The sequence below is a fragment of the Lolium rigidum genome, chromosome 1, assembly GCF_022539505.1.
Source record: "Lolium rigidum isolate FL_2022 chromosome 1, APGP_CSIRO_Lrig_0.1, whole genome shotgun sequence".
In the NCBI taxonomy this organism is placed as follows: domain Eukaryota; kingdom Viridiplantae; phylum Streptophyta; class Magnoliopsida; order Poales; family Poaceae; genus Lolium; species Lolium rigidum.
The window spans coordinates 11,976,959-12,121,137 of NC_061508.1; the positions used below are offsets into that span (position 1 = coordinate 11,976,959).

The following is a 144,179-nucleotide window of genomic DNA, read 5'->3' on the forward strand; positions in this document are numbered from 1 at the left end:
GCAAGGCCCACCAAATAAGCCATGATCGGTTCTTGTAATGTGTGGTGTAAAAACTTTTACACATCATGCTCATAAATTATATCATGCATTTGAAACCATGTCAATGCCCAAAATAACAAATAATACATGAGATATTATATTAGCAGAGATAAGGATCTCATTGAACTCCACAACCCAGATGTCCAAATGTTTTTTTATTCAGATGTATCCAGATGAGGAAAGGGGGAGAACTAACCGGTTCTGTCTCATTAGGTAAGCTGAGACGGGACTGAGCATTGGCTAAGGTAAGTGTAACATTTTCACGCTGGTTCCGAACATTATCATCCTGAAACATGAATAAAAATTCAGCCGCATTAGATACGCAATGCAGGCAGAATAATAATAATAATGAAACTAAGGGTACTTGCACCTCCTCACACATTATTTAGAATACGAAGAGATACACTGGTTTATCGAACCAGTCAGATAAACCAGCAAGATATAATCCACCCCCACAGGGGTCGAACCACGTCGGCAAGGGGACGTCATTGCACTAACGTTGATGCTCAGTTCCACGGTGCACATAGAATAACATAAAGGAATCATGAACAAGATGAGAAGCAACTGGAGCAGCAGTAAAGAGAAGAAGGAACAACTTGCCACAGTGTTGCTTGATAGGTAACTAAATCGAATAGCATAAGAATCTCAAGCTGAGCACACCCAGAAAAAACTATGCACATAGAGTATCTATTTTTTCACTCTCTGAAGGTCTTCACAACAAAGATTATAATGATCTTGATCCTAATAGACGGATCCTAATGATCATTCGGATCATGATCCCCACCAGGATGCAAAGACCTCTTCTGAACATGGGAGTAGGAATCAAAGATGCATGCACAAATAAGAGTAGGGCATACAACATAAGAAATCCAACTGTGGCGTCTCAACATCAGCTGATTGACAGCTAAAAACATGCAGCACGGCACTAGCTGGAGCAGCAAAGTATTAACATATTATACAAATGTAAAACTAAGCATGAGATATTGAGACAGACTGCACTGATTTATCTTCCTTTGTACTTAGTCTGCTAGGAGGATTGTAAAACTCTCTATCTTTTCAATGATGAAATGAAACGCAAGTCTTTTGCGTTTTCTCGAAAGAAAGATATTGAGACAGACACAGGTCTGACATGCACAAGCTTGACTGCCGGCTGCTTCTCAAAATGGTCCTTAGATGAATCGATCAACCAAAATGTAAGAACATATGTGTAATATCGAACTATAGAGAACAGAGTGATTCAGACTGTCTCAGGGCAATTCACTCGCAAGATACCCTATTAAATGATTCAAAACACTTAACAGGGGGTCCAGTTTAAAATGAATGAAACAAAGAAGAATATGGAAGGTCGAAAATATAACCTGGAAACCAAATACATACTGAAGAAGGTCAAAAATGTCCTTCTGCCTCAGCTGTGGTGTATCATAAGGAAACCGTGGCAGATCCTCACAGTTTTGAATTGCAGCAACTGCAGCCCTGACCTAATAGAGTTGCAAGAGGCAGTGAAGACAATTATGAGGAAAGAATATTTGGCAAGGCATGAGAAGATAAAACCATAACAAGAATAAACACCATACCTCAGGGAAGAACCCAACAACATTTCCCACGGACGCTGAATCAAGTGGTATAATGTTGTAAGGCATCAGTTCACCTCTCAGGGCTGCATCTGATCTTTTTATTTTCTTTATCTGAAAAGGTCCAATGAGAAAAAATAACAGTTCACTGAAGCATAATTTTCAAGCAACCAGCATGAGTAATCCAGGCTGTCAAAGCTATGTTAGTGTATATGGCATCAACCAAATATAGAACAGATAACTGCAAAAGGTCGTGGCAGGATCAGTTACATCATGTTCAAGCAATTACCTCCTCTAGAATTTGTTTACCAAGCCTATCAGTTGGTGCTTGTCCAACAAGAATTTCCAAAACATCAAGCAAAGCCCTCAAAGTAGCATAAATCTTTTTCATCTCCACAGCCCTCGCTCCCATCCTGATCATAGGTAAGAAATGGGATATTCATGAGAAATGTTATAATGTACAGAAGATGATTTGGCATGCATTAAATCGTACAAAGGCAGTGCGAGAAGAATATGAATAGTAGTACTTCAGCAAATAACTGTGCTCAGAAACCTTAAGAAAGAAGGGCAACCTAGCACTCGGTGTACATCATATATAGGTGGATTATTCCTTAAACAGAGATGGATGAAAGGGTGCGAGAAGTTTCCAGGCAAAAAAATTTAGTCACATATAAAATGCTACGGCACTAGTGTTTATGTAAACAAATAAGACCACAACATATACGATAACAAGAAAGGCACATACTCTGTGCTAAAATTTCCAGATTCCCGCATTCTCTCCTGCTCTCGCTGCATATCATCAACACGACGCCTGCTCTTGTACTCCAAATAGAAGTTCCATAGCACCTCGATGTCATTCTGCCGGTCAATGGAGGCGCCGTCCTTCTTAGCTAGCTTTTGCTGCAGAGTAGAATTACATACATATTAGACAGTTAGACACCAAAGTGGAACCCTCAATTGGAAGAGAGATTGAACAGGAAGGAAAAAACTGGGAGCTGTGCAGACCTTGATCACAGATGCTAATCCGGTTTTGAACTGCAGAACGCCTCTCCCATCACTGCTTGGATCCAGATTTTGAGCCATGGTGTATGCTTGTTCACAGACTGTAGGGCGACAATGAACCGCCGCTCAGAAAATCACAATCACATATAAACTAGGCAAGGGTACATATGTAAGCACAATGTCAGCAATGTTCTTCTCCGTGAAATCATCCGAATCGGCAAGGACTTACAAACAGGGAGTAGCTACAGTACATATCGAAAGCGGCATTTCCTCTACCGAATATCAGCATTGTCGAGCATAGGTACAGTACAATGGAAAGATACTGATCTGGAAAGCATTTGCAAGGCAGAGGTATGTTTATCCAGGTCAGCAACAAGGTTTGCAATGTTAGTACGAGTTGTGGACCTAATCCCAGGTGAGGCCTTAGCACACAATTCTTCGTTTAGAACTTGAAATAAAGGCAGAGCAGGAGCCTGCCCTTGTGTATTTGTTTTTCTCAAAAGTAAATTCCAAGCATGTGAGACTGAGAGCGCACAAAACCCTAAAACCCACTGCATGGACTGAATTGTACCAGTCACAAGTCTAGGCAGGTTCGACTGCAGGTCATCACCCCATCGCATTCGGAGTAAAATCAAGCTATGTCAGGGTCGTTTAGAAAGGCATCTACAAGGGGAACTCTGGCCTAGCTGGTCTCGCGCTCCTATCTGTTGGAGTGGCCCCGCAAAGGCCCGTGGCAAACCACAGAATCAGCAGGCAACGAATGCTAGTACTAGAAGCTCTGAGCCCAATCCAAGTTCGCAAAGCATTCGAGCACGGTAAAATAAACTGAAACCCGCTGCGTGGGCACGGAATTGGCCACCCCGGAGGCATTTCCCCGCACCCTTAGGCCGAGGCGGCACGGCGAGCGGCCGGGAAGCGGTAGCAACAAGCAAGCAAGCAAGCGAGCAGCGAAGCGAAGGGGGAGAGGCGCGTACGGATCCGCGCGACGTTGGGGTCGTCGTCCTCGATGTCGTCGGCGGCCTGCAGGATGTGCTCGATGTTGGTGGTCCTGCCGAGCGAGGGCGGCACGGCGGAGGCGAGGCCGACGCCTCCCGCGCCCGCGCCGTGCGCGGCGGCGGAGGAGCCGGCGCCCGCGCGGTCCCGCTTCAGCGCCGCCCGCACCAGCCGCTCCCAGTTCTCCGCCACCCGCTCCGGGCCCCCGCCGCGGCTCGGCCGCCGCCTCGCGGACGACGCCATCCCGCCGCCCTAGGCTGCAGCGATCTGAGCTGCTGGTGTGGTGGTTTTGGGGGAGTTGGACGAGGCGAGACGAGGCGGATTCAAAGTGGAGGTGGTGGTAGATCGGGGGAGATGGGTTTGGGGCTGCTTTCCGCTTTGGTAGTCGGGGACGCGGTAACGTCCTCTTCCGGCCGGCGTGCGACGCGGTGGCGACCGACCCAAGTGGTGCGATCGGTCTGGCTGGCTTCGGAGCCAAGGAAGACGAGACTCTCTCACGTGTGGCGTCCATCGTGTTGTCTGGGCAGACTAAAATGGGCGACGCGGTGGATCTGGGGATTATTCGTACCAACAATGTTGCACACTCAAACTGTTCGGACTAGTAGATAGTAGCTATAAAAACATGTCTAGATTTACGGAACCTGCGACAAACATTTATATGATAAGAAAAGGCATTATTATTTGTTTTTCTCAATAGATTAGAGCATCTCCACCCGGCGCGCTCATAGCGGCTCCGATAGCGTTTTGGTCCGTCGTGGTTTTTTAGCTCGCACCGGTACATCCCAAAAGGCGCCGGCTAGTTTTCGAGCCCCCAATATAATCGTCGGCATCCCCGTGCCGGCCCCTTCGCGTAGGGCGTGAATCGCCTCGCTGGCGCCTCGGAAAACAAGCATGGGCTCCACCTGGCAACCAGGCGGCCGCTTTCCCCACCTCCTACCCACGCCCGAGCCGACTCCCTCCCCCTCTAGATCGCCACCGTCGACGTCGCCGCGGCGCCCCCCCTCCTTGCAATGGATACCGCCGCATTTCCAAGATCCGACGTCCATCGACACGGTCGCCACCCCCTCGACCGGCGGCCGTTGTTTCGCCCGAAACAGAGCTCACCGCCACCGCAGCACAACCGCCCCGCCCGCCAGGTGTTCGTCTGATTGCCGCGATGGACAGCGACGACGAGGTGATGGTGCAGCTGTTCACGGAGGAGCATAACGCTGAGGCTGTCCGGCGGTAACAACATCAGCTGATTCTGATGAGCATGATGCGCGTTCGTCGGCTTTTCTTCGTCGTGCCTCGACGCATCGGTTCAAAGACAGACAAGAGGAGGAACAAGGAGCTGTTCTTGAAGATTGTCTACGACGTCAGGGAGTACGACGACTACTTCATGGCCAAGCAAGATTGCACAGGTTTTTGAGGCTTCACCTTAATTAAGAAGTGCACTACTATAATGCATTGTCTTGCATACAGAGCTCCTCCATATACAGTCAATGATTACCTACGAATGGCGGAGTCGACATGTACAGAGACTCTCTACAAGTTTTGCCGAACCGTCATAGCGGTGTTTGCTAAAGACTATTTGAGAGCACCAAGGACAGATGATACAGCTCGGTTCCTACAAAAAAAAATGCAGCAAAAGAGTTTTCTAGGATGTTCGGAAGCATTAACTGTATGCACTGGGCTGGAAGAATTGCCCTTTTGCTTGGCAGGGGATCTACAAGGGGCATACTGATGAGTGCACTGTCTTGAGGCGGTGGCAGACCATAACCTTTGAATTGCGCATGCATTTTTTTGGCATGGCAGGAACAAACAATGATATCAACGTGTTGCAACGCTCTCCGGTGTTTGCCAAGCTAGCTGAGGGACGAGCTCATGCCGTGAACTTTGAGGTAAACAGCCACGCATACAACAAGAGGTACTATTTAGCTGATGGTATCTACCCGGCGTATGCTAAATTTGTGAAGACAATTCCGTCTCCAGCAAATGAGATGGACGCTTATTTTGCAACATGCCATGAAGCAGCACGCAAGGATGTTGAGCGTGATTTTGGGGTGCTCCCGTTATTACCCTGCTCTCACTTGGTCCGAGTCTTAGATGTGAGAGGTGATGAACGCCCGTGGATCATGCACAACATGATCATTGAGAGCAAGCGCGATGAACCTGTGCAGGATGATCAACCATTTGATTATCAAGGGCTACTTGTTGAGGTAGAGCATGTACCCCAAGAATTTGCCGCTTTTCTTCATAGCACAATGAAATTCGAGATGCAGGTGTCCATGCACAACTTCAGGCGGATCTAGCTGCGCATTTATGGGTGAGGAGAGGCGCCGCTAACAATGCATAATTTTATTTCTATTTGTTTGAATCATTTAATTTCCATTTAGTATGAATAATTTAAGTAGTACTATTTGTTTGATTGTATGAATAATTTAAGTACTATTTGTGTCATTGTATGAATTATTCAATAGTATGAATAAAATGTGATTGGTATGTTTTTTCAAATATTGTAAAAAGAAAAAAAATGGGGACCGCCATATGGGAGGCGCCGGTGTGAGAACAGCGTCCCCAAATAGAGGATGCGATGTCGGTACCCTCATACAGCAGTATCGGCGACCCTACTAGCGACTATTTGGGGCTCCGGTAGAGATGCTCGTATTACTAATATTAGTTAAATGCACGTGCGTTGCTACGGATTTTTAAAAAAAAATCCACACCGCGCTTGTGCAAATATAATGACCATAAATTTTAAGTGATATGTGAAGGAAGAGACCATATTAATCATCATTTCAAATTTCAACAACACTTTTGCTGAGGGTAAGAGCAATTTCAACACCACATTTCAAACATAGTGCCCCAAAGCCATGACAAGTATGCATCTGGCATCCTTCTCCTTTCCCGCTAGCCACTTAGCTTCACCTATTGTGTCACCACTGTGTTTCGTAGTCACCCCAGTCACTCGTTGCTACCCGCCGGTAGTTTCTCCAAGTCCAAACATAGTGCCCCAAAGGCATGATAAGTATGCATCTCGCATCATTCCCCTCTCCCCCTAGCCACTTAGCTTCACCTCTTTTGCTGTTTGGCCGAGCTGCCACTGTGCATTGCACGCATCCCTCCTCCAATAGTGTCGCCATTGTGTTTTGTAGCCACCCCAGTCACTCATTGCTGCCCGCCGGTAGTTTCTCCAAGTTCGGAAAATCGACGTTGTCATTCATTTCCATAGCCCATGAATTTGGAGAGATTGCACTCCTGCCTCAAAGTTATGAAAAAAATATAACAAGTTCCACAATAACACAAGGTTCGGAAGTCCCAAAGGAGGCTCGGTTTCCACCATTATTAAGGACATGTAGATAAATATAAAAAACTGATAATGATGCTATATTAGTTCAGTAAAATGCTTGTGTAATCTTACACATTTGTTGATAATGATCCTATATTAGTTCAGCAAATGGACCGAGGACAAACAACAAAAGAACCGGTGGCAGAATTCATAATACTATACATGTATTATCAAGAAGGGTTGTAGCTTTAAGTAAAAAATGTGCATCAGTGGTTATTTCGTCAAGAGGCTAAAAATATTCCTAGTGCGAAGCTAGATACTCCCAGCTAAAGTCAATCTGCAAATCCTTCATACAAACAGATTTTCTACTATAGTATATGAATGCTCTTTCCAACAAATTGTTTTGATGCTATTAAAAATAGCTAAACCAAGTGAGATCTATCCACAAAAGATCAAGATTCTCATCCAAAAAATATGAATGTCAATGCTACATCTACAAACTTCTAACAACATCAGTATGCAGTGCACACGTGATTACATCTTGTAATAATAACAGAAATTTGCAAAGTGATTCTCTGCCATCTATTCATTAGTTCTGAACTGCATTGTGCTATAATGGTACTCAGCAAAACATCATGGACTTGACAGGTAACAAATACGAAAGTCAATTGCTTTTGTGATGCATCTACATTGTTTTGATTCATGTTAATAAATTACAACATCTATGATCCGTCTCCCAACACCTCCGCTACAGCCAGGTATTCGGGCCAACCCTCCTCATACATACCTCACTATTAGCATACCCGGACATGTTGGCCCTTGCTAGCAACATATTTAGCGGAATCATGTGCATATATATTCTTTTATACCCAGTCATATTCGAGGACCCTCACAAGACCTTGGGGGTGGTATAAAAGACAGATCCCCACCTTCTTATCGTTGGACTCGATTGAGACGTCGGTTTCCACATCATCCCAAAATAGTTTTACTCTGATCTAATGTATATAAAGAGCACTAAGTCTTCGCTTCATGCTTGCGGTCCTGATATGCTAAAACCATCGACACGCTAATTAGAAGTGCATTTATGATACTAAAGTGTGTTCATATTCAGAAATACAGAAACTCAATAATAAGGAACAAAGATTTGTCATGAAGTACATAGCACTATAGTTCAAAAATGTGCATCATTGGTTATTTCATCATGGGTAGAAAGAAAATTGAAAACATATATGTCTGCAATTCACCTATCTCCTGCATTACATATATAGCACATATTCAGACTTTGTATATTAAACAAACAAAAAATCCAAAGATTATATCCCAGACAGAACCTTTCACACCAAATTCTATTTTTTTATAAGAAAAGAAAGAACAAAGGAATTCAGCAATGTAAACAATATCTGCAAATAAATTCAGCGTGCAATAGGCACAATGGTGTTTTATTGACCGGTCTAGAAAAGGCTAGTGCCCCTGAATTTAATCTTACAACAACAGCAAGCCATCCTCGTTTGTCTGTACTAGATGGGCCCTACGCGCGTTGCCGTGCCGCCCTACGCTATGTGCATGTAGCTTGAGAAGTGTGTTTCTTTTCGACAGTGTAGATATGTGTGTTTTGCTCTGTGTGTGGTTGAATAAGTTAGGCTAGCCATAGTGCTAGTATCATAGCTAGTATCATGCATATTGATCCCACAAAAATATTGATGTGGCAGCTAATTAAAGAGAAGAGAGGTGATTAGAGTAACATAGGTGGATACTATATCATAGCGCATGTCACGAGAAAAATTAATGTCAAACAAATCTTGTGCACAAATTTGTATTGAGATTCTAAAAAAATTTAGCAAAACTATGATACTACTTCATGATACTAACCACTAAAGAGATAATACCATACACAAGTAACATGTGCATGATACTAATACATGATACTTACCACTGTGGTCAGCCTTAGGCATAAACATTTGGAGGCTGGTCTTGGGCGAGCGCGGGTGATGAGAGAAAAGGCCGGTGTCATGGTGCGTTCAGTGAAGGCCGTGAATATGAGTAGGCTAGTTGTGCTCTACAGAGTGACGTGTCTTGGGTTGTGTACACGTATACTCGTATAGGAAGCACGGTGTATTTCTTACAACGATATGTGTGTGGTATCTCGATCGTTCGTGAGCGTTGCATCCTAGATGCAGACGATATGTGGAATACTGAAGTAGAGTATGAGGAGCGGCGCCTTGACGTCATGCCATCACATCGTCTTCCTCCAGCTGTTGTTCTGCAGTGCTCTATTCTTTTATTGTTGCTTTTATTTCGTCGTCGCTTATTTTCTCTATGGTTATGTGTTTTGTAGATATGTACATCTTTTTATATTACTTTCTTTCTACCAAAGCAATTAGAGACTCCTAATTCCCTTTTGATTTTCCATAACTCACTTTAACGCACTGATCTATATGTGTTTGACTTATGTTTCCTTCTACTACTGTTTTCATTGCATCAAAATATGCTCCTGAATGTGAATGATCATGATTTGTAAAAAAGAGAGCATGTGCTAGTGCTACCAGAATAAGATTTACACAGGTATCCACAACCACAGTTAAGAAAGCGTAAAAAATATTAACAGTATAACACCTGAACGCAAAGGGTATTCCCAACAAACGAATAAAACAAAGGTTATCTCTGTGTCATAAATATACAGCTGAGCATACTTAAGGACTCAATTACCGTCTGGCGAAAGTAAAGAGAAAATTTCATGAACCACCACTCCACATATCTTCAGAACATACGTGCCATTTCCAATTGATACTTTTCTGGACATGGACACTGTGAGATTTATAAGCGAGCATCGAATTGTATTTACAGATTAGATGCATACAATAATACTGGACTCACCACCACTATCAAAATGAATTACCTCGCCAGTCTAGATGAATAGGAAGGGACACCCCTCAACCACAGCAAAATTTGGTGTAAGCAAACTCGATATTTCCTGCTCAAAACGTTTAGAGGGCTCATGATACCAAGTAGACGCGACAGAGTGGTTGCATGCTAAGTTTTGTCATTCTGAGATTAGTAAATAGACAAGACATCAAAATTGTCACACAATTACCAAAATAACACTACAATGGAACACATGAAAAGCTCACATTGAAAATCTCTAGGTTCGCTCAATCAGAGTACTTCATGTGGATTTCATCGGTATCCTCATGTGCATCATCAACGTTGTAAACCTGAATGGTGAAGAATCTTTGCATCAGGTCCATCATCTGCACACAAGCAGTAGATAAAAATCACACGGAACAACTGCATAACGCAAGGAAAAGGTACAGAGAGTCAACGATAACCACCGGAAGAGGCGACAACCAGCTAGCACAAGCCCAACAACTTCAACAGAGCTCGGAACCCTGAATGTTCTATAAACGCTGATAAAATCAAGGTTTTGGGTCATCTCAAACATTTGAAGATGCAACAACCAGCTAGCACAAGCCCAACGTGAATGTTCTGTAAACGCTGATAAAAGCAAAGTTTTAGGTCACCTGAAACATTTGAAGTGGCTCTTCAGATTCAGTAAAGATCTTTAATTTCCCCATTTGAGACTGGATATAACCAAGATGGAATCAGAAATCAAGAACAGCAAATGGCGCTCTCTGGAAGTCCGGCGTGCTTTGGTTGTAGCTCAATTTTTTTGTTCATAAAGAAAGCTAGAACAAGTGAATTGGGAAAATTGCTTTAAGACCATAAAGGATTTAGCTACATTCAAGATGATGCGTCCAACTACTGCAAACATACTGATGCAACAGGAGTGTGAGAAAATGACACTCTGCAGATAACATGAGGAGCAAAATTAGTTAAACTGCACGAATACACCGCTGCCTGAACCCACATATGAACACAAAACGATGGAAGAAAACAAAATACAAACTATATGGAGCCATTGTTAATACTATATGTAGACTAACTGCTTTGGGAAAGTAGAGTAAAGAACGTCTTAGGAAGGGGAGTTATTTACCTCGGTTTGAAGACTACTCAGGCATCAATATCAACCCCTCTCTACAGAGATCATATACTAAAAAATAGGCCACACACCACAGCAAGCGCTTCGCAGCGACCCGAACGCGAACCGGCATGTCATCAACTCCCTGCAGACCTGTGTGTCAAAGATAAAGAGGCGGAGTACAAAGTGATCGAGTGGTTCCACCAGAGCACACAAACTACATGGGCGCCGACACTGCTGAAACTATGAGTCAGACATGCATATTTGAGTTATGCAAGACATCGAAAAGGGACCCAACAGTACATGGGTAGTGCAGTTGTAGGCAGAGTGAAACAAAACAGAGAAGAATAATATCTACATGCACCGATGAGAGAGAGGTTGGTCTAAGTTTCATGCTGACGCTCTTTGCTGTTGAAAGCTATTTGGCAACACAATTTTAAGGTTATAAACAGTGGTAAGAAAACTCAATGTAAATGAGTACCAAGTTTACTTTGAAGTAGCAATCATTGTATAGAAATCTGAACCTTATTTCGGATTTCACAGTGAGAACCTAATCTATGAGTCTATGCAGAGATGAGAGAGAGATGGGCCTAAGTTCCCGGCTGATGCTCTTGCTATTGATAGGTAAATAGGCAATGCAATTGTAAGGTTGTAAACACTGCTAAGAAAACACAATGTAAATGACTACCAAGTTAGCAATCATTGAAAATCTGAACCTTATTTGAATCTCACAGTGAGAAGTTAATCTATCATAAATGCATTGAACGTCATATTATCAAACAAAGCCACATAAGAAACCATAGATTTCTCAAGCGACCAGGCATAGCTGATTTCTTCATAAAACATATCATTACACTGTACAGTACTGAAACAACAGCGCACAGACATCATATATAGATAGTAACCCAATGAACCATATAGTATTATAGATGTATAATAATTATTCAACTCCATGGCTGCAAATAAAACAGTAGATAACTATAAATGCTAAGTTGGAACATGCAATAAACAATTAATGTGAATAAGCTGAAGCCTAACCTGTCACATATACAAAATAGTAATGCAGTTGGTGGTAAGGATCAACAATGTCATCATTTTTAAAATCAAACGTACAAAAAACTAAATACCCCAAAATCAAGCTGATTATCTGAAAATAACAGAAAAAATAGTTGCATCATCTACTTCCATGAAGATAACCGTAACATACCACTATTTATAATCAATCAGCTAACAATAAATTCTCTATGGTTCTCTATGGCATCTCTAATTTTCCTTAATGTCTAACCGTTAGCTTTAAGACTTTGGAGAATCCTGCCAGGAGGAGAGAGAAAGCAACATGAAATTTATGAAATTTTCTTTTCCATGAACTTCCAGATTGTACCAAAAGAGAAAACACGGAGAAATGCTATGGCATATGACATAATAAGTTCTTAAAAATCTTGGCACTCAAATCGTATAATAAATGGATAAAATGTGATAATCGTTTGCCTATTTCTCCAGGACTCTATTATGTCATTTGCAGGAAATTACTGGATGCAAATATCTGAAACATCAACCCAAGAATAAACACGTGTTCATGGATTCTGGCCATTGATGTGTTGTATAGCACTTTTTAGTTCAAATGAAATATTTATCAAGCTGGATTTTTGAGGAGTGCTAAAATATGTCTGATCTTAACATCTTTTCAGGTAAAATATAACTGCATTCAAATCGAATATCAATATGTCCTGAAGAAGTTTGTATCAATAAGGTCAGACAGTGAGGAAATCTTGCTTATAGGCACAACTTCAAAATCATTGCATTAAAGGTAAAATGTTGTGTTTTGACGAAATAAAATGCAGCTCATCGATCCGTGTTTTGAGACCAAGAGGCGGACTGAAACGTACATAATTTCCATGTACTGGAATCTGAATATCTCAATGCTTAAGTTCATATGAATACTCATGTGACAACTTCATCTTTCATGGTTTGCTATCTTGCTAACAAAAATGTTTATTCTTTTAATATCATACATAGTTAGATTAATTGGCAATTCATGGGGGAAAGGTCTCGAGTACAGGATCTACAAGAGATCAACAATGGGAAGACCTTGGAAGCTGCAGACTAGGACCAAGATGTAAAATACAACTTGGTTACTCACTTAATCACTTGCTCAGCTGGTTAAGTTAACTGAATGCTTTGTTCCTTTAAAAAGAACACCCATAGAAGCGAAACAAACAACATAGAAATATCCAACAGAGAACACATGGGCTTCCTCATGACCAGCAAAAGCCAGAAAAAGGTGGTCTTGTGGGCTATGTAGGATCAAGACAAAAATCTAGTGATTCTAAGCCCTGATCAATGGATCATTTCAGTCATACAGCTGATGTAAAGAAAACAAAAACTAAGCACCTAACCATTAGTGGTTGTGGCCTTGTGGGCTGTGTAGGATCAAGACAAAAATCTAGTGATTCTAAGCCTTGACCAATGGATCGGTTCAGTCATACAGCTGATGTAAAGAAAACCAAAACTAAGCACCTGTTCCACAAACCAGAAAATCGAAATCCTGCTAACAACTCTTCTAGCGCACCAAACAAGATCTTGAGAAACAGTGAAGCTGCATAGGATTTTATCGGAGAAACGACACATACCACGATCTGACAGCATAGCACCCAAATCATAAGAGCAGGGGGTGGATCTGGCCCCGGACAAATCACACCAAGGGTGTAAAGGAAGAACACGAGCCGGACCAAGAGATTCTCGCCTTTGGGGACGGAAGACAGTGACTGCATCCCGGACTGCAACTCAACATCGGAGCCGCCAATCTTCATTCCAAAACCCTCGAAACAGGCACACAAGACACACACGAAAACACATCTACATGGGAGGGAGGGGAGACGTCCATCTCTGGCCGTACAAGCACGCGGAGACGAAGGGGGAGATGGGGCGTCGGTGCTGCAGTTGGAGGAAAAATTCAGGAGAATGAACGAAGAGAGGACAAAGAGAAAGAAGAAGAGAGTCACCGAGTCGGTTCACATTGAGTCGGTTCCCACGCGAGAGCCCACACGGCGAAAGTATAAGACAATATTACGCTGGCAAGTAGGACCAACACCAGTGATCACAATAGGGCCCTCGACAGCGATCCCTCGAACGCTCCCAGGCGATCAGGACCCTGGGAGCTTAGAGCTCTTAGATACGCTGGCAAGTAGGACCAACACCAGTGATCACAATAGGGCCCTCGACAGCGATCCCTCGAACGCTCCCAGGCGCTCAGGACCCTGGGAGCTTAGAGCTCTTAGAAGATTGGCACAAAACACACAAATACTAAAGTAGTCCCAGCAACTATAATTCTGTCTCTGGACAGCTCACAACTAATATTTCTGTCAGGTACAAAGTAATTTTCCCAAAAAAATGGGTGTAGAATGGATACAGTTCAAAAGGAACGAAGCAGTTCAGCCGTAACTACATTTTCACTTCCATGTTTGCTTGCATATTCTCCTGTTTATTTACCACGTAAGAATACTATCTGAAACTGAGCTAACACAAACATTTTAAGCTCCATTTATATTTCTGCCTGATACACAAGCATGAAAATTCAACAGATGGCGAATTTGGCCACACAGGTTTTTTTCGGGAAGTAAGAGATATATCCATATACTAATTGACTATGACTATAAAAGTATTGTCACTTAAATCTTCCTAACTGAAAACTGAAACTATCAGATTCGCCACAAAATTTTGTCCCAGCATTTGATGAGGACATCCCTACTACACCACTACCTCTATCATTGCTAAATGAAGATGAACCTGCTGTGAAGCTCAAGTCCAATGAAGTTCGGATTGGACCAATTACAAGGGCTCGTGCGAAGCTACTTAAACAACAGGTGAACTTGTTTCTAAACGGTACTTCGATTGATGAGAACTTTATATTGCCTAAGTCCTATTACTTATGTATCATCAGGTATCAAGAGGAGACGAGCATCGCACGAGGAGTAGAGGAGCAGCTGGACATGAACACGGACGTCAAGATGGACGTGAAGCTGGACATGGAGCTGGACATGAAGATAACTCATGGACGCACGAGGGAGGAGCGGGAGGCATGCGCGAGAGGAGAAGTCGACGTCCAGGCCGGTCCAGCACCCGGTTAGACCGGCCTCCAGACCGGCCAGCCCGGTCCCTGGCCCGGTTGACCGGGCGCCAACCGGATGGGATGCATCGTACCGGGCCAAAACCGGAAAGTTGTGAAGTTTCCGGTTGCCGCCCGGTTGACCGGACGCCAGACCGGCCGATCCGGTCCCTGGCCCACTTGACCGGATTCCAGACCGGATTCGTCCGAGTCTGTCTCGACCAGATCTATTCTGGGTCGGTTATTTTTGTATCTTTTTTACCAGAACTCGTCCCGGACGCCTATATAAGTGCTCAGGACCCCTAGCTGCTTTAGACCACGTTTAAGATAAACCCTAGTTCTTAGTTGTTTGCTCTAGCAAAACTATTGAATCCCTACACCATATTGCTTGATATTGTGTAGATCCTGAAAAAATCTTGTGTGATCTCGCTGTTCCATTGGGAATTAGACGGTTGCAACTTACCGCTTCGTGGTCGGCGGCTACGTGCGCAAGTGTGTGGAGTTGCGAATATCTTGCAGGGTTGAGAGTTGTTGCATTGGCGACAGGGACCAATCGAGAGATCTCGTCGCGTCATACAAGTTATCCTCCACTTCATCGTCATGTTTCTCCGCTGCCATCACCCCGTGATCATCATCACCAACGTTGCTTACTGAGAAGATCGGGCCACCTCATATCATCTTGGTATCAGATTTCCAGTTTTCCTCGGTAAGCCATCCACAATCCACCCCATAGTGGAGTTGTGAGTGTTTTCCTATCCAGAAAAAGCCATAAAAAGTTAGGGTTAGGGTTTGCCATAGCCTTAGATTGCACTAATTTCAAGTTTTAGTTGCTTTTCGTAGTTGTTTTTGCGTATCTTTTCTTTCCATCTAGTATTTTAGGGTTTGAGTTTACTCTATCATCTTGTGTTACTTTATCGTCTAGTGTCAGTTTTTGTTACTCCGAGTCCACATAGCATACTGTGTGCTTGTTCCAAACCATAGACACAGCCTTTCGATATAAAGTGACTAGGAACTTCCCCAGAAGAGACTAGTTTTACCGCTCGACAGGCTGCTCGTTAGGTTATCAGTGCTTTGCATATTTCAGTTGGCCGTGTTATCAAGGAGTTGTGTCAGAACATCAAAAAAAACGAGAAAATTGAAAAGAAGCAAAAAGAGCTACATAGCTGCGTGTGTTATACAAAAAGAAAAATCCAAAAAGAAAAGTGTAGTGCTAGTTGAATCAAGTGAAGGCCTAAGTTTACTTTACTGCACTTGTAGTTGAGCAATCTTGTGTCTGTCTCGTTGAGCTTTGCTAGCGTCTCTCTTGTGCATTGCAACCTTTCCCACATATAGTTGCATTGCCCCATTATATCGCCTTGTGTGAGTATCATTGGTTGTCTACGGTCAGTGCTAGAGCTTGTTATTGGTGCAAATAGGTAGCCTACCTACAGCCCCACAAATACCCTGCTTTGTCGTGTGATTTGTTCTTATACCCTTGATATTCGCTTCGCTACATCCGTGCACTAGTTGTTACTACAAGTGGTACGCAACACTAATTTACTTTGGAATGGTAAGATCTCCTTTTCTTATCAGTTTTGAGTGAGTTGTGAGAGTACCACCATATATTTTTGATTTAGTGCACTAACCTACTAACGATGTCTGCTAGTGATCATAAAATTTTTAACCAGGAAAACAAGAGTGCTGCAGATATCATCACATGGAGGGAGTATGAGGCTCTTCGTAATGAGATGCGACGTGAATTTCTCCCTCAGGACGATGTGCTTAATGGGAAGATTGACGAGATCTCCCAAAAGCTGGATGCTACTCATGTGACCGTCACTACAATGCAAGATCAAATGACGGATGTACAACGCAATCTTGCTGATTTGCGCTTGGCTGTTGAGAATTTGACCGCGCAACAACAACAAGAAGATGACGATGATCCTGAGCTTCAAGATGACGCACACAATGCTCGTGATGCGCCACGTGGTAATCGTCCTCGCGGTTGTGTTCCACTTGGCCGCAATGGTCGTGGACAAGATGAGGAAGATGGTTTGGGTAAGCCCAAGTTTGAAGGAGGAGCTGATGTTGAAGAATACCTCACTTGGGAGCTCAAGATTGAGAAGTTGTGGAGCTTACATCCACATTATACTGAAGATCAGAAGATCAAGCTTGCTTCTTCCGAATTTGATGGCTATGCTTTGCGTTGGTGGGATGCTTTTGTTCGTAACAGCGAAGAGGATCGTGAGCAGCCTATACGCACATGGCGTGCCATGAAGGAGGCAATGACTTCTCGCTTTGTGCCTACAAATTACTTGCGGAATATATATGATAAGCTAACTCTATTGAGACAAGGTGTGAAGACTGTGGATGAATACTACATGGAGATGGAGATGCTTATGCAGCGTGGCCGTGTCCGTGAGTCGCTAGAGACGACAATGCAGCGTTTCCTCAACGGATTGAAGTATGATATCAAAGGCATTGTTCGTCACTACAGCTACACCAATATGAATCAATTGTTACATCATGCAAGAGAAGCTGAATCACAGTTGGCTGACGAAGCAAAGATCAAAGATCGAGCTACAGGAGCTGGGCGTTTCACACCCCGCGCGGCCCCATCTACGGCGCCGGCGCCTTCGACGCGCTCCGCACCTTACTCTACTCCGCCTAGTAATCCGGTCTCCAATGTGTCTAACACAAAGAAGTCCGAATCTGCTGCAAGTACGAGTGGCTCTAATGTGTCTACTGCGCGTAACCGTGATATGCTTTGTCATACATGTGGTGGCAAGGGTCACTTCAAGAGAGATTGCCCTAACCGCAAAGTCATGGTTATCAATGAGGACAATGAGTACGAGACTGGAGATGATGTTGATCCTACTGCTCCAGAAGATGATGACTATGACACTGATGGTGAAGATGCATATCCGTTTGATGCTCGCACCATTGTTGTGTCGCAGCGTGCTCTTAATGTGTTGCCTAGTGTATCTACTCAGCGCTGCAATTTGTTCTAAACAAAGGCTTTAGTTGGTCCTGACAAGGCTTGCAAGGTCATTATTGATGGCGGAAGTTGATGCAATTTAGCAAGCAAGGAGTTGTGTACCAAGCTGAAGTTGAAGTATCTACCGCACCCGCATCCATACTATATTCAGTGGTTGAGCGACAATGGTGAGATGAAGGTAAACCACATGGTGCGTGTTGAGTTTGCTATTGGACCGTATAAGGATTGCATTGATTTTGATGTTGTTCCTATGACGGTGTGTCACCTACTATTGGGTTGGCCTTGGCTCTATGACCGTTCTGTGCAACACAATAGGCGTGCCAATACATATCACTTGGAGTTCAAGGGCAAGAAAATTAATTTACAGCCTATGACACCACAGCAAATTGTCAATGAGTCTCGTCAGAAAGTTGAAGTCAACTTGGAGGATGCTTCTTTAGATAGGCGAGAGAATTGTAATGTTGTGAGTGATATAACGAAAAGTGAGAGAGTGAATTCCTTAGTCTCATTAGCCACCAAAGAAGACATGAGAGAATTTAGTGAGGATCCGACAGCCATGCCTCTTGTGCTCTTGTACAGGGGTACGGTTTTGGTTTCTAATGACATGACCCCTATTCCTCTTGGTGTTTCTAATGTTTTGCATGAATTTGGCGACGTGTTTCCGGATGAGGTACCCGCAGGACTTCCACCATTGCGAGGTATTGAGCATCAAATCGACTTGATTCTCGGAGCTTCGCTACCCAATCGGGCACCATATAGAACGAACCCCGAAGAGATGAAGGAGATACAGAAGCAAGTACAAGCGCTACTCGACAAAGGTTATATCCGCATAAGCCTTAGTCCTTGTGTTGTTCCTGTTATTCTTGTTCCTAAGAAAGATGGTACATGGCGTATGTGCGTAGATTGTAGAGCGATAAATAACATTACTATTCGATATCGTCATCCTATTCCCCGTTTAGAGGATATGCTAGATGAATTGAGTGGTGCTGCTATTTTCACTAAAATTGATTTGCGTAGTGGTTATCATCAAATTAGGATGAAAGAAGGGGATGAGTGGAAAACCGCCTTTAAAACAAAATTTGGTTTATATGAGTGGTTAGTAATGCCTTTTGGTTTGACAAATGCACCTAGCACTTTCATGAGACTGATGAACCATGTTTTGCGTGATTTTATTGGCAAATTTGTGGTTGTGTATTTTCATGACATATTAATTTACAGCCGCAATGAATCTGATCATATTATACATATTCGACATGTTTTGCAAGTGTTGTGTGATAGTAAACTCTATGGTAATCTTGAGAAGTGCACATTTTGCAAAGATAAGGTCATATTTCTGGGTTATGTTGTCTCTAAGCATGGAGTAGAAATAGACGTGTCTAAAATTGAAGCTATTCAAAATTGGCCTACTCCCATGAATGTGAGTCAAGTTAGAAGCTTTCATGGTCTAGCTGGGTTTTATCGCCGTTTTGTGCCCAATTTTCCTACTATTGCTGCACCTTTGAATGAATTGACTAAAAAGGGTGTTGCATTTGAGTGGGGCATTGCCCAAGATCATGCTTTTGATGAACTGAAACGATTGTTAACTTCTGCACCGTTGCTTGCACTTCCTGATTTCAATAAGCAATTTGAGATTGAATGTAATGCTACTGGTATTGGAATTGGTGGTGTGTTGATGCAAGAGGGTCGCTCAATTGCATATTTTTCTGAGAAACTTTCTGGTGCTAAGTTGAACTATCCTATCTATGATAAAGAATTGTATGCTTTAATTAGAGTTCTTGAGGTTTGGCAACATTATTTGTGGCCAAAAGAATTTATCATACATTCTGATCATGAAGCTTTGAAATATCTGAAAGCCCAATATACTTTGCATAGGCGTCTTGCTAAGTGGGTTGAGTTCATTGAGTCTTTTTCATACATTATTAAGCATAAGAAGGGAAAAGATAATATTGTTGCTGATGCTCTATCTAGGAAGAATATGCTATTAACTCAACTTGATGTTAAAATTCATGGATTAGAAGTGCTATGTGATTTGTATGCTACGGATCATGATTTTGCTGAACCATATCGCTTATGTGCTCTTGGTAAAGCATGGGAAAAATATCACATACATGATGGGTTCTTGTTTCGAGCTAACAAACTATGTGTTCCAGAATCGTCTGTGCGTTTGCTCTTATTGCAGGAATCACATGCTGGAGGTTTGATGGGTCACTTTGGGCGTGAGAAAACGCTACTCATGCTCACAGACCATTTTTATTGGCCAAAGATGAGGCGGGATGTGGACAGGTATGTGAAGAGATGCATTACTTGCAACAAGTCCAAGTCCAAGCTGAAGCCTCACGGTTTGTATACTCCATTACCGGCACCTACTACACCTTGGGAAGATATTAGTATGGATTTTGTGTTGGGTTTGCCGCGTACTAAAAGAGGCCATGATTCTATATTTGTGGTAGTGGACAGATTTTCGAAAATGTCACACTTTATTTCCTGCCACAAAAGCGACGATGTATCGCATATTGCTAACCTGTTTTTCAGGGAGATTGTTCAACTACATGGAGTCCCAAAGACTATTGTTTCTGATCGTGATGTGAAGTTCATGAGCTACTTCTGGAAGACACTTTGGGGAAAGCTAGGGACAAAGCTACTTGTTCGGTACTACTTGTCATCCCCAAGCCGATGGTCAAGCCGAGGTGGTGAATCGAACCTTGTCACAAGCTGTTGAGATCCATGATCAAGAAGAACCTGAAGGAGTGGGAAGAGTGTTTGCCGCATGTAGAGTTTGCTTACAACAGGGCGGTACATTCTACCACGGAGCTATGTCCTTTTGAGGTGGTGTATGGTTTCAAACCCATTACTCCACTTGACTTGTTGCCTTTGCCCATACATGAGAGAGTTAATATGGAGGCATCCAAGAGGGCAGATTTTGTGCGAAAAATCCATGTAAAGACTAAAGAGTTGATAGAGAAGAAAGGCAAAAGCAATGCTGCAAAGATGAATAAGAAGCGCAAAAAGATGTTGTTCAGGCCCGGTGATATGGTCTGGGTACATTTTCGCAAGGATAGGTTCCCGAAGCTACGGAAGTCTAAGTTGAAGCCTCGTGGTGCTGGTCCTTACAAAGTGCTTGCCAAGATCAATGATAATGCATACTCGATAGATCTTCCAGTTGATGAGTTTGGTGTCGAGTAATTCTTTCAATGTTGCTGATTTGACACCATATAACGGAGAAGACCTTGGAGCGTCGAGGTCGACGCCTTTTGAAGGGGGAGATGATGAGGACATCCCTACTACACCACTACCTCCGTCATTGATAAATGAAGATGAACCTGCTTGTGAAGCTCAAGTCCAATGAAGTTCGGATTGGACCAATTACAAGGGCTCGTGCGAAGCTACTTAAACAACAGGTGAACTTGTTTCTAAACGGTACTTTGATTGATGAGAACTTTATACTTGCCTAAGTCCTATTACTTATGTATCATCGGGTATCAAGAGGAGACGAGCATCGCACGAGGAGTAGAGGAGCAGGCTGGACATGAACACGGACGTCAAGATGGACGTGAAGCTGGACATGGAGCTTGACATGAAGATATCTCATGGACGCGCGAGGAGGAGCGGGAGGCATGCGCGAGAGGAGAAGTCGACGTCCGGGCCGGTCCCAGCACCCGGTTAGACCGGCCTCCAGACCGGCCAGCCCGGTCCCTGGCCCGGTTAACCGGGCGCCAACCGGATGGGATGCATCGTACCGGGCCAAAACCGGAAAGTTGCGAAGTTTCCGGTTGCCGCCCGGTTGACCGGACGCCAGACCGGCCGATCGGGTCCCTGGCCCGGTTGACCGGATTCCAGACCGGATTCGTCCGAGTCTGTCTCGACCAGATCTATTCTGGGTCGGTTATTTTTGTATCTTTTCGACCAGAACTCATCCCGGATGCCTATATAAGTGCCCAGGACGCCCCCTAGCTGCTTTAGACCACGTTTAAGATAAACCCTAGTTCTTAGTTGTTTGCTCTAGCAAAACTATTGAATCCCTACACCATATTGCTTGATATTGTGTAGATCCTGAAAAAGTCTTGTGTGATCTGTTGTTCCATGGAGAATTAGACGGTTGCAACTTACCGCTTCGTGGTCGACGGCTACGTGCGCAAGTGTGTGGAGTTGCGAATATCTTGCAGGGTTGAGAGTTGTTGCATTGGCGACAGGGACCAATCGAGAGATCTCGTTACGTCATACAAGTTATCATCCACTTCATCGTCGTGTTTCTCCACTGTCATCACCCCGTGATCATCATCACCATGGTTGCTTACTGAGAAGATCGGGTCACCCCATATCAGGATTAGTGTCTGTCCATTGAGTCACAAAATTCAGTCCAGATAGGATATATAAACACTCTGCACTTGAGTAGTGATTCTACCATGCAATTGCAATTCTACTACATCACAATGCTAGAGGCCCGGTCCGGGCCGTCCCTGTTATTGGACCACTGCACTTTGTAAGCACTTCTAAGGTTAAAGATCCGGCCCGCATCATTTCTACTAGGGCAACGGGCAACACTGGGTTCGGCCCTGTTATGCAGCAGCAGCTGATTTTTTTTTGTTGGTTTGGTGCAGCAGCTGCTGATTTGATTGCGTCGTTTTGAGTTGTTCGGTTGTGCTAAGAGATTTGATCGCTTCGTGCTAGAGTTGTTCACTCGATTTCCTATCTCCACAAGACTAGGCGAGCTATAATGAACTGCAAAACTAAATCCATAACTGTAGAATCTAAATTTGTTGGCCATAAGAACTCGCCTGAATGCCAAAGAGAAATACGTCAGCGTCCCATACTTACAAGCAAATCATCCATTTGTTACAATTCTTCCAAGGCAAAGATTTCACTTAAAATATTCAATATCATAATTTGTACATAAGTACCAAAAACTGAATTTACAATACAAACTAAAACACCAATCTCAGCACGAAGAGAAACATAAAAAACACTCTCCATCTACTCTGACAAGGCCGGTGATCGATGGAGAAGCCATGCGCCTCTCGTGCCTTTGCTACTATAGAGAGCTATTTTGTTGATTAAGATTGCGAGATGTCGCCAGGTTGCTACAGTAACCAACGACGAATAATAGTTTTGTTTTTACTAGAAATCTACCGATACAAATATTTTAACTCCAACAATAATTCAACGCACAAGCATTCAATTAACGTTCAGTCGGTAATTACCCAGCAATACTTCTATGACCGCTCTAACTTTTTGACTGTAATTTTCCGATGCAAAATTTTAGCCTCAACAATAATTTCCTTCCGACCTTACTCCTCCGGCTGTAATTTCTAAGCAACAGACGTGCACCTCACGAGAAACAATAATTCGTGTATGTATTTCTTCCCACTATATTTTCGGACGAAAACCTTTAACCCCCGCAATTATCCTGATGGTAATTATGCAGTAGTAACTCAACAATGGCACATAATTTTCCAGCGGTATTTTCTAGCAGTGCTCGACACTACGGGAGAAACAGGCTTTGCCGTGCGAGCCATTGGACGGCAAAGAGGCCTATACGCACGGCAAAGGCTTTGCCGTGCGTGCACGCACGGCATAGTTTGCACGGCAAAGTCTTCGACGGCAAAGCTGCCTTTGCCGTGCGCATGGACGGATTGCACGGCAACGCCCTTTGCCGTGCGTCGCCATCTCTGCCGTGCGCTGCGGACGCTGCCGTGCGAGGGATCTTTGCCGTGCGTCGCCATCGCTGCCGTGCGCCGTTGCTTTGCCGTGCGCCCTACTTCTTTGCCGTGCGCCCTGCGTTGCCGTGCGCAACAATGTTTGCCGTGCGACGCTTTGCCGTGCGGCCTTGCTCTGCCACGCACGGCAAAGAACCATGCGGGCACGCCCCCCAGGAGCTCCCAGGAGCACAGTTGGGCGACACGTGGCCCCTTTGCCGTGCGTGTGCACACGGCAAAGAGACCAAATGTCCTTTGCCGTGTGCACACACACGGCAAAGGGGCCTGGTTTTTTCATTTTTTTGCTATTTTTCAATTATCCCTGCATTTCAAATATTGCATTTCACAAATATAGCATATATAACATATATATCAACATAAGATCACCAAACACATCAACAACACCACAAATACATCGAGCACACATAGTTCATGCATACAATCCGTTACATAGAGTCCACATCGAGCACACATAGTTCATGCATAGCAATGTCCATATTACAATCCATAACAAGTGCGAACAATCCATTGCAACGACCACGAGTGCACGAAGACCATGCCATCAACCTTGTCCTCCTCCGCTTCCGCCGGCCTCATTGTCATTGCCTTGTGACATAAAATCTATAAGCAGGTTGATGGAATGAACATTTGCATTTGCATATTGAACACTTGAACAAGTACAAGTAGCGGGTTGGGCACAAGAGGACTCACCGAGGTTCATGCTCCGGATGATGTTCATGTTGTTGACGGTGATAGGTGTCCCCGGGGTCTGAGTGGGCGGTGGCGGCATCCACATGGAGTAAGGTGGAGGAGGAAGACTCCCCGGTGGAGAAGACAGAGCCGTCTGGCTCATGAGCCAGCTCATCTGTGCCTGCTGCTGCTGCATCATCTGCTGCTGCTGTTGCATCTGCTGCATCATCTGTGTCTGCTGCTGCTGGTACTGCAGAATCTGCTGCTCCATCTGCGCCCTTTGCTCCTGGGCCGCCTGCTCCTTCGCTGCCATCTCCTCCTACGTTGTGTTGCCGCGATGTCATTAACATTTCAATGGAAAGCATGTAAAGGAAATGTAGAGACCCGAGGAAGAACATACCCGTAACCGCTCGACGGCTAGATCCGAAGCCCGTGGCCGGGGCTCTACCTCGGGCTGGCCGCTCTTACGACCACGACGGATCCGGCGGAGAGAGGGAACCCTCGGCTGGGTCGACGCACCCGTCACCAAACCATAGGCGGCCATGCTTCAAGCCTTCTCCCGCAAGCACCGCGACCTCGAGGTCAAAGTCCTCGGCCTCTGGATTGGCGTCCTCGCCGTGCTTCGCTTGAACTTGGAGACATACGCCGTGCACCTGGGTCTCGGATTGCGGGTTAACCCACAAGGACCCCGTCTCGGGATCGGGCGTCTTCCTTTGCTTCATCTTCTTTAGCACGGCAAAGACGTTAGGCTTCGCTCCTGTCTCGACTTCCTGCAAAAGAGAACATGTAATTGAGTGAAGTGACACACCCTTGCGGAGTTAACAAATATATAACATGAATTCAAAGAATGAAGGAACCATTAATTTGCTCACCTCCTTCGCGGGTGAAGAGAGATGGGGATGCTTGCCTTGGATATGCGATCCACCTCGCATCTCTGCCCGCTTCGCCTTGCCCTCCTCGTGCTTCTTGAGGTGCTGGGGGCATGTCCACCACATGACCATCGCACGAAAGCACCTATCGTCGTTGCCGACGTGCCGAGAGGGTTCTACATGCACAAGATAAACCCATTATGGTAAAATAAACTACATGGCGATAAAGAAATCAATAACACATAAATGCAAATACACCGCAAGTACTGCCACGGCTGCATGAGCGTGTCGCGAGCGTCCTCCTTACTCATGTGGACGAAGCGGTCGGCGTGCCGGTCGCGGACGCATTGAATACGTGCCTCGTAGTGCATGCCGGTCACCCTCTTCCTTGCAAGCTGGTGTAGGACATCATCGCACGCATTCTCCTTGCCCTCGGCCCTCTTGAAGTATTTACGCAACCATGCACATAGGTAAAACAAGGGGCATTAGTGCAATTATTGTGAACCAAGGAGAGTGTATGAATGGTAAGAAGTCAAAAGTCACGTACCCGGAATTTGGCAACAACCATATCCGCCGCGGTGCCGCGGCCAAGAGGATCTTCCGCGAGGCCGTAGTGCGCCCACCTCCAAGCTACGTCGCAGCCACCGGTAGGGAAGTTGACTATCCCGAGGAAATACCACCTAAGTAGGCCCCCAAGGATGTTCGAGTACCCACGTGGCGGTCTCGCGTCGGGTCTTCAAAGCTGGAACGAGCTGCACCATGAAACGACAACATCAATATGTATGTGATAATAATTTTGATAATGACAAAATTGCGATAACGAAATGCCAAAAAATAACATGTACCTCCTTCCATAGGGCACAAGAACAACGTGCCTGTAGCGCCGGCTTCTCGGCGAGGGAGCTGTGTTATCCCACGCCGATATGGCTTCCTATCACGTGGCCTCGGCCTCTCCAAAGCTGGAACGTACTTGGTAATCCTCCGGCTCACACCACTCTAGGCTTGGATCGGGATCGAACACTAAGTTCCCCAACCCCTCATCCTCCGAGAGGTCCTCCTCGTCCCCCTCCTCCTCCTGGTCCTCCCCACCCCCCTCCTCCTCCTGGTCCTCCCCACCCACCTCCTCCTCCTGGTCCTCCCCACCCACCTCCTCCTCCTCGTCATCATCATCGGCTGCGGGAGGGGGGCTAGGACTAGGAGTGAGTACCCGCGTCGCATTCTTCCTACGAGGCCGCCCTGTGGGAGCGACAGGAGGGGGGCTAGGAGGGGGGCTAGGTGGGGGGCCCCGCCTCGAAGTCCCTACACCTACCAAGTCCTTGAGCTTCTTTTTAAGACCGCCACCCCTTTTTTTGGCGGCATGCTTCAATCACCTGCAAACACAAATGAAGAGAGTGGTTTATTAGTACGCAATATTGTAAAGAGATAAATATTAGTGAAAGCAACAGAAATATAAGTAGATGAACATTAATGAAAGCAACAAATAATGCAAAAGGATGAACATTAATTAATTAGTGGAAGCAACAAATAGCTACCATAGAGTTCTCTCAAACATAGCACGGAGTTCTTACAAATAACCTAGCTAGACAATCTCTATTACACGGAGTTATTACAAATAGGCTAGCCTCACAATTACTACTACATAGATCGGTAGCTCTGTGTCGCCATCCGTGATTGGACCGCGTGTCTCCTCATCGTCATCGGGCTCGGCGAACCAATAATCATCAATGAAACCCGGAGGTGGTCCATCCGCATCGAGGTCAATCCTCGCTTTGAACGCCTCGAGCAAACTCGGGTCTTCCGGGGCACGGACATCCTCGGCTTCATCTTCTGCATTGTCTCCATCCATGCCCGCGTCTTCTTGTTCATCGTCTACGACCATGTCATCGATAGTCGGCAAGCCGATTGTGAAATGGCCGGGAGCCCTTCTTCCTGATAAAACTCGACACTCCTTGTTGTGGGGTCTACGCGGCGGTAATCGTCCTTGTTTGGCGGGGGCGGCCTATTGCGTGAAGGCACCGTCATCACAACATCCCATCCATGTAGACGTTTTGTCGGGTTTCTGCACGCGTACGGGAGATAGAATACTTGAAAGGCCTGGGTTGCCAAGATGTACACATCCTCTCCCTTATAAATGGAGTTCCTTTCAACTTCGACCAACCCAATTTCGGGATCCCGTCTCACCCGACGTGGGTCAAACCAATGGCATTTGAAGACGACGGGATTTAGCCCTTTGTGAAACCCGTAATTCAGCTCGTATATACCCTCGACTCTTCCATAGTAATGGAGCCCATCATCACCTTGACATACCACCCCACTATTTATTGTCTTCGCGTTGGGCCGGCTTGTTGTGTATTGATGGGTCCGGAAGCGATACCCGTTCACGTCATAGGAGTTGAACGCTTCTACGGAATGGTCAAAGCCCCTAGCAATTTTTCTTAGCTCGACTTCATCTCTTTGTCGGTTCTTGCCTACAAGTTTAGCACAAGAAGTTTAGAACGAGAAATGACCGATAAATGTAGGAAGTGCTAGCTAATTTGGATAGAATAGTACCAAATTACAAAACCAGCTACTGAAACCGAAACCGCCTCCCTTATCGAAAATTTGCTTGGATTCTTCCGGGGTAGGCTCCCGTGGGTATTCTTCCAATGTATAGCCTTGAATTTCCTATACCGATGAAAAGAGGAAGAGTTAGCCACGAACATACGAGTGAACGTTTGCGAATAATTAAATGGTTCGCACTTACTCGATGTACGGCTTCACTTCGACCATGGTGTTTAAGACATACGAGTGGATCAAGGTCCGCTCGGGTAGGTCCGTTCTGTACGGCTTCGAGCCACTTGACTTGCCACCAAGCCCCACGAAGATGCTAAGCTTGGGTACTTCTTCATTGTTGGCGGCATTTAAACGGAGGACCGGGTTGTGCTTTGTGGGAATGTTGGGATCATAGTGCTTAGTGGTGAAGTTTGCCACCTCCACGTTCGGGACTGCCTCGGCTATGGATGCTTCGATCTTGCATTTATTGCCGGTCATTTGACGAAGCTTTTGTGTTTCTCTCTCGGGACCAAGCGCCAACGGCCCCAATTCGGGCCCCCTTTAAGCACTCCTCCGCGAGGTGCAGGATCATGTGTTGCATCGGATTAAAAAACCCTGGAGGAAAGATCTTCTCCAGATCGCAAAGCAACACGGGTGCCTCTTCATCCAGCTTCTCAATCACTTTAGTGTCTAACTCCCTAGCACAAATCTAGCGGAAGAAAAAACTCAACCTCGCTAGCACTCGCCAAGTCTTCTCAGGGACATAGCCTCGAATCATCACCGGCATTATCCGCTCAAGCCATATGTGGTAGTCATGACTCTTCGGTCCTTGTACTCGCGAGCGTTTCAATGTTCGGGCCCCTCATCCAGGTTGGCTGCGAACCCATCGGGGAAAAACAAGGAGTCCTTCATCCATTGGAAGACCTCCCTTTTTTGGGCCTTTGTGAGGCGGAACGGAGCGTGTGGCTTAGTCCAAGTTTTTTGGCACCATTAGGTGGCTGCATGTTCAACTCCGGCCTATCACACCACCTTTCTTGATCAATTCGAGCCTTTATGTTATCCTTCGTCTTCTCGGTGTCCACAATCGTGCTCCAAATGGCTTCACCGATATTCTTCTCGGTGTGCATTACATCAATGTTATGCGGGAGCTCGAGAAACTCAAAGTAAGGGAGCTTCCATAAGCACGGCTTGTGAGTCCATTGGTGTGTCTCCCCATATCCTAAGAAACCATTCCCATCAGGGCTAGGCTGAAGAGCATCTAACTCGGCCTTGATTTCCGTTCCGGTCTTCGGAATTGGCTTCGGGCCACGGACAACACGGCCTTTCTTGAAACTCTTTACATCACTCCTGTATGCATGCCTCCGCTCAAGGAACTGTCGAGCTTCATCAAAGCATGAATACTTGCCTCCCTTGTTTAGCCAGAAGAAAGTCACGGCCTGTCCGCACCGTGGGCAAGGCCACTTCCCATGTGTACACCACCCGCGAGAACAAAGCACGTGCTTTGGCGGGTCATGCGGGGACGTGTGGTACCACACATACATATCGAAGTACTCCTTCTTTGATGCGTCATATGTTCGGATCCCGCGACCTTCCCGGCCACGAACCAAGTCATCCACCGGCGGTTCCAGGTACACATTCATGTTCTTGCCCGGGTATTTGGGCCCTGGGATTACCATCGACACAAACATGTTCTCTGATCTCATGCAGACGCCAGGGGGGAGGTTCATGGGAATAACAAACACTGGCCAACAACTGTATACTGCAGCCGACATACCATATGGATTGAACCCATCGGTTGATATCGCAATCGCTACGCTCCTCGGGTCACACTGCTTTCAATGGAAATTTCTTCACAAAGTTCTTCCATGCGGTACCATCCGACGGATGTATCATCTTGTCGGTGTATCTGTTTCCTTCCACGGCCCACCTCATCTGCCGGGCGGTATCCTCGGTCATGAAGAGCCGCTGGATCCTCGGTAGAACTGGAAGATAGCGGAGGATATTCTTGGCAACCGTGGTCCGCCTCTTCGACCATCACCATTGCGGTCCACCTCAAAGTACCTAGAGGAATTGCATTTGATGCAATAATTTGTGTCGGCGTGCTCCTCTCCGAATAGCATGCATCCCTTTGGACAAGCGTGTATCTGCTGAGATGACATCTTAAGGTCACCGAGCAATTTGGTCGAATAGTAGAAGTTTTGCGGCAAGAGGTGCCCTTTCGGCGGAAGGCTGCCTACGATGACCAGAAGTTCATCGAACCCATCTCTGCACAAGTTCCTATGGCACTTCAAGGCCATAAGGCGAGCGATGGCATCTAGTTGGGTAACCTCTGTATTTTCATGTAGGGGTTTCGCGAAGCAAACGGAGCCTCATAGTACTCCTTTGTGTTTTCCTCCGGGTCCTCACTTGTCTCCGCATCTCGAGGTGTCTCCACCTCTACATGAGAGCTTTCGGGCACATTACCATTAGCCAAGTTTTCTAAGCACCTATCAAAACCGGTGTCATATTCCCCCTAGGTTGAATCTGCCGCACCTCCTTCCTAGCACGTTTCTTTGCCTTTTCTCCATGGTAAGTCCAAATCCTGTAGGACGGTGTGAACCCAAACTTGATCGGGTGCATACTCATAGTTTCCTTGTCCTGTGCCTTTCGGTTAGCGCACTTACTACAAGGGCACCAAACACTTATAGGTCCGCTAGGGATGGCAAACGCCCTATCCACAAACTGCTCGGTCTTTTCTCCCCATTCATCGAGTATAGTTCCACGCGACCGATTCTGCCATCGTACATCCAGCCACGATTATCCATCCTCTAATCAGCAACAAAACAGACGAACATAGCATTTATATATCAAATACGAAATAAATGCATCATATATTTATTTATTTTACGCGTGCATCAACCTGAAACTCTACTAGGTGGGCTCCTAGCAGCCGCCGGATCCGTAGATTGAGTACGTTCTCCCAGCTCTACCCCGATCCGAGACAGAATTTCGGCAGCACCTCCCCGCTGCTCTCCCGATACACGTCTCGGCAAAAAGCCGAGAGGGGTGTGCATCCGGAGAACAACGGGGAGGCGCTACCGAAATCCTGTCTCGGATCGGGGTAGAGCACGGAGAACGTACCCAACTACGCATCCGCCGGCTGTCCCGATAAATGCCGTAAGAGTTACGGTTCATAATATGCGAGACCACTAATGCATATTTATCCGCGTAACCCTTACGGTCGGGAAGAGACGCCTAGGTATCGCGACGGACTTGGTGATCTAGAAACAAAAAAAAAACCTAGGTACAAGAGAGGCAAACGGATTCTCACCCTCGAAGCGTGATCGACAGCCGGCGAAGAAGAACAACGACCCTCCGAGAGAATCGCCGAAGAAGATCCGGAACGCCCCGTCAAACACCCCCGCGACGCCGCCCCTCGTGTCCACCTCGAAGCATCGCCGCATAACGAGAAAAATAGTCATGCAAGTGAACAAGAATTTTTTACAATAGTGGTATAACAATATTACTTCACCATAAAGAATTTCCTTCCGGCACATTATCTTATTTTTGCCATATGGGGCTAGTTTTAACATATCCGTATCATAAACACCTTTTTCAAAGCTAAATTCCTATTTCTAATTTATACTAAACACTAAAATATTATACTAAACTAAAATCCTATATCTAATTCATACTAAACTAAAATCCCGGTTGGAAGTTTAGAACCGGATTATACTATCATCTCCTCCATGCCCATGAACAGCCATGAGAAGACAATGCCAAGGTAAAATAGCCTTCACTCGCACACACAAAATTCTCACCGCGGGCGGCGGCGGGCTCCCAAGTTGGAATTGGAAGCTTTCCATACGCAGTCATATGCCCAACTCAAGGACACCCTGCTAGATCCTCCCCGGCGGCTAAAACCACCGATCACGGCAAAATCTAAAGAATAATCCTCGAGGGCACGCCCGGCGGCGCAGATTGCGCCCGTTACCCCCACGAAAATAGCAGCCCCTACCGAACCGGGCCGACGGAACCCCAACCCCAATCACCCCGACCACGTGACAGCAACGTCGCGGCTGCGGTGTCCACTCCACTCCACTACGAGCTAGCAACGGCGACGAGGAGCCGGAATTCCCGCCGAAATGCGGTCCCTCGAGCTGGATTTGCTCCCCCTTCTCGGCGGCGGCAATTTGCGCGGGTCAGATACCGAGGGAGGGTAAACCAGAGCCTACGGCAACGCACCCTAACAAACCCTAACCGTGGCAGAAAAAAAAACCCGGACGGTGCGTTACCTTGAAGCACGGGAGGAGGCCGGCGGCGGCTGCGTGGGAGGAGGAGGCCGGCGGCGGCTGCGTGGGAGGAGGAGGAGGAGGGCGGCGGCGGCTGCGTGGGAGGAGGAGGCCGGCGGCGGCTGCGTGGGAGGAGGAGGCCGGCGGCGGCTGCGTGGGAGGAGGAGGAGGAGGCCGGCGGCGGCTGCGTGGGAGGAGGCCGGCGGCGGCTGCGGGGGCGGGGGGGGCCGGCGGCGGCGGCGGCGTGGGCGGTGGGGGCTGGCGACGGCGGCTGGCCGGAGGGGCGGAGGAGAGCGAGGAGGTGGGCGGCGGCGCTTGGCGCGTGGGAGGAGGCAGGGGTGCGGGCGCGTGCTCGATTGGCCGGAAACACACCTGGTCGGATCGACGTTTAGGGTTAAGTGAAAGTGGCTTTGCCGTGCGCGAGCCTTTGCCGTGCGGCGGGGCGCTTTGCCGTGCGGCGAGTTCTTGGCCGTGGGCTTACGCACGGCAAAGGGAGAAGCGCACGGCAAGGGGAGAAGCGCACGGCAAAGGACCCTTTGCCGTGCGGCAGAGTTCTTTGCCGTGGGCTTACGCACGGCAAAGGATTTTTTATTTTTACCATTTTAATTATCGATAACATTAAGTTTTATTTAAAATTTATATTAAACTTGTTTTTTCAAAATGTGTATTATGTAATAATATATGTCCCATGCTTTTCAATAAATATGTGATTCAATCCGGTTCACCTCACGCGGAAAAATCAAGGGGGTAGACGCAACTTCAATTGCTAACGCGGGAGTTGCGGATCAACCCGAAATCCCTAACCATAACCCTTAACCCTAAACCTTACCCTAACCCTAAATCATAACCAAAAGAATTAAAAAGTTACATTGGTGCACCCTCGCGCGGAGAAATCTAGGGGGTAGACCCAGCTGGGGCACACGTTCCGCTGTTTTGGGGGAGGAGGGGGATAACGACCGCCGAGCACCGGAACCCCACCAAACCTTGCATGTGGACCTATTCTATGTGTCAAAGTGTGATGCAAGGTGTGATTCACAAAATGGTGCATGGCATGGATCCCCGGTCGACATTCCTCACCTTCGGGCGATAACACTTAACGGATTCTCGGACGTGTACCGCTGAAGTGTCCCGCCGCGGGTATATCGGGGGCTAGACTGTGCCAAAGGGTGCCACACATGGTTTTCCATATGTCCATGGACTAAACAAACCTAAACCTATGAAAAGTTACATTGGTGCACCCTCGCGCGGAGAAATCTAGGGGGGTAGACCCGCCGGGGCACACGTTCCGCTGTTTTGGGGGAGGAGGGGGATAACGACCGCCGGAGCACCGGAACCCCACCAAACCTTGCATGTGGACCTATGATATGTGTCAAAGTGTGGTGCAAGGTCTAATGGTGCAAAAGTAGCTCCCCTAAACCCTAAACCCTAAGCCGGGGAGGCTTCGAGCCCTAAACCCCTCTAAATCCCTAAACCACGACGCCGGAGCTGCGAGAACCATGCATCATAAACCATAACCCTAACCCTAAACCCTAAACCTAAACCTAACCATAAATACTTACCCTTTAACCTAAACCCTAGCCCTAGCCCCTAAACCCTAGCCCTAACCCTACACCTAACCCTAACCGATAGACTAGGCACACCGTCGATCGTGTGATAATGGCTCTAGGCTCGCTGGTATATGTGCCAAAGGGTCCCAATCTTTGGTTCTCCATGTGTATATGTACTAAACAAACATAAAGGAATGAAAAGTTACATTGGTGCACCCTCGCGCGGAGAAATCTAGGGGGTAGACCCGGCGGGGCACACGTTCCGCTTGTTTTGGGGGAGGAGGGGGATAACGACCGCCGGAGCACCGGAACCCCACCAAACCTTGCATGTGGACCTATTCTATGTGTCAAAGTGTGATGCAAGGTGTGATTCACAAAATGGTGCATGGCATGGATCCCCGGTCCGACATTCCTCACCTTCGGGCGATAACACTTAACGGATTCCCGGACGTGTACGGTCGAAGTGTCCCGCCGCGGGTATATCGGGGGCTAGACTGTGCCAAAGGGTGCCACACATGGTTTTCCATATGTCCATGGACTAAACAAACCTAAACCTATGAAAAGTTACATTGGTGCACCCTCGCGCGGAGAAATCTAGGGGGTAGACCCGCGGGGCACACGTTCCGTTGTTTTGGGGGAGGAGGGGGATAACGACCGCCGGAGCACCGGAACCCCACCAAACCTTGCATGTGGACCTATGATATGTGTCAAAGTGTGGTGCAAGGTCTAATGGTGCAAAAGTAGCTCCCTAAACCCTAAACCCTAAACTGGGGAGGCTTCGAGCCCTAAACCCCTCTAAATCCCTAAACCACGACGCCGGAGCTGCAGAAGCATGCATCATAAACCCTAACCCTAACCCTAAACCCTAAACCTATACCTAACCATAAACACTTAGCCTTTAACCTAAACCCTAGCCCTAGCCCCTAAACCCTAGCCCTAACCCTACACCTAACCCTAACCAGTAGACCAGGCACACCGTCGATCGTGTGATAATGGCTCTAGTTGCTGGTATATGTGCCAAAGGGTCCCAATCTTTGGTTCTCCATGTGTATATGTACTAAACAAACATAAAGGAATGAAAAGTTACATTGGTGCACCCTCGCGCGGAGAAATCTAGGGGGGTAGACCCGGCTGGGGCACACGTTCGCTGTTTTGGGGGAGGAGGGGATAACGACCGCCGGAGCACCGGAACCCCACCAAACCTTGCATGTGGACCTATTCTATGTGTCAAAGTGTGATGCAAGGTGTGATTCACAAAATGGTGCATGGCATGGATCCCCGGTCCGACATTCCTCACCTTCGGGCGATAACACTTAACGGATTCACGGACGTGTACGCCGAAGTGTCCCGCCGCGGGTATATCGGGGGCTAGACTGTGCCAAAGGGTGCCACACATGGTTTTCCATATGTCCATGGACTAAACAAACCTAAACCTATGAAAAGTTACATTGGTGCACCCTCGCACGGAGAAATCTAGGGGGGTAGACCCGCCGGGGCACACGTTCCGTCGTTTTGGGGGAGGAGGGGGATAACGACCGCCGGAGCACCGGAACCCCACCAAACCTTGCATGTGGACCTATGATATGTGTCAAAGTGTGGTGCAAGGTCTAATGGTGCAAAAGTAGCTCCCCTAAACCCTAAACCCTAAGCTGGGGAGGCTTCGAGCCCTAAACCCCTCTAAATCCCTAAACCACGACGCCGGAGCTGCAGAAGCATGCATCATAAACCCTAACCCTAACCCTAAACCCTAAACCTAAACCTAACCATAAATACTTACCCTTTAACCTAAACCCTAGCCCTAGCCCCTAAACCCTAGCCCTAACCCTACACCTAACCCTAACCAGTAGATCGGGCACACCGTCGATCGTGTGATAATGGCTCTAGGCTACTGGTATATGTGCCAAAGGGTCCCAATCTTTGGTTCTCCATGTGTATATGTACTAAACAAACCTAAAATAATGAAAAGTTACATTGGTGCACCCTCGCGCGGAGAAATCTAGGGGGTAGACCCGCCGGGGCACGCGTTCCGCTGTTTTGGGGGGAGGAGGGGATAACGACCGCCGGAGCACCGGAACCCCACCAAACCTTGCATGTGGACCTATGATATGTGTCAAAGTGTGATGCAAGGTGTAATTCACCAAATGGTGCATGGCATGGATCCCCGGTCTGACATCCCTCACCTTCGGGCGATAACACTTACCGGATTCTCGGACGTGTACGGTGAAGTGTCCCGCCGCGGGTATATCGGGGGCTAGGCTGTGCCAAAGGGTGCCACACATGGTTTTCCATATGTCCATGGACTAAACAAACCTAAACCTATGAAAAGGTATATTGGTGGAACCTCGCGCGGAGAAATCTAGGGGTAGACCCGCGGGGCACACGTTCCGCTTGTTTTGGGGGAGGAGGGGATAACGACCGCCGGAGCACCGTAACCCCACCAAACCTTGCATGTGGACCTATGATATGTGTCAAAGTGTGGTGCAAGGTCTAATGGTGCAAAAGTAGCTCCCCTAAACCCTAAACCCTAAGCCGGGAGGCTTCGAGCCCTAAACCCCTCTAAATCCCTAAACCACGACGCCGGAGCTGCGAAGCATGCATCATAAACCCTAACCCTAACCCTAAACCCTAAACCTAAACCTAACCATAAATACTTACCCTTTAACCTAAACCCTAGCCCTAGCCCCTAAACCCTAGCCCTAACCCTACACCCTAACCCTAACCGAGTAGATCGAGCACACCGTCGATCGTGTGATAATGGCTCTAGCTGCTCGGTATATGTGCCAAAGGGTCCCAATCTTTGGTTCTCCATGTGTATATGTACTAAACAAACCTAAAATAATGAAAAGTTACATTGGTGCACCCTCGCGCGGAGAAATCTAGGGGGTAGACCCGCGGGAGCACGCGTTCCGCTGTTTTGGGGGAGGAGGGGATAACGACCGCCGGAGCACCGGAACCCCACCAAACCTTGCATGTGGACCTATGATATGTGTCAAAGTGTGATGCTAGGTGTAATTCACCAAATGGTGCATGGCATGGATCCCCGGTCTGACATCCCTCACCTTCGGGCGATAACACTTACCGATTCTCGGACGTGTACGGTGAAGTGTCCCGCCGCGGGTATATCGGGGGCTAGACTGTGCCAAGGGTGCCACACATGGTTTTCCATATGTCCATGGACTAAACAAACCTAAACCTATGAAAAGGTATATTGGTGGAACCTCGCGCGGAGAAATCTAGGGGGTAGACCCGCTGGGGCACACGTTCCGTTGTTTTGGGGGAGGAGGGGGATAACGACCGCCGGAGCACCGTAACCCCACCAAACCTTGCATGTGGACCTATGATATGTGTCAAAGTGTGGTGCAAGGTCTAATGGTGCAAAAGTAGCTCCCCTAAACCCTAAACCCTAAGCCGGGAGGCTTCGAGCCCTAAACCCCTCTAAATCCCTAAACCACGACGCGGAGGCTGCGAGAAGCATGCATCATAAACCCTAACCCTAACCCTAAACCCTAAACCTAAACCTAACCATAAATACTTACCCTTTAACCTAAACCCTAGCCCTAGCCCCTAAACCCTAGCCCTAACCCTACACCCTAACCCTAACCGATAGATCGAGCACACCGTCGATCGTGTGATAATGGCTCTAGGCTGCCGGTATATGTGCCAAAGGGTCCCAATCTTTGGTTCTCCATGTGTATATGTACTAAACAAACCTAAAATAATGAAAAGTTACATTGGTGCACCCTCGCGCGGAGAAATCTAGGGGGTAGACCCGCGGGGCACGCGTTCCAGCTGTTTTGGGGGAGGAGGGGATAACGACCGCCGGAGCACCGGAACCCCACCAAACCTTGCATGTGGACCTATGATATGTGTCAAAGTGTGATGCTAGGTGTAATTCACCAAATGGTGCATGGCATGGATCCCCGGTCTGACATCCCTCACCTTCGGGCGATAACACTTAACGGATTCCCGGACGTGTACGGTGAAGTGTCCCGCCGCGGGTATATCGGGGCTAGACTGTGCCAAAGGGTGCCACACATGGTTTTCCATATGTCCATGGACTAAACAAACCTAAACCTATGAAAAGGTATATTGGTGGAACCTCGCGCGGAGAAATCTAGGGGGTAGACCCGCGGGGCACACGTTCCATTGTTTTGGGGGAGGAGGGGGATAACGACCGCCGGAGCACCGTAACCCCACCAAACCTTGCATGTGGACCTATGATATGTGTCAAAGTGTGGTGCAAGGTCTAATGGTGCAAAAGTAGCTCCCCTAAACCCTAAACCCTAAACTGGGGAGGCTTCGAGCCCTAAACCCCTCTAAATCCCTAAACCACGACGCGGAGTCGCCAGAAGCATGCATCATAAACCCTAACCCTAACCCTAAACCCTAAACCTAAACCTAACCATAAATACTTACCCTTTAACCTAAACCCTAGCCCTAGCCCCTAAACCCTAGCCCTAACCCTACACCCTAACCCTAACCAGTAGATCAGGCACACCGTCGATCGTGTGATAATGGCTCTAGCCTGCCTGGTATATGTGCCAAAGGGTCCCAATCTTTGGTTCTCCATGTGTATATGTACTAAACAAACCTAAAATAATGAAAAGTTACATTGGTGCACCCTCGCGCGGAGAAATCTAGGGGGTAGACCCGCCGGGGCACGCGTTCCGCTTGTTTTGGGGGGAGGAGGGGATAACGACCGCGGAGCACCGGAACCCCACCAAACCTTGCATGTGGACCTATGATATGTGTCAAAGTGTGATGCTAGGTGTAATTCACCAAATGGTGCATGGCATGGATCCCGGTCCGACATCCCTCACCTTCGGGCGATAACACTTAACAGATTCTTGGACGTGTACGGTGAAGTGTCCCGCCGCGGGTATATCGGGGGCTAGACTGTGCCAAAGGGTGCCACACATGGTTTTCCATATGTCCATGGACTAAACAAACCTAAACCTATGAAAAGGTATATTGGTGGAACCTCGCGCGGAGAAATCTAGGGGGTAGACCATCCGGGGCCCACAGACGGCCGTTTTTAGGGGGAATGACCCCCGGAGCACCGAAATGCAACCAAAACTTGCAAGCTGGACCTAAAACCTACCCTAACAAACCTAAGAGAATGAAAAAGTACATTGTGCACCCTCGCGCGGAGAAATCAACGGGGGTAGACCCGCCGTCCCGCTGTTTTGGGGGAAGGAGGGGGACGGCGCCGGAGCACCGGAACCCTCATATTTGTGGGGGATGAGCATGGAGATTAATTTTGTATTGCACATTGTCTTAAGTAACACTAATAAATAGTCATCAAAAAGTAAAACTAATAAAAAAATAAATATAAGTATTAGATGAAATAAAATAGAAAGAAAAACAAATAAAATGAAGTATGGCGCACGGCAAAGAAGGAGTGCACGGCAAAGGCGTCTTTGCCGTGCATTTTATCTGGCCGCACGGCAAAGGGAGGCCCACGGCAATGTCCCGATCCTTTGCCGAGCACGGTTTCTTTGCCGTGCGGCCTCTGTTGGCTTTGCCGTCATGTTTTCTTTGCCGTGCGCGTTTGAGGAACTTTGCCGTGCGAGGGAACGTTGCCGTGCGGCATGGGTGAGGTTGCCGTGCTCTTTATCTTTGCCGTGCGCCGCCCTTTAACTTTGCCGTGCACATATTCTTTGCCGTGCGTGCCTCTTGCGGCGCACGGCAAAGAATTCTTTGCCGTGCGGTGCCTCACGGCAATGATATGCTGCACGGCAGCGCCTGATTTTCCTGTAGTGCGACAAGCTTGGACAACAATCCTTCAACGCACCTTCGGCCTCAACAATAATTTTCCGCCGGAAATCATTCACTCGTAATTTTTCAAAGATATGTAATTCTTCGGTGGTGATTTCCCAGCAGCTGACGAGTAATTCCCCGTTGCAAATCTTTAACTTCAAAGGGCGCGGCATGACGCCACATCAAGTTATATATACAAGAAGAAAGTCCACTCCTGAAACTCTCGAACAAGTTCACATTTCGTCCTAAAAAATATTTTTAGTTTAAAATAGACCTTGAACTTTCAAAATAATTCAGTTATCATCCCTCTTCACTTATAAGTTGATAAAATCGGTAACGTGGAAAGAAAAAACAATCAACCATGCGAATTGGTTTTTGAACCAAACCAAGCCCAAGATGTCGAACCCAACTACAAGTATTGAAGCAGTTTATACACAAATTAAACTTTGTCGACCTGTTATTAACTATAGCAACAACCAACTTGAAGTCAACACAAACACGTACTGAAGCAAGTAAGAAAAAGGAAAATTACAAGAGGTCACACACGACATGTACACGCCCATGTCCGCGGGCATGCGCTGTATTATCAGTGGCCACCGCCGTGCTTGGTGTCCTTCTTGTGGCCGTGGCCGTGCTTGTGGAGGCGGTGCTCCATGGCCTCCTCCCGGTGCACCACCTTGGCCTGGTGCAGCTCCGCCTCGGCGGCGGCGACCTTGGCCTTGCCGCCCTCGTGCGCCAGCTCCCGCTCGTCGTGTGACCTCGCGGTCGCCGCCTGCGCCTTCTCCGACACCTTGGCCTGCGTGATCGTCGCCTTCGCCTTCATGGCGCTCGCGCCGTCCTTCATCTTCTCCTTGGCGTGCTGCATCTTGCTATGTCTTGCTTCGGCTAGCTGCTGGTTTCTGTCTATGATTCTATCTCGCTTGTTGCTTGCCTTTCCTTCTCCGGTTGCTCGAGTGCGGTTTATATAGGCGGACTGGCGCTCCAGGTGGACGAACCCTCTTCCGACACATGGACGGCTAGCTGCGGATGGAGGCAGTTGACGCGGCCTGAGAGCTACGTGGTGTCGGTCGAGTGGGTCGACATGGATAGGTATAGAAAAGAAAACGAAAGGACCAAGTGCACACAAGTGCCCAAGATGTCGAGTGGGTCGACATGGATAGTAAGATAATCACGGGGCAACGTCGTAATCAGATGCAGTTGCGCCACCTGCTGCGTCGTGGATTCGACGCGGAAGTCGGCCACATGAGAGGTCGTTATCTGAAGTCGGCCACCAGCAGCTGCAACTGGGAAAGAAGTATAAACTCAGTTTCTTACTGTGTTGTTATATGCAGTCACTCTATGCGGGTACCTCTATTCGTTTTTAATCGACGTGGAGTGTGTTCAGCGCGTGCATACAGGCAGTGTGATGGCCGCGTCGATTAAAACCAACAGAGCAGTACATTTTCCAATAAAAATATAACTACGCGTCTCAACGATGAATACCAAGTATCACCGATCTTGGGACAGACAAACATTGCTGAATTGATGGTGGGGTCGATGACAACAAGTGCATGAAGAGAAACTGTAGACTGTTGGGAAATCAGCCATGGCGATTACGGTACTATCTGCTAACTATTGCGCTGCTAGTTTAGCGGAAGAAAATCCTAAGCCACCCCCGGACCATGTCAAACTCAATACTGATGATTGGTTCAACGACGATCAGCTTCGGGGTACTATGGGGCCGGTGACCCAAGATAGTTTTGGTCCAAAATGTGCTCTCGGCAGAAGCCCAAGCTCTAAAAGCAAGGACTCGTGCTAGCTCAAACTGTGGGTTGCAATCGTGTGATTGTTAACTTCGATTGTTCAAAAGTGGTGAACACAATTTTAACTTAATTGCATGACATTGCAGCGACAATCTTCCATGATTGCATATCACACTTACGAAAGAGTTCGTGAAAAGTCAGTTTAAATATAGTCCCAGCTAATTGAATTTTTCTCCACTACGTAAACACAGTTTACACTAGTAGAAAAATGCTCTTCTGTGTTGCACCATTTTGGAATTCTGTGGCGCACGGAGGATGCGCCACAGAATTCACGTCACAAAAAATTGAATTCAGTGGCACACGGATCCATGCGTTACAGAAATGTCCCTTTTCTGTGGCGCATGGGTCCGTGCGCTTTTCTATGGCGCACCAGGTAGGCATGCGTCACAGAAAACTTTCTGTGATGCACCCAGCGTGCGCCACAATTTTTTTTGAATTATTTAAAAAATAGCGGCCGGATCTAGATCTAGGGCCACAGAAATTTCGCCGGTTTGTTATTTGAAATTTTACCGAGGTCGTCGGAGGTGGGTGGAGGAGGAGGAGGAAGCCGGCCGAAGGTTGTTGGTGGGTGGGTGGTGGAGGAGGAGGCTGGCCGGAGGTTGGGGGATGCCAGGATGGGGTCGCGGAGAAGGAGGAGGAGGTGGTGGTGGTGATCGCCGGAGGAGGATGAGGTGGTCATCGGGCGAATTCGGATGTAGACTTTTCTCCTGATCATTTTGATATGTTGTGTATTTTTTTCGAGTTCGTATGCAACCAGAAATTCAGTTTTACCGATACACAACGTAACTTTGCAAAAAAATAAAATTTATGTTTGTTAATTTATATTAAAACTAGATGACAGAATATATGGGGACTTCGAATGATTTTATCCTTTAGAATTTCTATCTATTTCTTTTATATTTTACAAAGTTAAAAAGAGGATCACCTTACCAAAAGTGCAAGGTAAAACAAACTTATCCACATTCTTTGCTTTAACCATACCTTCTACAAATTACGAAGCCTCGAAATCGAGCTCAACTACGTTACAGTGTGCAAGGTAAAATATTTTACTTAGTTATCTCACCTGTGCAAGGTAAAATATCTTCCTTAGTTATCTCACCTTCATCATTTGCAACTTTATAGTAGGTTCCTCATTATTAAACTTTAATCTGGTGCTTTTAGCTCTTCTTCTTTTTAAATATTAACATCTAAAATTTTAAATACACATAATATAAAATATATTTTATGATAGTTTTAAAAATATTAATTTGAGTTTAGAAATGTTGATAGTTTTTTCTATATAGTTCGTCGAACTTTAATTTTTTTTAACCTTTATCCAAATATCATAGACACCCAATTTTAGAATAGAGGGATTAGTAGTTTAGTACTCACTCCCTCCCTGTCCAATAAAAAACGTCTCAACTTTACCAAATTTTGAGCGAGTACTGTCTCTTCGTCGGTCTGACTCGGTCACACCAACCAACACATCATATGTAGATTTATCCTTTTGAAAACAAACACACTACAGTACAGACGTTCAGCTGGTGTCATCTCCAGATTGGTGGCCACGGCCACATCAACAAGAACACGCACGAACGACGAACACTTCCGTTCTACACTACACACGGCGGGTAGCTAGTAACTAAAGACGAACTTAAAACGCATAGCTATTAGCGAGTCACACACGCGCGCATCGTGCTTAGTAGTGGCCAGTGCCGGCGGCAGGAGGATAGTACGCTCCGGCACCCGGCACCGGCGCCGTTGCCGGCGCGGCGGCCACTCCATGCTTGTTGTGGTGTCCGTAGCCGCCGGCGAGCCCGTGCCCGTGCTTGTGAAGGCGGTGCTCGATGGCCTCCTCGCGGTGGAGCGCCTTGTCCTGGTGCAGCTCCATCTTGGCGGCGGCGACCTTGGCCTTGCCGCGCTCGTGCGCCAGCTCCCGCTCGGCGTGCGACCTCGCCGTCGCCGTCTCCGCCTTCTCCTCCGCCTTGGCCTGCGCCACCTTGGTCTTGGCCTTGGCCGCGCTCGCGCCGTCCTTCACCTTCTCCTTCGCGTGCTGCATCTTCTCTTGCTTAATTAGCTCTTTCCCTTCTCCGGCCGGTCTCTTGATTCCTCACTGCGTGAGACGATCTGCTTGGTTTGTTTGGATGTGCCGGGCTGCTCGGTCGACCGAGTGAACTTTTATAAAGGGGCGGACCTCTCCGCGTGGACGAACCAGCGAGCGACTCGTGGTGGGTACGTGGGTTGCATGCATGTTACTGGATGGAACGGCTCTTCGTGCTGGAGGTCCAGAAGACGGCTAGCTAGGTGGGCGGTCGGACAGGTGCGTCCAGAGAAGGAACAAAGCAAGAACACGTACGTGAAGGAATAAATGAACGAGCATGGTCGCTTGGAGGAGGTAATCAAGTCGTATCTTGGTCACACAGACATCAAACTTGGTTTTGATCCCTTTAGGTGCCGGTACGAACACTCTCCTACAGGACACAAAAAAAGAAAGGAACACATGTAAAGGTTAAGAAACATGAAGAGAAATGCGACCCCACAAACAACGAAATATAGAATTTTTTATGATAAATTGCTAAATATTTATATTTAATTATGCACAAAAGTCACAGGTAACAAACAATTTGGACGATCATAGTTATCCGATAGATTACTAACAATTCTCCAATTTAGGGAAAACTCAAACAACGGAATTTCTGAAAAAAATACTTGAACACGGTTTCAATATTTTATTCACACATCTCGTGTTTATACCCTTTTCTTGTAAATCCTCACTAGATGTTTTTTTTGACACCAATACACTAGATGTTCTCTTACTTCTGTTAATAATGTTTAGTCTCATATTTTTTGTATATATCTTTCCTCTATATTTTTCTAATTGTGTAGCTGCGCCTCGCCCATGCCGTGCCAACCCATCTCGTAGACGCTAGAAGCCTGCCTTGGAAGCCAAGTCGAGCATCTCCCATTGACCGGGGCCATGCAAGCCGGCCGCCTATATGCGCTGCATGTAGCTGAACTGCACCATCGGACATCGTCGTTTTCTCTGCGTGCGCTAATCCCCCCTCTGGCCAGCCATGGTGAACCATGATCCTTCCACGTGATGGCGCGGCTAGTGCTATGTGGGCTGTAGGGAAGGATCTCCTTGAGACTTACGACGTGAGTGTCTCTATGTATGAAAGAGAGGGCTGGCGCGGCGGCAACTCGACCAGTTTGGCCATGACAATTTAGAGCGTTCATTGTGCAAACCAGACATTGCATTTCTGAATCTGTTAGGGCTGAGACATTGAATGATTTCTCAAAGGATGTAGACCATTCATAGGTTAGTACATAATTTATGCGTTAACAAGTCCCCTGAATTGATGTGTTAACATGTACCCTGACTTAGTTCTGATTGTATGTTTCATTAAGCTGACCACATACCAATGGTTTCTAGCTACAACTGGAGGGATGGGAACAACAATATATTTCCCATTGCATTTGGTATTGTTGACAATGCAAGCAGGAGTTGGTTTCTGACACAATTGAAGTATGGTATAAGTGAAAAGTCTGGCCAATTTGGTAATTCTACCATCATTTTAGACAGGCGGAGCGTAAATACATAGAAATGCTTGTAATATTATTCCTATAATTTTGGTACCTTGCAAAAATACATAAAAATGCTTGTAGTATTTTTCCTATAATTTTAGTACGTTGTATAAATATGTAAAAATGCTTACTTACATAGTCACTCTATCAAATATGAAGCATATTTAGGCTGACTTCTTTTCGGCTTAAGCTTATGGAGAAGCCGGCTTCTAGGAATCGGTGGGGAGAAACGGTAGTGGGGAGAAGCTCCTAGAAGCCCCACTGGACACTTCTTGTGGGCTTCTACAATTTTGGAAGTAATATAGGATGTGCAACAGAGAACATCAGATCTTGGAAGTAATATAGGATGTGCAACAGAGGACAAAATGGAAAGAAATCAGTGAGTACCGTCGGCTGGGACGTCGACATCAAGCGTCGGAGGCGAAGCTAGGCGCGGCGGAGGCGGAGGTACGAGCGGCGGAGGCGGACGGAAGAAGCGGACCTCCAGGGGGGACTTCAGACGCCGAGCGGGATGGAGATGAGGCGGAGAAGCGGGGGGAGGCCCCGGCGGCGGGGGAGCAGCGCCAGCAGCGGGGGTGGGAGGTCAAGAAACCCTATCGCCCCTGTCGCCTGGGAACGATGCGGGGTGGTGCCACCGGGCGTACCGATTCGTTTTGCCTTTTTTTCATTTTCTTTTCTTTCCATCCCTGGTGGTACTCTGGGCGGTGGCACGAGCTGTAATTTGAAGAGAAAAAGATGGGCAATTTCATATACCGCTTCGGGTTGTAAACGTAGAAGCTCGGGAAACTCTGGAGAAACACCTCCGACCTAGATTCTCAAAATACACATGAAGGCAGCTTAACGGTGGAAATAAGCTCGGTTTAAGCCGGAGACTTCTTTCGGGCTTTGGCTGTTCCCGACCTCGAAGCCGGACTAGAAGCCGAAAAGAAGTGTGCCTTAGTAGCTAGTCAGTTTCTGAGTTCGTTATTTAAACAATAGCTTACTTACATAGCCACTCTATCGAATATAAAGTCCAATCTTATTGGGATATTGGGCATTGAACATGTGTCGGTGTTATCCCACCCCTTATGTTTACTTTATTGTATCCATATGAACGAAATACTTTGTTCACTTGGTTATGTTATATTTATCAATTCTATAATGTTGCGTATTTATTTTATAAGTGTTTTGCTAAACTTATTCTATCAATTATTTTTGGTTGTATGGCTAGAACCCTTAAGCTAGCACTGCCCTAACCATCAACGCCTCAAATGTCCCATTATAATCCGATGGTTGCAACAATTCTACACTTTTCAAACTACAGTCAAAATTAACTCACTGGTGGCTGTTAAAAAACTACTCGAGGCAAATAGGCTACCAGCCTACCACTGCGTACGTGCAACCAGTTTAGATAATTACTCCGTATATTTAAGAATCCATCACTCTTAGGCAGCCGGCCGGCCGGCCGGCGTCACCGTTGTCTACAAAGCGCCGTGCGCGCTAGCTTCCAGAAATGCAGTCCTACACCACACTAGGCAGCCAGGCAAGAGCCAACCTCGTAACGTAGGCATGGACGTAGAAGCGCCCAAGGACACGAACCCCTCGCCGGCGCCGCGCGGCAAGGGGATGCACTGGCTCCTGGTGGCGATCAACTGCGGGATGCTCTCGCTGGGCACCACGGGCGGGCCGCTCCTGAGCCGCCTCTACTACAGCAAGGGCGGGCACCGGCAGTGGCTGTCCGCGTGGCTGGAGACCGGCGGCTGGCCGCTGCTGCTGATCCCCGTGGCGGCGTCCTACCTCAGCCGGCGCGCGCGCGACCCTCGCGCGCCGCTGGTACTCACGCGGCCGCGCATCCTTCTCGCGGCGGCGGCGCTCGGGGTGGCCACGGGCGCGGACGACTTCCTGTACGCGTACGGCCTGTCCTTCCTGCCAGTGTCCACCTCCGCCATCCTCATCTCCACGCAGCTGGCCTTCACCGTCTTCTTCGCGTTCCTCGTCGTGCGGCAGCGGCTGACGGCCCCGTCGCTGAACGCGGTGGCGCTGCTGACGATGGGCGCCGTGGTGCTGGGCCTGCACGCCTCGTCGGACCGCCCCGCGGGGGTGAGCCGGGGCCAGTACTGGCTGGGCTTCGTCCTCAGCCTCGGCGCCGCGGCGCTGTACGGGCTCGTGCTGCCGCTGGTGGAGCTGACGTACAAGCGCGCCGCCGCGGGTGGTGGTGGCCGCGTGCTGACGTACGCGCTGGTGATGGAGATGCAGCTGGTCATGGGCTTCTTCGCCACCGCCTTCTGCACCGTCGGCATGATCGTCAACAACGATTTCCAGGTCACGCGCGCGTCCCTCTTTCTCTCCAGGCCGGCTGGCGTCGTTTCCCGTCCACTCTTTTCTCCTGGATGACATCGTCGCAGCTTCAACACAAAAAAGGACATTTGGCGATTTGCCTTTGGATCAAGTGGAGATGCGCGATTTTCAGGGAAGAAAACGTACCAAGGAATCAGGCCGTCTAGGCCCCACCCAGAAAGAAACGTTGTTTGGTTTCTGAATGTAGGAGTATTGTCACGCTAGGGATTGCGTACTCCTATCATGACAATACCACAGTGTGGGGACAGTGGCCAGATGGAGTCACGGCGCGAGGGGGAGAACGTCACTGATGGGCTAGCATGTGCTTCCATATCGATCCTTGGCCCTGGCCCGCGCCGCTTCATCCCTATCGGCCCTCGCTATGACTAGGGTTGCTAGTGTCGGCAACCGCAGTGGGGACTCGGAGTGAGAAGTGGTGATAGGGTTGCTCGTGGGCACGAAGAGGTAGGCACGGTTCCATTTATTAGATCATGAGGGATCGTTGTGCCACCGATACGATCTTAGAGAGGTGGACATGTGCACACTAGGGAGGACATGTCGTGTATCTGTATCCTGTCCTCGAGGATGCAAACGAGGCCCACATTTGGACTAGGATTGGGTCCTTGCAGACAGGCAGACGGATATGTGGCCAAATGTGTTGGCGGCGTTGGGCCACGGTTTCTAACCGCGAGAACTTAGTCGAACGTGCACGGACCAAATGTGTTGCTGCGTAAGAGATGCCCTAAGAGCATGTGCAGTCGCGTCCTCCAAATGGCGCCCCGAAGGCCTATTGGGCGCGATGGATAGAAAACCATTCCCAGCCACGTGTTCCAAAGTCCGTTTTGGTCTGGTGCAGCCCAATAGTATGTTCGGTGCGACTAATCCATCTCCGCCCCCCACAGGGCTCCTTGTGGGGGCACCGGACTCAACGAAGTGGCGACTTGGAGAGTGGAGGGCTAGCCTAGTCATGGACACAACCACATGCGTGCAGCTTTTCATAATGGTTGCAATGTTTCCCGAGGAGGAGGTAGGTAGTGCCAACGTACATCTCATCGTCGCCGGCGTTAATACACATTACTCCTTCCCGCCCTTTCCCTCCACAACATCACCACGTACTTGATGTTGGGCTGCAACGGTTGCACGCTGCCGGCTGAACCGCTACCACCGCCTACCAAGCCCTTCCCTTTGGACGATGACTATGATTTTTTTTAGATAAAGGAGCAATCGCCCCAGCCTCTGCATCAATTGATGCACACGGCCTTTTTATTAAAAATCACGAAGTCTGAAGTACAAGTATGAGAATCACATGAAGTACAGTCATAAACCCGATATGGTTGCAACATGAATCAACCAATGGAACAAAAGACACCTAAATAGGCTAGCCATACTCTATCCTATTACTGTGTCGCCACCCAGTAGCCCGGTAGTAGAAATCCTGAGTAACCACCAGCAGCTTGTGGCAGCCAGTATCCATATCCTTGCGCTGATCCTCCGGTAACAGGAAAGCCCATAGCTGTATCCAATGCACAGCTCGATGAATAACCTGCAAAAAGTTAGTACCCTTTTGATTATTAAAAATCATATCATTTCTGGTATTCCATATTGTCCAGCATATAGCAGATATACCAATCCTAATTCCACTTTTATATTTTTTCGTAACTCCATACAACCAGTTCCCAAACATATTGTTAACACTCGTGGGAGGCGGAATATTATAGGCAAAGTAAATCATCCTCCAAATAATAGTAGCAAAAGGGCATGTAAGGAACAAATGATCCACAGTTTCATTTGTATCACAGAAACAACACTTTTGAGATCATGTCCACCTACGTTTGGCCAAATTGTCCTTAGTAAGTAAAACCTTATTGTTAAGAAACCACATAAAAAAATTATCTTTAAAGGAATTTTAAGTTTTCATAAATATTTGCGCAGAAATCTTGTATGACCATTCATATAGTCAAGATACATAGACTTAACTGTGAACAAACCCGAATCTGTAAGCTTCCATACAAACTTATCAGGTTCGTCAGTAAGATTGATATTAATGAGGCGTTGACACAAATGTAACCATTCATTATATTTTTGATCATTTAGGCCTCTCCTGAATGTAATATTCTACGGAGTATGAGACAAAACAGTGGACACTAGAACATCTCTATGGACGATGACTATGATGAGTTTGTTGAGCCCAAAGAGGCGTTCCTAACGGACGCGGAGTGCGAGATGGTGGAAGAGGCGTTGTGCGACAACGATCGGAGTCAGCGACCCAGAGAAGGCGGCTATACTCGCGTCATTCCAGTCGGTAAGGCAGCGTAGGGACGTCTCCCGTAACCGAGAGGAGGTCAACGAGGCCATCATGTAGCGCATCACCGAGAACTTCATCGAGCATCCACCTATAGAGGAGGCTAATCACCTCTTCATGGCCGCCGAGCGGTAGAGGATTCTCGAGCTCAATGCTTAGACCCACGCTGAGGACGCCACCCGCGAACCAGCGCGAGTCGCCCAGAACGAGGTGTACCGCCTGAGGAGGGCGGAGCTGAAGGGCCAACATCCATGGAAGCTCCAGCGGTACCGACGGTGGCGCAACACCGCAAGATGCACGAAGCAATGGCGCGTGCGTCTACCAACAAGGCGGAGAGGTGGGCTCACCATTCCAAGGTGAAGAATGACGGCGAGGCTGGCCCATCATGAGCCCCAATCGACGGCTAGTAGGTTAGGTTTTATTTAAAATACAACCCCTTTTCATTCAGCTTTGTAATGTATAACCAAATTTGAAAGAAAAAAATAAATTCTGTTGAATTTAAGTGTTTAGTTTGAGGAACGCGGACGCGACGTGAGAGGAGATGCTCTAACTCCACCGTTCACATGCATGAAGAACAAATGTGGATCGGTCTTCGGATGAAAAGGCAGATAATGCTTTTAGCGCAAAGAGACATCATATCCTCCTACTTTTTCTCTTATAAACGAATCTTCTTACATCAAACAAACAGAAACAAAAACGAATCGACTTTGTGGCTTGCCATCTTTCTTCGATTCTACCTAGGACTGGCAGCTGGCTCGGAGAGTAAAAGTGCCAACGTCATAAGATATAGGAGTATTTCTCCGTGACTGAGAATTAAGTTCGTCCTCGGACGATGGTATTATTAAATCTCAGTTGCATGTCATGTTGTACTTGATGACTAACACGAATCATGCTGCAAATTTAATTGTCCGTATGATTTTTTTAGTTGCATCTTCACTTGCAATTAAAAAAATTCCAGTTGCAACTCCACTACTAAAAAAACTTAGTTGCAACTTATACGCTCGAATCACTATACAATTTTCAACGGTGTAAAACTTGACTGAGCATGAACTTAGGAAATCCTCAATTCTCCTTAATCATGTCGCAGTTAGACCACGCCCGAAAGAAACATGACGCTCGTGGAAGTGTGGGGTGATGACTGATTGTCTGATTGATTTTTGGTGTCCGCGTGTGCAGGCAATCGCGAGGGAAGCGCGGGCGTTCGAGCTGGGGGAGGCGCGGTACTACACGGTGCTGGTGTGGAGCGCCATACTATGGCAGTTCTTCTTCCTGGGCGCCGTGGGCGTCATCTTCTGCGTCCACACGCTCTTCACCGGGATCCTCATCGCCGCCTTCATCCCGGTGACGGAGGTGCTGGGCGTCGTCTTCCTCCACGAGAAGTTCAGCAGCGAGAAGGGAGTGGCCCTCGTGCTCTCGCTCTGGGGCCTCGCCTCCTACTCCTACGGCGAGTACAGTGAGGCCCAGGCCAACAAGAAGAAAGCGGCCTTGGCGGAATCCCAAGCTTCGTAACCTGCACAGTTTGTAAATACGTTGTTCTTGAGAATTACAATTTGTAATTTTGTATGTATTGTGCTTGTGTGTGTATCAGCCCCCCTGGCGTGTAGAAGGAATAACCTGGTATTTGCAACTACCAGTTGGTTAATCTGTTTTTTTCCCTCTGCATTTCTGTTTCCTATGCGACTTGTTTTGGGTATGGGGTTTTGTTGGTGGTTTTGCTGGCACGTCTTTTTTTGTTTCGTCAAATGGTATAAAACGGTGCACTGGCTAATCAGGATTGCCTCCCTATCCTAGCAACTCCTAGATTAAGTCATCGCTCAATACTCAAATCTCTACAATTTAAGCATCCGAGGCTGCATCAATCGAGGATACACGACATAAGAAATTGATCCTATATATATTTTGCTAGTCTACCGTAAAAGTTCTGATTTGATTCAGTTTAATCCAAGGTTTTTTTTTCTCGGTAGGCAAAAAATATCGGTGGCCACAGGTATTCCTGTATTTCGGAAATTTCGGAAATACCGGCCAAATACCGGCCGAGATTTCTCAAACTAACTCACTATTTTGTTCAAAATTTATATAAAAAATTGAAATTTGACCAAATTATTTAAATACCGGAGAATTTCGTTCGGTATTTCTTTTTCTCGGTGGTAACCGGTAAAACCGGTTTTCGCCGAAATCTCGGAAATTCCGGCCGAGAGAAAAAACCTTGGTTTAATCTTATAAATATGAATGCTCTCACAAAAAGGTAAATCCAAGATGCCAGGTAAGGTACCTGCCTCACCCCCGCCTGCTAGACAACTGCCTCAACAAGATCAACTGAGTCTCCTGCTACAATGATAATGAAATGGAAAATTCCAGAACCGTAGGCGACATACCATGGGATACGCCAAATTCAAGAATTCATGATTTTCATGTGCAAAAAAAAACAAAGAACAAAATAGAAAGGCCTTGTCATCATCGTTGATGAGCTTATCTAGGATCCATAACTGGCCTAATTTAGGTTTACAAAACATCTAAAAAAAATCTATTTTATGCGTGAAAAAAGAAGAAGAGGTATCAGCTCGAGGCATTCCTGCAAACCGTGACGCACGTTACGTTGAGGCAGGCAGTAAAGGAGGAGCGCATGTGTAGGAGTCCTCTCCTCGTGCTTGTACAACGAGTGAAACAACCCTCATTATAAGAAGGTCCATCTCTGTACTAGCAACATATGACTAAACTTTTGTCTCACCTCTTGCCTTGGATAAATGGGCCATTGGGCAAATTTCAGGAAGTATGGAATAAAATAAATGGGTTGCCCCAAATTTTGGAAAAAAAAATCCAAGATAATATCTATAGGGCTTCAAATCACATAGGTCGCCAGTTATTAAAATGCAATTACCATTCAATAAATTAAAACATACTTATCTATTATATATTAAAAGTACATTACGGGTTAACCAGAAAAAAGAAGAATTGATAGAAATTACCACAAAAATCAGAAACATCTGGCCGTCGATTTACTACCCTGAGCAAACCAAAACCAACAGATTATAGAAAAAAACTGTTGGACGGTAGAGTTAAAGAAATTACCCACCAATGCCATTACTTAATTTTTCATGTACCTCTTCATCTTATATTGGATAACCCTTTTCTCCTTTTCTTCACCGCAAAGTTGGTTGTAGCCCTAGCTGTAGCAGCCTAACCTAGATCTTGCACATCACGATGACTTCTTCATACATGCATACATGTATCCATGCCAATGCGGACGAGATTAGGAACAAGAAGAAAGGAAGCCATCACATCTGGTGCACTGCAGCGACTAGGCCTGAAGGGATCTTGGTTAAATAATCTACCGCAGCTGCTATATTCCAATCTCAGAGCAAGTTCTCACATAAGCTGCCGTCGTATTCGCGTAGATGCGCAACAGCATCGTAGGTTCCTCGCCTCACGCGTGAGTCATGCAGAAGATATATGGATGGATCAATCGAGGCTAGCTTGCCTCATGCATGTACGCCCCATGTACATGTGCAAAAGAGGGTTATCACGTATCCGATCACGGCCGTATTTGCCCCAATGTCGTCGACTGGCCGGCATTCACGAAGTACATGCAGATCAGCCGGCTCATGATCAATCTTTCTCGCGTCATGGATCTATAGATCACCAATGGAGAGGCATCCCTTCGTATATATTGGATGCATATTTTCATCGATAACATCGGAAAGCCGGCCGGCCGTCTGATCTTCACTGAGTTCTTTGATAGCACTACCCAGCCTTTGACCTTATTTTCCATCATCAATCCTCCTCACCATTGAACCATCACCGGAAATTCTTCTCGGCCCAAGGTAGGCGATGGCTGCTCTCGCCAGGGCAAGTGACGAGGATTTGAGGTCGAGTGATTCTTGATGTACCATCCTCCCTGCAGTTTCCAAATCATGGTCAATCCTTCATATCCCTATCTTCCCAATCCCCATACTATGGATGTCGAGGTAATCACGTTTCTCCCTCCTCTAGCTTCAACAAAACTAAATTCTTATAATGGACCTATTCTCTACTATTCAGTGTCTGGCTAGCTGATGTCAATGAAAGTAGAGAAGCAGGCAACATATTCATATGTGTAGTCCCCGGACATGATGTTCTGGTGTCTTCAGATTTATCATGTTGTGAAGCTCAACGTCTCAAGTTAGCGTGTACTCGCTATTTATGTTCATCCCCTGCCATGGCAAAGGTATGTTAAAAACGTTTTGTACAGATGTACATTGAGATGCAACGTATTTTCATGGTAAACACTAACTAGCAAAAATGCACGCATGTGCACTGCATGTATTCCGATCTCCAAGTATGCCGTCGCATATACGGACAGCCCTGTCGCCGCTGTATTCCGATCTCTGATTATGTTCTAGCGTATCCTGCCGTAGTAGCCATATTCCGATCACTAAGCATGTTCTCACTTACGAGCTACCGCAACCGCCATATTTGCTTCTTTCTTGTGCATCTCCTAGATGGCATCCTCTGTTCCTGTCAACACAGGCCAATATGGCTCTAGCCACTACAGGACATGGGTGCTACGACGATGGCTTTTGCCGTCGGCACAGACCCAGAAACCATTGGTGCAACATTGTGTCGTCTGCCACCATCGGTGTAGCATCATCGGCTGGCCTGGAGTTGGCACAGCTTCTGTGCCAACGGCGTGGCGCAGCCGTCGGTGTAGAGGGATGTATGTTGACGGTCTCCGTCCACCGTCGGTGTCACACGGCGGTCGGTACGAGTTTCTAACGGATGGTGAGAAGATGGCGCATTAGGTTTATCAATGACATTATCATCGGTACTGGCGGACACGTGGCATCGCCTGGGGGCTCATGCAGCGGAGATACGCCGTCGGCTTTGCTGTCGACACAACTAGAGGAGCCACACCGACGATCAGGCCATCGCTGTGCATCGACGCTGGGAGGCCTCTCGGAAGGAGCTATGCCAACAGCTATTGGTACACCACACGTCGGGCGAGTACGAGCGCTCTACCACGGTTGACCACATGAGAGAGACAGAGAGGGGCACAGACCACCCGATGGGTGGCCCTCGGCCAACACGCTTTGGGTGTGAAGGTAATACGCAAAGTTGCCATTTTGGAACTTAGGCAAACAGGCAAGGATCAGTTGAAGGATGAAGCTGTTGTAGGACGGCATAACTTGTGAGAATAACTCATGCATGTGCAGTTACGGCAACGAGGTCTGAAATTCCGAATAGGATCATGGACTCATGGTTAGCCAGGAAAATACTTACATTATCATGGAAAATAGGATAATTGCTCCACTGCTAAAGAAGCTAAAATTTATTGCCAGAAAATGTAAGTTAAAGTTTAAAACACATGATCATGTATTTTTTCGCATCATTGCCTGAAAATGGACGTCAAAAGTAGAAAAAACACATAGACAAAAAATGCTAATTCGTGCCTAATATGTTGTTATGGACTTCCCAGTTCTTAAATTTTGTTGTAGAATTTTTACTCAGATTAAATATGATTGGTTGATTATATATCTGAAATCTGCTCCATTTAATATTGGCAAACTTGCTCTACCTTACAAGACAAATACTTCATTTCGGAAATATGGCCACACCATGTACAAAAGGAATGCAGACCGAGATAAAAAAATATCATCACTTCTTTTGCATGGCCCATTGCAGGACGAGATAAAAATATGGTGACTCCTGGTACATTGGTGTGTGATATAAACTACAGACGGAGAGGACGATTGGGGATATAGAGATGAAGCGAGGGACGCAAGACGACCAAAAGTGCATAGACAAACCGTGGAAGAAGCCAGCTGCCGCGAGCGAGTCGGCTCAAGGTGATCTTAGTACTTTTCCATAGATATGCAAGGAAAGTTATTTCTTTGCCCGCAAAAAAATAAGTTTGTCCGGTGTTTTGTACAGTGAACAGTTCAATGTTCATTTGATCTTCTCATAAAAATGCATGTCATCCTAAAATGTGTGCAGTTAAAATAGGAAATAAAATTTATACTATTACATTGGTCATTTTTTCCATAGTATTGTAATTCTATAAATGTTAACCAATATAATTATGTGAAATAAATGGTCAAAGTTGCATGTTGAAGAAAATGCCTACTGCTAAAATGATTTGTATCTCTCATGGATGGAGTAATAGACAGATCTTTATGTACCCTTTCAGACAAGTACTAGAGGTTATCTTGCTTTGAATCACAACTGCAAGTATATGGTGATTAGGGTGGTATCACAACTGCAAGTATGTGGTAACATATACTAGAATAATGACTCTCACTTAATGGGTTCTCGGTTATATTTGTACAATGCTATGTTCCGATACATCGCGAGAAGTCATGCTGTAACATTTATCATGTCGCACACTTGAGTTTGTGTATACACATTCCATAGTTAATAATGATATGTCCCCATCTAAGCTTATTGATTGTTGTACTGAGACATGCCATTGTATGTATGACACATTTGGTACGGTAATTGTTTCTCTTTTGCAATGGCTATAAAATATCATCACTTCTTTTCCACGGCCCATAGCAAGCTGAGATAAAATTATGGTGCCTCATGGTACATTGGTGCGTGATATTATTTCGTGTGCATAAACACTAAAGACGGAGGGACGATTGGGGATATAGAGATGGTGCAAGGGACGCAAGACGACAAAAAGAGCATAGACGAACCATGGAAGAAGCCAGCTGTCGAGGTTATTTCTTTGCCCGCAAAAAAAGGAAGTTTCTCCGTTGTTTTTAGCACTGAACAATTCAATATTCATTTCATCTCTATATAAAAATCATGTCATACTAAAATCTGTGCAATTAAAATATGAAATAAAATTGATACAACTACATTGGTCATATTTTTTCATAGTATTATAATTATATAAATATTCATCAGTATATTGGTGTGAAATAAATGGTCAAAGTTGCATGTTGAAGAAAATGATTTGTATCTCTCATGGATGAATTAATACACGGATCTTTATGTACCCTTTGAGAAGAGCGGAGGTTATCTTGCTTTGAATGACAACTGCAAGTATATGGTGATTAGGGTGGCATTTCAAAAAGAAAATGCCAATTTGTGGTAACATATGCTGGAATAATGACTCACACTTGAAGAGTTCTTGGTTATATTTGTACAATGCTATGCTCCGATACAGCACGACAAGTCGGTCATGTTGTAACATTTACTATCTCACACACTTGAGTTTGTGTATACATATTCTATAATTATTAATGATGTGTAGCCATGAATGCTTATTGATTGTTGTACTGAGACATACATTGTATGCTTACGGAAATTTTGCAAATTAACAGTGCATGCGTGTGTATATTTTTATTATTAAGGATACATAGTTTTCTTCTAATCGCAAACCTAAAAAAACCTTTTTAGACCATTGAGATGTTGCCCTCGCATTTGCGAGGGCCACTTTGCTAGTTACCAAAAAGGTGAGAATCCTTGGATGGGAAGACGGAACTGAATTCCCTATCGGTGCTTCACCATTACCAACATGGAGCTCCTGATAAGTTAATTTTCAAACTACAACTTGCAAAAAAGGAGAGGCTCCCATGCTGCTCCCCAGGGCGGCACCGGGGCCAACCCCAGCCGCCACAAAAAGCTTCTCTCCGGTGTAGATCCTCGTCGCCGCAGCCGCTGACCCCGTCCGTGGCGGTAGGACCCAGCGTTGAAGGAGCTGGGGGTAGATCGCGGTGACTACGTGTTGCCTGCCAAAACTCACCGGCGAGCAGTGGTTAAGCAACACGAAGAGCCGGGAGACTCCCACGACCGCTTAGTGGGCCCTGGCGCCTCGCGTCGTCCCGCAAAGTCCCAGCACACGTCCTGGCGGTTGCAAGGGCGTGCCACCTGACCTATACCTGATCAGGAAGGTGTTGGATTGCTTCGTCTAGTCTCCTGCATGGTAGACACGTAAACATTAAATACGAGCCCGATCGGCTCTCAGGTTGCCTCCGTGGATCGGCTCAAAGAGCCGATCGCCCCATGGTTCACGTTGGATTTACGATGACATGGGGCTCCCGCTTGATCAAAACAAAGCTAAACCAATCTACGACAGTTTAGGGTTTTCACCGCATGATCGGAACATCCTACGCGTAGTTGGGCCTAGCAGATACAAAAGATGATGGAAACTATCCCTAAAAGAGGCCTAAAAACCAACGTTAAGTCAATTCCCGGAATATCCCTTATAGGAGCGGTAAAACAACACCTTACGCACTACCGGATCATCCAACCCCAGCATAAGGCCTAATCATGCAGATATTAAACTAATCCTTGAAACAAGGAGCAACTATAACGGATTGGATCTACTAAGTAACGAATAAGCAAGGTGCTGCCCTTACACCTGTTCAGGTGTAAGGACAGCTAGATATCGAGGGACGGCATTGCTAGGCAAATATACATAAGAAAAGCATCAATGCAAGCCCCAAAACATCTACGATAAATAGTGCTACTCGCCATCAACAACGCTTCAGCACGAGTAACACAAGGTAATCGAATAAACGTGTCATCGCCTAGATCGCAAGATGCGATCTAGGCAGCATGATGCTTACCCGGAAGAAACCCTCGAAATAAGGGGTGGCGATGCGCTCGGTTTGTGTTTGTTGTGAACGTGATTGTCCTCTATTTCAGAAACCCTAGATACATATTTATAGTCCAAGGGACTTTCTAATTCGGAAGTACACTCGACCGTGTACGAGCCAAACTCTATCTTTTACTTCTAACCGACACAATCTAATAATATACAGATACACGGGCAATCTAGCCCAAACTCTTCGCGCAAGGCCGCTTCAGAGACGCTCCACGTGTACATCCTTCAAGCCCATCTCAATTACGGCCCACCTCCTGATTTGGCCAAAATCTGGTGATAACACATGCCCCCTGGTTTTGGCAATGATAATTTCAAAACCACTCTGTTTTCCTTCGAAGGGTCATGTCGTGGCAGAGCAGAACCATCGCATCATCCTTCGTCATGATACCCTGCCTTCCCAACTTCTGCACGATTGACAGTTTTGGCACCGCATCCTCGAAAACTGCTCAAGCATTAAATTTCCACTATATCCCCTTTATTTAACCGCATCGAGCAGTTCGCTCCTTCATCCTCTTGCTCCACGCTAGTCACCGAAAAGCCCTCCTCCACCATGGACTCATCCTCCTCCTCCGCTGCATCGGCTCTCTCCTTCCAATCTTCCTCTTCAGACGAGCCGATGCCAGGGCCCGGCCAATGGGATGAGCCGGAGTGGGACTTCGACTATGTGCCAGATGGCCCACCCGAAGCCCTCGTCGGGTCAGATGGCGACCTGCCCCTGACCGATGGGGAGGACGACCTCCGGTTCCTCATCGACGGGGATCTGGTGGCGGAGAGCGAGGATGACCTCCTCTCCTGGGGTAGCTTCACCCCCTCCGACGAAGAGGAAGAAGAGGAGGATGAGGAGAACGACGTCTCCTCCAACGAGGAAGAAGAGGAAGGCGACACCTCCTCCGATGAGCCGCCGGCGAAGCGCTTCCGTGGCTGGGCCTGGTCGGATGACGACGAAGACGACGATGATGAGGAGGACGAAGCCCCCATTGAGGGCTACGGTAGTAGCGATGAGGAGCTTGCCAGCAGCAGCACCGGCGGCGACTACGGCGGTGATGACGAGGACAACGACGGTCCTTAGAGTAGGGACCATTTAGCATAGGACTAGTGGTAGCAATATGTCCTCCTTTTGTTCTTCCTCCCTTGAGCAATCGGCTCTTCCTCTGTAAGAAATCCTATTATTAATGAAGGAAATATTCCCCTATTAACTTTGCTCTCTTGTCAATTTTGCCGATTGTCAAACGAAGTTGCTGCACAAAGAGCCGATGGCAAGGCATCGGCCTACACTATAAATACGATTTGAGGTCAAACAGTTGCCTATTCATACGGTCAAACAGATCCAGTCCATGTCCAAACCATCCTCCAACCTCAAACGCGCAGATTCAAATTCCTCAGCAAATCCACTGGGAGATTCGTCTCAGATTTCATGATCCCTGGCCTGAAACCGATCTGTTAACTTGCTCAATTAAGCTTGTTCTTCTAGAGTCGATGGCAATGCATCGTCTTTTTATTCTTAAGTCGATGACTGTGCATCGGCTGTACTCAGCATCCTGTTGCGTCGTACATATACTTCTGTTTACCGGCCGATTTCATACATCGGCCCCCATATTCCACTGTTCATCCTCCCCATACTTGGGAAGAGAAATTTTTTTTTTACTAGCCGATTTCGTGCATCGGCCTCCATCTTTTACTGTCCATCATCCCACATACTTGGGAAATACTTCTTGAGATGCTGGCCATTGACAGCTACTGGGAACTTCACGCCATCCAACTGCTCGAGCATGTATGCATTCCCCTTTAAAACTTGGACGACTTTGTACGGGCCGTGCCAATTTGGAGACCATTTACCATACACTTTGTCCTTAGTCCCCAACGGCAATACAGCTTCCCATACCAGATCACCAACCTGGAACTCCTTTGGCTTCACCTTCTTATTATATGCGCGAGCCACCTTAGCTTTATTCTCCTTGATTTTCTCAAGTGACCATAGTCTGAGTTCCGTTGCATCCTCAATGCTGTCGCTCATTAGGGCTGCATATTCTTCAGCAGTTAAATCATTCTGAAATGTTATCCGTCTCGACCCAGCCTTGATCTCCATAGACCAGCTGGTATGGCGAGGTTTTTATTGCTCCATGACACGACATGCGATAAGCCCATAAAGCTTCTGACAATACTTCATGCCATCGTTTAGGGTGGTCGTCGATTTTCCTCTTAATCAGCTTGATCAGGCTTTTGTTGGACGCTTCGGCCTGTCCGTTCGCTTGAGCATAATATGAAGACGATCGGATCAACTTGATCCCCATGTCATCGCAGAACTTTTTCATCTCCTTCGAAACGAAGACCGAACCTCCATCGGTCGTGATAGTCTGGGGAATCCCGAATCTATGAATGACATGTTCCAACATGAAACTGATAACATCTTTCGATGCTACTGACTTCATAGGGACGGCCTCCACCCATTTAGTGAAATAATCTGTAATGGCCAGAACCCATTCATGGCCTTTGCTCGATGCAGGATGAATTTTGCCGATCATATCCATGCCCCAACCTCGGAATGGCCAAGGTTTGATGATAGGATTCATTGCTGATGCGGGTACCATCTGAATGCTCCCAAACTTCTGACATGCTTGACACCCTTTGTAATACTGGAAACAATCTTCAAGCATGGTGGGCCAATAAAATCCCGAGCGCCTGATCAACCACTTCATCTTATGAGCCGATTGGTGAGTTCCACAGGCACCTTCATGCACCTCATGCAAGAGCCGATTGGACTCGGCTGGTCCCAAACATTTGAGAAGTAATCCTTCCAATGTCCTGTAGAACATGTCATCGCCAATCGGTATGTACTTCATGGCCCTATATCTTATCCGTTTAGGTGCCCCCGAGCCGAATCTTTCAAGTAATTGAAGATATCGGCTCTCCAATCATCTGGTTCCATGAACTGCACCTGAAAATCGGCTCCATCGGCTACGTCCTTGTATCCTGACGCCGTTTGCGCGAGATCGTTCGCCTCGGTATTTTGCGACCTTGGGATCCAATGGAATTTTATATATCTGAACCGTGTCATCAGCTCACGGCATTGCATCCATAATGGAAAGAGCGACTCGCTCTCACACTTGTACTCTTCCGTGAGTTGAGAAATCACCAATTTGGAGTCTCCAAAGATCTCAACCGCTTCCGCCCCAGCGTCCAATAGTAACCCCATTCCTTTGCACATCGCTTCATACTCAGCAACATTGTTGGTGCAAGGGGTAGCTATCCTGATGGAGAAGGAAAATGTTGCCCCCCGAGGCGAAACGAGTAGCACGCCGATGCCGCAACCATCCTCACAGACCGATCCATCGAAGAACATGGCCCCTGCACGCACAGATAGTGCGGCTACGTCCGTGTTTATTCGTTCAACGATAAGATCGGCCAACGCTTGTCCCTTGACTGCTTTCGCAGGTTGATACCGGATATCAAATTCCGATAACGCAAACATCCATTTGCCGAGTCGGCCTTTCAAGACGGAGCCGACAGCATGTGCTTGATGACATCCGATTTGCATATGACGATGATTTCTGCCGACGAGCAAGATGTGCTCGGATCTTGGTGCGAGTGAAAAATAGACAGAGGCACAACTTCTCAATTTCAGGGTACCTTGTTTCGCATCCAACATCCTTCGCCGAGGTAGAGAACCACTTTTTCCGGACCATCATACACCTGCACCACCACCGATGCGATGGAGGTGTCAGCCAACGATAAGTAAATGTAGAACGGCCTGTCTTGCTGTGGCGGAACCAACACAGGTGGCTTCGTTAGGTACTCCTTAATATCGTCAAATGCCTGTTGTTGCTCTGCCCCCCAGCGAAACTCCTCATCAGATTTGATTTTAACTAATCCCATGAACGGCTCGATTCGTCCTGACAAGTTGGAGATAAACCTTCTGACGAAATTAATTTTGCCGATGAGACATTGGAGCTCCTTCTTCGTGGTGGGTGGCTTCATCGTTCGCACTGCCTCTTTACTTTTCAGGCCGATCTCAATTCCACGTTCATGAACCAAGAAACCCAGGAACTGACCGGCCGTCACACCAAAGGCACACTTCTTTGGATTCATTCTTAGTTCGAACTTCCTAGTTCGGTCTAGGACGTGTCGCAAATCCTCCAAGTGTCCATCCATCGAAACAGACTTGACCACCACGTCATCGATGTAAATTTCCACCAATTTGCCAATTAAATCATGAAAGATGTAATTCATGGCTCTTTGGTATGTTGCGCCAGCATTCTTCGGTCCAAAAGTCATGACTACATATTCAAACAAGCCCACCGAGCCTGGCACTCTGAATGCAGTCTTGTGTATATCTTCTGGAGCCATAAAAATTTGGTTGTAGCCGGCATTGCCATCCATGAAACTTAAAATTTTATGACCAGCAGCTGCATTGATCAATGTCTCTGCTACTGGCATTGGATATTCATCCTTTGGAGTGGCACTGTTGAGGTTCCGAAAATCTATGGCGACGCGCCATCGGCCATCCTTTTTCTCCACAGGTACGACATTGGAAATCCATTCAGCGTACCTGCATGTCCTGATGAACCCGGCGTCCAACATCTTCTGGATCTCCTTCTTGACTTCCACCAAGATTTCGGCCTTCATCTGTCGTGCTCGCTCGTCGGAACGGCCGAAATCCTTTCTTCAGGGGGAGCCGATGCTCAATGATGCTCCTGTCTAACCCAGGCATCTCCGTATAATCCCATGCAAAACAATCTGGGTACTCTTTTAACAAGGCTATCATCAGGCCCCTGAGATGTGGATCTAACTTTTTGCTGATAAATGTTGGTCGTGGCTTATCCCCAGGACCAATGTCAATCTCTTCCAGCTCATCAGCTGATGTAAACCCATACCCCAGCTTTCCATCGCCTGCTAGATCAATGTTGAACACAGGCAAAGTGTATGTTGAGGATAATTTTGGCCGATTGCTAGAATCGGCCTCCTTTTTCATTGCAATGCTCAATGAGGGTCTACAACTTCTTGGATTTCTACTATGGCTACGTGACATGCTCGAGATGAGATTCGTGCTTTTTATTTTTGGGGGCCGATCGCAGGGATCGGCCTTGCCACGTACACCTACTGATTTAGATCTTGCTACTCTGTCAGGCCGGTGGATAAGACCAGCCTCACCCCGTTTTTTGAAGCTTCGATGCGTTCACAACCGTCCAAACTGATTCCAGAGAGCGGCTCTTGGTCGTTCGCATCCCAAATATTCATGGCAGCTAGTGAGATCTCGATTGAATCATCTCGCTCGAACAACCTCCACTTCATCTCCATCCCATCGTATGATGCATTGGTGCATTGTGGATGGGATGCAACGAGTTAGCGTGAATCCAATCCCTTCCTAGCGGACAGCGTAATTGCTTTTGCTGTCGACAATGAAGAACGAGGTAGGTATGGTTTTTCGGCCTACGGTCGGATCTACATTCGAACACCTTTTGCTTCGATGCTTGGCCGTTGAAATCGCTTAATGTGACGTTGGTCTTGATCGGATCGTCATTGGAGCGTCCCAAACGTCGTAGCATGGAATACGGCATTATGTTGATCGCCGCTCCCGTGTCAACTAACATCTTGGCCGACAGTGCTGCCCATCGATATAACCTTTTAGGTACAGAGCTTTCAAGTGCCTGTAGCTCCTCTCTCGTGGCTTCTCAAAGATCACTGGCCGTGGACCGCAGTCGAATTGAGCCACCAATACTTCCTCGTCGTGTGGAGCACAAAACTCTGACGGGAGTATGAACACCATGTTTGTATCAGCCGATGCCTCTGCATCGGCTTTTGTCTGTTTGGGGCGCCACACTTTTTTTAGCGGGCGCATCTCTGTCTCCAGCGTTTGCTGAATTTTCACGGCCAGATCGGGCCGTGCCTTCCTCAACGTGTACATGTACTGTGCTTCGGCTTCCTCCAGGTTTCGTAGCCGCTGCACCCTACGCTTCTGAGAATGGCTGAGTCCATCAGGGCACCACCTTGGCCGGTGGTACCTATCTCCTTCTTCATCTGACTCCTCGAAGTCTTCATCTTGAGACGACTCAGCTCGTTTGTCCTGAGGTGGGAGAGGTCCTAGACGCTTGAACACTGAAACTTCATTTTTTCCTTCCTCTCGCGGTCTACATTCTGGCAGTTCTCGATTGTAGGCAATCGGCTCATTCCCGAGTCCCGGCGGTGTTTAAAGAAAGGACAGTTCCAATGCCTATCTATGTCTTCTTGCTCTCTTGACTTCCCTCTAGCGTAACGCTCGTACCCTTCATCGTCTCTATCATATCGACGATACCCCCTGTCATCTGCATCAGACCGACGATATCTTTCGTCACCCACGTCGTAGCACCGACGTCGGTCATACTGCTGCTCATATTTGTTAAGGAGATGCGCGGAGAGTGGTCGTTGATACCGCACGCTTCTCACTTCTTCTTCCGTCGAGTACCGTCTCGTTATCATGTTGGGGCCGGTCGCGTGGATCGGCCTCCTTTTTCTCCTTGCCACGGGGTGATCGTTTTCTGCTTTATCTTTGCCATGGTGGTTACCAAGCCCTGCCATGTTGATATCAACAGAGAAACCTGGCTCGCGTCTTAGGGAGTGACTGAGATCCACCATGTTGACGCCAGGAAACGGATGTGTGTCTACTTTCATGGCAAATTGTCCGAAGATTAATCGGCCTGACTCTATCGCCATTTGAATCCGTGTGCGCAACACTTTGCGGTCGTTGGTGGCGTGGGTGAACGTGTGATGCCATTTGCGGTATGGCCTACCGTTCATCTCTTGTGACGTAGGAATTTTGTGGCCTTCGGGTAACTTCAGTTGTTTCTCCTTCAGTAGCAAATCAAAAATCTGCTCAGCTTTGCTTAAATCAAAGTCAAACCCTTTTGGAGGCCCCGGTTGTTTCACCCATTTGCGGGACACGGGAACCGCCGTCCGAGTCCATTCAGCCACAGCGACTTCCTGATCTTCCGCAGGGTCTTCATCTTCCTCAGCGTCGACCAGGCCTATCGTGCGCTTGAACTTGTCTTGGTACAATTCTGGGTGACGCTGTTCATACGAAGTTAGTCTCTGGACCATGTGCGCCAATGAATTGTACTCCATTTGGAACGTCAGATCCTTGAGTGGCGCTGCGAGGCCTGCCACGGCCAGCTCGACTGCTTCTTTCTCCGATAAATGAACCGAATAACATTGGTTCTTGACAGTTCTGAAACGTTGAATGTATTCAGACACCGTCTCTCATCGCCTTTGCCGAACCTGCGTCAGATCGGCAATGTCCGCTTCGGTAGCTTCTGAATGATATTGTATGTGAAACTGCTCCTCCAGCTGCTTCCATGTCCGAACTGAATTTGGGGGTAGCGAGGTGTACCACCCAAAGGCTGGACCCGTGAGAGATTGGGCAAAGAACCTCACACGTAGCGGTTCTGATGCTGAAACCATGCCCAACTGTGCCAAGTATCGGCTCACGTGCTCGATGGAGCTAGATCCTTCTGATCCACTCAATTTTGTGAAGTCAGGGAGCCGATACTTAGGTGGCAGCGGGATCAGGTCATATTCATTGGGATACGGCTTGGAATAGCCGATTGTTTTCTTCTTCGGCAGGATACCGAACTGATCTCTCAAGATTGCGCTGATCTGATCCACAGTAGGAGCTGTAGCGGTTGAGCTGTCCGGACTCGTTGTAGTGGCATATTTAGTTAGCCACGCTTGTTTCTCAGCATCTGCTCCAGAACTTCCTCCTGTCGTAACAATCGCTCCTGCTCCGGCAATTCCTCCTGCCGAAGTTTGGATCGCGCGCGTCCAGTTGTTGCAGTCCGGCACGTATGTGCACATGTATCCATGTGGGATCTCCTTGGGCGGCTCATACAAGAATTGGTAGTCGCCAGGATCACCTCCAACCTTATAGACAACGTATGCCGGTGAACCTTGTTGCTGTGGAGCTGCCATTGCAAATGGCAGTGGTGGCCTGGTGTGGAATGGTATCTCTCCCTGATAAGTCCCTAAAGCAGGTCCTGACGGAGAATACTGATGTTTCATGATTTCTTGCACCACACGAAGCGCAACTCGCTCAAGCGTATTCACCAGGCTCTCAGAATGCCGATGTAGAGAATGAGCCACAGCATAGTTAATTTCTTGGCGCAGGGCTCTAGTACGCTCCTCCGAAGGAAGAGACAGATCTAATCCCTCGAACGCGCCTTCTGGTGTGAATCCTTTGAACCTGATGCCGTGCGAACGGGTCTTCTCAAAAGAGCCGATGAGATCGGCTTCAAAGATGGCCTTCAGCTCATCGTATTTCTTCTTATGCTCTGCAGGTAGATCCTCGTACTTGATCGGTTCGTCCGACATCTTGGCTGCCGATGTTGACGTGGTTGTTGTAGAAAGTGTCCCACCGGGAGTGCCAGAATGTGTTGCCTGCCAAAACTCACCGGTGAGCAGTGGTTAAGCAACACGAAGAGCCGGGAGACTCCCACGACCGCTTAGTGGGCCCTGGCGCCTCGCGTCGTCCCGCAAAGTCCCAGCACACGTCCTGGCGGTTGCAAGGGCGTGCCACCTGACCTATACCTGATCAGGAAGATGTTGGATTGCTTCGTCTAGTCTCCTGCATGGTAGACACGTAAACATTAAATACGAGCCCGATCGGCTCTCAGGTTGCCCTGTGGATCGGCTCAAAGAGCCGATCGCCCCATGGTTCACGTTGGATTTACGATGACATGGGGCTCCTGCTTGATCAAAACAAAGCTAAACCAATCTACGACAGTTTAGGGTTTTCACCGCATGATCGGAACATCCTACGCGTAGTTGGGCCTAGCAGATACAAAAGATGATGGAAACTATCCCTAAAAGAGGCCTAAAAACCAACGTTAAGTCAATTCCCGGAACATCCCTTATAGGAACGGTAAAACAACACCTTACGCACTACCGGATCATCCAACCCCAGCATAAGGCCTAATCATGCAGATATTAAACTAATCCTTGAAACAAGGAGCAACTATAACGGATTGGATCTACTAAGTAACGAATAAGCAAGGTGCTGCCCTTACACCTGTTCAGGTGTAAGGACAGCTAGATATCGAGGGACGGCATTGCTAGGCAAATATACATAAGAAAAGCATCAATGCAAGCCCCAAAACATCTACGATAAATAGTGCTACTCGCCATCAACAACGCTTCAGCACGAGTAACACAAGGTAATGAAATAACGTGTCTCGCCTAGATCGCAAGATGCGATCTAGGCAGCATGATGCTTACCCGGAAGAAACCCTCGAAATAAGGGGTGGCGATGCGCCTGGTTTGTGTTTGTTGTGAACGTGATTGTCCTCTATTTCAGAAACCCTAGATACATATTTATAGTCCAAGGGACTTTCTAATTCGGAAGTACACCTGACCGTGTACGAGCCAAACTCTATCTTTTACTTCTAACCGACACAATCTAATAATATACAGATACACGGGCAATCTAGCCCAAACTCTTCGCGCAAGGCCGCTTCAGAGACGCTCCACGTGTACATCCTTCAAGCCCATCTCAATTACGGCCCACCTCCTGATTTGGCCAAAATCTGGTGATAACACTACGTTCAAGCATGGCTAGGGCGGCACGAGCACCTCCCGTCGAGCATGGCAGCCAGGGGCGGAGTCCTCTAGTTGAGGCGGCGATGTTGATCCACTTCATAGGCGATGCACTTCAGTGCGATCCCGCGGAAGAGGCGGTGCTGTGGATCTTGGGTCCCTTCCAAATCCTCCGCCCTTGATCTGCCGGCATACTTCCGATGGGTTTGGCGACTGGTGGTGTGGGGACTGCCAGCCTTGCTTCGAATAAAGGGGGTTTGGTCCTAGCAGGACTTTTCCTTTTTGCAATTATTCTTTTTTTGGTTGTATGCAGTAGTATTGCCATTAGAGCCATGTGTTGTTGCACAGGTTTGATGTAATTGGTATCTTCGCGATATTAATATATTTCCTTTATTCGAAGAAAAGAGAAATAATTTTCAAAGAAGAGAGAAACAATAAATAAAGTTAGCTTAATTGATTTTGATTCCACTGATGCCTCACTATCGGCTGCAACATTAAGAGGGCAGAGTCATGTGTGCTGCATGTATTTTCAAATGGTTGTATGTGCGAAGAGTAAACGTGCAAGTGATGTGTGCAATCACATGTGAGTGACGTGGCTTAGGATGTGTATGCAGCTTCTATCGTTCACCGCCCGATCGAGCTGGGCAAATGACTCATCAAAACATCCTAACAGTGTTATCTGAAAATGTTGAACGCTTATTGTAGTTGCCACATGCCCCCTTTGGCTAGTAGCTAGCTTTGTGGTATCAAAAGCTTCGATTATACTAGAAGCTATCGGGGACAAAACAATCCAAGTATTGAACACTTGTTTTTCGTGGAAGAATGGTTATGTATGATTAACAGATTACAACTTTTGAAAAGAAAAGAAATGCGTCAAAAGGTTGTGGTACGCACTTTTATGAAACCATGCACCACATTCAGTTCACACGATTCTATAAAGCTTGTTATGATCTCTCCAATGTAATCATGATACAAAAAATGCCGGGGTCTTTGACAAGATGGCTAGAGAGGAATGCCAAGGTCTTTGAAAAGATGGCAACCCTGCCGAGGGAGTTTTTTCGGCGTATCATGGCAGAGTTTGAGCAGTGGAAGCTCGCCAAGCTTCCAGAGTGTTAGTATGGAGGAGCTCACCAAGCTTCTGGCTTTTATAATCAAGTAACTCCTTCTCTTCCTTAACGAATGAAGACATGCGATACTCACGTGTTCTTACGAAAAAATGATAAAAAAAGATCTCCCATTTAGGTCAATTGGATTCAGCCTCTCCTACCTCTGTTGCCCCCTTGAGTGCCAAAACGATATGAGGACACACATGGAGCCGATGTATCACTTCCTCTGTTAGCTTGTGGCGCACAATAAGATCCTCACTATGCATAACTTGGTAACCCGCAGCTGGCCTCACGCCCTAGTTTGCAAACATAGCATATTCACTCGAAGATAGATCAGGTCTTGTCCTATAAATTGTAGCTTCACTCCGGTGGCGAATGGCCGCACGATAAAACAACATCTAATGGAGTGCCATTCAACCAACAATGCGATGAATTCATTGTCAGCTTTCCAAAGCCTATAAGAAGGTGGCCAACAACCATCGTACTGGTGTGATTAAGTCTAGAAGGAATAACGGGCGGGTTTCCCACAACGTCATCATGCAGTGCTAGGATGTGGCCCTACTAAGTCAAGAGTTTTCCCAACATGATTGCAACTATTCCGAGGATATCGGGACTAATGTTTTCCTTGTCCACCAGTTATGTCGGTGCCATGACTCTTTTTTCCTTAGGATTTTATGTAAATATTATTTTCTTCGTAACTAATCGAATGACAAAGCATCTTTATTCATCTCATACATAATTTCCAAAGCCCTCCTTGATGAGCTATATGTTTCCCATGCTTCTCTCCCCGTATCTCTATCAGCTTTAGTTTCGTTATTTTTTTATTTCTTTTTTTGGCAAATATTAACCATGCATTATATTAGAAATAATTTGATGACAAAAAAGATCCTACAAAGTTCACCATAGACATGGAAATACACTACCTTTTAAGAGCAATGCACATGAAGTTTGGTCGCACATTGCTTGCTTTGAACGAAGATTTGGCTTCTCAATAGCATCGTCGTAGATGAATCTACATTGGCAGAGCTGGGCCGATGATTGGTCTATTTAACTGGAAATAGAGAAGGAAAACTTAGATAAGCAGATATGCAAAAGAATAACAACCGCTCAAGGGATAGATTAACAACTAAGGTTGATGCAAAATCAAAGAGGCCCCACCCCTCCCCCGCCCCATCTTCGGACGATTAATCCACAACCCTAGAAACCCAACTATAAAACCAAACCATCGAGCGACATGCTCGATGAGCACACACAATGACACAACCAACAAAAAGAACTACAAAACCAAACCAGTCATCAGTTTTTTCAAATCACCATGTGTAATTCCGATAAATTTCAAAATGCTCCGGGCTAGTTCCTAAAGAAAAACAGAAACAGCTTTGTCGTGTGGATTTCTCTAAATCAGTTCTGTTAACTTTTTCAACGGGCCAGATAAGGCCACGTCACTTGTTCTTCATATCTCTGTCTCTGTCCCAGGAGAGAGCTTTCTTTCTAACAAACAGCTCACGAGCTCCAGGTGCCTCCGGCTTCGCATCGCATCCGCCGGCCCACGCCGCCGCATCTCCACCGCCCTCACGCCGCCGGGGCAGCCGGACGCGGCAGCCGTGCCCGCCAGCCAGGTCTCCGCCGCCGAATCTTACGCGAGGTAGAGCTCCGTTTCGTCCACATCGGTTTTACTTTACTGGATTGGAGTGGAGATCCGAATCCGTGCCTGGATTGGTCCATCTCGCCGATCACGAGCCCTATCCTGTGCTGCTCGGGGTTATTCCGGGAGTCCTGCCCTGAGGTTCCCGTTAGCTTCGCTCGATCTAGTCGAAATAAATTGTGCCTTTCAGTTCGCTGCCGGATCAGTGCTTCTGCGTGGTGGAAGTGGTGATCAGTACCAGTTTATTTGTTGGAATTTTTGGGCGCGTCGTCTGGTACATGGAGAGTATAGAGCAGTAGAGGCCAGAGGGGACGAGGGGCCAACATGGAGCAGGGGTGGTACAAGAGGAATTTTTTCTTCTTGATGAGGCCCTATATCGAACTTCAGGACTGAATGTCGTCTTTCGTCACGTGTTCCAGCGACAGCGTGTATGATGATACCATAAGAATGGAATTTTGTAACTAGCGACGGCGCACTTCGATAGCGTGCTGACCTGAGTTTAGCTCATCGGTGTGATACTGCATTCCAGCGTGACGTGATCATGTATGTCGACAGGTGCCGAATGGACGAAGTTGTCTCCGCTTTGGCAAGCAGCCAAACTTCCGCCGGTGATGGCGTGACAGACCAGCCTATCATCAACGTGTACGTATGGGACATGGATGAAACGCTTATTCTGCTCAAGTCGCTGCTGGATGGGTCGTTTGCGGGGCATTATGAAGGCCTCAAGGACCATGAAAAAGGTACTGAGTTAGGGAAGCGTTGGGAGAACATCATTCTTGAACTATGCGATGGGCACTTCTTCTATGAGGAGGTCAGTTGACACCTCAAATCTTATATGCTGCTAGCTTACTAGATTAACATATGTATGAGAACATTTGGCATTTTTCTCTGCATGTTGTTTTGCCTTTTATCTTGTTAGGAATGATAGTGATACTAGAAATACCAAAACTGTATTCAATATCTTCTTTTGATATTGTGGATGAGTCATCTAGCTGCATATTTGTACAATGTGGGTCCATTTTTATATGTCAATTTCTATCTCATGTACTGATCTTTTTGTTCTCTCACATATGCAGATCGAGAACTATAATGAACCCTATCTCAATGCATTACGTGCATATGATGATGGGAAAGACTTGACGAAATATGGTTTTGAGGCCGACTGCTTTAGTTCTCCTTATGATGATGCGAATAAAAGGAAGCTTGCCTATAGGCATCGTGCTATTGGAGACAAATATGCAAAGGTGTCACAATAATTACTTGATCTTACTCTATTTCCTTGAACATTTGTTACATGCCATTAAGCAGCTCTGTTGCATTTAATAGCGAACCTTCTAAATATGGTGATGCCCAGTGCCCAGATTACTTTTTGAAAAAGATATAATCGATCATTTCGTGTCATGAGAATGAGTAGGCAGCCCATATAACCTGATGAGAGAATTCACGTAGCAGCAGTCTCCTTTCTGTAGCAATAACTTCTTTTGTGGTTTTTGGTCTTTCATTCTTAGACCTAATCCTTGTGATATTTTGCTCTTGGCCTTAGTTTTCTACAACATCTAGCAAGTGGTAGTGGTATGTTGCAAATTCAGTGTGCAAACTTTCGTGTGTACAACTTTTTCTGCATGCATATCCTAATCTTGTAACACATGGAAGCCAGTTTTGTTCAGAGATGTTAACATCTTTTCATGTGAGCTTCTAGAATGAAGAGTATTCCAACATACATGTGGTTAACCGTTAACTAAGCAAATTAGCATTGTGAGTTGTAACCAGATAACTAGATTTCATCAGGACAACCAGACCACGCAAGTTTATGTCTAGTCACAATTTAATATTTTCGCTCAAGCTTTACATCGAGCACTGACCATATTTTGAATAGTTGCCATATGGCGAAAACATTATGTTTGGCCATTTTTGGCGGCATGAGAGTGGGGTGGGTCTTGTATCATATATTGATTTGAAAATGTCAAGAAAGTATCTCCGTTCTGTAAAATAGTATTAGGCAGCTGAACTGCAGCAGGTATATTGCTACTATTTGGAGTTCCCAGCCATCATTTTCCTTATTGAAAAGCTCCCGAGCTTCAGTTTTATTGCTACTATTTGGAGTTCTGATTCGTAAAGTTATTAATTTGTAAATTGTAATATTTCTATTAGTCTCATCTCTGAGCCACTAAGCTTAAGCTGCTCTGGCGTTTTTTCAGGGTTTGGAAAAAATTCTGGACCACCACATGTTAAAAGTCTGGAATGATTTGTATAGTTCGACAGATAAATATACTGATGGTTGGCTTTCTTCAGGTATTGTGATTCATACTAGTTTACTATTTCCACTTGGAAATGTTTCTTACTGTTGAGAAATATCAATAATTGAAACAAGATGCTTCTGATTTTCACTTGAGAAAAGGTGGTAACCATCCATTGGAGTTAAAGTGTTTACATCCAAAAATCTGCTAGAGCATAATGACATTATGTAATGCAAATTATGGAATACATGATAATGTTAATATCCAAGCAAGATGCTGCTAAATTTCTACTTCCAGTCAGTGAAAAAAGAGAACATGCTTTCAGTTTCATGGTGAACTAGATCTATTATAAAAGCTATATGTGTTTACAACCTCCAAGAGGATGCATTATAAAAGCTATATGTGTTTACAACCAAGACTCCAAGAGGATACATTATATGATATATATATGTCATTGATGAAATCTAGATTTTTGTTTTTTGGTGTCCGTATGTACCCTTGCCATAAGATGTGGGAGAAATAAGTTGAAGTGATATCATCCTCTGAAAGCATTCTTGTTATCCTTATCCATTTTTCTGCACTAAAAATGGCTGGTGTACTCTAAAAACAGAATCGCATGCCCAATCTATGTTTACTATTGATCCGGCTTCATAAGGTTGCTGAACTGTTGATAACTATGTATACTTGAATCTATGTGCAAAAACAAATAGAGTATTGGCATAGAGGGATAGAATGGTTAACTTCATTGCCTTCTTGCGTCAACGTCTACAATGTGTTTTGTATGCTTGAATACTCAATACTGTTTTCCTGATATGCAGCTCATAAGTTGCTGGAAGAAGCACTGGGTAAATCGACAGCTGAACCTGGTAGCAAACCTTTAGGCATCAATCTCATAGTTACTTCAGGGTCCCTGGTTCCAAGTATTGCCAAATGTTTGCTGTATCGCCTGGATGACGTGGTCTCATCTGATAATGGTACACCTATGTTGCCGTAGTAGTTAGTGGTTTTTGTTCACTTCATTTTTGTTGTGCATGGAAATTTTATGCTAATGATCAACTGCTTACATTGCACAGTCTACAGCTCGTGGGAAGTGGGGAAACTGCAGTGCTTCAAGTGGATCAAGGAACGCTATGGCGGTCCTAACGTCCGCTTCTGCGCGGTCGGTGACGGGCACGAAGAGCGCAGCGCGGCATCCATAATGAAGTGGCCCTTTGTCAAGATTGAGATCGGCCCCGATGCTCCTCACAGGTTCCCAGGCCTGAGCCTGTCGACCATACATGGTATCATGGATGCCGTGTACCAGCCATCGAGCAAAGATGGTTGATCTTGGATGCTAATGGCCCTTCAGATCTTTCAATCTAAGGGAACTGTAGTAGAGTGGGAGATGCTATATACATAGGAGGCAAGCTGGCCTGCCCTTGCCTCGAGAATCGGGAAGACGCCTGTGCGATAAATAAGAGCGTCCGATTCGCTCCGTCATGTCGAAGTTAAACCGTGTCCTTATAGCCTCATCTTACTGTTATCCGGGGAATCATCCGCTGTTTCAAGTTGTATAACAGGTTGGTTGTTGTCGCGAGTCTATATCTGTGTGCATTCTCATTTAAGATTTGATTGTGTATATGAGGTCTGTTATCTGGTTTGGCGTATAGTCCAATATATTACCCTGATGTTACTGGTTTGATGGAAGGTTCGGACACCGGCAGCCGGCGGGGTGGGAGCAGAGCTTGTTCCACCAGCGGTGGGGACTGGGATCTGGTGGCTCGCCAGAGGCGAGTCACGGTTTGCCTTGACCCTCTGCATTTACCGTTCGTTCCGTATCAGACGACAGAAAATGGTAGAAGATAGATCAACTCCAGACTTTGCCTTTTCAGCTGTTGTGTGGACTTTGGGAGGTCCCTGTGGCACTTTATTCTCCACTGGCGGCCAGCGGAGCTCCCCTACCTTTCCCACAGCGATGGCGGCGAGAGGTAGTCGTTCGAGGGAGACGTCAGAGTGGTGGCCGATGAGACGAGTAGCTTATGAAACTCATTAGCTTGATTGTTTAGCTTATTAGCGTTAACGAGCAAAATATAATGTTTGGACTCTGTTCGTTAAGAAAACGAGCCAAGGTCAGACAAGTCAAGGAAACGAGCGCTCGTTTAGCACTTTATGCGAGTGCAGGAGCCGTTACCTAAAATCCAGGCTTGCGTCTCCTGGGCGGACGCGACATGGACGGGGGCAGCGGACCTTCGCTCCAGAGCCCACGTAATCTCTTGTCACAAAGCTTTTTCTCGCATGGAAGGAAATGAAAACGGGCTTGACTACACAGTGGTCAACCACTATTTGGGACAAAAAATGGTCAGTTTAGTCATCCTATTTTCGGTAAGAATCAAAGTCACGTTTCTTTCCGAAAATGGAAAAATCTGACCCGGCGTGCCAAACACCAAGCCCACGTGTTTTGCTCAACGCCATGTGCGTTCCAGCGCATGCACCAGCTGTAAAAATCACATGCATTCTATCTAATCCTTCAACCACAGAACTACACTCACAGAATCCATATTCTCTCCCCGTTTCTTCATTGCCGACATCAAATAAAAAGGAACCAAAATATACATTACCATATCGTGATGTACAAGACCACCATATGAACCAACGAAATCCATAAAAAATAACAGGAAGGAACTGTTGCCGACCAGCGAAATCCGTCAAAAAATAACATGAACTGGTGCCAACGGAAAATCGTCCCTGCAAGTATAAAATTGATCCGAGGAAGAACATCAGTTCTTTCTTGCTTCCTCCTTCCTCCATCTGGTAGCAAGATTTCAACATGCTGGAAGTAGAAGAAGCATCCAGTTGCTTCCTACTTCTACATCGCCTAGACAAAAGATAGAACCAAAATGACTGACAAGAAAATTAAGAGGAACTCAAGTACCCAATTGGTAAAATATCATTTGAAATAATGGACTAAGTAACTTCTTAAGGTTAGTGAACTAAAATTTTAAATTGAACTAAGTTATTTCCAAACGTTGGTGAAAATAATAATTTAACAATGGACCAAGTTGCTTTCTAAGGTTAGTACACTACTACTATCATTTTAAACTGAACTAAATTACTTCTAGAAATTGGTAAAATTGAAGTCTGAACAATGGACTAAGTTACTTCATGAGGTTAGTAAACTTACATTTTAAATTGAACAAAGTTACTTCGAGAAGTTGGTAAGAATAATGTTTGAACAATGGACTAAGTTACTTCCCAAGTTATATTGGGATGAAATTTGAATCATTGGCGATCCTCTTGTATAGCCTGACTATTTTCATTGGCGATACTCTATTATAGAGTTTTTGTTGCATACAGATGTTACAGCACATCAGTATATTAACAAAATCTTAGGCATTGTTTTGCTGTAAAAAAATACTTCTGGATCAAAACAGAAAGTAACTTCTGTACAAAGTAAAACCTACTTCTAGCATACATATAGAGTTACTTCGGTGCAAAGTAAAAGCTACTTCTGGCTTAAATATAGAGTTATTTATGGCTCAAAACATATAGTTACTTCGGTATGAAAAAAACTACTACGTGGTTCAAAATATAGACTTCCGGCTCAGATAAAAAGTTACTTTGGTACAAGTAAAAGGTACTTATGGCTAAAAACATAGAGTTACTTCGTTATCAAACGTAGAGTTACTTTGGTACAAGTAAAAGGTACTTATGGCTCAAAACATAGAGTCACTTCGCTATCAAACGTAGAGTTGCTTCGGTACAGGTAAAAGTAAATCGTGGTCAAATATAGAGTTATGTTCCATCCACACACAAAATAAACTACAGCACAATCTGGCCGATTATAAGAGATTATTCACAAATAATCATCTACATCATCGCAACCTGACCGGTTACATCCAGAACATACAACAAAAATAACTAATCTACCTCTGCAGATTACTAAAACTATCGAGTACATCATATTAGACCATCCTCATCTAAATCTATATCTGAGACACACTCTCACACATAAATTGATGAAAAATGATCTGAGAGCAAAAAACAATCATTAAAACTACCATGCACAAAAGTAGCTAATCTGCACCTACAGATTGCTAAAACTACCACAATGTTGCATTTAGTGGCAGGCCTAGATGTTTCCAGATGTATAGGCAAACGTGCCTAAGGTGCTATTTTTCGGATAAAAATGTTGAAGAAAATTCATGTTGCAAGCAGCGCCGCCGCCGGCAAGCCCTGAAAATTCCTCTATGATTCGCCCATGGGCGTACCCGTGTAGTAGAAGTAAATTCATGTCCTGTCCTGTACACGGGAAAGTAATCATCCCACCTCCTATCTTTGATTCATCCAGGAGATCTTGCAGTAGAAGCAAAATCCTCTGTTATACACTAGACGAACCTAGGTGAAACCATCAACACTAAAATCAAACGGCGAATAACTAGATTTCGAACCAAACTCGGCGCAAAAATAATCTATGGCAAATGTGGGGGATTTTGAGCCAAACACATCACACAAATCATCAATGGCGGATGTGGGCAGGCAGGGAGGACGAGCTGGCGCTAACCTGGTGACCAAATGGTACATCTGCGGGCCAAATCACCACCGATTCGTAGCAGAAGGTTGCGTAGCGAAATCAACACTGATTCCTCGCGATGAACTTGGGCGGAATTTGTGTAGACACTCCCAAAATCGATGGACTTGGCCGGAAGTTGGACGACACGAGAACACCACCTCTCTCCAGAGAGAAATCTTGCGAATCGATCGTCGGTCGGTCGCCGCTCGGCCACGAGGAATCGAGCAGGAGGGAGATGAGAGAGAGGAGATGGGAAGGGGATTTGCGAGTCTATATCTCACTTCTTTCTCTCTCTAGCGGAAACACATCACGGTGGGGAGGTGGTCCCAACGTGGGTCCGAGCGGTGATCTGTCTGGGCCACCGGATCCTCATCGCGCGGTCGTGACGCGTGAGCACGCCGTTCGGCAGAAAGTGGTTAGCCAGTTAATAGATAACACGAATGAAAACGGGTCTGTTTGGTTGCCCACGGGAGAAAGATTCTCTGCATTGCACAAATTTTAAAACAGCTAAAAAGTTGGTAAAAAAATGGTTGAATCGAGCGTTTTTGCAGGACCAGGCTCGGTTGAGCGCAAAAGTGGGCCCTTCCTAGCTGCATACATACCAACCGCTCTAGCTAACCTTTGCACTAATCTGCATCATTTTAATTTCCTCCCGATCTACAAAATCGTGGGCTGGTTTGAAATATGCTCAACACAAAAAATATGCGTATTGATATTACGAACCAATTTGCATGAACGTTTTTTTTTTGGTATCGTAGTGTATTTGAAATAGCAATTTCGTATCCTGTTTGAATCAAATCAAATTCGTCGCGCATTTTAAAATTCCTTCGACGAGTAGCTTCCTCCCGCACGACTTTTGTGTTCACGGTTCTGCATTTTAACATTCGGACACGAGTAGATCTACGTCTTCCAAGTATACTGCACGTTGTTGTAGTCTTGTAGATCTACTCGTTTACGAACGTCGAAACCGAAAACTTTGAACACAAAGGTAATGTGAAATGGTGGGGTAAAGTTACTCCCCGAAGAAATTTCGAAATGGTCGAGTGTATGTGAAAATTTGACTAAGCTCGTCCACAAATGGCCCAGAAAGGAACACGAAACCGAATTTGAAACACTGGACGAACCGATAACGGGAATGGAATCACAACGTCGAGGCAAATCTTTTTCATGTAGAATTTATCACGAATCGGTGAACGATTAGGTAGATTAGAGGTGATTGTAATTGAATTACTAGTTTAGTTAACTACAATCCTCTTCAACCTGCCATACAATCAAACGAAGTGCTCCACTCGAGTCCAAGTAAATGTTTTGGCATCCAAATGTAGTGACAAAGTTGGCCCAAGTCTTGGTTCCACTCATGCAGTAGCTATTGAGCCAAATTACATGAGAGGAAAAGAAACACGAAAACCATGCGAGCAACCAATCAGACCCGAATAGAACGGGTGAAAACGGCCAAGTTTGGAGTTTATCTGTTGTCGATTCGTTTTTTGTCGTTAAATACAGAACAACCGGTGGATGGATAGGTTCAAGGCACACCCTCTAGCGAGGCACCGGGCCCTAGTCACAACGGTGGAATATTGTCTGTGCAGTGCGCACGCCTCGCCTATGCAGGCTCTTAGCCGTGGGAAAATAATCCTGTCGCGAAAGGCTTGGCTTGTGGGTTGCAAGTGGGATCCGTGAAAGTTTAGCTTTCAGTTCATTTTGTTATTTCTAATTAAACATTTATCCTAAATTTGAACTAAAAGTTATAAAATAAACTAGAACGGACACCTCAAGAAAAGAGAGAAGTCGGATTTGGGTTATCTCATGAGACTCCGCTTGCAACTCTGCTCGTAGGCCTTCGCCTTGACCACTCTTTGAGGTTCCCACGGCGTTGGTCATGGCGGTTGCCTCTCTTGGATGTAGAGAAAAGTCAATTGCTAGCGGTGGATCTAGTTGGTAGGTTTAGATAAGTCAGTATTGCTAGATTTATGGATTGAGGAAGTTACAGAAAGCCTATGGACTGAGCGTGTAATGAGTGGAATTCCTCTGGCTAGAAAGATGTTTCAGTTGGCCGCTCTTACCTGCTCATGGATTTAGCATGTTTCATCTCTACTGCAAAACTGGACATGTGAGTTTCTTCTCATCTAGCTTCTCATGAATGAAATGAGAAAGATAGATACACATCAATACATAATCGAGAAAATTAGGTTTTTTAGCTATGAGAGTTCCAACTCAGAACTTAGCGGTATTCAAAGGGTTTTATAGACTAAATATAGTTTTTTTTAGAGCTCCGTGAAAAGGCAAAGGAAAGCTTAAAGCACCCTCAAACGTGACATATTTCGTCCGGCCTAACTCGCCTTGCCTCCTGCTCAATGCTCCCAGCCTGCCCCAAGCAGTACTTAGATATTTGTTGATCCACATGAGAGTCGATCAACCCCCTTACACCTACACCGGATTGTGTCAATGAGAGCTTGCCAATAGAGATATTTCTTATTTAGAGGCACCCAAATTGGACAACTCAAATTGCATTGACAACGAACCCTTGATAGATGATTAGAGCAAGATCAGAATCTTGATCATGATCATGAGGGCCCCCTTTGTTTGATCGAGCGATAGTCCTGTTTCATCATCGAGAGGGAAACAACCCGGATCATCAGCTAAGGCCCTAAATGACTGCTCAGTGATGGTTAATTATCTATGCTATTCCGATGTTTGTACATCCAAGTTGCTCATTTTAAAATTTTCTTACACTAGATAGATGCCTAATTAGTGATATCTTTTCTATACAAATAATCGCTGGTACTTATTTATTTCCGTAAGCACTAATGTACTACCTCCGTCTCAGTTCATAGGACTTGCACGTATTCCTAAGTTATCAATTTGGTTAACATAATATCATTTGTATAGTATAAACTTATATCATTAGAAAGTACAACATCTAAGCTTTCAAATGATATATATTTTGTAATACATATGTTACATTATTATCGTCAAATTTACGATCTAGGAACACGCGTAAGCCCTGTAAACTGGGATGGAGGGAGTAATCATCTTGTACTGCACACGTAGAGTTACTCCCATCCCATCGCAGCCTCTCGTGCGGCGCTTGACTACCGCCATGCCCATGCACCACGGCCACGACTGCATGCATTGATTCCTTGAAGTACGTGTACTTATTCCCTTTTCTGGAAGCATCCTTCCGTCAGCCCAGCTGGCCGTCTTCTCCATCGATCGTTCTGTCTATTAAAACATGTGCATGCGTGCTACGTGCTACGTGTCCACCATGTGTTGCTCACTGATTTGTTCACGTGGAGTCTGCGCGTCCGTATAAATTTCACTCCATCGAGCATACGACCACATCCAAACGGAACCAAGCGCGAGTGAGTGAAAGATTCGAAGGGAGACAAGAAAGGAAGAGAACAAGAGAGGAAACTAGACCAGTGGAAGAAGATGCAGGCTGCCAAGGAGAAGGTGAAGGACGGCGTGAGCGCGGTGAAGGCCAAGACCAAGATCACGCGCGCCAAGGCGGAGGAGAAGGCGGAGGCGGCGACGGCGAGGTCGCACGCGGAGCGGGAGCTGGCGCACGAGCGCGGCAAGGCCAAGGTCGCCGCCGCCAAGATGGAGCTACACCAGGACAAGGCAACTCCACCGCGAGGAGGCCATCGAGCACCGCATCCACAAGCACGCCGCCACCGGGTGCCTCGGCGGCCACGGCCACGCCCGACACAACAAGCATGGGGTCGCGGCGGCGCCCGCTCCGCCGCCTGGTGCCGGGGCGTACTACCCTCCTGCCGCCGGTGCTGGCCACTACTAGGCAGCCGGCGGCCTGCAGGACGGCTCTAAGATAGACGTCGTCGTTTGTACTAATAATTTCCACATTGCCTGTGTTGTTGTTTGACGCACTACTGGGCGTGCTGCTGGCTTGTTTAATGTAGGCTTGGATCTAGCAGTGATGTGAGCTGCATGATGCTTGTGTATGTATGCTAATGGAAGTCCCCAGATGCTTTAAATTTAGTAACAGATCGACGAGGTGGCTTTGTGTATGGGACTATGGGTACATGATACATCTAGGAAGCACATCATTTCGAGGGGCGGTCTGTTTTACCAATAAGTCAAAGACTACTGGAACTATTCTATAAGGCTTCCTGAAACTATTCTATAAGGCTTCTTGAAACTATTCTAAGGCTTCCTCAAGTTAGAATGCCTCTGTGAAGTTCTCACGCACAGGATAAGATGCAACTCCCCCTCTTCTGCTTCAGTGTTCCTCCCTCTAAACTTTGCTTCAATGTCCCTCTCTCTCTCTCTCTCTCTCTGAGCTTTTGACCTCTGTGCCCATCTAAACATTTGGTCTCACTGGATGGCCTGGATCTTCCTAATATCTTTTCGTGGGCTAGTTTATTTTGGCTAATTTACTTTTTAAGTTTGGTGATGAATTGAGCTGTTTTAGGGTCCATAATGGAGGCGCTGGCGGTAAAACAAAAATAGGGACCGGACAGTTCCCAGACCCCTATACTAAAAAATATATATTTTAAAATGTAACACAATTCATAGAAATATTAGATTTTAGTTCGACCATACTTGACCAATATTTCTACAAATTAAAAAACATAGACATTTAAAAAATATAAACTAGTAACGGCCGTTGCCGCCTAGGCCTAGTACTGCCGCGTAGTCGTCCTCCGCGTCGCTGGGCTCCTCATTCGGCTGCGCGAGGTAGCTGCAGCCCTGACCGGTGTTCCCGCGCCTCCTGCGCGGCCTGCTGGAATGGCCAGCATTGTCATTGTCGTCCAGGTTGACGACGAGGCCGAGGCGGTGACGACGCTCGTTCTCTGCGGGGCGGTGATCCGCCGTGCTCCAGGCCTCGACGAACTCGTCTGTCTCCTGGAACGACTCCAGCTAGGCGCGGCGTAGTCCCGAGAACTCCTCGGGGTCGTCCTCCGCCTTGATGATGGACGCAACCGCCTTGTAATCTGGCGGCAGCGTCCACTCCTGCTTGACGGGGTGGAGCTGGCGTGGCGGAGAAAGGTGGCGCCGTTCATGGATAACGACGATGCTGCCACCGCCATGGTGACGCATGCGAGGAGGCACCTCCTCCTGCTCGTCCTTCACCATCGCCAAGAAACGTGGCGACGACGTGTGGTACGGCGGGTATCTCGCCGGGAAAGAGGAGCAGCGTGAGGAAGACGATGGCATCTTCCACCGCGCCGTCCACGTCCCCTGGCCTCGCGAGGGCGCTAACTGTTGTGGCGACATTTGGGCCCCGTCCCACAAATACAGTGATCACTTCGTTTTTAATTCGAACTACGAAAAATCAACTGATCAGGTCATTATCAGTTTGACATGGATACAAACTTAGGTATTTCAAACATATATGGACCTGGGTTTCTAGTGCTTCCTCAACTGGCATAGTTCCTGAATTTAGCAATGATTCCACTCCAACCAGCACCTGTTTTCCTCCAAGCAGTAACAGTTTTGCATCATAATAAAGTAAAAAATTTCATCAGAAAATAATAATAGTACACCCATCAGTTGAGATATTTTTGAATATTCATTTTTGGTCTAACCTCTGCACTGTTAGTTGTTGTACTCATAAGATACTCACTATACTTGTTCATGACATCTGTGTAAACAAAATATATCTGGGCTTACTTTCTCCATGCAAAAAATAGTTCAAATCTGAATTCATGCAACTCATAATCATGTTTGTGAATTCTATGACATTTTTTCTTCTTACCATGATATGTGTCCAACATTTCTCTGACAGGTAAACCTACAAAGGATGACAAGATGAAATAAGAGAGGAGATTTTGTTTGTGCAAAGTTTCAGAAGATGAAGAAGAAGGGATCTGCTGGGGTGAGTGAATGTGAGTACCTATCTGCCTTTGATTTGCAACCAGATCTACTTCTGGGCCTTTGATTTTCGTAAGATTCTTGGATTCTTCTTCGATTCTGGTGGTCTCTCTTGTTCTTTTTCATGGACCAAATCCTCCATTACTGCTCCTCTGTAGTACGAGGAAGGAGGAAAGGATGGAGTGGTTGTGTGCGATCGGTGGAGACGGTGGAGGTTAGGTGAGATCTCCCGTACCTGTCTTTTCTTGACGTGAAAGTGGCCGTGGCCCAAACAGATGAAGCCCAGCAATTTGAGCCCAATAAAAAGTGCAAGAACAACACAAGGAAAAAAGTAGAAGCCCAACAACTTTGCTGGACGATAGGTTGTTTCTTTTTCGTGGCCTGTGGACATGCGATGACGTCAGCTGACTCATACTTATTTAAGTATCAGTCACCTGATCTCCAGTCGCTCCCATATAATATCAACGTGATCATTTGTTATCACTTCCACGGTTTGCTAAGCCCGCAACGAAATCAAAATTAACATGTGGTTTTGAATGGTTATGAGGGTAATGGTGCTCTCCTCATCCCACAAGGGATCAAATCCCAGCTTTGAGACTTTGTCGGAATATGCTTTCAGCGAGAAGCGATGTTTACTTTAGTAGCTATGCGTTTATATTGGCTTCGCCAATCTCAAAATCCACATCAGTTGAGGAAATAGCACTTCACACCACTTGTTGGGGCTGAAGCTTCCACCTGTCTATGAAATCCACATGCGTTTATGAACCATTGGCATAGCTCCCTCCCTGTTGCGCCCGAGGTCACTAGACCGTCGGCATAGCTCCTGCAGGCGAGCCGTCCACGAGGGTGTCAGCGCCTAACACGTGGCCAACCTATGACCATTGGCATAGGTCAGGCGTCGTTCCCCCCTTTTGTTAGTGGTGGAGCCCTAACGGCAACATCTGTGCTGACGGCCAAAGAAACCCGTCAGCATAGCTGGTCTATTCCGACGGTTATATTGTACCGATGGTTCTTTCGTTGTGCCGTCACACGCTTTGCCGAGGGTGGTGGGCTGATGGTGACCGTCAGCATAGGGTTGTGCCGACGGTTTTGTGCGCTATGCCGACAGCAAGTACGATCGGTGGAGAAGCGTTTTCCTGTAGTGTTTCCAAATTTGTACAAACCGTTGTGTGAAACATGTGTGCTTAACTGGTTGATGAATTTTAGCAGACCAGTTTGATCACATTGAGCTTGGCTTGGGCTCGTGATAGTGCGTCTGATTTGCTAATGGCCTATTAGGTTTTTTAATTAGTACTATTATGTTCTCTGCAAAGAATTGCATGAAAAAGTGGTGTTTTGTGCAACAATAAATTGAAGTTGTGGTTTTGTACAACTTTAGCCCCAACAAATGGTGTGAAATGCTATTCCCTCACATCAGTTTGTTAAAGGAAAATGCTCCATATCCGTCGAAGGATGGGACGCGCTGTGCCTCCGAGTCCCGCGTCGTCGATGCATCTTGATCTGGTGGACCAGGCCGAGCCACGTCAACCCATCGCCCCTTCCTCCAGATTCTTCCAGGTAGCCACCACGCGGCGGGAGAAACGTGGGTGGCCCCCACCCGCTTCCTTATCGCTTCATCTCTCATCCCGTCCTCTCGATTTTTGGCTCGTTCCCGTTCTTCTCGGCCTCCTCGGCGAGTTCCTCGGTACACCACCCATGCCGCTATAGCCGGCCGCCGCCACTGCTCCTACAAACTGGCCGGCCAGCACAACGATGCCGCGGCTGCTAACTCGAGCCCTTGCTGAGATCTATCTTCCTTGTCTTCTTGTGGCCCGTCCTTCAACGTCCCTTGAGGAAATCCGCTCAGTGGATGTTCTCCGACGTGTCTCCGTCCCTTCTGCTGCCGGCGTCGCCGCGTGCTGCCCCTGCTGCAAGCGCCTGCGGCCGGCGCTTCAATAGCTTTGGCGCGGAAGCTGTAAAGGATGGACGCTGATGCTACAACCTGCTGTGGGCGCCGCCGGAGCTAGAAGGGCCACCACGCGGAGCTGCAAAGGATCATGGTCGACGCTGCAACGGCCTCCCGTCTGAGCTGCGAAGGCCCATCGCATATGCTGCATGGCCTGCCGGCGTAGCTGCATGCAGCAACCGGCGGTGCTGCCGCCGGAGCGGCGGAGCTGCAAGGAGCGGAAGGGGGTGCTTCAATGGTGCGCCACCGGAGCTGCAAAGGTGCACCGCCGAAGCTTCAAAGGTGCGCCACCGGAGCTGCAAAGGTGCGCCGCTGGAGCTGCAAAGGTGCGCCGCCGAAGCTGCAAAGGTGCGCCATCGGAGCTGCAAAGGTGCGCCGCCGGAGCTAAAAGCGACGAATGCCGCCGTTGTTAGACCGCCTCCGTGCTGCAAGCCCTCCGACGAGCGTCGTCGTAGTGCTGCTGCAAGCTCACGGCGGTGCTGTTTTTCGTCACCGACGACTACTCCCCGGTGGTCCTCTCCGGCGGCGTGCTATTCCGGCGACAATGGCCGGCGGCGCGGTATTCTCCGGCGACGCGGTCTTCCGGCAACAATGGTCGGTGCCCGGTGTTGTGCTGGAGTTCTAGGCCTGGGGCTGTCGGTGTTCATGTCCGTGTGTTTGTTTATGGTGGAGGATCAGTTGGAGGTGGGTAACGAAAATTTATTTTTCTTTGTACACGTGTCAAGCGGGGAATCCGGAGGTTCGGGGGCTTGAAATCCTCCGGAGGATTAGGGCATCTCCAACCGGGAGACCCAAACCCAAAACCGTACTCCGGATGGGTCCAGATGGGTCAAAACTGCACCCAGCGGGGCAACCCATCCTAAAAGCGGATGCTCCCGACGTCCGGTTTGACCCAAAACTGACTCAAATCTGGGAGCGATTTGGGTCGAGGCGGACACAAGCGCGCGTCCAGTCTGTCCGGCCGGACACGCATTCTGGCCCATTTGACAGAGAGACAAAGACAACCAAATGGACCCCGCAGCATTCTCTCTCCTCTGTCCTCCTTTCTCCCATGAAAATCCATGGTACAGCCGCCGGAGTTTGGCTCGCTTCGTGGACTGCCGCCGTCGCCTACTCATGGAGGCACCCGTCGCCGCCGCCTCCTTTTTTTCACACCTGCCGAAAGTCGTCTGAGGCAAAACAAGCTCCGCGGCCGCGGCGAGTTTGGGGCCGCTCCGGCGACGACGGTCAGAGATGGAGTAGAGCAGGCGGAAGGCGGACGCGCTGCTGTGCGCCCGCTTGGAGTCGACACGCTGCTCGCTGGCGCTGGTGCTGCGGGCGGTCAGAGCAGACGAGACGCTCGGAGCGCTGCTGCTCGATGCTTTGCTTGGCTTGTACGGGCGGACGGGCTGCTGCCGTTGCTCCGGTGGGGACGAAGCCGCGCCCGCGCTGTGATACGTCCAATTTGCATCACTATTTTATATCATAATTTGCTGTTATTCATTGATATATTTCATATTGGGACACATTACTTATGTTATTTCATCTATTTTGCATGTTTCATCGTTATTGGAGGATCGAACACCGGAGCCAGGATTCTGCTGGAAAAAGCACCGTCAGAACGCAATATTTCGGAAGATCAACTGCGGAAGGAAATTATACCAAAAATCCTATTTTTCAAGATGACGAAGGAAGCCAGAAGGAGGAGCCAGGAGCAGCCAGGGTGGGCCCACACCCTAGGGCGGCGCGGCCCAGGCCCTGGCCGCGCCGGCCTGTGGTGTGGAGGGCCCACGACCCCTTTCGCCTCCTTTTCTTCGCCAAACCCTTCGTCCCGAAGACCTAAGCCACAGAGGGTACCTCGCGAAGAGTTACAGCCGCCTCTGCGGGGCGGAGAACACCAGAGAGAAAAGAGCTCTCCGGCGGGCGAGGAATCCGCCGGGGAAATTCCCTCCGGGAGGGGAAATCGACGCCATCGTCACCGTCATCGAAGCTGGACATCATCGCCATCACCATCATCATCATCTCCACCATCAACATCGCCGTCATCACCGCTGGACACCGTCACCGCCGTAGCAATTTGGGTTTGATCTTGATTGTTTGATAGGGGAAACTCTTCCGGTATCGATTTCTACTTGTTGTTGATGCTATTGAGTGAAACCATTGAACCAAGTTTATGTTCAGATTGTTATTCATCATCATATCACCTCTGATCATGTTCCATATGATGTCTCGTGAGTAGTTCGTTTAGTTCTTGAGGACATGGGTGAAGTCTAAATGTTAGTAGTGAATTATGGTTGAGTAATATTCAATGGTGTGATATTTAAGTTGTGGTGTTATTCTTCTAGTGGTGTCATGTGAACGTCGACTACATGACACTTCACCATTTATGGGCCTAGGGGAATGCATCTTGTATTCGTTTGCCAATTGCGGGGTTGCCGGAGTGACGAAACCTAAACCCCCGTTGGTATATCGATGCAGGGAGGGATCGCGAGGATCTCGCAGTTTAAGGCTGTGGTTAGATTTAATTCTTAATTACTTTCTTGTAGTTGCGGATGCTTGCAAGGGGTATAATCACAAGTATGTATTAGTCCTAGGAAGGGCGGTACATTAGCATAGGTTCACCCACACAACACTTATCATAACAATGAAGATTATTTAGCCGTATGTAGCGAAAGCACTAGACTAAAATCCCATGTGTCCTCGAGAACGTTTGGTCATTATAAGTAAACAAACCGGCTTGTCCTTTGTGCTAAAAAGGATTGGGCCACTCGCTGCAATTATTACTCTCGCACTTTACATACTCGTACATTATTCAACTGTTACATCAAACCCCCCTGATTACCTGTCTGTGAGCATTTACAGTGAATCCTTCATCGAAACTGCTTGTCAACACCTTCTGCTCCTCGTTGGGATCGACATTCTTACTTATCGAAGATACTACGATACACCCCCTATACTTGTGGGTCATCAAGACTATTTTCTCGGCGCCGTTGCCGGGGAGTGAAGCGTTATTGGTAAGTGGAATTGGTAAGGAAAACCTTTATCGTTGTGCTGATTTTATTTCTGCCTCGTTGCTATAAGTCATTATGGAGAGATCTTCTCTTCAATTTCTATTTGGGAAATCTACTACTACCGCAACGGTAGTGGATGAAGCGCCGAGTGAGGAAGTAATACCATATAAAATACCTATGAAAATTATTGAACGTGTTATGGATAACCGCTATGAAGGGGATGGAACTGTCCACCCCGGTGATCATTTACTGTTTTTGCATGAATTATGCGGGTTATTCAAATGTGCAGGTATTGCTATGGATGAAGTGAGGAAGAAACTATTCTCTTTGTCGCTGTCCGATAAAGCGGCGCATTGGTATAAATTATTGGATAATGGGGATTCTCTTGAATGGAATGATATTGTGCCCCGGTTTTATTCTAAGTTCTATCCTCCAAGTGAAATTCATAAGGATCGGAATCGCATATATAATTTTTGGCCTCATGATGGAGAGAGCATCGCCCAAGCTTGGGGGAGATTGAAGTCTTTAATGCTCAAATGCCCCATTCATGAGCTTCCCGGTAATGTTATTATTGATAATTTCTATGCAAGACTTTCTTTTCAAGACAAGACCTTGCTGGATACTTCTTGTTCCGGATCATTTACACGCAACAAAGAAGAGTTTAAAAGGGACCTTCTTGATCGAATCCAAGAAAATACCGAAGGATGGGAGAACGACAAAGATCGAGAATCGTGTATAATTTATGATTATAAATGCATTGAAGCTTTTATGGATACTCGATAAATTTCGTAATATGAGTGCTACATATGGTCTTGATTCTCAAGTTGCTGTAAATCTTTTTAAAGCTTTTGCCTCTCATTATGAATTGCCAAAGAAGAACTTTGATAAGTATCATGAACCATATAAAGATAAAATTGATTCATCTATTAATAAATGTGTTGTAGTTGAAACTGCCGATCATGTTATTCCCGAGGTTTATATTGAAAAAACTCCTTTCCCTGCTAAAATGAAGGAGTACTCTGTTATAAATAGTGCGGTTCATAAAAGTGAAAAGAAACCCGTAGAACCCGAAGAACAAATAAAAGTTGAACCTCGTTGTTGCAATAGTTAAAGATCTTGTGACCGAAAATGTGGAGGATGGTCATATTATTTTCTCGTGAAGATGCTTCTAATATTGTTTCACATCCTAATAAACCCAAACAAGCTAGTGTTCCTATGCTATCCGTTAGAATTGGTGATCATTGTTATTATGGATTATGTGATATTGGTGCAAGTGTTAGTGCTATTCCGTATGAGCTTTACACGGAGATTATGCACGAAATTGATTCTTGTGAACTTGAAGATATTGATGTGGTTATTCAGCTGGCTAATAGAGAAACTATTTCTCCAATTGGTATTGTTCGAGATGTGGAAGTTTTATGCGGTAAGATTAAATATCCTGCTGACTTTTTGGTACTTGGTTTCGCTGCTAGTGATTATTGTCCTATTATTTTTGGTAGACCTTTTCTAAATACTTGTGGAGCTATTATAGATTGCAAGAAAGAGAAAATTTTGACTAAATTCGCTGGTGAATCTTATGAGTTTAACTTCTCTAAATTTACTAAAACTCCTTATAAAGCTGATTTGCCTAGTAATGATTTTAAAATGGAGCAATGTGCATCTATTGTTCTTGTTCCTAATAATCCTTTGCAGCAACATTTGGAGGATAGCGAGAGCGAAATTTTTAGGAAAGAAAGAGATGAGCTTGAGGAAATTTTTCTTCGCCAACCTATTCTCAAGCATGATTTACCGGTGGAAGATTTGGGTACAACACCGCCACCAAAGGAAGATCCTGTTTTTGATTTAAAGCCTTTACCCGATAATCTTAAATATGCTCATATTGATGATAAGAAAATATATCCCGTTATTATTAGTTCTAAGCTTTCGAGAGATTGAGGAAGAAAGGTTATTGGAAATATTGAAGAAGCATCGAGGCGCTATTGGCTACACTCTTGATGATTTGAAGGGGATTTCTCCTTCTATTTGCCAACATGCTATTAATATGGAAGATGATGCAAAGCCTCGTTGTTGAACCTCGGCGTCGTCTAATTCCGAAGATGAAGGAAGTGGTAAGGAATGAGGTATTACGACTTCTTGAAGCTGGTATTATATATCCTATTGCCGATAGTAGATGGGTTAGTCCCGTGCACCGTGTTCCCAAGAAAGGAGGTATGACTCGTTGTGCCTAATGATAATGATGAGCTCATTCCTCAAAGAGTAGTTGTAGGGTATATAATGTGCATTGATTTTCGAAAAGTTAATAAAGTTACTAAAAAAGATCATTACCCTTTACCCTTTATTGATCAAATGCTAGAAAGATTATCTAAAAATACTCATTTTTGCTTTCTTGATGGTTATTCGGGTTTTCACAAATTGTCGTTAAAGCTAAAGATCAAGAGAAAACCACTTTTACTTGTCCCTATGGAACTTATGCTTATAGACGTATGCCTTTTGGTTTATGTAATGCTCCCGCTACTTTTCAAAGATGCATGTCTGCTATTTTTCATGGTTTTTGTGAAAGTATTGTAGAGGTATTCATGGATGATTTTTCCGTCTATGGGAATTCTTTTGATAGTTGCTTGCGAAACCTTGATAAAGTTTTGCAGAGATGTGAAGAAACTAACCTTGTTCTTAATTGGGAGAAATGCCACTTTATGGTTAATGAAGGAATTGTATTGGGACATAAAATTTCGAGAGAGGTATTGAAGTTGATAGAGCTAAAGTTGAAGCAATCGAGAAGATGCCTTATCCGAGGGATGTTAAAGGTATTCGTAGTGTTCTTGGTCATGCTCGGTTTTATAGGAGATTTATTAAAGATTTCTCTAAGATTTCAAAGCCTCTTACTAATCTTCTTCAAAAAGATGTACCATTTGTTTTTGATGATGATTGTAAGGAAGCGTTTGAAACTCTTAAGAAAGCCTTAACAACCGCTCCTATAGTTGAACCCCCTGATTGGAATTTACCCTTTGAAATTATGTGTGATGCTAGTGATTTTGCTGTAGGCGCTGTCCTTGGACAGCGAGTAGATAAAAAACTGAATGTTATTCATTATGCTAGTAAAACTCTTGATGCTGCTCAAAGAAATTATGCTACAACTGAAAAGGAATTATTAGCTGTAGTCTTTGCTTGCGATAAATTTAGATCTTATATTGTTGATTCAAAAGTTACTATTCATACTGATCATGCCGCAATTAGATACCTTATGACAAAGAAAGATGCTAAGCCGAGGCTTATTAGATGGGTACTTCGTTGCAAGAATTTGACTTACATATTGTAGATAGGAAAGGTGCCGATAATCCCGTTGTCGATAATTTGTCTAGATTGGAAAATATTGCTTATGATCCTCGTTCTCGTTAATGATAGTTTTCCAAATGAACAATTGGCTGTAATAAAGGTGAGCTCGCGAGACAGTCCTTGGTATGCCGATTATGCTAACTTTATTGTTTCCAAGTACTTGCCTCCAACCTTTTCAGCTCAAGCAAAGGAGGAAATTCTTTTATGACTTGAGGTATTATTTCCGGGATGACCCACACTTATATAAAGAAGGAGTGGATGGTATTATGCGAAGATGTGTCCCCGAATATGAACAACAGGAGATATTGAGTAAATGTCATGGTAGTGCTTATGGAGGACATCACGCCGGAGAAAGAACCGCGCAAAAGGTTCTACAATCAGGTTTTTATTGGCCAACTCTCTTCAAGGATGCGAGAAAGTTTATTTTATCTTGTGATGAATGCCAAAGGGTTGGTAATATCTCCAGGCGTAATGAAATGCCAATGAATTATACTCTTGTTATTGAACCGTTTGATTGTTGGGGATTTGACTTTATGGGACCTTTTCCGTCTTCAGAAGGTAACACTCATATACTCGTTGCTGTTGATTATATTACTAAATGGGTGGAAGCTATACCTACAAAAAGTGCTGATGGTGAGACCTCTTTAAGAATGCTTTTAGATATTATTTTTCCTAGATTCGGAGTACCTAGATATATTATGACCGATGGAGGTTCTCATTTTATTCATGGAGGTTTTAGAAAAACTCTTGCTAGGTATGGTATTAATCATAGAATTGCTTCTCGCTTATCATCCTCAAACTAGTGGTCAAGTAGAGTTATCAAATAGAGAGATTAAATCTATTTTGGGAAAGACCGTTAATAAAACTAGAAAGAATTGGGCTAGTAAATTGAAGGATGCACTTTGGGCTTATAGAACTCGCTTATAAAAATCCCATGGGAATGTCACCTTATAAAATGGTTTATGGGAAAGCTTGTCATTTACCTCTAGAACTAGAGCACAAAGCTTATTGGGTCGTTAGAGAATTAAATAAAGATCCTAAACTTGCCGGTGATAAGAGGTTGTTGCAATTGAGTTCTCTAGATGAATGGAGGAATGAAGCTTATGAAAATGCTAAGCTCTTTAAAGAGAAAGTTAAAAAATGGCATGATAGGAGGATTATCAAAAGAGAATTTAATATTGGGGATAAAGTCCTATTGTATCGGTCTCGTCTCAGATTCTTTGCATGGAAATTACTCTCGAAATGGGAAGGACCATATGTTGTCGAGGAGGTGTATCGTTCAGGAGCAATCAAAATTAGCTCTCTCCAAGGCAATGCTACGCAAGTGGTGAATGGACAAAGACTCAAGCATTATATCTCGGGTGATTCTTATAATGTTGATGTTGATATTATTCAAGTGGAGACACCGGAAGATTTCATCAAAGGGCAAATTGACAGTCCGCCAGAACTCGACTTTGAATAGGTAACAAGATCGGTAATGAAAAGTACGCAATTTACCTTTCGAACTATATTTTTGCTGTTTTTGGAAAATATGAGAAATTACGAGTTCGAAACGGAGTGGAAAGGACGCACGAGGGGGTGCCACCATAGGGCGGCGCGGCCTGACCTGGGCCCGCGCCGGCCTATGGTTTGGCCGCCCCGTCGCTCCTTTCCGACTCTGGTTCGATCTGGTATTTTCCTTATTTCGCGAAAATATTTGCTATATAATCTCCCGGACCCCCGGAGGTCCGTATATCGTGTTTTCGACGTGTTTTGTTTCGAGCTGTTTTGCCAGGATTTGTTTCGGATCTAGAGTCATCATGTCTTCGTCGGAAACTCCGAAGGACGGCTCCAGCAAGGATGTTGGCAACTTGTACATGGAGGAGCTGAAGATGCACCCCAAGGAGTTGCTGCTCGTTGAAGGAGAACTGCAGGTCAAGGATGTCCAGGGTCCTAAAGGAGAAGGAAGCCTGGAAGATAGGATGGAGAAGTTAGAACAAGAGGTTTTCAAGTACAAGAAGATGGCTGAGCGTGAGGTGGATATCTTCCACGAGATTGTGTCCGAACTCATTGCTCGAACATGAGAAGGAAACCGCAAAGCTTTGGAGCGACATCCTCTCGCTTCACGACACCACCAACAAGCTCCAAGCACAACTCTATGATTTTCGTAATCGAACCGTGAGTATGAAAACAGGTTTAAATACATAAGCCGTGCTCCTAGTTTCGGGATCCCCGAGACCAAGACGTCGTTTCTTGATGGAGAGCCTCTTCCTTGGAAGTTTGATGACGGGAGTTCATCACCACCATCGCCGCAGGAGTAATTCATCATCGGTATTGGCATCCCCTTGGTTTGTTCCAAGCTTGGGGGAGTGCCGCGGTATCACATTATCACTACCTTTTACTTTTATTGTCAAGTAGTATCATATCATGAGTAGGGAAGTTATCATATAAGATGGGTTGCGTTTGGAAGTATTTCTCCTTTGGTTGGTTGTCTATGTATCCCTTGGTGTGAGTTATCGTTATGGAATATTAATGGGAAGTCTTATCATTTACATATTGCACATCTTATTTTAGTTTGCAATCTCTACTATATGATTCACCTTGTTGTTAGTATTGGTATCACTTTGGGAGCATTGAATAAATCTATTTGGTTTTGGCAAACTTAGCATTGGTCAATAGCAACAACACTTTGAAGTTTAAATAGAAAAGAGAAATACATGTAGTTGTTTCATTGTCTTTCTTGTTAGCTCATAGCTTATTATTCGAAGTTAAAATTGTTTGTGTTTGCAAGGAAGATGCATGATTGTTTCTATCATATGTATATTTGTTTGTTTCCTTCGACTCTTATGCTTGCTAATTAACCTTGCTAGCCAAAGACCCGTACCGAGAGGGAATACTTCTCGTGCATCCAAACCTTAACCCAAACCTATGTCATTTGTGTCCACCATACCTACCTACTACATGGTATTTTCTCGCCATTCCAAGTAAATACTTCATGTGCTACCTTTAAACAATTCAAAACTTAGTATCTCTTATTTGTGTCAATGTTTCATAGCTCATGAGGAAGTATGTGGTGTTTTATCTTTCAATCTTGTTGGGCAACTTCCACCAATGGACTAGTGGCTTCATCCGCTTATCCAATAATTTTGCAAAAAGAGCTGGCAATGGGATTCCCAGTCCCAAATTGATTAAACTAAATAGACACTCCTCCATGGTATGTGATTGATGGACGGCACCCGAAGGATTCGGTTAGCCATGGCTTGTGTAAGCAAAGGTTGGGGGAGTGTCATCATCATAATTAAGCTAAAATAAAAAGGCACTCCTTCATGGTATGAGATTGTTGGCAGGCACCCGAGGATTCGGTTAGCCATGGTTTGTGAAAGAAAGGTTGGAAGGAGTGCCACACAAAATGGAAATAATATGGGAGCCGCTCTTAGGAGGTTGTCTGGCAAGGGGGTTAGAGTACCCGCTACCAGTCGTTGACAACAACAAACACCTCTCAAAATGTTACTTTTATTACCTCTATATGATTGCAAAACTGAAAAAGCTCTAGCACATGATTTAATCCCTGTTTCCTCTCGCGAAGGGCCTCGTCTTTTACTTTATGTTGAGTCGAGTAAACCTATTTCCCTCCATCTCAAGCAAGCATTTGAGTAGTTGTGATCAAACCATTATATTGTGATTTGCTACATCATGTCTTTTATTCTTCCTTGTTTAGTACAAGTTTTATCTGAATGAATATAGCTTTGCAAGTTATCAATGATTATGAGAAGACCATTACGATTGAGTATGCAAGTTGTGCCTTATAAACTTTAACATGAGAGCGCTGCTCAATGAGATAAATATAATCTGTTAATTGTTCTCTGACCAAGAACGAAGTTTGCCATCACCAATCATGATTTCTCATGCACCTTTACTTGTGATTACCTTATACTTGTTTCAATATGAGTTATAAGAGGTTGTTTACTATAATGTCCCGTGTGAATAAATATGATGCTTCTTGTCCGTATTTTATTTATCGACTCTTCACTCCATAAACATGTGGTCATGTCTATCGAGTTCAGTTTCGCTTGGGGACAAGCGAAGTCTAAGCTTGGGGGGAGTTGATACGTCCAATTTGCATCACTATTTTATATCATAATTTGCTGTTATTCATTGATATATTTCATATTGGGACACATTACTTATGTTATTTCATCTATTTTGCATGTTTCATCGTTATTGGAGGATCGAACACCGGAGCCGGGATTCTCGCTGGAAAAAGCACCGTCAGAACGCAATATTTCGGAAGATCAACTCTGGAAGGAAATTATACCAAAAATCCTATTTTTCAAGATGACGAAGGAAGCCAGAAGGAGGAGCCAGGAGCAGCCAGGGTGGGCCCACACCCTAGGGCGGCGCGGCCCAAGCCCTGGCCGCGCCGCCCCGTGGTGTGGAGGGCCCACGACCCCTTTCGCCTCCTTTTCTTCGCGAAACCCTTCGTCCCGAAGACCTAAGCCACAGAGGGTACCTCGCGAAGAGTTACAGCCGCTTCTGCGGGGCGGAGAACACCAGAGAGAAAAGAGCTCTCCGGCGGGCAGGAATCCGCCGGGGAAATTCCCTCCGGGAGGGGGAAATCGACGCCATCGTCACCGTCATCGAGCTGGACATCATCGCCATCACCATCATCATCATCTCCACCATCAACATCGCCGTCATCACCGCTGGACACCGTCACCGCCGTAGCAATTTGGGTTTGATCTTGATTGTTTGATAGGGGAAACTCTTCCGGTATCGATTTCTACTTGTTGTTGATGCTATTGAGTGAAACCATTGAACCAAGTTTATGTTCAGATTGTTATTCATCATCATATCACCTCTGATCATGTTCCATATGATGTCTCGTGAGTAGTCGTTTAGTTCTTGAGGACATGGGTGAAGTCTAAATGTTAGTAGTGAATTATGGTTGAGTAATATTCAATGGTGTGATATTTAAGTTGTGGTGTTATTCTTCTAGTGGTGTCATGTGAACGTCGACTACATGACACTTCACCATTTATGGGCCTAGGGGAATGCATCTTGTATTCGTTTGCCAATTGCGGGGTTGCCGGAGTGACGTAAACCTAAACCCCCGTTGGTATATCGATGCAGGAGGGATCGCAGGATCTCGCAGTTTAAGGCTGTGGTTAGATTTAATTCTTAATTACTTTCTTGTAGTTGCGGATGCTTGCAAGGGGTATAATCACAAGTATGTATTAGTCCTAGGAAGGGCGGTACATTAGCATAGGTTCACCCACACAACACTTATCATAACAATGAAGATTATTTAGCCGTATGTAGCGAAAGCACTAGACTAAAATCCCATGTGTCCTCGAGAACGTTTGGTCATTATAAGTAAACAAACCGGCTTGTCCTTTGTGCTAAAAAGGATTGGGCCACTCGCTGCAATTATTACTCTCGCACTTTACATACTCGTACATTATTCAACCGTTACATCAAACCCCCTGATTACCTGTCTGTGAGCATTTACAGTGAATCCTTCATCGAAACTGCTTGTCAACACCTTCTGCTCCTCGTTGGGATCGATATTCTTACTTATCGAAGATACTACGATACACCCCCTATACTTGTGGGTCATCACGCTGCAGCTGGCATGAGGAGCTCTGGCGGGGAGGAAGGCGCACGTCGCGCCCACGTCGCTGCAGGGCCGGCCACCATGCCGCTCGCAAAGAAGCCGCCGCCCCTGGTCGTCGTGCGCGCGGCGATGTGCACCCGCGCGAGGCGCTCGTCTCGGCCGAGCTCGCCGTGCATCCATACATCCATCCATCTGACGGGAAGGAAGAAGCTCGCAAGCAACATGGGCGTCAAGGGATTCGTCGAGGGCGGCATCGCCTCAATCGTCGCCGGCTGCTCCACCCACCCGCTCGACCTCATCAAGGTCCGGATGCAGCTGCAGGGGGAGGCCTCGGCGGCCGCCGCCGCGCCACAAGCCGCTCTCCGCCCGGCGCTCGCCTTCCAGTCGGGGACACACACCGTCTCCCTCCCGGCAGCTGCGACAACAAAGCCCGGGCCGATCTCCGTCGGCGCGCAGATCCTGCGCGCCGAGGGCGCCGCAGGCCTCTTCTCCGGCATCTCCGCCACCGTGCTCCGCCAGACACTCTACTCCACGACGCGGATGGGGCTCTACGACATCCTCAAGAAGCGGTGGACGCAGGAGAACGGCGGGGTCCTGCCCCTCCACCGCCGGGACGAGGCGAGCATGGGCGGGGCACGGGCGGGGCGAGCCCTGGCGGGGCGGAGGTCGCCGGGGCGGGGGCGAGCTGTGGCGGGGCGAGCCGTGGCCGGGCGGGGGCGGAGCTCATCGGGCTGGTTCAACTAGTACTAGTATGTGGAGAAGAGGAATAGTGTTTTGGATCGTGTGTGGGGTTGGGGAACAAAAATGAGGACGGATGTCTGTGTGCGTCCGCGCGACATCCGCGTGTCCGCGGGACAACCCAAACGGATGAAATACACCGTCCGTTTGGGTCAGCCGGTTGGAGATGCCCTTATCAGCACGCCCCTTTGTTAAACCCAGTCAAGGAGCAACCGACAGTACACCCGGGAAATGCGGATCGCTCTGCCACGTGGCCTTTTTCCTGTTGCAGCTCTAGGCGGCCGACTTCGGATGCGAGGTCGACTTCCCCTTCCAATAAAAAAGTGTCCATCCACGACGCATGCTAGTAGGAGTAGCTGCGCACTAGCTTGTTCCTTTCCTCTACCTAATCCATGTCGATCGACATCGCGTAGCTGTCAGGCCGCGTCAGCCTCCTCCACCCTTCGCAAGCAGGCCAGCCACGCGTCGCACGGCGATTCGTCCACCTGGAGCACGGCTCCGCCTATATAATACCCCCGCTCGACCAGCTAGCCGGAGAAGGAAAGCAATTCAAAGCAACAACCACAGCAAGAAAACACAACAGCTAGAGATCGAAACCAAGAAGATGCAGCACGCCAAGGTGAAGGTGAAGGACAGCGCGAGCGCAATGAAGGCGAACGCGACGATCACTCGGGCCAAGGTGGCCGAGAAGGCGGAGGCGGCGACGGCGAGGTCGCACGACGAGCGGGAGCTGGCGCACGAGCGCGGCCAGGCCAAGGTCGCCGCCGCCGAGATGGAGCTGCACCAGGCCAAGGTGGCGCACCGCGAGGAGGCCATGGAGCACCGCCTCCGCAAGCACGTCCACGGCCACAAGAAAGACGACAAGCACGCCGGCGGTCACTGATATATTCAAGCATGATTGACCCGGCCCGCGCGTGTGTGCGTGTATATGTGGTGTGTGTTTGTGATGTAGCCTGGCTGAATTTCCTCTTTTTCTTTCCCTTTATTACTTCCGTACTGTGCGCCGTACGTGTTAGTGTTGATTTGACGTCGGCCTCGATTTGACTTCACATTGACATTGTTGGTAATTAATAAAAAAAAGAGTCGATAATGTTTTCTGTATACTGCTTCAATATATACTTCCAGAGATTACAATTTTATGCTTTTCGTCGGCCGATTCATGTTGCAACTTTATGCGACCCATAAGACATGATATACTTACTTTGAAACTATAAGAGCATCTCCAGTCGCGTCCCCGAAGCGTCCCCAACCCGATTTGGGCGCGCAAAAAAACGGTTCCAGCCGCGTACTCCAAAGCTGATTTTTGTCCGGAACGGCCGATACGGTGTCCGGCGCCCCGAGCCCATCCCCGTCCCACAGGGGGCACGCCGGACACAACGAAAAGCGAGGCGAAGCGACGCGGACCCGACGACGTCAGCGGCACAGAAGCCTAAAACCCCGTCGTCTACCTTTGGTCAAGCGACGTTAATGGCGTCCCTGGTTTCCCAGGCGATGCAGGGACGCGTCTCGTCGTGCATGGCCGCGTGGCCGTCCGCACCGGCGTTATTGCGTGCAACCACCCGCTGCCGCCACTGTACATTAAGACGCCCTGCGGTCCCTCCCAGACCTTCTTCTCGCCGCTCCAAATAATGTCGACCTCGTCCTCCCGCAAGATCACCGCGGCGAACGGCTTCGGCCGCGGCAGCCTAACCGTGCCGGAGGCGTGGGCGCTGTACCACGCCCGATATCCTGTCCCGCCGGACATGCGCCTGCCAAGCAGCGGCGGCTGGAAGATGGCCGTGAACGGCATTGGTGTCCCACCGCCGTCGAATCCGGGCACGGAGCAATGGAGGGACGGCATCAAGGCCCGGCGGGCTCAACTCACCGCCGAGGAGCGGGCGGATCCGACATGGGCGGCCAAGGACAATGATGACTGGTGGGCCACATACTTCAAGGGCAAGTACGACGTTGAGATGCACAACACCACCGGCCTCATCGGCGGGCCCAACAGCTGGAACAGGGACGACCGTGCCCTGTTCTGGGGCGTTCCGGGGCGCACCCTCGACAGCGTCATTCGTGGCATCCGCAACGGCGCTCCAACGTTGGAGACGCCGCCATCACCGCCACCGTCTCCTCGAGGAGGACCACCGCAATGGCAGCCGAGGAGGACCACGTACTCGTCCTCCTCAAACTCTTCTTCCTCAGGACCGGCCCGATCGACGCCGTCCTCGTCGTACCGCTCGGCGCCCTACACCGTCCCCAAATGCGTGGTGAAGGAAGAACCGGCGACGTCCGTCAACACGAGGTGTGGCGGCAGCGGCAGCCGATGGCAGCATGAGAGGCGTGGCGTCGCCCTCCTCATCCCGAAGCCGGAGGTGAAGGAGGAGCCGGAGGAAGCGGCGCAGGCGGCGCTGCTGGCGGAGTACGAGCGGCAGCAGCGGCTCATCGCCAGCAGCGATGACCCCGAGGATTGCCTAGGGCTGCGAGCGGCGTTCTTGGCGTCGCTCAACGACAAGGACGCCTGGAGGGGCGACATCGAGACGGCGATCGCCATGTCCATCCATGACTCCGGCAAGCCGCTCGTGGACCTCACCGACGACGGCGAGGCAGGGCCAAGCGGCCTGGTGAAGGACGAGCCCATCGACGAGCCCGTCGAGCGCGTCAAGCAGGAGGTCGTCGCCGACGACATGTACAACTTCCACCAGTACTATGACGCCTCCGGCCGCCGCAAGTACTTCTAGATTAGGTTTAGTTTAAATTTAGTCAAATTTCGTTCAAATCTATGTAATATATGCCAAGTTTGGATGAATCTAATCGAATCTCTCGCTTAAGTTTAAAATTTCCGAAATTTTGTTTGGGGCACGCGACTGGGGAGCGACGTCCCCCAAACGCGGTACGAACGAAACACATCCCCAAACACTCAATCGGGCGCGGTTTGGAGGACGCGAATGGAGATGTTCTAACTCTGTAATAAACGTCTACACCCCACTGACCCACTCACATACAGTCTCACCACCTGTTTCACTCCCACGTCCACTGACGTCTCCTTCACCACGGCGCAGCTCTTCAAGGAAACGCGTGGAAGAAATATAGAGAGGAATCTCTATTTTATTTTCTGTATTTTTCTCCCTCCACATATCCACTATATATAGGTTTTTTTTTTGAGGAATTCGGCCGCTCTTTATTCATCAAGGATAGAGAGTTGTACAGGCATACATAAACCCTCCGGCGGCTCTAAGAGCCAGCTGGCGACCGATGGCTAAACTAACAGCGCTACGGGCGAGGCGATGAGCCTCACCATTGGTGCTTCTACCCTCATGGCGGAAAGACACCGACGAGAAAAGAGTCTTAGTCTCCTTTATCTCATCAACAATCATACTATAAGCTCCCACGTATGGCTGCTGCAGGTTTCGGATGACCTCCAGGCAATCAGAGGCCACACAAACACGGGATAAGCTGAGATCCTGCGCGAGAGCGAGAGCTTTCCGGCAGGCCACCACTTCTAGCGTCGCAGGGTTGTCTAGGCCACTGATAGTGAGCGTCGAGGCCCCCCATGAAAGTTCCTGCTTCACTTCTGCAAACCACCGCGACTGCGCCACCTGGTCCATTCTTTGCCATGGCCGCATCGACGTTGATCTTCACCCACCTAGGCGGTGGGGCAATCCACTTTCTCCCTATGCTTGGTCGAGCATGTGATGACAGGTCTGCTGGAGGGGACGCCATAGCAACCATAGCAAGTTCTGCTAGGAAGCTCTTTACAAACAAGAACGTGGATAATGGGCTTTGCTATTGAGTAATAGTAAAATGAACCACCATGACCCTTTCACAGCGATTTGAGGTCATCAGCCGTTGGATCTCAAAGTTGGACGTCTCAGATCTTCAGTTCGGTCCTTTCCATGCGCAACCTAGAGGGGCCTCTACTCTCGATAACAATCTCGACGTCTTCTGGTGAACCGGGCTGAATCCAACAGGCCACGCGGCCGCGAGCGATCCTTGCTGGGCCTTCCGCTTGGTGTTGCGTTGCTGCAACTTCCGTCTTGAAGACCCTTCAGCTGACAGCGACGAAATAATGGCGGCCGAGCTGAGCTTTCTCTCTGCATCTGGTAGTGGAGGTGTGTTACGCTCTGCTTTCCTCTGTTCCCACATCTGTTCGTCCATATTATTGCAGCTTGGGCCTCCTGGGTGTTTCCTCCCCTCTCCTCCCACACGGCCACACGCTGACTGCAATCCCGTCTGCAGGATGCAACTCATCTTATGGACGCCGTGGCCGGTGGACGATTTGGTCGACTCGACGAACGTTGATGGCCCATCTCTATCGATTTCGTTGTCTCCGACCTCTCGACCACCAGATCCTCACTACCTGCGGGCACAGATCTTCGCCTCGCCATGACGCTCGGCAACCACGGTGACCTCTTGCCGTCGGCGCTTGAGCTCCTTTGCAACGCCTTACCCAGTCCCTTTTTCGATACCTGGACTAATTTCCCCTTCCTCCAGGCACTTTTGTGAACCATACTTCCAGCTGTTTGTGTGGACCAAGCTCCGTGTGTTTGTGAATCTCATGGCATGCACAAACCGTATTTGCAAGAGATTAAAGTACTTCAGCAACATCAGGGGATTCAATGGTGAGACGATCGTATTAGTTAAAAAAAAATCTATACAATCATCTGAATATTTCAGTCTTCTAATTAAACTATCATTATTAGTGTCATCTCTAATCTGCAACCCAAACATTATGTGACTCGAATTTGTCAAGATTGACAGTTTGACACTTGTAGAACTTTCAGAACTCAATTGATGTATACTTGATTCAGTCCCTTTTTGAACTACTTAGGTAATTTGTAGCAGTCGAAATTTGATATGAAGGTAAGAACTCTTTGCACATCAGTAACAGAAATATAGTTTACTCGAGGTTTGAGAAACTGAATTTTCATACTGCTCACAGGTGAGCTTACCATTCTCCAATTGTATATGATGCCATCAGCTCTCGGATTTGTGGCGTCAATGCTCCTTATGCTACCAACATCTATATGGAAGGTTAGGAAATTAAGCTTTCAACATATACCTTTACTTATCTTTTCATAATAAAATAAAATATACTCACACAACTTGTGGCAAAATACTGATGTATGACCTGATACTGATATTATCGGTCACATTATAGTATGGTTTAGTTGGAAGGCCCAAGGAGTATCCCAGTAAGCCCTATTTCTTACTATTGTCTACTTAAAATAGATGAACCCCATGGACTTTAAGTGACAGTAGCATTGAATTATGCTGTTTTATTAGTATAACAGATATAGGAAGGCCATTTGTCACCAGCCTCAGTTGAGAGTTTATTCACACACTGATGCATGAATAATTTTGTTCTGTTGCCTTGATTGAGCAAAACTTGAAAGCTTATTCAGACACTGATGCATGAATAATTTTATCATGAATTCCGTCTAGCTTTCTTGGAAATCTATGTTATGCACGGGATTGCGGTTTCACAGATTAATGCATGATTAAGGCTTTTATTGATTAGCAAGTGCTTAAAATGTGGGAGGGGTACAGTATTTGGTTGGAATGATTTTGGGACATTCTTCATGCTACCTATTTGCTTGTTGATACTTTTCTTGAACGATCATCTTGAATCATGGTCCAAGTTTTTATTTAGTGAATTTTGATTCTCTACATCCATGGATATTTTTCAAGTTCCTAAAATTTGCAGTATTTTGAAAGGATTTATATTCATATATTCAGGAAGATGGATAACATGGTGCCATTTGTGAAGGCAAGGGCATAAACTAGAGAGTTCAAAGTGGAAGCAAATAAGTTACCATAGTCAGCACTCTTCTCTTGAGGTGTGTAGACCGTGGAATTTGTTATGTTCGCAGTTGAGCTGAATATCGTATGCATGTATTGTTTTCAGAAGCTATATTTTTTTTGGAAACTCTCCCAGGATTGAGAAGCAAAACGATACACATTTTTTTTGTATTCTTCACATTCCAACTTCTTGCAAGTATATAATGAGGAAACCACTGACCTAATGGAGTGGGAATTTTTATGCAGCGTAATGTAGTAAAATAAACTATTTTTCCGAGAAGATAATCTGAGGTACCATTACTTCAATGTAGGGTTCGTGTGTATGAGTGTCTATTTTGGCTACCTCTGGCTGTAGATAGACCATTGTTTCTAACTTCCTTTCACAGTTATGACATGGTGCACTTGCCGATTGTTTATAGCCATGGTTCTGTTTCTAGCAATTTGTTCTTGTTTCAATAGCGAAATTTTATTATATATTGATTACATATATAAAACTTACAGTATAACAAAAGAGAGCTTGAGTAGTTTGATAAACCATGGTCATGTACTTTTTAGAGTCAAATGGTTAGATTTTGAAGTGTCTTTATAGGCCATATCTTTTAGCATGCCTTATCCCGTATTTTTTTTTTAAATCTCTAGCAATAATTATTTCCTTCCCTCTTCTATTGTCGAAATGCTGTCCTATGCTCAAAACAGAGATTACAAAGAAGTAATGGTATGGTTTGATCTTGTTTTCATTCCTTTCAGGTCTAATATATTTTGGAATATTCAGGATTTCAATGTGAAAATATTGGTACGATCCATGCCACTCCTGTGTCCGCTGCAGTAGACAAAAGTAGCTCCTTTTTTTTTACTTGCTTTGTTTCTGAAATAATATAGGAAATTACACTATACTGGCAAGAAAAGATTTTAAACTTACATAAGATTAGTTTCCATTAATATGATGCACCTTTTACATCATTGAGTTAGTCACGGTTTAGTGCAGGTCTGCTTAATCTATGCATGCTCAATTTTGAATTGTTATTCTGCGTTATTAGTAATGTAAAGCCTGTTTGAAGAGAGAGGGTAATGTAGTGGTGCTGCTTTCATCCTAGAACTGAAACGACATGGGGCCTGCTGAGGGTTTTGTTCCAATTTCACATGCCCGCCTTCTACGTGATCAAGACATGTTGCTTGCATTGTCGTGGGTGTGTGGTATATGGATATTACTGTCTTTGATGATCTTCTGGCTACTGGCATGCAAAACATGATCGAGTTGTACTTGTACATAACTGTCTGGAAGTATGTAGTTTGTGGTCTGAATAAAGTTGGCTTTAATCACCTTATCAAGTCATGAATGTTGTTGCCTTGAGAAATCAGAAATATAAATAGATGCTCTTCTGACTTATTGAGATTTGGAGTAATTTTCCTAGATTTCAGCATACGTTTGTAGTGTTAAATTGGGCCTTCTGAAAACATTTAGAGGAATTTTTCTCCCTTTTTTGTCAGGGTAGATTTCATTTCACTATAAATTTTTTTGGATAATTCTTTGCACAAATATGACTCACAAAAAGGCGTTATAGTTTGAGTCGTTTTAGCGTTCTTCCAAAAATATGAAAATGTGCATATGTCATATCAACCATTTTTCTAAATATGAACGGGCGCGGCACCGCGCGCTTTTATGGTCTAGTATATAGGTGGAAGGGGAGGGGAGGGGATCTTGGCTTGGCAAGGTGGGACAAAAGGATGCAGAGGAGGGTTTTTTTTTTTTTTGAGAATTCACCACCTCTTTATTCATGCAATGTCAACATAATGCTTACAAATACGTGAGGGTGGAGATTGAAACCAAACATGTCTGCCTAAATGTAAATAAATAGAACTCTTTGCCAGATTGTGTGCGTCAATATTCGCCGTTCTTCCTTCATGAGTAAACTTCACGCTCTGGAAAGCCTCCTTTCTCGTTTTGATCTCCTGGACAATATAACCGTAAACACCTTTCCCCGGCCCTGATATACTTTGGACTGCAATGATACAATTACTCGCAATACAGAGGTGCTGGAGTAGAAGATCAGCCGCCACTGCCAACCCTTCCCTGCACGCCATTACCTCGAGTGTCTCTGGGTCTGTGACTCCATTGAACACCACTGTAGATGCACCAAGGAAGCCCCCATCATCTCCGCGAACAACGGCTGCTACTGCTGCAATCGTTGATTTCTTCGAGGTTGCAGCGTCCACATTGATCTTCGTTACCCCAGCCAGTGGAGGGATCCACCATGGTCCACTGACAGATTGCACTCGCGTTGCCGCGACCCCGGGCGCTGTCCGCAAGAAAACTTTCTACGAAGCAATGTGTCGAGAGCGGGTTTTGGAAGATTCCCTCATGGATGGCCTAGCATACCACAATGCCCAGAGGGTGACCACAACCCTCGTTAGCCTCATGTGGCAACGCTTCGATCACTGCTGACAGCCTGGCCTTAGCGTGTGGTTCATGAATATTACCGATCAGCTATGTGATATCCTCTCGAGCTAAGGCCCATACACTACGCGCCATGTTGCACTCTAATAGAGAGTGCACCCACGAGTCTGGTTAGCTGCATATTGCACAGGTACTCTGTTGCGCCATGTTCTGATGATGGAGCACGTCCGTCGTCGGTAGTGACTTTCTTGCTAGGCGCCATAAGAATACACGGATTTTCGATAGCATTTTAACCTTCCAAATTGCAGACCACTCCTTCTCCTCCCTTTTCTTGCTAGATGATCCTTCCCTTTCGTCCAGCCAGTCTGTGCTCCTTTTCCTTGTATCAACTAGCATCATGTATGCTGACCGAACAGAGAATACTCCAGACCTCTCGTAATGCCAGGCCCAGAAGTCAGCTTGCCGCCTCGTCGTCAACGGAATATTTTTAATTAGCTCTTTATCCATCGGGAGAAAGAATTGATTTAACTTCTCCTCATCCCAAGCTGCGTTATGTACATCAATTAGATCACTCACCAGCTGTGGAGGATCATCCATTAAACATGTTACCGGCCTGAGGAAACCATCTCTTGGGATCCAATTTGAATTCCAAACACTAGTCCCTCCTCCGGCCCCAATTCTCTTTATCAAGCCTTGTTTTAGCACGTCTTTTCCATCACAGACTGCCCGCCGTATCCGCGAAGGGGACATACCGACATGTGCATCCAAGAAGTCTCCATCTGGTAATAAACGGCCTCGAGGATTCTTGCACTCAGCGAGGTAGTCTCCTGCAGTATCCGCCATGCCTGACGAGCGAGCAAAGCTAGATTGAACAGCTCAATATCTCGGAAACCTAGGCCTCCCAAGTATTTCGGCTTCGTCATGTCTTCCCACGAAACCCAACATGTGTGTCTCGTGCCCTCTTTGGAACCCCACCAAAAGTTGCGAAGAAAACTGTTGATATGGTGGCATAAACCCCTCAGGAGCCTGAAGCAGGCCATGGAGTATGTCGGTACAGCCTGAGCCACGACTTTGATCAACACTTCTTTACCCGCCGCCGACAGTAGTAATTCTAACCAACCTTGGACCCTCTTCCACACCGGATCTCTTATGTATTTAAAAGTACCATTCACTAAAACTCACACGTCAGATGGCATGCCCAAGTACTTCTCACTCAACGAAACATTATGAACATCCAAAATCTCCATTATCTCCTCATGGATCTGATCCTGTTGCTGCCAAAACCCACCGGCGGGCAGCGACGGGCAACACCGTAGAGCCGGGAGCAACCTAGGGCTGCGGCTGGCCGAGGTCCCTCCGAGCGACGGCCCGCAAAGCCTTCTGGTACACACGTCCGATGCTGATGCAAGGGCGTGCCACCTGACCTATACCTGGTCAGGAAGGTGATGGAGATGCCTCGCTTAGTTTCCTGCATGGCATACATGTAAACATTAAATACGAGGCTCGATCGGCTCTCAGGTTATCCTGTGAATCGGCTCAAGGAGCCGATCCACCCATGATTCGTACGAGGTGCACGAATATATGGTGGTCCTGCTTGATCAAGATAAAGCTAAAACGATCTACGACGATCTGGGGTTTTCACCGCATAATCGGATCATCCTACTCACGATTGGGCCTCGCGGCCACGCACGGTGATCGTAAGCCGATCCTAGATAGGGCCTAAAAACCAACACGAGGTTGATCCCCGGAACATCCTCGTCTAGGACTAGCGAACGACACCCTACGTGCCGCTGGATCCTCCAACCCTTTGTAAGGCCTAACTATTGCAGATATTAAACTAATCCTCGATGAACAAGGAGCAATCGTAACGGATCGGATCTACTAAATAATGAACAAGCGGGGTGCCGCCCCTACACCTAAGATAGGTGTAAGGGCGGCTAGATATGCCAGGGTTGCACTACGATAGCATGTTACGCGAAGAACTATGCTAACCCTAACACATCTATGATAACTACGTTGCTCGCCATCAAAAAGGCTTCGATACGAGCAACGCATGAACAACGTGGAGCTAGGCTGCCTAGATCGCAAGATGCGATCTAGGCAGCATGTTGCTTACCGGTAGAAACCCTCGAGACGAAGGAGTTGGCGATGCGCCGAGATTGATTGATTGGTTGAACGTTGGTTGTTGTTTATTCCATAAACCCTAGATACATATTTATAGTCCAGGGGACTTTCTAATTTAGGCGTGCACCTAACCGTGCACGGGTAAAACTCTATCTTCTAATCTAAGATGCGATCTATTATAACTAAAGATACACGGGCAATCTAGCCCAAAGTCTTCGTGCAAGGCCGCTTCAGAGATCTTCCACATGTAACCTTCCAAGCCCATCTCCCTTACAGCCCACCTCCTGATTTGGCCAAAATCTGGTGATAACACATGCCCCCTGGTTTTGGCAATGATAATTTCAAAACCACTGCTTTTTCCTTCGAAGGGTCATGTCGTGGCAGAGCGGACCTGGCGCAAGTATTCTTCATCATGATGACCCGTCTTTCCAAGCTTCTCTCGCAAAATTCGATAGCTTTGGCATCACTTCCTCGGAAACTGCAATGGCATTAAATTTCTACCAGGCTTCTCATTATTTAACTGTGCCGATCGATTAGCTCTCTTCATCCCCTTCCTCTGTTGACAAGGTATCAACTTGTCAATGCCTATGTATTGTAGGCTAGGGTTTAGTTGGAAGTAGAGGGTAAGTAGATCTCGAAGGTTTCAGCCGAAAGTACTCGATGATTATGAAAACTAGGGTTTGTAGACAATGATTCCGTTCCCTCTTCGTCCCTCGGCTCCCCCTTTATATAGGAGGTGGAGCCGAGGGATTCGTGCTATACAAGTTACATAGTCCGGAACGGTTCCTAACTCATCCCGCCAGATTACAAATAACACTTCCTATTACAACTCTTGACTTTCCTTGATAAATCTTGGGCTCCCGAATCTTCTTATTCTTCGGGTAGTGGGCCTTCGAAGAAACCCCGGTACTATCTTCGGCAGGCCCATTTGGGATGCCTATGTCAGTAGCCCCCGAGATTTTGCTTGAATCGTAGAATCAGGGAAAATCTCCACTGTTTATTTTTATTCGAAAGCTTCAACTTTTTTATATTTCTTCACATAAAATTCTATATTGTACAGGGATAATGGTAGTTGGGGCTAGTTCATCTGACGGATCAGGTACTAGTTAACTGCTCTAGTGGCAATCCGCAAAAACCTACTTCAAAATCACGTCCCTGGACATGATCTCGGGATATCGGTGTAAACTTCGACAGGTGCCGCTTAAGGTCTTACCATTCCGTCGAGTCCCGACCAAATTTATCGGGTACCTAACGCGTCCGTTAGGATTTTTCTTCGTATCTGTTGATACGGATAAAGGTAGCAGAGCGCAGTCTTTGGCGATGCCACGCCCAGCAGAACGGATCTGGGGTCTTACCTTCGCAAATTTGCGGCATTCAGAAATTGATCGCAACTTCGGCGTTCTGAGAATATATTGTCGAGTGCTTTTCCGGCTGTTGGAATGGCACATTTTATCGAGTCAAATATGACTTATATTGCTCTCCCGATGGGAGTATATGTAGAGTTAATTATAACTCGAAATATACTCTCTTGCCTTTCTATCTTTTATTTTTGAACTTCATCGGGTACGCGAACAGCGTTCCCGATGGGAGTAGCCCCCGAGGCTACAACCAAGAACTTGTGCTTGGTTGTAGGCTCGACATTTTAGTCCACCTTGTCGCTATATTGTCGTTATTTCCCAATATGATCTCTCTCTTTTTTTTTATCTCTCGGGTGCGCGAACAGCGCTCCCGATGGGAGTAGCCCCCGAGGCTACAGCCAAGGACTTGTGCTTGGTTGTAGGCTCCCGCAATTTCTATATTGCCATACTCGAAATTTTACTTTTTGTCGAAGTAGCCCCCGAGCATTTGGGCAAAAACTTGTATTTGATCAAAGGCTCTCGAAGTATTTAATAATTCCTCCTGTCGCCAATCTTCTTTTATTTTTCTTGTCGACATGCTTCCCTTAAACAAAATTGCTTCATCTCTGTTTATAATCTTGATTTTTCTGCCTTGTGGGTCCATTGTTTCCACCATGTTGACACGTCGTGCAAGTGGGGGACACACGTCCTCCGCTTTTTCTGGCGCACGTACAGTAACGCCTATCTCAGTAAAAATACCTTTTTACCCTTGTATCTAGAAGATCTTTTTTCACCACACGATTTCTTCATCCAACGGCGCACTGCTTCACCCGATTCTTATATAAACCTTTCTTCAACCTCCGTTCATCCCTCGCTTGCGCCGCTCATCTCGTTCCTCTTCGCAAAAGCTTCCCCTGCGCCCAACTCTCTCGATCATCCGCACTCACGAGCATTGCTCTGTCCATTGCCGTTGATGCCACCGCGCACGCGACTCACTCGCCACAGTACCCCGGAATCCAAGATGGCCGCCGAGGATCTTGAGTGGGAGAGATCCAAAATCTCCAACCAAGACACCAACATGCTGAAGAGGCTTGGCCTCATGAAGAAGGAGGACGCCATCCGCTTTCCCAGCGAAGAAAGCTACCCCAAGCCTCCAATGGAGTACCGGGTTAGTTTTGTTGATCACCTTATCCGTGGTCTTTCGACCCCAATTCACGATTTCCTCCGCGGCCTTCTTTTCGTTTATGGGATTCAACCGCACCAGCTTGACCCCCAATTCCATCCTTCACATTTCTATTTTCATCACACTTTGCGAATGCTTCCTCGGAATCCCTCCCAATTGGGCTCTGTGGAAACGCATTTTCTGCCTCCGCCGCAATGGCTCCCACAACGTCACTTATAACATAGGTGGCGTTGTTATCTGTGTTCGTACTGATGTCGATTATTTCGACGTCAAATTTCCTGATTCTGTCCAAGGATGGCGCAAAAAGTGGCTCTACATTCACGAAGAAAGCGCCAACTCCGTTGAACACAACATAGTTCCTTTCGACGGAAGTGCCAGAATCCAGCGCCGCCGCTCCTGGGATGCCGAAGTTTCTGAAGAAGAGAAAAAGGCGACGGAGGCACTCATGTCTCGTATTCGTCGCCTTCAAAACACTCGAGGCAAAGAGCTGTCTCGGTGTTCAAATCACCGCCTACTTCCTTAGGATTAGAGTGCAGCCTCTTCAGTGCTCGCAAAAATCCCCTTTGGACGTATTCCTGCAAAAATGACGCCAACAGAATCTCCGGTGATCTTTCCACCAAGGACTTGGAGAAGTTGATTCGAAGACTTTCTCGCCCGGGCAAAGATCCAATTCCTTCCTCTTGTCGCGTGGAGCCGTACAGGCTCCGCCAATCCACTTCCCGAGGTATTTTGTCTTCCCGAGTTTTTATCTTGTTCCGCACTTTCTCTCGCATCTCGTTGTACTGTCATCTCTTTAATTTTCCTTTGGTCACTATTTTTTACAGAACCATCCTACTATGACCTCCCTTCCTCCTCTTCCGGAGGGTGGAGAAGTCGAAGAACAGGCCATCGTTGCCGAAGATACTCAAGTTTCTTCTATTCCTGAAAGTGAAGTCGCGGGTTCTCACAAATCTGCGGCTTCTCACGAAAAAGAAGTTGAGTCTGAAGCCAGTGAGTCGACACAATCCCTTCCTCCTGCTGTTTCTCCAAGGAACAAAAGGAAAAGGACTGATGCCGAGGATTCTGGCACCTCTAAGGCTGAAAAAGTTGTTCCTTCTCATCCGAAGGCAACTTACGATCCTTATGTTGAATCCCTCGTCAGCTCGTAAGTCGTCTTTATTTCTCCCTTTTTTTTTTTTTTTTTTTGTACTCGAAATATTTATCTTGTCTTGCTTTTTATGCTGCCGATTTTTTTTTCAACAAAGTGATGACGAGGAAGAAGTACCAACTATCGACGTGGCTCCTCGGACAAGCACGTCACGTACTGTACTTGCTTCAGACACACTAGTTGAAGGAGAAGAAACCTCGCCTCCTCAACAAAACGTCGTCACCACTACTCCACCATCAAGCCCCCTTGCTCCTTCACCAAAAAGGACAAGGGTTGAAAAGATTGTTGAACCTGCCCCTCAGTTGGGCAGTTTGTCGACTCTGCTCTTAGATGATGTAAACTTGTCGACATCTATATTTTCCTTATTTTGTTTTTTCACACCTTTTCTCTTTTTCATGCCGATGTTTCTCTTGCTGTGTTCACCTTGAACAGCCTATGATCAAAGATCTTCTCCACATCGGTTCCCAATTTATTGGATACCGTGAATATGCTAATAGAGCCGAAGGTAACGACTTTTATACTTGCTGTTTTTCCTTGATTTTTTACTCCTGTTGCTTTTCGCGATTTTGATCTTTCTTCTCTCTCTTTTCCATATCTCGACAGAGAAACTTGCAGAGGCCAACGAACGCGCCGACGCACTTGCTCGAAAACTTGAGCAAAGTGAGGCGGCTCGCAAGAAAGCCGAACTCGCTGCTAGCAAAGCCAAGGCCGAAGCTGATGAAGCCAAGGCGAAAGCTGCCGGTGTCGAGGAACTGCAGAAAAAACTTGAGGATGCTACAGCTGCCTTGGATGAGCACAAAGCTGCGCAAGCTTCTCGTGAAGAAGGAATCCTCAAGCGCCTGAAAACTCAGAGTCGCCGCACTTTCAGTAATTTTGCTGATCCCTTCTATTTTTATGAGAATCGTTGTTTCTTGTCTTTTCACTAATGCTTTGTTTCCTTGACAGCCCAAACAAACCAGGATTTTGATCTGACGAATCTCGTCAATGACCCCGTCCTTGACGCACTTTCCTATCTCGGAGCTTCATGGATCCGAGATTCGTGAAGGTGTGTCGAATGCTAGCGCAAGTGTTGTCGGCATTGTTCCCCTACTTCTTCCCGAAGAAAGAGGAGCTCGCGACTTTCCTCAACCTTGCCAAGATGTTCAATACACCGGAAGACCTTGGACTGAAGATGCGCCAAGAAAATATGAAGGTTGCCGTTGAGAACACTGTCGCGTTGGTTGCTGACAGTCGACAGACTATTGACTGGATGAAAGTTGGCGATACCGAGCAGATAGAGCAATCAAGGTGGAAGTCGCTGATTAAGGCAGCCAAGCCCAATACAAAGAAGATCTTGGCCTATCTCGGGATTAAACCAGCGTCGACTCCTAGCTCATCAAGGCCGGAGGTCTAGTTGCATGCCTTTGTTTTTCTTTCTATGTTTCTTTTGCTCTTGTCGCCAAAGTAGTCATTTGGCGACACGTACTTCCTTAGCTTCACTGTAATGCCCTTGTAATTATTCCAAGAGATTAATGAAAACTCTATCTTTGCTTGTTGTTTGATGTTGTCTTGTTTAAATTTCAGTTGATATTTGATAACTATACTCCATCTTCCGCTCCTTCCAATGTTTCGCCTTCTTCTTCTTGCGCGAGGAGAACTTTTGCCGATATCGCACCTGTCGACGATACCTTGTCGCAAGAACTGGATGAGCTTCGACAAGCAACTTCGATATGCGAAGAAGCAAACACTTGTGATGATGGATCAATCTCGTAAGTCATCCGAAGCCGAAAAAGTTGCTCTTCAGCAAGCTCGCGAGGCCGTGGCTGCTAAGGAAATTGTCGCTTCCGAGGCTGAAAAGGCGACCACTCGAGAAAATTTCATGCTCGAATTAATGAATGAAGCCGGTGCGGATATGTCGGGTATGCTTGCTTCATCCTCCGATATCTTTCATCTTCATGCTATGTCTCTTAAAGGTTTCCCCTTCGTTGTTTTGATAGGTTCCTTTACCGATGCCGCTGCCGAGGAAGAGAGGGTAAATGCTAGGACGAACCTCCTTGTTAACCTTTCCCCGGACCATGGTTCTTTGTTTTGGGCTACCCCGGAGAGGACCCGACAAATTGTCGATTCCAAGATCGCACCTCTCAAACTCGCGATTTCCTTGACTTCTGTACCAAGACCTTGTCCATGGTTTACAACTCCATGTTTCCTCGAACGTCCAACCAAAAACTCTCCCTGAATTGATGGAAAGATTCAAGGATGCTGGCAGTATCCATGATTTTGTCAAAGCTCAACCGGTAGCCGGCGCCGGATTTGCTCTTATCATGCTCCGGATCTGCCACTCAAATCTTGACCTTACCCAAGTTGTCGCAAAAGTTCATCAAAAGGTACAACGTCGAAGAGTTGGTGTTGACAGGATTAACACGAAGGTTACGCCTATAGCCGAAGAAATGATTGAGGACCTTCTTCGGATGGACGCCGACTTTTTTGCCGATGGCCATTATGCCGATTTTCTTGGTGCTGCTCCTGAAGAAAACAGAGTTACTCTTGATGACATATTGAATCAAGACTAGTTATTTTCCTCTTGTAGATACTTCTTCTTTGTAATCTATGACTATATTGTAAAGCAATCATTATATTTCTCTGTTCTTCTAGCCCCCGAGTGTTTCGGTGACTCTTTACTGTATTTATATATTTGCGAGGTTTTGAACCAAGGCATTTATATATTTATGGCGAATATGAGCCCCCGAGCTTCTTTATTGAGTACTATTTTGTATTTTTATTGACTCACGAGGTATTTGAATACCAAGGCAAGGCTTTTATTTTGTCGATGAACTATATTGAAATTCGTCGGAGCAAAGACTTTGATCATGTCGATAAAGAAGAAAAGTTATATTGTCACTATCTTTATTATATTGCAGCACCGCGAGCCCGCCTCATTAAAAACCTTCTCCGGCCCCACTCGGTGCCCCGAAAAAGGAAAAGAGTGCGTCTGAAAACTCGCGGGCGTTTCAATACATTGAAGTTTTGCAAGGACTATATTTCGACTCTAGGCGTAGAACCGCCCGAGTTGCGCCACGTTCCAGGGGTTTGGCTCCTCCACCCTCGTCTTCTTGTCCTTTATCCCGTATGCTCCTCCTCCGATTACTTTCGTGACAATGTAAGGGCCAAGCCATGGTGACTCGAGTTTTTCATGACTTTTTGCGTGAGCCGAAGAACTAGGTCTCCCACCTGAAAAGATCTTGGCCGCAAACGTCGACTGTGGTAATTCTTCAAGTCCTGTTGGTATTTGGTTACCCTTGATAGTACTTCGTCTCGAGCTTCGTCGAGTGCGTCGACGTCATCTTCTAGCGCTTTTCTCGACACTTCTTCGTCATATTCCGCGACACGTGGAGAGTTGTGCTCTATCTCGATTGGTAATACTGCTTCTGCTCCATGAACCAGGAAAAACGGAGTTTCCTGTGTTGCTCGTGTTTGGTGTTGTTCGGATGCTCCACAACACGCTTGGTAGTTCTTCCGGCCGGGTATGTCGAGCTTTTTCCAGTGGTCCTAACAAGCGCTTCTTGATGCCATTGCAGATTATACCATTGGCTTTCTCGACTTGCCCATTGGTTTGAGGATGTGCAACTGACGCAAAGTGCAACTTGATACCCACCTCTTCGCAATAATCTTTGAATTCGTGGGATGTGAAGTTACCGCCGTTGTCCGTGACGATGCTCGTGGGGCACTCCAAATCTGAAGACGAGGCCTTTTATAAATTTTATCGCGGATGCTCCGTCCGGTGAATTTATCGGCTTCGCTTCTATCCACTTTGTAAATTTGTCGACAGCTACTAGCATGTACTCCTTTCCTCCTGGCCAGGATTTGTGTAACTTGCCCACCATATCAAGTCCCCATTGAGCAAAAGGCCATGACAATGGTATTGGTGCTAGCTCTGCTGCTGGAGAGTGAGATTTTGCGGCAAACCTTTGACACGCGTCGCAAGTTCTTACTATGTCCTTGGCATCCTCGATTGCTGTCAACCAGTAGAATCCTGCCCGAAAGACCTTGGCTGTAATAGCTCGACTACTTGCGTGGTGGCCACATATTCCTTCGTGTACATCCTTCAGAATTATTCTTCCTTCTTCGGGTGTGACACACCTTTGCAAGACGCCTGAAATACTTCGCTTATACAATTCTCCTTTGACCACCGTGAAAGCTTTGGAGCGTCGAATTACTCGCCTTGCCTCAACTGGATCGTCGGGTATTTCTTTCCTGAGGATGTATGATATGTACGGCTGCATCCACGGTGTCTGTATCATCATGACCAGGTCCTGATCTTCTTCTTCTTCTTCTTGCTTTTCCTTGGTAGCCCCCGAGGGTTTCTTCTCCTTCTTTTTTGATTTTGTTGATTTGGTGGACCTCTCTGTTATCTCTTCCCAGAATACACCTGGCGGGACTGCAAGGCATTGCGACCCGATGTTTGCAAGAACGTCGGCTTCGTCGTTGCTCAATCTGCTAATATGATTTACTTCGCATCCATCGAACAACTTCTCGAGCTCGTTGTACACCTCCTTGTATGCCATCATGCTATCATTGATCTGCGTCACATTGGTTCATGACTTGCTGAGCCACCAACCGTGAGTCACCAAAAATTTTTAATCGAGTTGCGCCGCAGTGCTTTCGCCATCTTCATCCCGTGTATGAGAGCCTCATATTCTGCTTCATTGTTAGATGCGTTAGGGAACGTCATCCGAAGGATGTACTTCAACTTGTCGCCTTCAGGTGATATGAGTACTACTCCTGCGCCAGCTCCTTCTAGTCTTTTGGACCCGTCAAAGTTCATGGTCCAGGTTCTCGACAAGTCTGGAGGTCCTGTATTTTGCAACTCCATCCACTCTGCAATGAAGTCCGGCGAGTATTTGCGACTTGATTGCTTTTCTTTTTCATACGTGATGTCCCGAGGGGAAAGTTCTATTCCCCAAAGGGAGACACGACCCGTAGCTTCTGGATTGTTCAATATATTTGACAAGGGAGCTTCATTGACCACTATGATCGGATGTGCCGAAAAATAGTGGCGCAATTTTCGTGCTGTTGTGAACACTCCGTATGCTATCTTTTGGTACTGAGGGTACCTTTGTTTTGAGGGTGATAAAACTTCGCTGACGAAGTATACTGGCCGCTGCACGCCGTGGAGTTTTCCTTCTTCTTCCCTTTCAACAACTAGCACCGTGCTCACCACTTGGGGCGTGGCTGCGATATACAGCAGGAGAGGTTCCCTTTCTTTTGGCGCCACCAAAATTGGTGGTGTCGAGATTGTGCGCTTCAAATCCTCGAAAGCTCTGTCGGCTTCTTCGTTCCACTGGAATTTATCTCCTTGCTTTATCAGAGCGTAGAATGGTAACGCTTTTTCTCCCAGCCTAGCGACGAATCTGCTCAAAGCTGCGACTCGCCCCGTTAGCTGTTGTATCTCCTTCAACTTTGTTGGCTTCCTCATTGTCACGATAGCTTATATTTTGTCGGGATTTGCTTCAATCCCTCTTGCTGAGACTAGAAACCCCAGAAGTTCTCCTGCTGGGACGCCAAAGGAACACTTCGTCGGGTTCAGCTTCAGGCAGAATTTGTCGAGGTTATCAAAAGTTTCTTTGAGATCCTCGATCAGTGTTGTCCCCTTTTTTGACGTTATGACGACATCGTCGATGTATACTTGTACGTTTTTTCCGATCTGTGTCGCCAAACACTTCTGCATCATCCTCTGATATGTTGCTCCCGCATTTTTTAAACCAAAGGGCATTGTTCTGTAGCAAAACACGCCGTAAGGTGTAATAAACGCGGTCTTTACTTCATCTTCTTCTTTCAATCTGATCTGGTTATAACCAGAATATGCATCCAGGAAGGAAAGACGTTCACACCCAGCCGTGGAGTCGATAATTTGATCGATCCTCGGGAGGGGAAAGTGATCCTTTGGACAATATTTATTGAGACACGTAAAGTCGACGCACATGCGAAGGACCTTAGTGTTTTTCTTCGGCACCAGCACAGGATTTGCTACCCATGTGGCTTCTGTGAATATCTCTTTGATAAAACCAGCTTCTTGTAGTCGATTGATTTCTGACAGCATGGCTTTGCGGTTTGGTTCCGAAAAATGCCGTAAAGGTTGTTTAATTGGTCTCGCTAGTGGATCCAAGTTTAGGTGGTGCTCGGCAAGTTCCCTGGGTACTCCTAGCATGTCAGCTGGACACCATGCGAAGATTTTCCAGTGCTCACGGAGGAACTCGACGAGCGCGCTTTCCTATGCGATATCCATGTCGTTTGCGATAGATGTCGTCTTTTTCGGGTCTGTCGGGTGAATCTGCACCTCTTTTGAATTTTTCTCGCATCTGAAAGTTGATTCTTTATTTGGCCTTCCAACGTCTGGCAGTACGTCGTGATCGGTCATGCTTTTTGACGCCAAGTACTCAGCTTGCATCCCGAAAGTTTCTGATAACCGGTGGAAATCCTTGTCGCACTTATCGGCTAAGGCAAAGCTTCCTTTGACTGTGATTGGTCCCTTTGGTCCAGGCATCCTCCACAACAGGTATGTATAGTGTGGCACCGCCATAAATCTAGCATATGCTGGTCGTCCCAACAGAGCGTGGTACTGCGACGGAAAATCCACGACTTCAAATTCGAGCCTCTCGATTCTATAATTTTCTCGGGTCCCAAACTGAACGTCGAGATTGATCTTTCCCAATGGATAACTTGGTTTCTCCGGTGTGATGCCGTGGAACCTTGTGTCTGTTGGTTTCAAGTTTGCTAAGGATATGTTCATCTTCCTCAATGTATCTGCATACATAAGGTTCAAGCTGCTGCCGCCGTCTATGAACACTCGAGAGACATCAAATCCCGCGATAACCGCCGGCGAATAAGTGCTGACTGCCCTGGTCGAGGAACTTGCTGCGGATGATCTGCTATTGTGAAGCCGATATCTTGTCCCGACTCAATTAAGGTACTCAACTCGTTGGTGGAGGCATTTTCTCTGCCATAAACACCTGTCGTGAGATTACTTTCCGAGCTCTATTGGACGGCCTTCCCTTCGAATCATCGACACCTGCTCCATTGGAGTTAGGATCAACATAAGGTGGTGGTGCAGGTGCTGCCGCTATTCCGAGCCGATGCCGATTGTCGTCTCGTGATCGCGGGAGGAGGCGGCAAGTGAATCTCGCTTCTAGGTTCTCGAGGATTTCTCTCGTGCTGCCCGCGCGTTAGCGTTTTCTGCATACCGCAACATTGCCTGAAAATTTCGACAGTCTTTCTGCAAGTGCCCTGACTGTCTTTTACCGTTGCTGTCGAGGAAAAAGTGCATCTGGCACGGTCCATTCATCATCTCTTCAGGGGACACGAAAGGTCTTGGGAACCTAGGCCCGCTATTTTGCCTGCTGCGTGAATCATCCCTGTTATCACCTCGCTGTTCATTGCTTCTCTCGGTAATCATCTCTGTTGCTTCCTCCCTGTATTTGTCCGAAAACCTGCCGAAATTTGTCCTGGAGCGTCGTAGTTCTGGTACTGCCGAGGAAATCTTTGCCTCGGTTGATAGTTTCGACCACGGTCCTCCTCTGGCGACCTGTGCCGTTTGTTGTGGACAGCGTCTTCTCCATCTGCCCATTTATTTGCTATCTCCATTAACGCGGATACTGTCTTTGGATTGGTCCTTCCCAAATCCTCGACAAAATCTCCACGCCTGACTCCTGCGACAAACGCGTCTATCGCTCTCTCGTCAGATATATTTTCTGCTGAATTTTTGATGATATTCTACCTTTGGATGTACTTTCTCATTGGCTCATCTGGCTTTTGTCGACATGCTCTCAATTCTTCTAACGACGCGGGTTTTTTGCACGTGGATCTGAAGTTCTTGACGAACACATCCTCGAAACTTTCCCAGCTGTCGATGGACCCTGGAGCGAGTTTCTTTATCCACGATCGTGCGGCTCCACTCAAATGCACCTGAATGCTTTGCATGGCTGTTGCCCTGGTTCCTCCCGTGAGCTTCACTGTCTCCAGGTAGTCGACTAGCCAATCCTCTGGATCTTGAAGGCCGTCGAACTTTTTGAAATTGTCGGGTAGCTTGAATCCTGAAGGGACTCGAGTTTTTCGGACTCTCCTCGTGAAGCATGGCAAGCCGCACATATCTTCGTCGTTAAGCTCCGGAGATTGCCGATGATCCCTTCTGCTTTGTCGTGCTCTCGTCGACTCTTGCTTGTGCTGCCGTATCTCTTGCTCCACTTGGTCCTTCGTGGACTGCCGCCGTTGCTTCGCTGCAGGTCGTGGACTATTTTGCCTTGCTCGTTCCTTCGGGAGGCGTTGAAACGAACGCCTGTCCCCATAGCTCCAACTCCTGCTATCGCCATATTGTATAGTGTTTCCCTTGGATCACCTGGAGGTGGTTTAGACGCGAGGATAAAAGCTTGTGTCGCCATATACCCAGCTTCTGGTGTCTTAGGGATAATGTTTCCTCTTGTGTCTATCGACATAAAGGACATGTCGAGGTTTTGAACCAAGTGCTCTCTTTCTGCTTCGGGTATGTGTTGTAACCTTGATCTTCCAGCCATCGGCACCAAAAAACCCTCTTCCCCTGTAACGATGTCTTCCTCTTCCACTGTCTCCTCCGGCCTCTCCCTCCAGTCCTTCTCTTCGAGCGAGCCGGAGTGGAACTCCGATCACGCGCCAGAGGGCGACCTGCCTCTGACCGATGGGGAAGAGGACCTCAAGTTCCTCATCAATGGGGAGCTGATAAGCGAAAGTGAAGACGACCTCCATCCTTGGGCGAAACCCACCTCCCCCGACGGGAAGGGGGAAGAAGTAGAGGAAGAGGAAGAAGAAGAGGAGGGCGGCCCCTCTCCCCCCGCTAAGCTTCTGCCGGCCAAGCGATTCCGCGCTTGGGCGGACAGCGAAGACGATGATGATGACGAGGAGGAAGAGGAGGAGGATGAATCCTCCTCCTCCATCGGGTATCCGCCGACCAAGCGCTTCCGCTCCTGGGCGGACGGCGAGGATGATGATGATGACGAGGAAGACGAAGCTCCGGCCAAGGGCTGGGGTAGCAGCCGACGAGGAGCTTCTCGGGAGCAGCGCCGACGACCTCGACGACGGCGACGATGAGGGCAGCGACGACTAGTAGAGTAGGACTAGTAGTAGCAGTGCACTAGGCACCAGATCCCTCTTTTGAGAGCCATCGGCTCTTTCTTGTAAAGCCGCTCCTTTGAATTAATGAAATTGTTCTTTCGATTAATCCAATTTCACTCCTTCCGCTAGTCATACCAAGACCGATAGCAACGTATCGGATTCCTTTTCCTTTGGACGCCCGTGAAGCCGGACTCAAATGTCGATTAGACCGCCAGTCAAGCACTTCTCAAATTCAGGCTGCGATTTGATATCTGACCATGATTTCTCGCAACCCCTTAGCCGATGACTACTCATCGGCTATTTTGAGAATTGAGTCCCTTTCCTTTTCTTGCAGCGACAGGACGGTCCAAAACCTGTAAAGCCGACGGCCTCCTTTTCCGGTTCCTCTCCGTAGCTTTAGCAGTTTTCTTTTTGCAACACCTGAACTGCTTTCAGAGAAGATCACGATGCAGGGTCAGTCGATGCGACTCCATTCGGCTCCCAAAACAGAACATCTACCAAGTTAGCTGCCCCCCGAGCCTTAATCAAGGCGAGAATACCGGCGAGGACGCACATGTCATTGATCAGCTTTCTCCTACTGAATGTCGATGTTGATGTGAACTTTGAGCACATAGCCAGTAGGTCTTGGTCTTGTGTAACTGTACTAGAGTCGATGGCTGCGCATCGGCTACGCTTCTTGTGCAAATTTTTTTGTTATTGGCCGATTTTTCCTAATCGGCCCCCAATGTTTCACTGCACGCATGTTTACACATGTTTATCTGCACATGTTCATCTGACTATATGCCCCCCGAGCCGAATCTGCCAGATGACTGCAGATATCGGCTTTTGTGGTTAGCCAGGGCACTGCACTTGCACGTCGGCTCCGCGAGGATTCGTGCTGATTTTCATCCGCCGACGTGGCCGCTGCCCAGTAGCTCGATGCTGAACACAAGCAGAACATGTGGTGAAGATAATTTTAGCCGATTGCTGGAACCGGCCTCCATATCGATTGAAGCGCTGACTGAAGGTTCTGTAATGCTCCTTCATAATTTTTGGGACCGATCACAAGGACCAGCCTCGCCACGTTTGCTCATCGCTTTGCTTCAGCTACTTGGTCAGGCTGGTGGATAAAACCAGCCCAACCTCTGACTTGATGCGCTTGCTATCGTCCACCTTGAGTGCATCGTAGAATCGTGGAGCACTAAGCTCCGTCGGAAGGACGAGCACCATGTTTGTACCAGCCGATGTTTCATCATCGGCTTTCCTTTGCTTGGGACGCCACTCCATTTTCCGTGGACGACCCTCTTCATCCAGGGTTCGCTGAATTTTCACAGCCAGATCAGGTCGTGCCTTCCTTAGCGTATGCAAGTATAACCTTTCGGCTTCCTCCAGGCCGCGCAATCGCTGAACCCTACGCTTTTGGGAACGGCTGAGTCCATCAGGGCACCACCTTGGACGGTGGTACCTGTCTTCTTCTTCTTCTTCTTGTCCCTCGTCTTCTGAATCCTCGAGATCTGCCCACCGAGGGGACTCTGCGCGTTTGCTTTGTGGCGGGAGAGGCCCTAAGCGCCTGAACACAGACACGTTGGCTGCCTCCTTCTTCTTCTGGTTGCATTCTGGGCAATTGCCGATTGTGGGCAATCGGCTCATTCCTGAATCCCAGCGAGTGTACGAAGAAGGGCGGTCCCGAGTGCTGTCGTTGTCGTCTTGCTCCCTTGATTCTTCTTTGGCACGGCGCTCGTGCTCCTCCTCATCGTGATTGTGCCGACGATGTCTTCTGGCTTCTCTAGCCAGACGATCTCTTTCATCATCATCGCTGGATCGTCGGCGTTGGTCATACTGACTCACATACTTGTTGAGGAGGTGATTAGAGAGGGGTCCCTGATATCTTATGTTCTTCATTTCTCCCTCTGTGACGTAGCGCTTGCCATCATGACGGAGCCGATCGCGTGGAGCGGCCTCCTCTGTATCCTTGCTACGAGAGCAGCTGCCCTCGTCTCCATCTTCGCCAGAGTGGTGCCCAAGTCCTACCATGTTGATGCTGAACGAGGACCCTGGCTGGCAACCTTCAGGGTAAGTGCATGCTACCATGTTAACGGCGGGGAAGGGTTGGGTGTCGACCTTCATGGCGTACTGGTTGAAAATCAGACGCCCTTTTTCTATCGCCGCTTGGATGTGCTGACGCCACACCCTGCAGTCGTTGGTGGCATGGGCGAGCGAGTTATGCCATTTGCAGTATGGCTTTCCGTTCAGCTCTTGCACCGTGGGGAATTTGAGACCTTCGAGGAATCGTCAATCGCTTCTCCTTGAGCGAGGAGGTCGAAGATTTGCTCGGTTTTGGTCACGTCAAAATCAAACCCCCGGGCGGGCTCTGCTGACTTTACCCATTTGCGGGACACGGGGTTCCCCCGAGTCCATTCAGCCCATCGCTACCTCTTGATCTCCCGCGAAACTTTGTCTTCCTCCGCCTCGACCGGGACTACCGCACGCTTGAATTTGTCCCGGTACAGGTCCGGGTGGCGCTGTTCATATGCCGACGGTTTCGAACCATGTGCGCCGAGTGAGGGATAGTCCGCTTGGGAGGCCATGTCCTTGAGCGGTGTTGCGAGGCCCGCTACGCCAACTCGGTCGCTTCCTTTTCGGTTATACGAACCGAATAACATCGGTTCCTAAGATTCCTGAAGCGCTGGATGTATTCTCGTCACGGTTTCTCCACGCTTCGACGTAGTTGTGCTAGATCGGCAATGCCGGACTCGGAAGCCTTCCGAATGGTACTGCATATGGAACTGCTCTTCCAACTGCTTCCAAGTCCGGATGGAGTCTGGTGGCAATGAGGTGTACCATCCGAAAGCCGATCCCGTGAGGGACTGTGAGAAGAGCCTCACGCGTAGTTGATCCGACACTGAGGCCGGTCCTAGTTGTGCCAAATATCGGCCCACGTGCTCGATGGAGCTGGAACCATCTAATCCACTGAATTTGGAGAAGTCAGGGAGCCGATATTTAGGTGGTAGCGGGATCATCTCGTAGTCGTCGGGGTACGGCTTGGAATAGCCGATTGCCCTCCGTTTCGGCACCATGCCGAACTGGTCTCTCAGTATGTTGCTGATCTGATCCGCCTGTGCTCGGCTGCAGGAGTTGAACTACGAAGATTCGCCGGGGTGGCGTACTTAGCCAGCCATGTTTGCTTTTCCAGCTCCGAGCCAACTGCGGGAGCTGAGCTGCCGGAGGTTCGTCGGGATGGCGTACTTAGTTAGCCACGTACGCTTCTCAAGATGCTGTTGCCGACGTCCCTCCTGTTTTCCCGGAAGTCCCCGATGTTGTGGCCTGGTTTGTGAGCGCCCGATTACCGCAATCGGCACATACGTGCACGTGTACCCGTGAGGGATCTCCTTAGGCGCCTCGAGGCAAGAGCGGCGAGTCACTAGGGTCACCACCTATCTTGTAGACGACGAATGCCGGTGAATGCGGCACTTCTGGTGCTGCCCATGCAAATGGCAGCGGTGGACGGGACTGGAGTGGCATCTCTCCCTGGTGTGTCCCGAGAGCCGGTCCTGACGGCGAGTTGCCGGTGCCTCATGATCTCCTGGATCACCCGAAGAGCGACACGCTCCAAAGTGTTCACCGGGTTCTCGGAGTGGCGGTGTAGCGAGTGAGCCACCATGTAGTTGATCTCTGCGCCGCAGGGACTCGGTGCGTTCTTCCGACGGGGCGAGAGGGTCTATCCCATCGAGTGCACCATCGGCGTGAACCCCTTCCACCGATGCCATGTGAACGGGTTACGTGAAAAGAGCCGATGAGGTCGGCTTCGAGGATGACTTTGATCTCGTCATACTTCTTCTTGAGCTCGTCGGTCGGATCCTCGTACGTGAGCGGAGTGCCGTCCGCCATCTCAGATGTAGATGGCGATGTGGTCGATGACGAAGCTTGTCCCACCGGGCGTGCCAGAATGTGTTGCTGCCAAAACCCACCGGCGGGCAGCGACGGGCAACACCGTAGAGCCGGGAACAACCTAGGGCTGCGGCTGGCCGAGGTCCCTCCGAGCGACGGCCCGCAAAGCCTTCTGGTACACACGTCCGATGCTGATGCAAGGGCGTGCCACCGACCTATACCCGGTCGTGGAAGGTGATGGAGATGCCTCGCTTAGTTTCCTGCATGGCATACACGTAAACATTAAATACGAGCCTCGATCGGCTCTCGGGTTATCTCGTGAATCGGCTCAAGGAGCCGATCCACCCATGATTCGTACGAGGTGCACGAATATATGGTGGTCCTGCTTGATCAAGATAAAGCTAAAACGATCTACGACGATCTGGGGTTTTCACCGCATAATCGGATCATCCTACTCACGATTGGGCCTCGCGGCCACGCACGGTGATCGTAAGCCGATCCTAGATAGGGCCTAAAAACCAACACGAGGTTGATCCCCGGAACATCCTGTCTAGGACTAGCGAACGACACCCTACGTGCCGCTGGATCCTCCAACCCTTTGTAAGGCCTAACTATTGCAGATATTAAACTAATCCTCGATGAACAAGGAGCAATCGTAACGGATCGGATCTACTAAATAATGAACAAGCGGGGTGCCGCCCCTACACCTAAGATAGGTGTAAGGGCGGCTAGATATGCCAGGGTTGCACTACGATAGCATGTTACGCGAAGAACTATGCTAACCCTAACACATCTATGATAACTACGTTGCTCGCCATCAAAAAGGCTTCAGTACGAGCAACGCATGAACAACGTGGAGCTTGTGCTGCCTAGATCGCAAGATGCGATCTAGGCGACATGTTGCTTACCGGTAGAAACCCTCGAGACGAAGGAGTTGGCGATGCGCCGAGATTGATTGATTGGTTGAACGTTGGTTGTTGTTTATTCCATAAACCCTAGATACATATTTATAGTCCAGGGGACTTTCTAATTTAGGCGTGCACCTAACCGTGCACGGGTAAAACTCTATCTTCTAATCTAAGATGCGATCTATTATAACTAAAGATACACGGGCAATCTAGCCCAAAGTCTTCGTGCAAGGCCGCTTCAGAGATCTTCCACATGTAACCTTCCAAGCCCATCTCCCTTACGGCCCACCTCCTGATTTGGCCAAAATCTGGTGATAACAGATCCTGACAACCCTTGGCAAAATGGATAGAAGATTTATCCATGTTTACCTGTTGTCCGGACGCCATACAATAAATCTATAGAACTTCCCTCACCTCATGTGCACTCTCCCTATTCGCTCTGAAGAACATCAGGCTGTCATATGCAAAGAGTAAGTGACTGACCACCAAGGCCAATGGTGCCACTTTAATACCATTGAGGATGGATGACTGGTTCCTTGATTTTAATAGGCACGAAAGGCCCTCTACTGCCAACAAAAAGAGATAGGGGGAAATTGGGTCACCCTGACGAATTCCCCTTGAGGGAGTAAAGCTCTCCTTGGTGGTGGTGCGGTCGGCCAGCCTCCTTGGGCCTGGCGCCCTCCACACACACACCTTGGGCCAGCCGGCCCCCCTATGGCCCATGGGGTGGCCAGCCACCCACCTTAATGGGCTCCCCTTTCAGGAGGGGCCCATTTAGTGTGGGAAGCCTTTATTAATTAAGTAAATCATATTTTTATATGTTAATTCATTTAGTTGATATATATTACATATTATTTAATTGACAATGATCTAAGACACCCCCCGAACCACTCCAAACATCCTTCGGATACTCCTAGAACCCTCTCCGGTTCTCTATTCTCTATCTTTCGATGAATCCAAAAACTATCTTAAGTTTTGTTGAACCCTTAAGTTTGTTAGCGCACGATTCGAGAACATAATATAGATAAGATGGAGACACCTCTCCGATCAATGATCACCAGGGGTTCTGGAGAACCATAATGATCCCCGTGTACTCTACGAAGATGTGATCGCCGTTTGAACCATTACGATGAATTCCATTCCCTTTATTCTTCCATATCAGCCCTCGCCTCTAAGATGTGATCATCGGTATCACAATACCTAGTTCGATCTCGTTACCGACAAGGCCATTCAGTTCGTTCCCGTGTGATTCCATCCCCATGAACTAGTCATGCGATGTGCAACTTTAAGGATGTAATCTCACCGAGTGGGCCAAGAGTATCTATTCATCACACAGATGAACAAATCCCGCTCTTGACACATATGCCTCATCCTACCCCTTCGGAATACATGAGAACACCTTTATGATCACCATGTTACGGAATGAGGATTGATACAATCAAAGCAACCTCTGGTTATAGCGATTAGATATGATCTCACGGTCTAAGGATTAGGTCACTACGCTTTCATAAATATCGCAACGTTGAACTTTATGAATTGATCGTGTTACAATACTTATATATTGGGTATGTCCATCATATCATTCACCCAATGATATGATACCTTTTGTCGAATGACTTACATGTTCATGATCAGGACCACAATGAGCTAGTTTGCATATATGCTCACTAGGAACCCTAGTTTGTTTACAATAACACACGTGTATCAATGTTTCCGATTAATACAGTTATAACATGGCACGAAACTATTACTCCCTCCATACCGGTTTACAGAGCTATTACATATTTCGAGAAAAACATGTGACTACTAATTTGGTCAATAAAAAATGTATCACAAAAATTATACTATTGAAAAATTATTTTGAATATGAGTCCAATGGTATAAATTTTGTGGCATATATCTTATATTTTGTTGACCAAATTAGTAGTCAAACTTCTTTCTCAAAAGCCCTGTAAATCGGTATGGAGGTAGTATGAACTATTGAGATATAATAATAGTTACTCCTTATTAGTTATTAGTTGCCTCTAGGGTACTATCTCCAACACCTTCCTACCCCCTTCATTGCACGAAGGTGCTGCCCTCTGAGCCCATAAATGTGAAGTAATACGCGGTCGAAGTTCGCACATTACAATCATGGAACCACATAAAAGATTAAAAATTCACCAAATACTCATTCCATACTATATATAAATCATAGCAAATTCATCCTATGCCCTCGGGAACATGAGGAACTAGTCACAACGGTGAAACATGATATGGATTAGTGGCATATGAATTACAATACAATCTGAAGATATGAATTCACCACCAAATAAAGACAAGTTTCCAATCACAATCATGCAAATAGCACTTAAACAATACAGGGTTCAATCTACCACAAACTATGAGGGAAATGAATTGGATCTTGGGGATGGAGATGGTGTTGATGTTGAGGCTGATGGAGATGTTGATGGAGATGCCTCCCCGTATGCCAAGGAGTGGACATGATGGTGGCTTTGATTTCCCCCTCTCCGGAGGTCTCAGAGCAGCAAGATCTTCCCTCTCCCGCAGAAGGAGAGGACTTTCGCCTCCGCCGCAACTTTTGTAATTCGTGGGAAAATATAGTTTAGATTTTATGGCGAAACGGAGGCATCTCTGAAAAGGGAGAGTCAAGGCGACACTCGAGGAACAAACGAGCCTGGATGGCGTGGCCTAAGGATGGCCCAGTGCCACCTAGGCTCGTTTGGCCCTCGTGGCTCCCCTCGCATGATTCCAACGCTCAATGTCCTTCTCCCGATGAAAAACTTGCAGGTTATTTTTTCTCTGGTTTATGATGTCTGTAAGGTCCCTGAAACAACAAAATACAAAAAGAAGGTTTTATTCCTCCCAAAAATTTAAAACCAATGAAGAAAACTTTGTAGGAAAGTCCTGCAAATGATCTAAAAATGCATTAAAACGATAAAACAATGCAAATAAGGAGAAGAATTAAGAACTAGTCCTATACTCCTATATGTTGCTATTATGGTGATACAAAATGAACGTATCAGGCCGGCACCTGCGAGCTCCGGCAGGGCCGGCGCAGACGGGTGAGCGCGAGCGGGCGCCATTGAGCATGTGCATGGACGATCTTGGGGTGGCTGGCGCGTCTCTAGCATGGCGATCTTAGGGGATTTTCGTCAACCCCAAAAAAAGAAAAAGAAGTCTTTGGAAAAAAAATATAAAAAAATCTTGCACTGCTTCTCATGGATGAAGGGCTGCGCTCCTTAGCGATGGTGGAATGGGATATGGCGATGCGAAGCATTGTTCTCGATCTGCAACATGGGGATCTTGGGCTGTGGAAGTACATCGTAGTTCCTCGGTAGGGGTCACACGACGACCGACTCCATCTTGCCCTGCTTCTCATGGATGAAGGGTGGCCCTCCTCAGTCGCACGGCGGTGACTGTTCTTCCTCCAGGTCTGGTGCCACTGTAGAGGATCTTAACCATCTCCGTCCCAGCTCTTCACAATTATGTTGCTCCAATTGGTCTGTCTTTGGTAGAGACGGTGCTGACACGTACGTTGAGCGGATTTCATCGGTACGGTGGAGAAGGACCCGATTGCTTCTTCTTGGTTTTCTTCTAGGTTCTGGATGTAAAGTTGTTGGTTCTGGTTGTATCTTTCTTTACTTAAACATTGTCCTAAGGATCACTTTCCCCTCCCAAGGATCGATCAAATTATCGACTCCACGGCAGGTTGCGAACGTCTTTCCTTCTTGGATGCATACTCTGGTTATAACCAGATCAGATTAAAAGAAGATGATGAAGCCAAGACAGCGTTTATTACACCTTACGGCGTGTTTTGCTACAAGACAATGCCCTTTGGTCTAAAAAATGCGGGAGCAACATATCAGAGGATGATGCGAAGTGTTTAGCAACACGGATCGGGAAAAACGTGCAAGTATACATCGATGATGTCGTCATAACATCAAAAAAGGGGACAACATTGATCGAGGATCTCAAAGAAACTTTTGACAACCTCGACAAATTCCGCCTCAAAGCCGAACCCGACGAAGTGTTCTTTTGGCGTCCCAGCGAGGAGAACTTCGGGGTTTCTAGTTTCGGCAAGAGGGATTGAAGCAAACCCCGACAAAATACAAGCCATAGTAACAATGAGAAAGCCAACAAAGTTGAAAGAAATACAGCAGCTAAGCTGGGCGAGTCGCAGCTTTGAGCAGGTTCGTCGCCAGGTTAGGAGAAAAAGCGTTACCATTTTATGCGCTGATAAAACAAGGAGATAAATTCCAGTGGAACGAAGAGGCCGACAGAGCTTTCGAGGATCTGAAGCGAAAAATCTCGACACCACCAATCCTGGTGGCTCCAAAGGAAAAGGAACCTCTCCTACTGTATATTGCAGCCACGCCCCAAGTGGTTAGCACAGTATTAGTTGTCGAAAGAGAGGAAGAAGGGAAAATCCATGGAGTGCAGCGGCCAGTATACTTCGTGAGCGAAGTCTTGTCACCTTCAAAACAAAGGTACCCTCAGTACCAAAAGCTAGCATATGGAGTGTTCACGACAGCACGAAAATTGCGCCACTATTTTTCGGCACACCCGATCATAGTGGTCAATGAAGCTCCCTTGTCAAATATACTGAATAACCCAGAAGCTACGGGTCGTGTCTCCCTTTGGGGAATAGAACTTTCCCCTCGGGACATCACGTATGAAAAAAGAAAAGCAATAAAGTCGCAAATACTGCCAGACTTCATCGCAGAATGGATGGAGTTGCAAAATACAGGACCTCCAGATTTATCGAGAACTTGGACCATGAACTTTGATGGGTCCAAGAGACTAGAAGGAGCTGGCGCAGGAGTAGTACTCATATCACCTGAAGGCGACAAATTGAAGTACATCCTCCGGATGACGTTCCTTAACGCATCTAACAATGAAGCAGAATATGAGGCCCTCATACACGGGATGAAGATGGCGAAAGCCTGCGGAGCAACTCGATTAAAAATCTTTGGCGACTCACAGTTGGTGGCTCAGCAAGTTATGAACCAATGTGATGCAATCAATGATAGCATGATGGCATACAAGGAGGTGTACAACGAGCTTGAGAAGTTATTCGATGGATGCGAAGTAAATCATATTAGCGGGTTGAGCAACGACGAAGCCGACGTTCTTGCAAACATCGGGTCACGGTGCCTTCCCGGTCCCGCCAGGTGTATTCGGGAAGAGATAACAGAGAGATCCACTAAGCCAACAAAGTCAAAAAGAAGGAGAAGAAACCCTCGGGGGCTGCCAAGGAAAAGCAAGAGGACGAAGAAGAGGATCAGGACTTGGTCATGGTGATACAGATACCGTGGATGCAGCCGTACATATCATACATCATGAGGAAAGAAATACCCGATGATCCGAGTTGAAGCAAGGCGAGTAATTCGACGCTCCAAAGCTTTTACGGTGGTCAAGGGAGAATTGTATAAGCGAAGTATTTCAGGCGTTTTGCAAAGGTGCGTTACACCGAAGAAGGAAGAATAATCCTGAAGGATGTACACGAAGGAATATGTGGCCACCACGCAAGTAGTCGAGCTATCGCAGCCAAGGTTTTTCGGGCAGGATTCTGCTGGTTGACAGCAATCGAGGACGCCAAGGAAATAGTAAGAACTTGCGACGCATGTCAAAGGTTCGCCGCAAAACCTCACTCTCCAGCGAGCAGAGCTAGCACCAATACCATTGTCGTGGCCCTTTGCTCAATGGGGACTTGATATGGTGGGTAAGTTACACAAATCCTGGCCGGGAGGAAAGGAGTACATGCTAGTAAGCTGTCGATAAGTTTACAAAGTGGATAGAAGCGAAGCCGATAAATTCACCAGATGGAGCATCCGCAGTAAAATTCGTAAAAGGCCTCGTCTTCAGATTTGGAGTGCCCCACAGCATCGTCACAGACAACGGCAGCAACTTCACATCCCATGAATTCAAAGATTATTGCGAAGAGGTGGGTATTAAGCTGAACTTTGCGTCAGTTGCACATCCTCAAACCAATGGGCAAGTCGAGAAAGCCAATGGCATCATCTGCAATGGTATCAAGAAGCGCTTGTTAGGACCACTGGAAAAAGCTCGACATACCTGGCCAGAAGAACTACCAAGCGTGTTGTGGAGCATCCGAACAACACCAAACACAGCAACGCAGGAAACTCCGTTTTTCCTGGTTCATGGAGCAGAGGCAGTACTACCAATCGAGATAGAGCACAACTCTCCACGTGTCGCTGAATATGATGAAGAAACGTCGAGAAGAGTGCTAGAAGACGACGTCGACGCACTTGATGAAGCTCGAGATGAAGTATTATCTCGGGTAACCAAATATCAACAGGACTTGAAGAATTACCACGGTCGACGTTTGCGGCCAAGATCTTTTCAGGTGGGCGACCTAGTTCTTCGGCTCACGCAAAAAAGTCATGAAAAACTCGAGTCACCATGGCTTGGCCCTTACATTGTCACGGAAGTAATTGGAGGAGGAGCATACGGAATAAAGGACAAGAAGACGAGGGTGGAGGAGCCAAACCCCTGGAACGTGGCGCAACTTAGGCGTTTTTACGCCTAGAGTCAAAATATAGTCTTTATAAAGCTTCAATGTACTGAAACGCCCGCGAGTTTTCAGACGCACTCTTTTCCTTTTTCGGGGCACCGAGTGGGGCCGGAGAAGGTTTTTAATGAGGCGGGCTCGCGGTGCTGCAATATAATAAAGATAGTGACAATATAACTTTTCTTCTTTATCGACATGACCAAAGTCTTCGCTCCGGCGAATTTCAATATAGTTCATCGACAAAAGGAAAAACTTGCCTTGGTATTCAAATACCTCGTGAGTCAACAAAAATACAAAATAGTACTCAATAAAAAGCTTGGGGGCTCATATTCGCCTTAAATATATAAATGCCTTGGTTCAAAACCTCGCAAGTATACAAATATAGTAAAGAGTCACCGAAACACTCGGGGCTAAACAAACAGAGAAATATAATGATTGCTTTACAATATAGTCATGGATTACAAAGAAAAAATATCTACAAGAAGAAACTAACTAGTCTTGATTCAATATGTCATCAAGAGTAACCCTGTTTTCCTCAGGAGCAGCACCAAGAAAATCGGCATAATGGCCATCGGCAAAAAGTCGGCATCCATCCGAAGTAGGTCTTCAATCATTTCTTCGGCTATAGGCGTAACCTTCGTGTTAATCCTGTCAACACCAACTCTCCGACGTTTTACTTTTTGGTGAACCTTCTCGACAACCTGGGTAAGGTCAAGCTTCGAGTGGCAGATTTGGAGCATGATAAGAGCAAATTGGCGCCAGCTACTAGTTGAGCTTTGACAAAATCATGGATACTGCGAGCATCCTTGAACCTTTCCATCAATTCAGGAAGAGTTTTTGGTTGGACGTTCCGAGGAAACATGGAGTTGTAAACCATGGACAAGGTCTTGGTACAGAAGTCGAGGAAATCGCGAGTTTGAGAGGCACGATCTTGAAATCTGACAATTTGGCGGGTCCTTTCCGGGGTAGCCCAAAACAAAGAACCATGGTCCAAGGAGAGATTAACAAGGAGGGTTGTCCTAGCATTCACCCTCTCTTCCTCGGCAGCAGCATCAGTAAAGGCACCTATCAAAACAAAAAAGCGGAAACCTTCAAAGAAACAATAGTATGCAGATAAAGGATATCAGCGGATGAAACAGGCATACCCGACATATCTGCACTGGCTTCATTCATTAATTCGAGCATGAAATTTTCTCGAATAGTCGCCTTTTCAGCCTCGGAAGCAGCAATTTCCTTAGCAGCCACGGCCTCGCGAGCTTGCTGAAGAGCAATTTTTTCGGCTTCAGATGACTTACGAGATTGCTCCATCATCACAAGTGTTTGCTTCTTCGCATACTGAAGTTGTTGCCGAAGTTCATCCAGTTCTTGCGACAAGGTATCATCGACAGGAGCGGTATCACCAAAAGCTTTCCTCGCGCGGGAAGAAGAAGGCGAAACATTGGAAGGAGCAGAAGATGGAGTATAGTTATCAAATATCAACTGAAAAATAAACAAGACAACATCAAATAACAAGCAAAGATAGAAGTCTTCATTAATCTCTTGGAATAATTACAAGGGCATTACAGTGGAGTTAAGAAAGTACGTGTCGCCAAATGACTACTTTGGCGACAGAAGCAAAAGAAACAGAAAGAAAAACGAGAGGCATGCAACTAGACCTCCGGCCTCGAGGAGCTAGGAGTTGAAGCTGGCTTGATCCCCAGATACGCCAAGATCTTCTTCGTGTTGGGCTTGGCCGCCTTGATCAGCGACCTCCATCTTGACTGCTCTATCTGACTGGTGTCGCCAACCTTCATCCAATCAAGCGTCTGTTGGCTGTCAGCAACCAGGGCAACAGTACTCTCGACAGCAACCTTCATATTCTCCTGACGCATCTTCAATCCCAGGTCTTCCGAAGCATTAAACATCTTGGCGAGGTTAAGGAAAGTTGCGGGTTCTTCTTTCTTCGGGAAGAAATAAGGGAACAACGCTGACAATCCTGCATTAGCATTTGCCACGCCTTCACGAATTTCGCGCCCGTGAAATTCCAGAAGAGAAAGTGCGTCAAGGAGAGGATCGTTGACGGGATTATCCAGATCAAAATCCTGGTTTGTTTGGGCTGCCACACGAGACAAGACATCGATCAACAACCAAGAAACGGGAAGAGCGAGTAAAATAAAAGGGATTGATAATATTACTCGGAGTACGTCGACTTTGCGACTTCAAACGCTTGAGGATTCCTTCGTCACGAGAAGCTTGTGCAGCTTTGAGCTCATCCAAGGCGATTGTCGCATCCTCAAGTTTCTTCTGCGGTTCCTCGACACCGGCGGCTTTCGCCTTAGCTTCATCGGCTTCGACCTTGGCTTTGCTAGCAGCGAGTTCGGCTTTCTTGCGAGCCGCCTCACTTTGCTCAAGTTTTTGAGCCGGTGCGTCGGCGCGTTCGTTAGCCTACTGCAAATTTCTCCGTCGAGATATGGAAAAAAGAGAGAAGAAAGATCAAAAAATCGCGGCAAGCAACGGGAGTGACAAATTAAGGAAAAACGACAAGTATGACAGTCGTTACCTTCGGCTCTATTAGCATATTCACGGTACCCAATAAATTGGGAACCGATGCGGAGAAGATCCTTGATCATAGGCTGTTCAACGTGAACACAGTAAGAGAAACATCGGCATAAAAAAAAAAAAAGAGATGTGAAGAAATAAAATAAAGAAAATATAGATGTCGACAAACTTACATCATCTAGGAGCGGGGGCGACGAACTGCCCAACTGAGGGGCAGGATCAACAATCTTTTCAACCCGTGCCCTTTTTGGTGAAGGGGCACGGGGGCTCGAAGGAGTAGATGTATCAACATTTTGTTGAGGAGGCGACGATTCCTCCCCTTCAACTGGTTTTTCTGAAATTACTAAAGTATGTGACGTGCTCGTTCGAGCAGCCACATCTAAAGTTGGAGTTTCTTCATCATCACTGTGACAAAATAGTGGCAGCATAAAAAGCAAGGCAAAATAAAATTCTTCAAATAAAAAAGGAAAAGAGCAAGGAACCTACGAGCTGATGATACTCTCGATGTATGGATCATAAGCTGCTTTTCGAGGTGCGAGAGCGGTTTCTTCGGGTTTCGAGGTCCCGGAATCTTCGGCATTGCTCCTTTTCCTTTTGCTCTTCGGAGAAACAGCAGGAGGAGGAGATTGTGCTGATGTTGTATCTTCGGAGGCAGCATCCTTCTCGATAGATCCCGCAGATTTTCGAGAATCTGCGGGTTCATTCACAAAAGAGGGGGTCTCCTGGTTGACATCATCGACAACGGCTCTTTCTTCGACCTCTCCATCCTCAGGAAGAGGAGGAAGGGAAGCCATAGTAGGATGATTCTACAAAGAAATAGTGACAAAAGAGAATAAGTGAGATACCACTGCAAATAAGATACGAGGAACAGTTCAAAACAAGATAAAACTTCGAGAAGACAAAATACCTCGGGAAGAGGATTGGAAGCACTTGTATGGTTCCACTCGACGGGAGGAGGGAATAGGATCCTTCTTGCCTAATCGAGAAATTCTTCGAACCAATTTTTCCAAGTCCTTTACGGAAAGATCACTCGGAGATTACGTTGGCGTCATTTTCACCGGAATACGTCCAAAGGGGATTTTTGCGAGCTCTGAAGAGGCTGCACTCTAATCCTAAGGAAGTAGGCAGTAATTTGAACACCAGATAGCTCTTTGCCTCGAGTGTTTTGAAGATGACGGATACGAGCCATGAGCGCCTCTGTCGCTTTTTTCTCTTCTTCAGAAGCTTCGGCATCCCAGGAACGGCGACGCTGAATCCTGGCACTTCCGTCGAAAGGAACTATGTTGTGCTCCACAGAATTGGCGCTTTCTTCGTGGATGTAGAGCCACTTTTTGCGCCATCCTTGGACAGAATCAGGAAACTTGACGTCGAAATAATCGACATCAGTCCGAACACGGATAACAACGCCACCTATGTTATAAGTGACGTTGTGGGAGCCATTACGGCGGAGGCAGAAAATGCGCTTCCACGAGCCCAATTGGGAGTGATTCCGAGGAAGCATTCGCAAAGTGTGATAAAAATAGAAATGTGAAGGATGGAATTGGGAGTCAGCTGGTGCGGTTGAATCCCATAAACAAAAAGAAGGCCGCGGAGGAAATCGTGGATTGGGGTTGAAAGGCCGCGGATCGGGTGATCAACAAAACTAACCCGATACTCCATTGGAGGCTTGGGGTAGCTTTCTTCGCTAGGAAAGCGGATGGCGTCCTCCTTCGTCATGAGGCCGAGCCTCTTCAGCGTGTTGATGTCTTGATTGGAGATTTTGGATCTCTCCCACTCAAGATCCTCGGCGGCCATCTTGGATTCCGGCGTGCTGTGGCGAGTCGGACGCGTGCGCGGTGGCATCAACGGCGGTGGGCAGAGCAATGTATGTGCGTACGGAAGATTGGAGAGAGTTGGGCGCAGGGGAAGTTTTGCGAAGAGGAACAGGTGAGCGGCGCAAGCGAAGGGGATGAACGAAGGTTGAAGAAGGGTTTATATAAGATTCGGGTGAAGCAGTGTGCCGTTGGATGAAGAAATCGTGTGGTGAGGATGGATCTTCTAGACACAAGGGCAAAAGAGTATTTTTACTGAAATAGGCGTTACCGTACGTGCGCCAGGAAAAGCGGAGGACGTGTGTCCACTACTTGCACGACGTGTCAACGTAGTCGAAGCAATGGACCCACAGGGCAGAAAAATCACGACTATTCGAGGAGGATGAAGTAAATTTGATTAAGGGAAGTATGTCGACAAGAAAAACGGCGACGGAAAGAATTATTCAATACCTCGGGAACCTTTGGTCAAATACAAGTTTTTGCCCAAATGCTCGGGGGCTACTTCAGAAAAAAGTAAATTTTCGAGTATGATAAATATAGAAATTGCGGGAGCCTACAACCAAGCACAAGTCCTTGGCTGTAGCCTCGGGGGCTACTCCCATCGAGAACGCTGTTCGCGCACCCGAGAGATAAAAAAAAAGAGATAAGAAGAAAGAGATCATATTGGGAAGTAATGAAAATATAGCGACAAGGTGGACTAAAATGTTGAGCCTACAACCAAGCACAAGTTCTTGGTTGTAGCCTCGGGGGCTACTCCCATCGGGAACGCTGTTCGCGTGCCCGATGAAATTAACAAAAATAGAAAAACAAGAGAGTATATTTCGAGTTATAATTAACTCTACATATACTCCCATCGGGAGAACAATATAAGTCATATATGACTCGATAAAATGTGCCATTCCAACAGCCGGAAAAGCACTCGACAATATATTCTCAGAACGCCGAAGTTGCGATCAATTTCTGAATGCCGCAAATTTGCGAAGATAAGACCCCAGATCCGTTCTGCTGGGCGTGGCATCGCCAAAGACTGCGCTCTGCTACTTTTATCCGTATCAACAGATACGAAGAAAAATCCTAACGGACGCGTTAGGTACCCGATAAATTTGACTGGGACTCGACGGAATGGTAAGACCTTAAGCGGCACCTGTCGACGTTTACACCGGTATCCCGAGATCATGTCCGGGGACGTGATTTTGAAGTAGGTTTTTGCGGATTGCCACTAGAGCAGTTAACTAGTACCTGATCCGTCAGATGAACTAGCCCCAATTACCAGTATCCCTGTACAATATAGAATTTTATGTGAAGAAATATAAAAGGTTAAAGCTTTCGAGTAAAAATAAACAATGGAGATTTTCCCTGACTCTACGATTCAAGCAAAATCTCGGGGGCTACTGACATAGGCATCCCAAATGGGCCTGCCGAAGATGGTACCCGGGGTTTCTCGGAGGCCCAATACCCGAAGAATAAGAAGATTCGGGAGCCCAAGATTTACTAAGGAAAGATAGAGTTGTAATAGGAAGTGTTGTTTGTAATCTGGCGGGACGAGTTAGAAACCGTCCCGGACTCTGTAAACTTGTATAGCACGAATCCCTCGGCTTCACCTCATATATAAGGGGGAGTCGAGGGACAAAAGAATAAACCGAATCATTGTCTGCAAACCCTAGTTTTCACAATCGTCGAGTACTTTTCGGCTGAAACCTTCGAGATCTACTTACCCTCTACTTCTAACTAAACCCTAGCCTACAATCCATAGGCATTGACAAGTTAATCCCTTGTCAGTAATTGCCTATTGTTGCGTCATTTTTGACGTGGATAATTTCTATCAAGTTCGATTCGATGGAAATTTAGAAAATATACCAAAATCAAACCAAACGATGATTTTTTTCTTTTATTATTAGGTAGAGACAATGTCAGCTGAGTGAGGCAGCGGCTATATATTTGGACGTTTTCCCCCCGTAACTCCTAGGCTCCATTTGGATATTTGTATTGACAGGCTTGGCATTGCATTCGGCCTAATATCAACATCTCAGGATATTTAGATCAATACAAGTATTGGTGTTTAGCTATTTAGACATTTGATACATGTAATTGATATCCTAGTTGAATGCAAAATCATGTTTGGATGGTCAAAGTGATGTATTGAATTCTAGTGAGAGTATGATTATGATACACGTTTGAAAACGATTGCTTGTGTAATTTCTAAATATATTTGATTGATTATATTATATAACAATTATCACATCATCTCATAACTTTCACGCAAGCCGGCAGCTCCGGTCACTGGCAGGTTCGGCCACACTCCCGATTTGGACGCCCCCGTGCAGATTTCGGCTGCCCTTGTCCCAATCCGCCACCCCGGCCTGGTTCGGATGTTGCCCAACCCCGACCCTATCATCGCTTAGTGTCGACTTGCTTGGTCGGTGTAGTGATAGCTAGGTCTGGTGCTTGGGGGTGGGGACGAAAGGCTCGCGGTCGAGGTGGGGAAGAGATGTTGGTCTCACGTCAATACCGAGCGATGTCGATGCCAGGGGCTGGTCATTCAGGAGGAGGTCGCGATAGTTCAATCGGCCCATGCGAATATTAAGACCGGATACCTAGTCCGAATACCTAGCACATCCAAACGCCCCAATTCGAAGTATTCGGGGAGTGAATGCCCCAGTACTCAATACCGAGGCTCGGTACAAACATCCAAACTACCTAGTAATATCGAACCTTTTGACGCCCCAAACCAGACACATGGCAACTCGAATGAGCGTTCAAGTTTTGCAGATTTTATAATACTGACGTGTCGATCACTTGCCCTGCTAGATCAGGTAATCGATGCCAGCTGCATACATTTCCTGGCCACATTTCTCACATGTAATTATACATCTCTCTGGCTTTTTTTTTTCTCCTTGCAGAAAAGAAAACCCTCCTGCATATTTTTTGAAGAAAAAATATCACAAAACCTTTTTTGTTGCGTGTTTAGTTCTTTTAGAAGATTTTCTCTGGCTGGTTGTAACAAAGTTATATTATCAGGAGCCGGATCCTGTTCATAAGAATTTCTTTCTCCCATGGATAAATGGATTCTCACTTTCTGAGGTATTATATGAGCTATCATTGAATAATAATTTCATTAATAACCACCAAGCCAGCTAAAATTCTAGCCAAAATTAATCCGCGGCATCGGCAAACAAAGGCTGAATCCAAATATTGTCATGACTGGAATGTCTATTTCTACGATCAAAATTCAGCCGAATTTGGGACCTAGGAGAGGACAGAACAAAATAAATAAAATAAAGACAACTTTAACTTAACCAAATCAACGGACACCTTGTACTTTATTCTTTTCATATTCTGTTTGCATACACAGGCATTCTAAGTTTCAACATGGCGCATCCCGGTGCCGCCGCCTAGGGTTTGAGATTTTCAGTATCCATTGGAGGAGGATACTTTTGTGATCTTGGCCAGGCAGTTGTCCACCGGCCGGGGGTGAGGCAGGTACCTCACCTTGCAGTCTGGATTTACCCTTGTCAGCCTGCATTCAGATACAAAATTAAACATCTGGATCAACTGAATTATGTTCCCAGTTTTGTGGAACACGGAAGTTCAGACGTAGCACAAAGTTCCTTTGGAACTGTAGGAAACAGCAATATGGATGAAAAGCTTACTTGTAGCCAAGGAGGAAATGGTGGAGGAAGACAGAGATCTCCAGCTTGGCAAGATCGTTCCCGGGGCACAGCCTCGCGCCGAGGCCAAACGGAAGGAACGTCCCAGCTCTTGGTGGCGGGCCCTGCAAACAATACCTAATTCTTTGAGTTTTCATTCAAGAACTTTAGTTGCATAAATTTCAGAAACATTCATTGCTTCGAACAGATTATGTTTGGCTGAGAAGGCTGCCCAACCTCCCATCTTGAAGGGTCGAACTTCTTGGGGTCAGGGTACACCTGAGGGTCCATGTGCACAGTCCTGTACCACAGCTGAGCCTTCCACCCCTTGGGTATCAGATAACCTGGAAATTCGTTCATTGCAATTTTACAAAGGTTCGGGCAACAATAAAACTCAAAGTTTCATGGATTGAGGAACAGCATGTGATGATTTTTCTAGAGTGCGCGGCACAGACCATTGATGAAGACATCTCGAGTCGCCCGACGGAATGACACGAAGGAGATGTTGACAAACCTCAGTGTCTCGTCGATCACCTGTTTTTCATTCAGATACAGAGTAATTGATCGAAAATGTCAGGAAAGGATCACAGCTAATTGTTTCAGGCAGCAAAATCGTTGTTCAGGCATGAATGAATGCATCGAGAATAGAATACACAGAGCATGTGTTTGTTTACATGTGAGAGGTACTCCATCTTCCTGAAATCCCTGAGGTTGAGCCCCTTCTGTGTCGGCGGTATGTTCCTCATGATCTCCTCCTGCTCTGCCTGAAGAACAAGAGAAATACCATCAGTGATCAATCACCTCTGTTAACTGAAGGTCTCATTCATGGCGTGCGCTCTTGCAGTGCAGTGCGGACCTTGGCCTTGGCGAGGATGTCGGGGTTCTCCTGCATGAACACGGTGGCCCACATGGTAATGTGGCCGGAGGACTCATGACCGGCGTTGAGGTACATGAGGAGGATGTCGATGATCTCGTCGTCCTCCAGCCGCCTCCCGCTCTCGTCTTCCACAGCGATCAGCCTGTCCATCATGTCCACCACCTTCCTGCCCCCCTTCCCCTTTGCCCGCCGCTCGTTCAGAACACGCTGCAGCACAGTCACCAGCTTCTTCCGTGCTTTGAGCGCCTTGTGGTAGGCGAACCCGGGTACATTGATGGCCATGGCGCGCATGCCGTAATTGAGCTCCGTGTAGCTCTTCTCCAGATAGGCCATGGTACGCTCGTCGGCGCCGCTCATGAAGATTTGCATGATGATCCGGAACGTCATCCGCCGCATCTCCGTCAGGAACTCAATCTCCTTATTCTCTGAGGACCAGGACCGGAGCGTGGAGACGACGGTGTGGTCAATGAAGCCCAAGTAGGACGTGAGGGCCTCGAAGCCGTTGATGGGCGCCGCCGTGAGCTTGCGAAGGCGGCGGTGCTCGTCGTACGGCATGTTGACGAACGACTTGGGACCGATGAGCATGACGGTGGCCTTAGGCCAGCCGGTTACGAAGGCCTCATCGTCCATAAGCACCTGCTTGCACGCGTCCGCTGTCACTACCATGATCGTCGGGCAGCTGAACATGAACGCCCTGTACAGCCCTGTCCTACCGAACCTGCCATCACCATGGAGGAAAATTCAGAAGAGAAAACATCTTTTAGCTAGCCAAGTACATACAAATCAACTAGGATTCCTCTCTATTTAATCTCATGAATATCTTGGTCTTGCGTAAAAATCATTTGCATTCTTTATTTATAAAGAATTGTGTCAGGATATAAAATATTTGTAATTTACAGCCAGCTACGTAGACTGAGAGAAGCTGTCAAATCACCTGGATTAACTTTTTGCTGACCTGCACTATGTGATTGAATTACTCATTGTAGCAGAATATACTTTGGTATCAGACCGGATAAAAGAAAAGAAACGTTTGACATTGTTCTGGATCGCCCGAAAAATAGATCGGATGACTGATGCTTGCGGCCAAGCTAGAGTCATCCTTCATCACAAACAGTGCACCAGCATTATTTTGTTCTTTGTGTCGAAATCATCTTGTACTCTCCCTTTATATTACACTAATAAAATAGACAGAAATCGTTGTCTCTGAAGAATATTAAAACCAAAGATATGCAGACTAGAAAATAGCTACCAAATCACCTAGGTCTGGCCTGCGCTATGGAATGGAATTAAACTACTTGCCATAGCAGAATATACTTCATGCTTAATGCAGAGACCATATTTGTTCTAACAGTAGATGACAAAAGAAAACCTATCATCAAGCAGCGCATATCTACGTCAGCTACTGTTAAGAAAGTGGAGACAGAGATCTGTGCAGGGACATCTGTGCCAAAGACGGAATCAGCTGCTCCTCCAAAGAGTGGACAGGGGTGGATACTTCGTTGGACAGTGCGTGCCAAGCCGGAATGCATTTCTCCTCAGCTAAATGAACAATGTGTACAATCCAGAAGCAGAGATGTTTTGGATGCATGCCTCATAGAATAGATCAAGTGATAGGAGATAGCACAGATGTAAACTGAAAAACAATTTTCATCTGAAGCTGTGAGCCATGCATTGCAAGATCCAAGCAAACTGAAAGGGGAGTTTGGATGCATGCGCCTGAGGCCAGCCAGGTAGTGAGATGAGTGTCTTGTCAGGTGTGTCAAGTCTCTACTATCTATCTGATGGATGGGTCAGGGTAAACATAATTCTGATGCATGGGTACAATTAAGGGTCCCACAGAGAGAAGTAGATTACAGAAACAGGTGCATCAGAGTTCAGAAAAGACCATCGCCAAAACAAAAAGTTCAGAACAAGACACTCGATATCTGTTGTGTTTTTTTGATATATCAAGGTATGGGTTTGAAACGGAGGATAGGAAGAAAAAGGGGGGAATCCACTGACTGAAGATAGGATGCAAGGTACAGATGATGGTGTTGCTGATGGTGCCAACACATGAGTACTGGGCTGAATCGGATTGTCATGCAAAAGGGGTGGCATCTCTTTTGATGTGTGCATCGTAGCCAAAAGCAACCCCACGTACACACTGAACAACAAATCTCTCCAAAGGTGAGCCCTACAAGTTAGGCTTATCGTCGAAACAACAAGTTAGGCTTATCTTTCTAGCACCAACAGATGTTTTTTTTTTTCTTAAGATAAGTTTATCAGGAGGACCTTACAAAGGGTATCTAGATATCGGCTTTGTTTGGTGCTTTTTTAGGGAGGTTCTGTTTGGTGCATTGTATGGCATGTATTAACCATATGCTTCTTTTCTTCTATTGTGAAAGCTTGCAAAACACGCAAGAAGTTGAAGTGACAAACAAAATGAAGCAGTTTTTCTTTTTTTAGAACGAGTGATGGCCTTATGTGAGGGCCGGGCCTGAATCCGGACGACTGAAGAGAAGGCCCAGGCCCAGGCCCGGCCCGCCACAGATCGAGCGCATGCATTGCACGCGCGTACGGGAAAGGAAAGAAAATCGCGCGAGCGGGGAGATTCGGAGGCAGTGGCAAGTGGTAACTCACCGTCGGACGAAGGAGTCGATGAAGGCGTCCGGCTTGCCGGACTTGAAGGCGCGGAGGAAGGCCCACATGCCGCCGACGAGCGGCCACCCCATGTCCCCCGGCGGGAGCCGGCGGCGCCTCTCGCCGCCCAGCGACGCCGTCCAGTACCACGCGTGGGCCGTCCGCGCGCCGAAGTCGAGCACCACCGCGGCCAGCGCCGCCACCATCGCCCACCACAGCCACGACATCGCCGCCGGAACCCCCTCCATCTTTCTACCACTCGAAGAAGAAGAGCTAGCAAGACCACCGCCGGCGGCCGATCGACGGGTAATACGTGCGCGTGCGTGATTCTCGGTGGTGGTGGCGGCTAGCTTTGTCTGAGAGCGTGGCGTCCCGTAGCTACCTTTGCCCGGACGGCTGGCCGGCCGGGTGGAGGCTTATATAGACGCCGCACCGCACCGCACAGTCGGCCTCATCTTCGCTCGCGCGCGCGCACCTATTAAATTAACCTTAATTACCTGCCTTTTTTGTGCCCCCACGTTTTTCTTTTCTTCTTCCTTCATCGCGATGCTTCCCCTGTTCATGTATATCCGATTATCCGTCCAATAAATCCATCGCTCTTAATTTGTTTCCATTGATGCATGCCACGAGCACAGCCAACAAAATTTGTTGCTGATTTTGTCCCTGGTCACAGCTCACAGCTCACAAGCTAGGTGAAGGAGTAACGTTACGGAAAACTACAGCCAAATGTTTCCCTTTGTCATTTGTACTCAGGTGCTTAATTTGAAGTTCTTGGCCTGGCTCGCTACGTCTAGTGCCACGTCTTGTTCATGCTGGGACTCCATTGGATTTGGATTCAGGCTGCTGCCATTCACGTACAGCTATCTTCCTAGCAAGGAAACGATACACACCCAGGTCCCA

At 46.8% G+C, this 144,179-nt stretch overlaps 7 protein-coding genes, 1 long non-coding RNA gene and 1 pseudogene across 8 annotated transcripts in view; 4 read left to right on the forward strand and 5 right to left on the reverse strand.

The window, feature by feature from the left end:
* The window catches only part of LOC124684924 (callose synthase 10-like), a 19,862-nt gene extending 16,014 nt beyond the window's left edge, over positions 1-3,848 (reverse strand). Inside the window, exons 1-7 of the mRNA XM_047219181.1 lie at positions 3,587-3,848; positions 2,616-2,713; positions 2,356-2,510; positions 1,900-2,023; positions 1,614-1,724; positions 1,398-1,517; positions 236-325 (exon numbers count right to left, since the gene is read on the reverse strand). Of these exons, the coding sequence (XP_047075137.1) occupies positions 236-325; positions 1,398-1,517; positions 1,614-1,724; positions 1,900-2,023; positions 2,356-2,510; positions 2,616-2,713; positions 3,587-3,848 (960 nt within the window). The remainder of the gene's footprint in view (positions 1-235; positions 326-1,397; positions 1,518-1,613; positions 1,725-1,899; positions 2,024-2,355; positions 2,511-2,615; positions 2,714-3,586) is intronic.
* Positions 3,849-39,634: 35,786 nt separating this feature from the next.
* On the reverse strand, positions 39,635-40,217 carry LOC124667513. Its single transcript, XM_047204786.1, has one exon. The coding sequence runs from the start codon at positions 40,156-40,158 to the stop codon at positions 39,880-39,882; it is 279 nt and encodes a 92-aa protein (XP_047060742.1). The 5' UTR covers positions 40,159-40,217; the 3' UTR covers positions 39,635-39,879.
* Positions 40,218-42,773: 2,556 nt separating this feature from the next.
* On the reverse strand, positions 42,774-43,133 carry LOC124704054 (late embryogenesis abundant protein 6-like). The gene has a single exon (XM_047236301.1). The coding sequence runs from the start codon at positions 43,131-43,133 to the stop codon at positions 42,774-42,776; it is 360 nt and encodes a 119-aa protein (XP_047092257.1).
* Positions 43,134-46,207: 3,074 nt separating this feature from the next.
* Positions 46,208-50,786, forward strand: LOC124667523 (purine permease 3-like). Its single transcript, XM_047204795.1, has 2 exons — positions 46,208-46,960; positions 50,454-50,786. Exons 1-2 carry the CDS (start codon positions 46,208-46,210, stop codon positions 50,784-50,786), a joined length of 1,086 nt encoding a protein of 361 aa, XP_047060751.1.
* A 19,324-nt stretch (positions 50,787-70,110) lies between these two features.
* Positions 70,111-74,080, forward strand: LOC124667532 (eyes absent homolog). Its single transcript, XM_047204806.1, has 6 exons — positions 70,111-70,176; positions 70,732-70,987; positions 71,253-71,420; positions 72,375-72,468; positions 73,232-73,387; positions 73,487-74,080. The coding sequence occupies exons 2-6, from the start codon at positions 70,739-70,741 to the stop codon at positions 73,735-73,737; spliced, it is 918 nt and encodes a 305-aa protein (XP_047060762.1). The 5' UTR covers positions 70,111-70,176; positions 70,732-70,738; the 3' UTR covers positions 73,738-74,080.
* Positions 74,081-74,949: 869 nt separating this feature from the next.
* Positions 74,950-77,237, reverse strand: LOC124667544. Its single transcript, XR_006991320.1, has 2 exons — positions 76,954-77,237; positions 74,950-75,267 (listed from the first exon to the last, which is right to left on the reverse strand). It is a non-coding gene; the product is annotated as an uncharacterized LOC124667544 (long non-coding RNA).
* Positions 77,238-80,369: 3,132 nt separating this feature from the next.
* On the forward strand, positions 80,370-80,758 carry LOC124704064 (annotated as a pseudogene).
* Positions 80,759-97,949: 17,191 nt separating this feature from the next.
* Positions 97,950-98,278, forward strand: LOC124667551 (late embryogenesis abundant protein 6-like). The gene has a single exon (XM_047204820.1). The coding sequence runs from the start codon at positions 97,998-98,000 to the stop codon at positions 98,274-98,276; it is 279 nt and encodes a 92-aa protein (XP_047060776.1). The 5' UTR covers positions 97,950-97,997; the 3' UTR covers positions 98,277-98,278.
* A 41,266-nt stretch (positions 98,279-139,544) lies between these two features.
* On the reverse strand, positions 139,545-143,506 carry LOC124667563 (ent-kaurenoic acid oxidase 1-like). Its single transcript, XM_047204827.1, has 7 exons — positions 143,280-143,506; positions 140,640-141,378; positions 140,458-140,547; positions 140,239-140,317; positions 140,021-140,127; positions 139,787-139,908; positions 139,545-139,653 (listed from the first exon to the last, which is right to left on the reverse strand). Exons 1-7 carry the CDS (start codon positions 143,504-143,506, stop codon positions 139,545-139,547), a joined length of 1,473 nt encoding a protein of 490 aa, XP_047060783.1.
* Positions 143,507-144,179: the final 673 nt, after the last annotated feature.

What these genes read in the sequence shown, in the direction of transcription:
- LOC124667513 (XM_047204786.1), bottom strand. Translation starts at nt 40,158, where the DNA reads ATGCAGCACGCCAAGGAGAAGATGAAGGACGGCGCGAGCGCCATGAAG.
- LOC124704054 (XM_047236301.1), bottom strand. Translation starts at nt 43,133, where the DNA reads ATGCAGCACGCGAAGGAGAAGGTGAAGGACGGCGCGAGCGCGGCCAAG.
- LOC124667523 (XM_047204795.1), top strand. Translation starts at nt 46,208, where the DNA reads ATGGACGTAGAAGCGCCCAAGGACACGAACCCCTCGCCGGCGCCGCGC. An exon ending in TCGTCAACAACGATTTCCAG is followed by an intron (nt 46,961 to 50,453) that starts GTCACGCGCGCG and finishes CCGCGTGTGCAG; the next exon opens with GCAATCGCGAGGGAAGCGCG.
- LOC124667532 (XM_047204806.1), top strand. Translation starts at nt 70,739, where the DNA reads ATGGACGAAGTTGTCTCCGCTTTGGCAAGCAGCCAAACTTCCGCCGGT. An exon ending in TTGGAGACAAATATGCAAAG is followed by an intron (nt 71,421 to 72,374) that starts GTGTCACAATAA and finishes GCGTTTTTTCAG; the next exon opens with GGTTTGGAAAAAATTCTGGA. An exon ending in TGATGGTTGGCTTTCTTCAG is followed by an intron (nt 72,469 to 73,231) that starts GTATTGTGATTC and finishes CCTGATATGCAG; the next exon opens with CTCATAAGTTGCTGGAAGAA.
- LOC124667551 (XM_047204820.1), top strand. Translation starts at nt 97,998, where the DNA reads ATGCAGCACGCCAAGGTGAAGGTGAAGGACAGCGCGAGCGCAATGAAG.
- LOC124667563 (XM_047204827.1), bottom strand. Translation starts at nt 143,506, where the DNA reads ATGTCGTGGCTGTGGTGGGCGATGGTGGCGGCGCTGGCCGCGGTGGTG. An exon ending in ATCGACTCCTTCGTCCGACG is followed by an intron (nt 141,379 to 143,279) that starts GTGAGTTACCAC and finishes TGGTGATGGCAG; the next exon opens with GTTCGGTAGGACAGGGCTGT. An exon ending in AGATGGAGTACCTCTCACAT is followed by an intron (nt 140,318 to 140,457) that starts GTAAACAAACAC and finishes AATGAAAAACAG; the next exon opens with GTGATCGACGAGACACTGAG.